This window comes from Salvelinus fontinalis, chromosome 19, assembly GCF_029448725.1.
Source record: "Salvelinus fontinalis isolate EN_2023a chromosome 19, ASM2944872v1, whole genome shotgun sequence".
Taxonomy (NCBI): Eukaryota; Metazoa; Chordata; class Actinopteri; order Salmoniformes; family Salmonidae; genus Salvelinus; species Salvelinus fontinalis.
This window is the reverse complement of record NC_074683.1, coordinates 45,824,826-45,957,608: the sequence shown is the minus strand read 5'-3', so window position 1 is coordinate 45,957,608 and position 132,783 is coordinate 45,824,826. Positions and strand designations below refer to the sequence as shown.

General features: G+C 44.6%; 4 protein-coding genes across 6 annotated transcripts in view; 2 read left to right on the top strand and 2 right to left on the bottom strand.

Annotated features, from left to right (window-relative positions):
• Positions 1–25,634: 25,634 nt before the first annotated feature.
• On the top strand, positions 25,635–62,041 carry LOC129816831 (B-cell CLL/lymphoma 9 protein-like). 3 transcript variants are annotated; one of them, XM_055871749.1, is made up of 12 exons: positions 25,635–25,985; positions 27,467–27,647; positions 30,586–30,688; positions 31,567–31,639; positions 41,780–42,213; positions 45,525–45,871; positions 46,369–46,476; positions 46,588–46,774; positions 53,651–53,750; positions 56,031–58,200; positions 59,791–60,060; positions 60,231–62,041. In XM_055871749.1, exons 5-12 carry the CDS (start codon positions 41,915–41,917, stop codon positions 61,283–61,285), a joined length of 4,536 nt encoding a protein of 1,511 aa, XP_055727724.1. In that variant the 5' UTR covers positions 25,635–25,985; positions 27,467–27,647; positions 30,586–30,688; positions 31,567–31,639; positions 41,780–41,914; the 3' UTR covers positions 61,286–62,041. The 3 variants fall into 3 exon arrangements, with proteins under 3 accessions (XP_055727724.1, XP_055727726.1, XP_055727725.1); XM_055871751.1 differs by having other exon boundaries at positions 25,635–25,806; positions 30,586–31,639; XM_055871750.1 differs by lacking the exon at positions 30,586–30,688.
• An 803-nt stretch (positions 62,042–62,844) lies between these two features.
• LOC129816830 (lysophosphatidic acid phosphatase type 6-like) lies at positions 62,845–71,579 on the bottom strand. The gene is made up of 11 exons (XM_055871747.1): positions 71,393–71,579; positions 70,665–70,904; positions 70,368–70,496; positions 69,572–69,702; positions 66,256–66,335; positions 66,093–66,180; positions 65,829–65,961; positions 65,584–65,684; positions 65,280–65,372; positions 64,908–65,073; positions 62,845–63,901 (listed from the first exon to the last, which is right to left on the bottom strand). Exons 2-11 carry the CDS (start codon positions 70,887–70,889, stop codon positions 63,767–63,769), a joined length of 1,281 nt encoding a protein of 426 aa, XP_055727722.1. The 5' UTR covers positions 70,890–70,904; positions 71,393–71,579; the 3' UTR covers positions 62,845–63,766.
• Positions 71,580–81,124: 9,545 nt separating this feature from the next.
• On the bottom strand, positions 81,125–104,823 carry LOC129816829 (gap junction alpha-5 protein-like). Its single transcript, XM_055871746.1, has 2 exons — positions 104,280–104,823; positions 81,125–82,569 (listed from the first exon to the last, which is right to left on the bottom strand). Exon 2 carries the CDS (start codon positions 82,537–82,539, stop codon positions 81,379–81,381), a length of 1,161 nt encoding a protein of 386 aa, XP_055727721.1. The 5' UTR covers positions 82,540–82,569; positions 104,280–104,823; the 3' UTR covers positions 81,125–81,378.
• Positions 104,824–129,163: 24,340 nt separating this feature from the next.
• Positions 129,164–132,783, top strand: part of LOC129816828 (gap junction alpha-8 protein-like) — a 4,111-nt gene continuing 491 nt past the window's right edge. Inside the window, exons 1-2 of the mRNA XM_055871745.1 lie at positions 129,164–130,426; positions 130,496–132,783. The exon at positions 130,496–132,783 is cut by the window's right edge and continues 491 nt beyond it. Of these exons, the coding sequence (XP_055727720.1) occupies positions 129,179–130,426; positions 130,496–130,825 (1,578 nt within the window). The 5' untranslated portion in view covers positions 129,164–129,178 and the 3' untranslated portion in view covers positions 130,826–132,783. The remainder of the gene's footprint in view (positions 130,427–130,495) is intronic.

Genomic DNA, 132,783 nt, shown 5'->3' with positions numbered 1-132,783 from the left:
AGGGGATTATTTCAGACTGGGTATCAGTAATATAGTCAGCCCTTACTCATTGGATGTGTAGTGTATAGGTGTTATGAGAATGAATAAATGAATGATGTTTTGGGGCTGTTGCTGGGCAACACGGACTTTCAACTCCCTCCAAAGATTTTCTATGGGGTTGAGATCTGGAGACTGGCTAGGCCACTCCAGGACCTTGAAATGCTTCTTACGAAGCCACAGCTTCGTTGCCCGGGCGGTGTGTTTGGGATCATTGACATGCTGAAAGGCATCTTCAATGCCCTTGCTGATGGTAGGCTTTGTTACTTTGGTCCCAGCTCTCTGCAGGTCCTTCACTAGGTCCCCCCGTGTGGTTCTGGGATTTTTGCTCACCGTTCTTGTGATCATTTTGACCCCACGGGGTGAGATCTTGCGTGGAGCCCCAGATCAAGGGAGATTATTAGTGGTCTTGTATGTCTTCCATTTCCTAATAATTGCTCCCACAGTTGATTTCTTCAAACCAAGCTGCTTACCTATTGCAGATTAAGTCTTCCCAGCCTGGTGCAGGTCTACAATTTTGTTTCTGGTGTCCTTTGACAGCTCTTTGGTCTTGGCCATAGTGGAGTTTGGAGTGTGACTGTTTGAGGTTGTGGACAGGTGATAACAAGTTCAAACAGGTGCCATTAATACAGGTAACGAGTGGAGGACAGAGGAGCCTCTTAAAGAAGAAGTTACAGGTCTGTGAGAGCCAGAAATCTTGCTTGTTTGTAGGTGACCAAATACTTATTTTCCACCATAATTTGCAAATAAATTCATAAAAAATCCTACAATGTGATTTTCTGGAGAAAAAAAATCTCATTTTGTCTGTCATAGTTGTGTACCTATGATGAAAATTACAGGCCTCCCTCATCTTTTTAAGTGGGAGAACTTGCACAATTGGTGGCTGACTAAATACTTTTTTGCCCCACTGTATATTATTTTAGACTAATACAATTGCTTTGAGAAAAATACTTTTTTCAAGTCATATTTTATTTCACAAAAATGTAGGGGTGAAAATGATTGACACCCCTAAAGATTCTTAAAAATAAAGTAGTCAAAAGTTTAGTATTTGGTCCCGTATTCCTAGCACACAACTACAACAAAATCTCTTTCTCTGGGCAACTGTATTTGTATAAAGAATATAATTTCCCATTTTTTTGGAGCATACAATATAGCTCAGTATTGGAATAATAAATTTTATACAGTCAATATTGCTCATCTTTATCAAGGGTGTCAATCATTTTGGACCCCAGTGTGTGTGTGTGTGTGTGTGTGTGTATATATATATATGCTCAATTGGAATTGAGATCCGGGCTCTTCGCTGGCCATGGCAGAACACTGACATTCCTGTCTTGCAGGAAATCACACACAGAACGAGCAGTATGGCTGGTGGCATTGTCATGTTGGAGGGTCATGTCAGGATGAGCCTGCAGGAAGGGTACCACATGAGGGAGGAGGATGTCTTCCCTGTAACGCACAGCGTTGAGATTGCCTGCAATGAAAACAAGCTCAGTCCGATGATGCTGTGACACACCGCCCCAGACCATGATGGACCCTCACCTCCAAATCGATCCCGCTCCAGAGTACAGGCCTCGGTGTAACGCTCATTCCTTCGACGATAAACGCAAATTCGACCATCACTCCTGGTGAGACAAAACCACGACTCGTTAGTGAAGAGCACTTTTTACCAGTCCTGTCTGGTCCAGCGACGGTGGGTTTGTGCCCATAGGCGACATTGTTGCCGGTGATGTCTGGTGAGGATCTGCCTTACAACAGGCCTATAAGTCCTCAGTCCAGCCTCTCTCAGCTTATTGCGGAAAGTTTGAGCACTGATGGAGAGATTGTACATACAGACACTGGCTGATTGAGGTAGTATGTACATGAAGATATGGTTAGTGACTATGCATATATGATGAACAGAGAGTAGCAGTAGCGTAAAAGAGGGGGTTGGCGGGTGGTGGGACACAATGCAGATAGCCCGGTTAGCCAATGTGCGGGAGCACAGGTTGGTCGGCCCAATTGAGGTAGTATGTACATGAATGTATAGTTAAAATTACTATGCATATATGATAAACAGAGAGTAGCAGCAGCGTAAAAAGAGGGGTAGCCATTTGATTACCTGTTCAGGAGTCTTATGGATTGGGGGTAAAAACTGTTGAGACGCCTTTTTGTCCTAGACCTGGCACTCCGGTACCGCTTGCCATGCGGTAGTAGAGAGAACAGTCTTTGGCTGGGATCTTTGACAATTTTTAGGGCCTTCCTCTAACACCGCCTGGTGTAGAAGTCCTGGATGGCAGGCAGCTTAGCCCCAGTGATGTGTACTGGGCCGTACACACTACCTTCTGTAGTGCCTTGCGGTCAAAAGCCGAGCAATTGCCGTACCAGGCAGTGATGCAACCAGTCAGGATGCTCTCGATGTTGCAGCTGTAGAAACTTTTGAGGATCTGAGGACCCATGCCAAATCTTTTTAGTTTCCTTAGGGGTAATAGGCTTTGTCGTGCCCTCTTCACGACTGTCTTGGTGTGTTTGGACCATGTTAGTTTGTTGGTGATGTGGACACCAAGGAACTTGAAGCTCTCAACCTGCTCCACTGCAGCCCCGTCTATGAGAATGGGGGCGTGCTCATCCTCCTTTTCCTGTAGTTCACAATCATCTCTTTAGTCTTGGTTACGTTGAGGGAGAGGTTGTTATTCTGGCACCACCCGGCCAGGTCTCTGACCTCCTCCCTATAGGCTGTCTCGTCGTTGTCAGTGATCAGGCCTACCACTGTTGTGTCGTCTGCAAACTTAATGATGGTGTTGGAGTCGTGCCTGGCCATGCAGTCGTGGGTGAACAGGGAGTACAGGAGGGGACTGAGCACGCACCCCTGGGGGGCTCCAGGGTTGAGGATCAGCATGGCAGATGTGTTGCTACCTACCCTTACCACCTGGGGGCGGCCCGTCAGGAAGTCCGGGATCCAGTTGCATAGGGAGGTGTTTAGTCCCAGGATCCTTAGCTTAGTGATGAGCTTTGAGGTTACTATGGTGTTGAATGCTGAGCTGTAGTCAATGAATAGCATTCTCACATAAGTGTTCCTTTTGTCCAGGTGGGAAAGGGCAGTGTGGAGTGCAATAGAGATTGCATCATCTGTGGATCTGTTTGGCCGGTATGCAAATTGGAGTGGGTCTAGGGTTTCTGGGATAATGGTGTTGATGTGAACCATTACCAACCTTTCAAAGCACTTCATGGCTACAGACGTGAGTGCTACAGGTCTGTAGTCATTTAGGCAGGTTGCCTTTGTGATCTTGGGCACAGGGACTATTATGATCTGCTTGAAACATGTTGGTATTACAAACTCAATCAGGGACATGAAAATGTCAGTGAAGACACCTGCCAGTTGGTCAGCACATGCCCGGAACACATGTCTTGGTTATCCGTCTGGCCCCGCAGCCTTGTGTATGTTGACCTGTTTAAAGGTCTTACTCACGTCGACTATGGAGAGCGTGATCACACAGTCGTCCGGGACAGCTGATGCTCTCATGCATGCCTCAGTGTTGCTTGCCTCGAAGCGAGCATAGAAGTGATTTAGCACGTCTGGTAGGCTCGTGTCACTGGGCAGCTCGCGGCTGTGCTTCCCTTTTGTAGTCTGTAATAGTTTGCAAGCCCTGCCACATAAGACGCGCATCGGAGCCGGTGTAGTATGATTCAATCTTAACTCTGTATTGAGGCTTTGCCTGTTTGATGGTTCGTTGCAGGGCTTAGCAGGATTTCTTGTAAACTTCCGGGTTAGAGTCCCGCTCCTTGAAAGCGGCAGCTCTACTCTAAAGCTCAGTGTGAATGTTGCCTGTAATCCATGGCTTCTTTTTGGGGTATGTACGTAGTCACTGTGGGGAGGACGTCCTCAATGCACTTATTGATAAAGCCAGTGACTGATGTGGTGTACTCCTCAATGCCATCGGAAGAATCCCGGAACATGTTCCAGTCAGTGATAGCAAAACAGTCCAGTAGTTTATCATCTGCTCCATCTGACCACTTTTTTATAGACCGTGTCACTGGTGCTTCCTGCTTTAATTTTTGCTTGTAAGCAGGAATCAGGAGGATAGAGTTTTGGTCGAACTTACCAAATGGAGGGCGAGGGAGAGCTTTGTACACGTCTCTGTGTGCGGAGTACAGGTGATCTAGAATTCTTTTCCCTCTGGTTGCACATTAAACATGTTGATGGAAATTTGGTCGAACTGATTTAAGTTTCCCTGCATTTAACTCTCTGGCCACTAGGAGCGCCGCCTCTGGGTGAGTGGTTTCCTGTTTGCTTATTTCCTTATACAGCTGACTGAGTGCGGACTTAGTGCCAGCATCTGTCTGTGGTGGTAAATAAACAGCCACGAAAAGTATAGCTGAAAACTCTATGCACGTAGTGTGGCCTGCAATTTATCACAATATACTCTACTTCAGGCAAGCAAAATCTATTGACTGACTTAGATTTTGTGCACCAGCTGTTGTTTACAAATATGCACCGACCGCCCCCCTCCCCCTCGTCTTACCGGAGTGTGCTGTTCTATCTTCCCTGTGCAGCGCATATCCCCCAAGCTGAATATCCATGTCGTCATTCAGCCACGATTCCGTGAAAGATGGGATATTACAGTTTTTGATGTCCCATTGGTAGGATATTCGTGATCGTACCTCGTCTAGTTTATCGTCCAATGATTGCACGCTGGCGAGTAGTATTGACGGTAACGGCAGCTTTCCCACCTGCCTTTTCCGGGTCCTGACTAGGCATCCGGCTCTTTGTCCTCTGTACCTGCGTTGCCCTCTCTTGCAAATAACGGGGATGATGGCCCTGTCGGGTGTTTGAAGAATGTCTTGTGCGTCTTGCTTGTTGAAGAAAAATTATTTGTCTAATCCGAGGTGAGTGATCGCTGTCCTGGTATCCAGAAGCTCTTTTTTTTGCCGTAAAATACGGTTGCAGAAACATGTACAAAATAAGTTACAAATAACGCGGGAAAAAAATACATAATAGCACAATTGGTTGGGCGCCCGTAAAACTGCTGCCATTTCTTCCGCCGCCATTGTGTTCCTGGTGTAACTCGGGCAGTTGTTGTTGCCATCCTGTACCTGTCCCGCAGGTGTGATGTTCGGATATACCGATCCTGTGCAGGTGTTGTTACACATGGTCTGCCACTGTGAGGACGATCAGTTGTCCGTCCTGTCTCCCTGTAGTGCTGTCTTAGGCGTCTCACAGTACGGACATTGCAACTTATTGCCCTGGCCACATCTGCAGTCCTCATGCCTCCTTGCAGCGTGCCTAAGGCACGTTCACGCAGATGAGCAGGGACCCTGGGCGTCTTTCTTTTGGTGTTTTCAGAGTCAGTAGAAATGTTCATAATAGTGACCAAAATTACCTACAGTCTGTAAGCTGTTAGTGTCTTAACGACCGTTCCACAGGTACATGTTCATGAATTGTTTGGTTCATTGAACAAGCATGGGAAACAGTGTTTAAACCCTTTACAATGAAGATCTGTGACGTTATTTGGATTTTTATGAACTATCTTTGAAAGACAGGGTCCTGAAAAAGGGATGTTTCTTTTTTTGCTGAGTGTTTATATTTACTTATTTAATATGCTGTAATATTTTAACACATTACCTAGCAGCCAACCTGCTTGCACCAATCCCATGCAATTACAGTAAAATACTTGTATAATACAAACTCCGCCTCCCCTCAATGAAATTAACTCATTACAATTACAGTAAGAGTATTGGTACCACAAAACTGATTGTTACATGCTGTTCTGTAAATGTACAGCATTATACTGGCAGCAGAGTTGCCAGCATTACTGTAGTTATATACATCCATGTTGCTGTAATGATTACAGTAGACTAATTTACAGTATAATGTACCATACAGCACTGTTTTTCTTTCTGTAAAACATTTTACAGTATTTAGCGGGCAACTCTGCTGCCAGAAAACATTTTACAGTATTTAGCGGGCAACTCTGCTGCCAGAAAACATTTTACAGTGTATACTTGGCCATTGGAATCGATTTGGAATGTAGAGATGTGTAGAAATGGGTCAACCCGGATGCCACAAAACACCTTTTTGCATTCAAGGTTCCATCTGGAACTGAAAGTGTGGTTTCCCACAAACTAGCAGGAACTGTGGGAAGACGTTGAGGACGAAGGTAGGTCCAGAATAACAACAGTCCCCCGGAGGTGAAGGAGACCTCTCAGATCACGTGGGACAGGTTGAGAAGATCATTAACGAGAACGAACAGTGGAGGGAAAGGCGAATGGTGAGGCAATCGCGCCGTCCCCCAATATGGAGGGGTTCCACACAGTCTGCAAGTCTGACTTTGAAGACGACACCCCTGCCTGGTATATTTAACAGATTTAATTATCAGAATTGTTAGCTTCTCTGCTATACTGTTTGGTAACTTTCCACTACTGTGATGACTAAAGCAGCAGTTTCCAAACTAGGGATCGCGACCCCATGTGGGTTCGCCTGATATGAAAATGGGGTCGTTGGAGAATTTTCGAAATCCTAAATACATATATATATATAATATCGTCTTTATATCTCAATCATTGTAATGTGGTTAACCTTAAAAATCTAAATGAAAATTATTCAAATATAAAAGTTAAAATTCAACCAGAGAGCGCTCTTAGATCATGGGAAAAGGCATTGACCGTTGCACTTGAATCATTCCCAAGGTGAATGGCTGAGCCCTTTACACTATGAAACCACACATTATTGCACAGAATTTGATATTACCGGCCGCAATTGTTATGGTCAAAACAATGTGTGGGGAGGCCGCCAGCAGAAGAACAGAAACTCACATCAATACCTTTGTCAGATCACACTGTGAAACTAAGAATTGATGCTATAGCTAGCAATAAAGAGGAAACTGACTGAACAACTCAAACTCCCCAGCTTATGCTCTCAAAAAGTACGTTAGCTGTGAGAGCTGAGATGCCACGCATTGACATTTGTTGGCTACATGTCAGGGGATGCAATTCATGAGGACATATTGTTCTGTCTCACGATTCCCGAGCATGAAACGGCACAGGGGATGTTCAGTGTGCTGCGTGGCTACTGTTTAGTGACGAAAAACACATTCCATGGGATCGAATGGTGGGCTTTTGCACAGATGGGGCTCCATCTATAACGGGACGGGGGGCAGGCTTCTGCACTCTAGTTATGAATGTGTCTCCCTCTGCCATATGGACGCATTGTATGATACACCCACTGAGCTATAATGGATACACCGAGAGCAACTGGCAGCAAAAGAGCTGAGCACAGAACTCGGAGATATACTGTAGCAGGTAACTTCGATTGTAAACTACATCAAACCACATCCATTGGGTGCACGCTTGTTCACAAAACTATGTAGAGATGTTCTATTTCATATTGAGGCTTGGTGGTTATCGAGGGGGAGTGTTGGAAAGATTTGTCGCATTGAGAGAGGAACTGTTGTCATTCACAATGGATAAATGCAGGTATAGCATTTTTTTAAAGTGTAGCGCTCTCCATAATACCCAGTCATCACAGGATGTATACAGTCTCCTCAACTGTTAACATTATCACTATCAACAGCTGGATTGGCATACTCAGTATGTCAATCATCATGATCAATGGAGATCTGCTGCTGATGATGATTGCCTTAGGAGTATGACAATCCAGCTGTTGATAATGATCATGTTAACAGTTATAGAGATGATAATGTTCATGATAATGATTGTTGTGTAGATACCATATATACAAACACACCATGTGAATTGGACTGAAACCTAAGGATGTATAGTTGGGGTTCACTACTACAAGTAAGTTCTCAAAAAATCCATTCATTTTTTAACAATGAATATTCTGTTAATACATACCATCGCTCTTTAGGTAACCTTAGTTTCCAGCGGCTGCATGTGCGTGTTTATGACAGTTAGGAGAGTAGAGAACGCCCAGGAACAGCTGACTATTTAATACATGTCTAGCGGGGCCCCCACATTCTCTGAGAGTGGGAGAGAGAGAAAGTGGGAGAGAGAGGTCAGAAGGGGTAAGGAGTATGTGGGTGGGAGGTTAAAGAAGGGGGAGGGGGAGAGGCGAGGGAGGGAAAGGGACAGAGGGTCTGTCTTGTTTGTTGCTTGTCAGCAATTGCTTGAGACAAGCTTCCCCTCCATGTGTGAATGCTACTTGGCAGGAATGCGTGGACTGTACCAAGTGAAAGCCAGGAGGGGGTTCAACAGGGAAAACGGACTCCAACTGAGCAGCCAGTGTGTGGTTGAAGTGATTCCTCTACGCTTTGATGCTGCCCTGGTGTGCATCTTTGTGTGTGTGTGTGTGTGTGTGTGAGAGAGAGAGAGTGAGAGGTTGGCGGAGAGAGTGTTCTGTATGGATATGTGCTCTCTTTCACAAACGGCAACAAAGAGAGGGAATGAGACACCCCTTTCTCCCCCTCCCTCCACACAGGAGAAATAGAAGGAAAAACAGAGGGAAAAAATATGATGAAACCCAAAGTGTTCATGTAGACTGTGTGTATATGTTTGCGTGTGTACAATACAGAGACATCTTTTCAAAAGAGTCCAGACACACACTGCCAGGTGGGCATCTTGCTTTGTGTGTGTGCTTTGTGTGTTTGCAATATGTGTGTGTTTGTGTAAACACCAGCATGTCTCTCCACTGTTCCCCAGTAGGGGTTGTAATAGTCTTGAGAATGTGTGTGGTTGTGCTGTGGCTGCGGCAGTATAGCCTGTTGCCTTCCCCCCTATCCACTCCAGACAGAGACATATTCACACTTTCTCTCCATCCTTTTCATGGCGAGTAGGATCTTTCCTTTTCAGAGGGAGCACCCATGGCAGGATTTATCTGACATCAGAAAGTGAAAGACAAATTCCTAACAATCTAAATTAGTTCTTTATTAATTAAGGAAAAAATGAGTTTGATTCAATTAAATCAACCACTTTAAAAGCCCACATTGAATGGAGTCTTCACTAATCCACTCCCCTCTGCTCTTCTTTCCTCTTTTCCTCTCCTCTCGCTCTCTTTCTATAAGGAACATTTTGTGTTCAGGCACGCACACACACACACACAAAACAGAGGCTCCTGTTGGCAGTCACAGAGGTTTTATTTCCAGACTCAATCTTTTTCGTGTGGAAAAGCAGTAAAGTTCCAGAATGTCCAGTCAGCAGTCTGTTTCTACTCTACAAGAACCAGAAACCCCTGTTCCCTTTTCATTTATTGCACTTGTGGTTTTAAAAGACTCTTTAAAAAAAGGATGTGTAATTATAAGTTAATAACTGAATAATGTTGTGGATGTGGAAACGTGTTTGGGTGAAGGTGTGTATACGACTGGGGTGCTGGATGGTCCACTGGAGGGGCTGGTAGAGAGGAAACAGTAATCACACACACACCTACACCTACCTTTACATCTGTAAGTTGGTGTGGAAGCTGTATTCAGGAGACTCAGCTCTGAGAGAGGTGTAAGAGAACATAGGTGAATGGATGAAAGGAGAGGGGAGGACTGATAGAGGAAGGGTGATGGAGTAAGAGGAAGGGGGGAGGGAAAGGAAGGAATGGAGAGAGGGAGGGAAGAGCAGGAGGTAGGGATGGATGGAGGGAGGGAGGGAGGGAGGAGGGGTAATCTCAGGGGTTTGAATGCACAGAAGGGGAAAGGAGCAATAGAGTGAGTGGGGAAGGAGGGAAAGATGGAAAGGAAGGAATGGAGAGAGGGAGGGAAGAGTAGGAGGTAGGGATGGATGGGAGGAGGGGTGATCTCAGGGGTTTGAAGCACATTAGTATTCATGGAGAAGAGGAGGCCTCAGACAGCACAGAAACAGAGGAGCCAGACGGAGAGCAGGACAATACCACACACACACTTTATTCTGCATGTACTGACATGTGTGTGTGTTCAGCATGCATGGATACATAAAATATGTACAATGCCTTCAGAAAGTTCACAGCCCTTGTGTCACGATCGTTATGAGACGAATGAGTGGACCAAGGCGCAGCGTGGAAAAAAGACATCTTCTTTTAATGAAGAAAAAACAAACACTTATTAAATGAACAAAAAACAACCGATCGTGAAGCTAAAATGAACTAAGTGCACACATGCAACATAGAACATAGACAACTACCCACAAAAGTCTACTGCCTATGGCTGCCTTAAATATGGCTTCCAATCAGAGACAATGAATGACAGCTGTCTCTGATTGAGACCCATTCAGGCAACCATAGACATACCTAGACACCTAGACACCTACACTCAAACACAAACCCATCTACTCTACCTAAACCCCCTAGACACTACAACCACCCAAGACAAGACAAAAACACACAAACATCCCCCCTGTCACACCCTGACCTAACCAAACTATTACAGAAAACAAAGATAACAAAGGCCAGGGCGTAACAAAGGCCCCCCCAAAGGTGCGGACACCGGCCGCAAAACCTGACACAGAAGGGGAGGGTCCGGGGTGGGCCTTATTATGGCGGCGGCTCGGGTGCGGGACATGGCCCCCACTCCACCATTGTCAATACCCGCTTTGGTGGCTCTGGTAGATCCTGGCTGACTGGCGGCTCTGGCAGATCCTGGCTGACTGGCGGCTCTGGCAGATCCTGGCTGACTGGCGGCTCTGGCAGATCCTGGCTGGCTGGCGGCTCTGGCAGATCCTGGCTGGCTGGCGGCTCTGGCAGATCCTGGCTGGCTGGCGGCTCTGGCAGATCCTGGCTGGCTGGCTGGCGGCTCTGGCAGATCCTGGCTGGCGGCTCTGGCAGATCCTGGCTGGCTGACGGCTCTGGCAGATCCTGGCTGGCTGACGGCTCTGGCTGGTCGTGGCTGGCTGACAGCTCTGGCTGATCGTGGCTGGCTGACGGCTCTGGCTGATCGTGGCTGGATGACGGCTCTGGCTGGTCGTGGCTGGATGACGGCTCTGGCTGGTCGTGGCTGGATGACGGCTCTGGCTGGTCGTGGCTGGATGACGGCTCTGGCTGGTCGTGGCTGGATGACGGCTCTGGCTGGTCGTGGCTGGATGACGGCTCTGGCTGGTCGTGGCTGGATGACGGCTCTGGCTGCTCCTGTCTGGCGGAAGGCTCTGGCGGCTCCTGTCTGGCGGAAGGCTCTGGCGGTTCCTGTCTGGCGGAAGGCTTTGGCGCCTCCTGACTGGCGGACGGCTCTGGCGGCTCCTGACTGACGGACGGCTCTGAAGGCTCAGGACAGACGGGCGGCTCTGAAGGCTCAGGACAGACGGGCGGCTCTGAAGGCTCAGGACAGACGGGCGGCTTTGAAGGCTCAGGACAGACGGGCGGCTGTGAAGGCTCAGGACAGACGGGCGGCTTTGAAGGCTCAGTACAGACGTGCAGCGCAGGCGGCGCTTGGCAGACGGACAGCTCAGACGGCGTTGGGCACACGGGCAGTTCAGGCGCCGCTGGGCAGGCGGCAGACTCTGGCTGGCTGAGGCACACTGTAGGCCTGGTGCGTGGTACCGGAACTGGAGGTACCGGGCTAAGGACACGCACCTTCAGGCTAGTGCAGGGAGCAGCAACAGGACGCACAGGACTCTGGAGACGCACAGGAGGCTTAGTGCGTGGTGTAGGCACTGGTGGTAATGGGCTGGAGACACGCACCACAGGGCTAGTGCGTGGAGGAGGAACAGGGCTCTGGAGACTCACAAGAAGCCTGGTGCGTGGTGTAGGCACTGGTGGTACTGGGCTGGGGCGGGGAGGTGGCGCCGGAAATACCGGACCGTGCAGGCGTACTGGCTCCCTTGAGCACTGAGCCTGCCCAACCTTACCTGGTTGTATGCTCCCCGTAGCCCGACCAGTGCGGGGAGGTGGAATAACCCGCACTGGGCTGTGTAGGCGAACCGGGGACACCATGCGTAAGGCTGGTGCCATGTATGCCGGCCCGAGGAGACGCACTGGTGGCCAGATGCGTTGGGCCGGCTTCATGTCATCCGGCTCAATACTCAATCTAGCCCTGCCAGTGCGGGGAGGTGGAATAACCCGCACCGGGCTAAGCACACGTACAGGAGACACCGTGCGCTTTACCGCATAACACGGTGTCTGCCCGTACTCTCGCTCTCCACGGTAAGCTCGGGGAGTTGGCGCAGGTCTCCTACCTGACTTCGCCACACTCCCTTGTAGCCCCCCCCCAAGAAATATTTGGGCTTGACTCACAGGCTTCCGTGCTAGCCGCGTACCCTCATAACGCCGGTTCCTCTCTCCGGTTGCCTCTGCTCTCCTAACTGCCTCCAGCTGTTCCCATGGGAGGCGATCTCTTCCAGCCAGGATCTCCTCCCATGTGTAGCAACCCTTGCCATCCAAAACTTCCTCCCATGTCCATTCCTCCTTCTTGCGCTGTTGCTGCTGCCCGTTCACCCGCTGCTTGATCCTTCGTTGGTGGGTGATTCTGTAACGGTCGTCTTTTGGTGAGAGAGTGGACCAAGGCGCAGCGGGTGATGAATACATGATGAATTTAATTGACAAGACGAACACTGACACGAAAATACACTTGATAATTACAAAACAACAAACGACGTTAAACAGACCTGAACATGAGAACTACATAAAACGAAGAACGCACAACAGGAATGAACGAAATGAACGAGACGAGACAGTACCGTGTGGTGTAACAAACACAGACACAGCAACAATCACCCACAAACAAACAGTGAGAACAGCCTACCTTAATATGGTTCTCAATCAGAGGAAACGTCAAACACCTGCCTCTAATTGAGAACCATATCAGGCAACACATTTAACCCAACATAGAAACACATAACATAGAATGCCCACCCCAACTCACGCCCTGACCAACTAAACACATACAAAAACAAAGGAAAACAGGTCAGGAACGTGACACCTTGACTTTTTCCACATTTATTGTGTTACAGCCGGAATTTAAAATGGATAAAATTTAGATTTTGTGCCACAGATCTACACACAATAACCCATAATATAAAAGTGGAATTTTGTTTGACATTTTTACAAATTATTAAAAAAAATGTAAAGCTCTGTGTATAATAATAGTGGTCAACATGCTTTTTGAATGATTACCCCATCTCTGTACCCCACACATACAATTAAATACACATACAAGGTCCCTCATCCGTGTAGTGAATTTCAAGAACAGACCAGGGAGGTTTTCCAATGGCTTGCAAAGAATGGCACCTATTGGTAGATAGGAAAAAAGCAGACTTTGAATCTCCCTTTGAGCATGGTGAAGTTATTCATTACATTTTGGATGGTGTATCAATACACCCAGTCCCTACAAAGATACAGGTATCTTTCTTAACTCCGTTTACGGGGAGGAAGGAAACTGATCAGGGATTTCACCATGATGCCAATGGTGATTTTAAAACAGAGTTTAATGGTTGTGATATGAAAATATGCATCCTGTTTGCAATAAGGCACTAAGGTAATATTGCAAATAATGTGGCAAAGAAATGTCCTGAATACAAAGTGTTTTGTTTGGGGTAAATCCAACACCGAGTACCACTCTTTATATTTTCAAGCATGGTGGTGGCTGCATCATGTTATGGATATACTCATCATTGGCAAAGACTAAGGAGTTTTGGGGGGGTATTTTCTACATTATAGAGTAATAGTGAAGACATCAAAACTATGAATCCATATGTGTTATTTCATAGTGTTGATGTCTTCACTATTATTCTACAATGTAGAAAATAGTAAAAATAAAGAAAAACCCTGGAATGACTAGGTGTGTCCAAACTTTTGACTGGTACAGCTTGAAAATCTATGGCAAGACTTGACAACGGCTGTCTAGCAACGATCAACAACCAACTTGACAGAGCTTGAAGAGTAAAAAAAATGTATGGCCAACTATTGTACAATCCAGGTGTGCAAAGCTCTTAGAGACTTACCTAAAAAGACTGCCAAAGGTGATTCTAACATGTATATATTGACTCAGGGGGTTGAATACTTATATAATCAAGATATGTGTTTTAATTTTCATAAACGTTTTACAAATGTTATAATTTTTCTTCTACTTTGACATAGTATTTTGTGTAGATCGTTAAAAAAAAGACTAATCCATTTTGATTGTAATTTGTAACACAGAAAATGTGGGAAAAGTTAAGTGGTGTGAATACTTACTGAAGACACGGTATCTGTTATTGTTGAATGCAGCCTAAACTGAAAAGGGGTTACCATACATTTGCCAGGCAGCTCGGTGACAAGTTCTGTATTTAATATTACAGTACACAATGAATGGATGGATGAATGAATGAGGGGAGGGGTTTGTATTTCACAGTATTTTAATTACAAGGGATTGGTGGAAGCTAGATTAGTTTTCCGTTACAGTCTACCTATATGCACAGAGTTGTGTAAGCTGTCCCTCAGCACCAAACCTGTCTAAAGCAGCAGACACACACTAATGATGCACATGCAGGCAGTAGCTCACAACAGTCCCGCTTTTTCCCCAATTGGGAAATCCAGGACCAGGGTTGCATGAGGGACATCATGCCCAGGAAGGAGCGCTATTGCTGGGCTAAACTCAGGGAAGGAGATATAATCTAAAATGAACTGGGTGACTTACAACACACCACAAATGATGACTGCAGGAATGGAAGAAGGAAGGGAAGAGGAAAAGGAGAGGAGGCAGAAGCCGAAAAGACAACACTTCCATGGTGGTCTATTCTTAGTCTCACTCCTCAGATTTGGGAGAGTGTGTGTGACTGTGTGTGTGGGCGGTGTGCAGCTGATTTGCTTTGACCCCCCCCCCCCCCATTTCTCACACACACACACACACACACACACACACACACACACACACACACACACACACACACACACACACACACACACACACACACACACACACACACACACACACACACACACACACACAGATATAGAGAGGGAGATCACTTATGGTGTCCTCTAAACACTCTGAGGTGCTGCATAGAGATGGAGGAGGCATGGTTGCCATGGCGGCAGCGCTGCATCCTTTTGTTAAAGATGTCACTCAGGGGGAATCAGGGCTAATGAGGAGGGAGTGTGTGTGTTTGTGTGTTGTAAGCTCAGTAGTCTATTCAGGTGGGTGTGTATTGAGAATGTGTGTGTGTTTGTGTCCTAGGGTCAAGGATAGCAGTACTAGAAACGAGAGACGGAGAGGTGGTGGGAAAGAGAATAGCTGAGAGGGAGAAGGTAGAGAGAGAGAGAGAGGCTTAGGCAGGGAAATACATGTAAAGGAATGTCTGTAGAAGCTGAAAACAAATCAGTTGTGAGTTTTTGTGTTTCTGTGTATATGCAGCCGAAAAGACAACACTTCCATGGTGGTCTATTCTTAGTCTCACTCCTCAGATTTGGGAGAGTGTGTGTGACTGTGTGTGTGTGTGTGTGTGTGTGCAGCTGATTTGCTTTGACACCCCCCCCCCCCTTTCACACACACACACACACACACACACACACACACACACACACACACACACACACACACACACACACACACACACACACACACACACACACACACACACACACACACACACACAGTGTTAGTGTGTGTGTGTGTGTGTGAGAAAGGGGGGGGGGGGGGGGGGGGTCAAAGCAAATCAGCTGCACACCGCCCACAAAGCAAATCAGCTGCACACCGCCCACCGCCCTCTGTGTTAGTGTGTATTTAATTTAGACAGAGGAGTGTATGAGAGAGTGTAGGTGCTGTGTGTGTGTTGTCTCCATTGAGACTGAGAAAGGTAGAGTGTACAGGGCTGCGTAGGCAGTCTGTTCTCTCTGCTCTTCATCTCACTGTAAATTAGAGAAGAATCAAAAAAATAGGGACTCGTTTAATCACTCTCTTCCTCTTATTCTACCCCTTTCTTCTCAACAGAAACAGTTTTGAGGTTGACACCCGTGCACCAGGGCTGTGTGAGCTCACACACACACACACACACACACACACACACACACACACACACACACACACACACACACACACACACACACACACACACACACACACACACACACACAAACAAACACCACCAAAACACACACATACCCCCAAACACACACAAACAAACATACATACAATCTCGCACACACATATGCATACAAACACACACACACAGAAATATTGGACTGGCATCAAAGAGTGCGAGAGGCCCTCATTTCATTCTTTCCTCTTTTTCCCTTTCCTTTTTTGTATTCTCTCTCTCACTCTCTCTCTACTGACAGGGATAAATAATTTCATCTAGAGGGTTTTCAAATTCCACCACTCTGAGAAGCATGGCGTTCATCTTTCATTATCTGCTCTCTCATTCTTCCCTTCTCTTTCTCTTCCATTTCTTATCTCTCTCACAGACCCTCCCTCCCCCTATACAACCCTGTCCTGGCTCTAGTCTAATGATTCATATTTCACATCCAATACCTTTTCATTTAGTCTGTCTCCACTGCTTCAGCCACCACAGCTGATGATTTCAATTGGCTGATAGAATAGTGGCTTAGGCAGACAGGTACACACACATCTGTCTGTGTGTATACAAACACACACACACACTCACACATACACTCAGTTAAGAGGGGATAGAGGGAAGGGGAGGAGAGCAAGGTAGAGCGAGAGGAGGAGAGGAGATTTAGTTGAGGAGGTGAGAGATGACACGCATACACACACACGCCTCTCTCTCTCTCTCTCTCTGTCGCTCCCTTTGATCTCCAGCTCTGCCCCACACTGCATATTAAGATGCCTGGGCCCTGTTTGGTATTCCAGAGTGGGCAGCAGCAATGCCAGTCTCCATATCCTCTCCCTGCATCCCTCTGAAAGAGAGCAGAAACCCTCTGTCTGTCTCAAGATGCTTATCCAACTAAATGGGTCTGAACAGATGGAAGGAGAGAAGGAGGAGGAGGGTGGAGGAGGAGGGAGAGACTGGGGGAGGGATAGGAGGGAAAGCGGGAGGCATTAGGCCCAGGCAGCACAGACGGAGTGAGTGTGTGAGTGAGTGAGCAGGGAAAAAGAAGCGGAGAGATGGAGCTGATGTTAGCAGAGAGAGTATAATTAAACGTTATTATCACAAATGGGCCAGTAATACAGGCTGTCTGCCTCACTGAAGGAGGGAGGGATGAGAGAGAGAGAGAGAGAGGAATGGAGAGATTAAAGTGGATGGACAGTGAGAAAGAGACAGTGAAAGAGGCAAACAGAATTAGAGAGAGAGAGTGAGTGAGTTTGGTGGTGGGTGACTGCTCAATGTTTGGGATTAGTATATGACTCGAAAGCTCTCTCTCTTTCATTCTCTCTCTCGTTCCCTCTCTTTCTCTAAGCCCTAGGGATGGCACATCTTTAGTTAAACTGCTCTATTAAATGGCGCCTGCTGAGAAAATCAAATTATAACTTCCTTTAATCAGCGAGTATCAGTGGCCCACACAGGAGCAGCCAGCTCTGACAGGAGAAAGAGAGGGGGAGAGAGGGGGGAGAGAGAGAGAGAGAGAGAAATAGAGAGAATATAGGATAGAGGGGAGGGAAGGAGAGAGAAAGGGAGGAAAGAGAGAGCGAGAGAGGGAGGGAGGGAAAAGAGAGAATAGAGGAAAGAGTGAGGGGAAATTAGAGAGAGAGCAAGAAAGAGCGACTGGAGACCTGAGGGAGGACGATATGAACCTGTCTCCCTTCTGCTTTGGTTCCCATGGCAACAAGATAGTGGGGGGGGGGGTTGTGGAATGTCTGCATCCATCGCTTCCTCTATAAACATTCATAGAGAGAAGAGCGAGAGAGAGAGAGAAGTCGAGGGGAGATCAATACATACTCTGGGTGTTTTAAATTACATTCAATTAGATGATATTCAGTTGCGGCACAGCTAACTATGTCTACCAGCACAGTCACTCACTGTAACACTGTAACTACCAAGTTCTCTCTATCTTTATCGGTTGTCTACCAGCAGTCTCTCAGTGTTCGAGCCCTCTTATGGTATAAATATTATAGCCCTGTTCAATCATAAATCCAGCTCGTTAATACCTGTTCTAAACCAGCGTTTCCCAACTCCGGTCCTCAAGTGCTACCAACAGTACATATTTTTGATGTGGCCCAGGATAGGCACACCTAATTCTACTTGTCAACTAATCATCAAGCCCTTGACGAGTTGAATCAGGTGTTTTTGTCCGGGGCTACAACTGTGTGCTGTTGGGGGTACTGGAGGACCAGAGTTGGGGAAACACTGTTCTCAACACTCCCTCCCTGATTAGTCATTAACAGGCCAGTTAGTGTAATGCTGAAATACAGGTGGGCGGTGGCTCACATCTCTGGGGGCTGCCTCTGCTACAGATGTGTCGGATCTTAATTTGACCAGTATTGTCGCAGCAAAATAATCCTGCAGCAACAGCTAGCAGTATACCAACCTGCATCCTAAATGTAGACTTGCCTCTGAAGCTAAGCAAGGTTGGTCCCTGGATGGAAGACCAGGTGCTGCTGGAAGTGGTATTGGAAGGCCAGTAGGAGACACTCTTTCCTCTGGTCTAAAAAAGATATATATCCCAATGGCCCAGGACAGTGGGGACATTGCACTGTGTAGGGCACAACAGGCTGCTCAGGGGAGGACAGCTCATAATAATGGCCGGAGCAAATGGAATGGCATCAAACACATGGAAACCATGTGTACCTGGTAAAATAAGGTTTAAATAAAAATGAAATTTAACTTTTAGTCCATAATGTTGCTTGATCGGTGATTAGGCTATTAGGTGGCCAAAATGAGGCTACATGAAAAGTGCAACACTGTTAATATAACTGTGTGTTAGTGTGGCTTTTCCACATTTTGTTGTTACAGCCTGAATTTAAAATTGATTACATTTAGATTTTTTGATTACTGTCCTACCTACAATACCCCATAATGTCAAAGTGTAATTATGTTTTTCAATTTTTTTTAATTTTTTTAATTTATTTATTTTTATTTTTTACAAATGAATTAAAAATGAATAGCTGAAATGTCTTGAGTCAATTAGTATTCAACCCCTTTGTTATGACAACCCTAAATAAGTTCAGGAGTAAACATTTGCTAAACATGTAACATAATAAGTTGCATGGACTCACTCTGTGTGCAATAATAGTGTTTTACATGATTTTTGAATGACTACATCATCTCTGTAGCCCACACATATAGATAAAAGGTCCTCAGTCGAGCAGTGAATTTCAAACACAGACTCAACCACAAAGACCCATGAGGTTTTCCAATGCCTCGCAAAGAAGGGCACTTATTGGTAGGATGGCTAAAAATAAAAAAGCAGACATTGAATAACCGTTTGAGCATGGTGAAGTTATTAATTACACTTTGGATGGTGTACTAATACACCCAATCACTACAAAGATACAGGCGTCTTTCCTAACTCAGTTAGGAAGGAAACTGCTCAGGCATTTCACCATGAGGCCAATGGTAGCTTTAAAACCGTTACAGAGTTTAATGGCTGTGATAGGAGAAAACTGATGATGGATCAACAACATTGTAGTTACTCCACAATACTACCTTAACTAACAGAGTGAAAAGGAGGAAGCCTGTACAGATAAAAAATATTCCAAAACATGCATCCAGTTTGCAAAAAGGCACTAAAATAATACTGCAAAAAATGTGGCAAAGCAGTTAACTTTTTGTTCTGAATACAAAGTGTTATGTTTGGGGCAAATCCAATACAACACATTACTGAGTACCACTCTGACTGCATCATCTATTTGTATTTTTTTAACTAGGCAAGTCGGTTAAAAACAAATTCTTATTTTCAATGACAGCCTAGGAACAGTGGCCCCTGCCTTGTTCAGGGGCAGAACGACAGATTTTTACCTTGTCAGCTCAGGGATTCGATCTTGCAACCTTTCGGTTAGTAGTCCAACGCTCTAACCACCAGGCTACCCTAACCCAATTGTTAAGGACTGGGGAGTTTTTCAGGATACAAAAAGAAATGGAATGGAGCTAAACACAGGTCAAATCCTAGAGGAAAACCTGGTTCAGTCTGCTTCCACCAGACACTGGGAGATGAATTCACCTTTCAACAGGACAATAATCTAAAAAGGCCAAATCTACACTGGAGTTGCTTACCAAGAAGACAGTGAATGTTCTGGAGTGGCCGAGTTACAGTTTTGACTTAAATCTTCTTGACAATCTATGTCAAGACCTGAAAATTTAACAGAGCTTGAAGAATTTTGAATAGAACAATGGGCAAACGTTGCACAATCCAGGTGTGGAAAGCTCTTAGAGACTTGCCCAGAAAGACAGCTGTAATCGCTGCCAAAGGTGCTTCTACAAAGTATTGACTCAGGGGTGTGAATACTTATGTAAATTCAATATTTCTGTACTTCATTTTTAATAAATGTGCAACAATTTCAAAAAATAAGTTTTCACTTTTCATTATGGGGTATTTATTGTATGTAGATCGGTGAGAAAAACGATACATTTTCAATTTGGGCTGTAATACAACACAATGTGGAATAAGTCAAGGGGTATGAATACTTTCTGAAGGCACTGTACCTGCAAAGGGGAACAGAACAGACAAAAAAGACTGCTGGGAGAGACTCAACAAAGAGAGGGATGTGGAAGGAAAGCAGGATGGAGAGATACTGTAAATGAGAGCAAAGGAATAAAATACATTTCAATTCATGTGACTGTTGGTGAAAAAGTGCTATGAGTATTTTCAGTTTGAAGAGACACATAACAGTGAAATGGATTCAATTTCAACAGTGGGAGAAAGAAAGAAGGGAGAAAGGTAAATAAAACAGAATCTAGTGGATCTTATAGGCCTAGTGCTTGTAGAATCCAGGAAAACTATAAAATAGAATAGAAGATTCTGTATTAACCATCAGTGAGGATCTCTGTAGTGTTGCTTGACTGTTACTCATAGCAACACTGCAAACCTTGATAATGGCTGTCTGATGATTGGTCTGACAGCGGAGCTCCATTGTGTGACCTCATCGGTGTGTGAGTGAGCTCACTGTCTCAGTATTTTGATAACCCTGTTGAGTAAGGCTGCTCTCACCACTGCAGAATACGCTAATGAACTCAATAAACAAATCCAATACCTCCAGAACCAAAACATCAACAGCAGGGACAAGACTGAGGATACAGGCATGGCTATAGATGGGTTTCTGTTAGCAAAGATGAGGTGTTTTGGGCCTGTTATGTCTATTGTGTCTTTCTGTATTGAAGGGGCATTGAAATGAGAGTCATTGTGTTGGTTGGTGAGGAAAAATCCCTCTACTTTGACAATAAAGCCCCTTTTCATGTGTGTGGAGTAGCCAACCGAGCTCCTTTTAGGAACAGCAGTGCAAGGACCGGGTACCGCCTCTTCCCGTCATGTATGGCGGATCCTTGAAGACCCCTCACTGGGCAGGCTGGGACGTGAATAGGTCATCGATTAGTATGGCCTCATCTGGTCTTGGAGAGCAGCAGCGTGTGTACTGTTCTCTATAGGTCCTTAATAAGAAGATCTCTCTCTCTCTCCTTCTCTCTTCCGCCCCCCCCCCTTTCCCTGACAGTGTGTCTACAGCATGTCTCCCTGCATAGCAGAATTTACTAAAGCCTTAAATAATGCAGATGGTAATGTGATAAGACTCAATGTTGGTGTCCTGCTTAAACACACACACACACACACACACACACACACACACACACACACACACACACACACACACACACACACACACACACACACACACACACACACACACACACACACACACACACACACAAATACAGATAGTCAGACTGAGACAAAGACTGATCAGACACATATATAACAGACCACAACACTCATGAACGTACACCTTCACCAACAAATACACACACACTGAACCAGTCAAGAATCACCAAAGTATTCCACCAATTTTTATGTATGTAGGCCCAAATCAAAATATATGATACATATTTTGTTTGAGTTTAGGACAGGAGGTGGAGCTTGTTGTCCTGTTTCCTCAGTGTGTTCCAACTTATCAGCCAATGAAGCAGCCAGAGTGGGAACGCTGGAGAGTCAGAACAGCGGCCTGGAAAGCTCTGCTAATGTGCATGTCTAATGCATCCTAGTCTGGGAATACTGCCAGTCTGCTGTTAATAAACAGTGGACTTATCACACAAACACACACACACACACAGTCTAGGCTTATACTGAGTGCACAAAACATTAAGAAAACCTTCCTAATATTGAGTTGCACCCTACTCTTTTGCCCTCAGAATAGCCTCAATTCTTTGGAGCATGGACTCTACAAGGTGTCGAAAGCGTTCCACAGGGATGCTGGCCCATGTTGACTCCAATGCTTCCTACAGTTGTGTCAAGTTGGCTGGATGTCCTTTGGGTGGTGGACCATTCTTGATACACATGAGAAAATGTTGAGCATGAAAAACCCAGCAGCGTTGCAGTTCTTGACACAACCCTATGTGCCTGGCACCTACTACCACACCTTGTTCAAAGGAACTTACATATTATGTATTGGCCATTCACTATCTGAATGGCACTCATACACAATCCATGTCTCAATTGTCACAAGGCTTAAACATCCTTATTTATCTTGTCTCCTCCCCATCATCTATACTGATTGAAGTGGATTTAACAAGTGGCATCAATAAGTGATCATAGCTTTCTGCTGGATTCACCTGGTCAGTCTATGTCATGGAAAGAGCAATTGTTCCTAATGTTTTGTACATTCAGTGTAAAACCAGAGGGGGAGAAAGAGAGAGATCTGTATACAGTTTTATGCTCTGTCACAGATCGGCACTAACATGCACCAACATGTCTAATAGAACCATGGCCTCAGTCAAAAGTCACAAATATGCAGGGCTAGTCTAAGAACCCAGGGGAGCTTTTGTTATTCAAGTTTATTTAATTATTTTTTTATTTAGCTTCTGTTGTTCACTTGTCTGTATCTGTGTGTAAAAGGACAGCGAGTGAATCTGAGAATGTCAGTTAAACACAGAATATCTCTGGATTATTTTCTGACTTCCGTGTTTCACTCAGCTCTTCCCTCTCTTATATGACATCATTTCTGTGTTCATGACAAAGAAACCCAACCCTGACACAAGACACGACCCCTGTCCTGCAGTCTGTGTTCTCCTGTACAGATACCCTCTTCACTCATCCACTCATCAGAACACTCCAGATGACAGTAAAGTATCTGGAGACTACTCCCGTCTCTGTGTTATTTTTTGTGGATTATTTTATAGCACTATCAACAGGATGCTTCAATCATTTCATCAGCTGTGTCCTATGAGCTGTTGTGGAGTTCTGAAGTCCCCTGGCATTTCTCTCAGCTCTGTTGTTTACTATTCCTCCTCTAAAAGCATGCACGGTAAAAAATTACTTCAGCTGTTTACAAGTAAATGAGTTAGCTAGGTTTTCTCAATTGAAAAATATTATATTTGTTGAAACCAAATATATGATTAAATGCCAAATGTTTTGTTTGATGATTTCCAAACCTATATTTCAAGGTGCAACCTATTTCTTTCAACACTCAACTTACTTTTCCTCTTTGATTAAACCTAATAAATAACTAATACAAACTGATATTTCATATAAATACAACCCAGTTTAAAAAAAATCTTGTTCCAAAATCACTTTTAAATTTGGAATGACCTAACAAAATGTCTTCAATTGAGTTACAAGCAATTAAATACATTCCCTGTAAATCAAGAAATTGAGTTGGTTAATTAAATAACTTTAAATAATGTTTCCAAACATATTCTTTCACAAGACTTTCACATTTAGTAGTCACACTATGGTAACCAAGCATTGACTACCTTAAAGGGATACTTCGGGATTTTGGCAGTGAAGCCCTTTATCTAGTTTCCCAGTCAGATGAACTCATGGATACCATTTTTATGTCCCTGCGTGCAGTTTGCTAACTATCCCTAGCGCAATGACTGGAAGTCTATGGGTATCTGGGGTATCATGCTAGCAGATACCCATGGACTTCTACTCATTGTGCTAATAATAGTTAGCATTGGCTCATGAAACTTCCTTCATACTGGACAAAGAGACATAAAAATGGTATCCATGAGTTCACCTGACTCTGGGGAAGTATTCCTTTAACATAGAAACCTTATGGGCTCTTTAATATCACATGCACTTGTATCCTTACAGATACTGACAGTGTACAAAATTAGTTTGAATAATGACTACAATAGACCACATTAATTGGAATGACAATCACTCTCATGATTGGGCAAAAAGAACAAACTGAAAGCCACGCCTCCAACTCTTCTAATAGGCTGTTGCTGCTACATTGCCCCCACTGCATTCAATGTGCATGCCTTGAGGTGGTGAAAACGATTTAGAAGCAGTTATGAATTTAAAAAAATCACATTGATTTGTCAAATTTGTTATTTGATTTCATACAAATTTAATAGGTTAAATGAACCAAAGCATAAATTGTAATCGTTCCAATCAGTAAAAGCACTTCAGATGAACAAAAGCATTGTCCCACTTTTTATATTATGGGATTTTCTTCTCGCTCTCTGTCTGTCAGATTGCTGGAAGAGAATAATGGGTATTAGGACAACACTCCCCTGTCACTCTCACAGTACAACGGCTGTTGAATGGTTTGGTGGATGTGGTTAGGTTGATGCAATGTTATTGCAATGGTATTATGTGAAAAGGGTCTGTCTTGCATGTGACAAGTACTATGTTATGCACACACAGAATGATAATTAAGTGGAGATAGTCATTCAGGAATAATCTCTGCCATAGCCTCATGGGTAAAAAATGCAAGTATTATTACCTCACTTTTCTGCACAACAGTCATCATCTGGTCCATCAGAACCCACACACACACTAAGAAAGAGAGGGGGCAGGGGGCTGTCTGGGGCCTCATAGGAGAAGAGAAACATTAAGCACAAGCAATCTGAGAGTGGTGCTCTTCAATATTTAATCAAGATACAGTACATTTCAAATATAATCCAAATGTTTAATTATAACAACTGGGGTTTGAATCAATTGGTGTGTTTGTGCACAGTTGAGTGTATGTGGAGTGTCATTCATCCATAAAATGTAACATTTAGAAGGGAAACTATGACATCTTGTGTGTGTGTGTGTCTGTGTGCAGGCCATGTATTATGGAGAAATGTACACTTATCTTCTTCTTCACTCTTTTGGTATAAACATATCTTATAAGTCACTCTTTTCATATATGTATATCCTAGAAGTCACTCTTTTGGTATAGGCATATTTTATAAGTCACTCTTTTCTTAATATCACCTTCCCTCTCTGTGTCAGACTTTTTGACACGTTAATAATTGAATCAATGTTTCTACAAAATGTAGACACATTGAACTGTGTGTAGGATTCTGTGAGTAGGATTCAACCTAGTGTAGGATTCAAATGAAAAGACATTGCAGAAAAGGAGGAGAAAGAGGGGAGACAAGGGAGTTTGGTTGAAGTAGATTCTTAATGAGGATAGACTCAAAAGGCTACATACAGTCTGCGGTGAATGCTGTGCGTTTTATTGTGCAGGTAATGGTATAATATCTGTGTAGCCCACGTACACACAGTTTAATGGGTTTCACGTCAAACCAGTTGAATATTCTAATTTTCAAAAGCCTACTTGCCCGTATTCTGCCTTGAGACGGCATTTCTTGTCCCCTTCTCCGAAAGTTACATTTTCTCACTGGCACATAGACCTGACCTAGAATTGCTACATAGAATTCGGACTAAACCAACACGCTGGAACGGGCGGGGGAGACAGCAGGAAATCTTGGTTATGGATATAATGTAGTAGGACCGCTGGAAGCTACGGCGAAGGGGGGGGGAGACATTTCTGTTTATAACGTTGGTCGAATAATGTAGCTATTTCATCGCTACAATTAGGCTATAGAACGTAGCCTACTAAGCGAAGCAAACCCGATGAGTTATTCCAGGTGAGTTTTCGGGGAAAGTGTCGCTGTGGCCGCTCACCTCCTGGCAAGGCTACACGGGGGTCCTCCTCCCGGGGACATCTCAGTCCAGTATCCGCTCTACCTACCTCTGTCCCCGAAGGATGGCCACAAAACCCAGCGTACCCGGTCTGACAAGAAAAGATCGTTTCTTCTCATCAACGGTGATTTTTTAAAATTCTGATTATAGAGGATTATTCCACACAACGTTGACAGGATATGATATTACGCGCGGAGGAATATGTTTTTTTACGCTTTACTGGAGTACCAATCTTGCCTCTCGAAAATGAAAATAGCCTACGGTGCAGCATGCATGTGCCACATTCTTCAATACAATTCGGCGCAAGCAATATACAACACAATTTATATTTGCTTGAAAAAGGCGTAGGCTATTGTAGGTCCACTATAGGCCTAACAAACGTATAGCCTAGCCTATCCTTAGTAGCCTACCCTATTAGGCTATCCACACAGAGAACCTATCCTACGTGGTATTGAGATCAAGTGAATTCGGTGACGATAACATTCTACATTGTTACTGTACTGAAGTTGAAAATGTAACACTGCTTGTCGTGGGAGTGGCTATATTTTTCTATTAGACAAAGCTTAAAATGTTTCCCTTGTTTAAGTATTGTCTGTCTGTGGGCGCTGATTTGGACAAGCAGGGTTGTGGCGAGTGGCAACAGCCGTGAGAGCCCCCCTCTCGGGGCCGACTTTGTTTGCGCTGGCCGGGGCTGTGTGAGAGAGCTGTAGTATTCCCTTCCCCCAGTTCTTGGGCGAAACAGGAACAACTTATTTTAGGAGGAAAAAGTTGGAGTTTGGAGCGCCCTAAAATACTGACGACGCCAAACGTTAGCCAGTGAGACGCTGAGATTTCATGGGGTCACTTATTTCGTTTGTTTCAGGAGTTTTTCACTCGTTTGCAAACTAGGTCTACAATAAAAAAAAATTACGGTGTATTTATGGCTATAACTGTATAGCTAGTTTACCACAATACTACAGTGCCAGCTCTACATTGCTATATCTAGTTGTAGCCTCTTGTATAGTCTATTCTGCAATTGGGACATTTGAAATCAAGTGATGTCACTCAGGATGCCAGATATTTAAACTAACCAAGGCCAGATATATGATTAAGTGGCATTGCATGACTGTGTGTCAAGGGTTGTGGTTTGTTTCTCCCAGGCATGTAATTGATCAATTCATATTATTGATTGGCTAGAGTCCACACACCTGAACCCTAATCTGTTCCTTCTGTACTGAAGTCTTTTTTCTCTACTAATCCAGTATTCCCCACCAACCCTGGCCCTGGATAGTGCTTATTTTGTTCCAGCCCAACATTAACACATCTGAATCAACTAATACACTATTGCTGATAAGTTGATTTGTGAAGTTGTAATAATTCTTGTCTGGAAGAAAATTCTGAAGACCCTGTATCTCTCCAGGACTAAGGCTGGAGATGATTTAATCATTGAACTAGGCTAGTTCTAGAGAGGGATAACTAGTTCCTAGATCTAATGTATTCTACTGAAGAGGGGCTGAACTAGTTTACATTTGAGTAATTGCTGCTGTTGTATTGCTCCTGGCAGTGTTACAAGTATTTTTGCAAGTCAAAATGATTGGATGTTGAGTAAAACTTTGTCTCTCTTAGGTGTGTGTTTGGCTGCAGTGACCTGTGAGGGTGTTGCCAGTGACAGAGCAAGGATCAACTCCTGCCTTCAGCCTGTCTTTGTCTGAGTGGGAGGAGTCAGGGTTCAAAGGTTGTGGCTCTGAGGACCCGCAGGCTGTATTTCCATATGAGGCCCTGCTGAGGGGGCTGGGGACCAACCAAGGTAACCTATCAATCACTATAGTCTGTCTGTCTGTATCTGTCTGTCTCTCTCTCTCTCTCTCTCTCTCTCTCTCTCACACACACACACACACACACACACACACACACACACACACACACACACACACACACACACACACACACACACACTACCTTTGCCTGCTTCAATGCCTGTTGAACATTCAAGGCTGTGAGTAGGGATGACTCTGGGCTGGATTGTTTTGGGCTGGCAGCACTATCTATGATCTGTACATACTGAGAACACTGGAGGGTCAAAGCTTTCTGCCTGAGAACTATCCACACTGTCATCTAATCTTAACCAAAAACGACAGCATGGAAGACGACATGATGAAATGGATACGGATGTATTAAGGACAATTTTTTTTTTCTTCTCCTGAGTGAATTGGCCTAATGTTTCCTATTTTGTTTACTTCGTGGCTTCTCAAGTAAACATTTTGGGGTCAAACAGTAGGAGAGAAATGTGTGTTTAGAGAGAGGGAGAGAAGCATCATGTGCTTCAGCTTGAAAGATGAGGTCTTCCTGGGGTCTTCAAGTTCTAATGTCACATACATAAGTACAGTGAAATTCTTGCAAGCGTTAAACCCAACAATGCAGTAATCAATAACAATGCAATTCTTCCTTGGGCTTACATCTACATGATATATTTTAAAATCTGTCAAAACACCTCATAATAAGACATGGTATCAATAACAAGAAACAACGAGCTGAAACAATCCGCGTACGATTCCCCACAAAGCCTCGTGCCGTTGTTGCTAGCTATCTGACCGTTCAGAATCATAGCAACGCTTCTAGCCACTTCCATGTGCATAATTTTTGTGACGTTGTAGGCCAACCCGTCTCTTTCTCTTCTCTCTCTCCCTCCACTCCTCTCTCTCTCTCCCCTCTCTTCTCTCTCCCTCCCCTCCTCTCTCTCTCTCAGTGCATTCGGAAAGTATTCATACCCCTTGATTTTTTCCACATTTTGTTACGTTACAGCCGTATTCTAAAATGGATTAAAACATTTTTTCCCCTCATCACTATACACACAATACCCCATAAAGACAAAGCGAAAACAGGTAAAGACATTTTTGCAAATGTATTCAAAATAAAAAAGATACCTTGTTTACATAAATATTCAGACCCTTTGCTATGAGACTCAAAATTGAGCTCAGGTGCATCCTGTTTCCATTGATCATCCTTGATATTTCTACAACTTGATTGGTGTCCACCTGTGGTAAATTCAATTAATTGGACATCATTCGGAAAGGCACACACCTGTCTATATACGGTCCCACAGTTGACAGTGCATGTCAGAGCAAAAACCAAGCCATGAGGTTGAAAGAATTGTCCGTAGAACTCAGAGACAGGATTGTGTCAAGGCACAGATCTGGGGAAGGGTACCAAAACATTTCTGCAGCATTGAAGGTCCCCAAGAAAATGGTGGCCTCCATCATTCTTAAATGGAAGAAGTTTGGAACCACCAAGACTTCCTATAGCTGGCCGCCCGGCAAAACGGAGCAATCGGGGGAAGAAGGGCCTTGGTCAGGGAGCTGACCAAGAACCCGATGGTCACTCTGACAGAGCTCCAGTGTTCCTCTGTGGAGGTGGGAGAACCTTCCAGAAGGACAACCATCTCTGCAGCACTCCACCAATCAGGCCTTTATGGTAGAGTGGCCAGAAGGAAGCCACTCCTCAGTAAAAGGTAATGACAGCCCGCTTGAAGTTTGCCAACAGGGACCTAAAGGGCTTACAGACCATGAGAAACAAGATTCTCTGGTCTGATGAAACCAAGATTGAACTCTTTGGCCATAATGCCAAGCTTCACATCTGGAGGAACCTGGCACCATCCCTATGGTGTGAAGCATGGTGGTGACAGCATCATGCTTTGGGGATGTTATTCAGTGGCAGGAACTGGGAGACTTGCCAGGATCGAGGGGAAAGATGAAGGGAGCAAAGTACAGACAGATCCTTGATCAAAACCTGCTCCAGAGTGCTCAGGACCTCAGACTGGGGTGAAGGTTCACCTTCCAACAGGACAACCACCCCAAGACTTCGAGACAAGTCTTTGAATGTCCTTAAGTGGCCCAGCCAGAGCCAGGACTTGAACTCCATCGAACATCTCTGGAGAGACCTGAAAGTAGCTGTGCAGCAACGCTCCCCATCCAACCTGACAGAGCTTGAGAGGATCTGCAGAGAAGAATGGGAGAAACTCCCCAAATACAGGTGTGCCAAGCTTGTAGCGTCATACCCAAGAAGACTCGAGGATGTAATCGCTGCCAAAGGTGCTTCAACAAAGTGCTGAGTAAAGGGTCTGAATACTTATGTAAATGTGATGTTTCAGTATTTTATTTATAATACATTTGCAAACATTTCTAAAAACCTGTTTTTGCTTTGTCATTATGGGTATTGTGTAGATTGGTGAGGGGGAAAAAAACAATTTAATACGTTTTAGAATGAGGCTGAAACGTATATTTCTTTGGGAAAAGGTCAAGGGGTCTGAATACTTTCCGAATGCTGTGTGTGTGTGTAGTTCTGTGTCTGCCTGTGCATTTAATTGGGCAGGTCTTTGCCAGTATTTTAAAAATCCCATGGGAATGAAACACCAGGTTAAAGTGGGTTAATTCAGGGACAGACCCTGACTCATGTTCTCTCCACAGTGCTAATGTTGGCCTAGAGAAGAGAAGGTTGTGTGTGTGAGTTTGTGATCATCAAAGATAATAATTACTTGCACGAATATGACCTCTACACCATTTATTGTATACGTTTGGTCAGTAGGACCTTATTGGAGACGTGTATGTGCAGTATGTAATGTGTGTGAGACACCAGCCAGACAGGCCACATTGCATGTTCTGTTTCTGAGCTCAGCTAAATCTGCTCTCTGTCTCCATGCGCCTCCCATTCCCCAGGATCACTAATCAATTACATGGTCTCTCTTTCAGGCATTACTACATGCTCCTGCTGCTCACCAGAAAAGGATTGGGTGGAGGGGAGGTGTACAGAATCGAAGTGGACCACATAAATTTAACATCACCATATCCAGCTGTACGACAAACCATCATAAATGTTTACATGATAGACTGAAAGGTTTATATGTGTGTAATGCACCAACACATTTTATTTTGTTGTTTTTGCACATCAAATGGCAATATCTTTAAATATTTGCATTGCGCTATTTCAATGTTGCCAACGTTTAGCTGGGCCTACCCAGTTCCTTGGGAGTAGAGAGGAGTTTGTGTTCCCTCTGTCTGTCTCTGTGGGGCACAGGGCCTCCGAAGGCTCCCTCCGACTGTTGGGATTTCCCACAATGCTTTGAGCCGCAGGGAGTCCTCACGGCATGAGCTATGGAGGAATGTGGCCGAGTGTGGGAGCGACCTGAGGGACGGAAGGAGAACATGGCTGAGGGAAGGGAAAGGGGGGGAGGAGACAGGAGCTAGTGTGTTGAAAGCACTGGAGTTGCAGTCGGAAATATCAAATCAATATCTCTCCACCTATAGTACCTACTCCATTAATAAACAAAGAATGTTAAGGATTATACTTCAGTCTGTTATCAACTTCTGTGCTGTGTGTGTGTGTGTATACCAGTATTTGAGATGGATATAACTGTGTGTGTGTGTGTTAAGGAAAGTGATAGGGTGTGAGTTGCTGTATCTTAGTGTGTGCTTTGTATTGTCATATGTTACTAATTATATTACACCCTCAAACAGAAACAGAGATGGGTGTGAGTGAGGTAGAGAGGGATAATGTGTGATGAAGTGTGTGAGCCAGAGATCAGAGCAGCAGAAGAGCTGCTGAGTGCCAGTCCTGCTGCCCGCTTGGCTGACACACACACATGGCACCGTGCCCAGGCTCAGACAGCAGATGTGTCAGTCGTGAGTCAGCTGTGTGTCTCGTGTAACCTTTTCTGTCTCTTCTGCCTGCAGGTTTTGGAGTAACACACGTTTCTCTTCCCGGTGCAGGGATGGCCACATCTATATCATGACAATGATGGACATGGTGAGTGATGTGATCATAGTCATGTCCTAAACATGACATTACAGCGTAACAGTGGGGAGGAGAGTGAGGGCCCTGGATGCTGGTGTGCATCACTACAGCAAGTCTTTCTTTATAAGAGGCCATTACTAGCTAGATCTGTTGAGTTTAATATGGTTAGAGACAGGCACATTGATGGGTAAAGCGATAGAGACGGAGAGAGAGAGAAAGATGTGTGTGTGTGTGTGTGTGTGTGTGTGTGTGTGTGTGTGTGTGTGTGTGTGTGTGTGTGTGTGTGTGTGTGTGTGTGTGTGTGTGTGTGTGCTAAAGCCGATGATAATGTGTGAGTTAAGTGTGCGGAACAGTCGAAGAGTTCACTGTAAACATTTGACATGGCTCACATTCACAAGGAACAAGAGCTCACTCATAACTGTGTGTGTGCGTATGAATGTGTTTGTGTATGTACAGGTAACTGCCAAAATAAAGGAAACACCAACATTAAGGGTCTTAATAGGGTGTTGGGCCACCACGAGCAGCCAGAACAGCTTCAATGCACCTCAGCATAGATTCTACAAGTGTCTGAAACTCTATTGGAGGGATGTGACACCATTCTTCCGCAAGAAATTCCATCATTTGGTGCGTTGTTGATGGTGGTCTCAGAATCTCCCAAAAGTGTTCAATTGGGTTGAGATCTGGTGATTGAGATATATGAGTTTAGAGTTTCAGATAGAGTTTCAGACACTTGTAGAATCTATGCTGAGGTGCATTGAAGCTGTTCTGGCTGCTCGTGGTGGCCCAACACCCTATTAAGACCCTTAATGTTGGTGTTCCCTTAATGTTGGTGTTTCCTTTATTTCAGTCATATGGCATATGGTTTACATTGGTTTGATGAGCATGATAACATTCAGTGACCACCCTTACCCCTGTGGATGGGGGGCATTGTATTTATATGTGGGCAAATCAATGGTAGCTAAAATAATGGCCTACCCAGCATTTTTATTCGGTACGTGCTATCCGGGGTCCTTGGGACATCCCCTACCCCATTGAAATGGTTAAGGTTAGGGACTTCCCAAAGATCCTGATAGCACTAACCATTTTTATACTTGACTCTAAGCATGATGGGATGTTACTTGCTTAATTAACCCAGGAACAACACCTGTGTGGAAGAACTGGCTTTCAATATACTTTGTATCCCTCGTTTACTCAAGTGTTTCCATTATTTTAACAGTTACCTGTATGTCACAAACCTCTCCCTTGGCGTCACAGCGCTATATTTAGCCGTTACCCTGAGTTCCAAGAATTCTGTGCGTTCCGTGTGTGTTATCTCCAGGGCGTGTTGTCTGTCTGGCACCGGGTACAGGAAGTCACCTGAACAGGTGAGATCCCAGGTGTCAGCTGTCAGCCAATCAGAGCAGGAAGAGAAAGGCATCCCCCTGTCTCAGACATGTTGGTTTGAAGGACTAGAACACTCAGTGAAATGAACTGGGAGCTTCATAGTGTAGAGATGAATGTTCCGTCTGCTATCGCCTGTGTTCTGTCTGTCAAAGGTATTTTCTGTCTTTATTGTCTCGTGTGTGTACTGACAGTTGAAATTGGAGTGTGTGGGGTGCTATTGCATTGTATGAAATCCAGGCTAGGTTGACACATGCTACATGTAAATATGTTTTCATTTTGCAAGACTGGTGTGTCTAGAATGCCTTTCCAGTGGTTATCCAGGTTTAGCTGTGTGTGTGTGTGTGTGTGTGTGTGTGTGTGTGAGTGTGTGTGAATGAATCATGGTCTTGCAGAGGAGAGAAAAGCAAGGGAGAGTGTAAACAAATAGTGTTTAAAATGATTTAGAGGGAGAGAGAGCGCGACTGCTCTGTTGCGGCTGAGCTGCGATATTGGATTTGCATAAATGAGGCTGAAACATCTGCAGGCCTTTTACAGCCAGCGGGGCTAAGAAAGGGTAGTTTGTGCGCAAGGCGTGTAAAAAAAACACACAAAAAACGAAAGAAACACCCGCACTTCAAAACCCAAACTTAATTGAGTTGCCTCTTTTTAAATGTGGAAATCACTCTTTAGATCTGCGGCTCTTTACCAAAGAAGCACATTTGTTGTTTAACTGATCAGCTAGTTTAATAGAGGGAGAGGAACCTCTCCGATTATCCATTACTGTATACGTGTTTGTTTTGCTGTGGCTGCTCTTTGTGTGTGTGTATATAGATATACTGTATATCTATCTCTATATACTAAAATATAACTTGTAAGGTGCTGGTCCCATGTCCCATGTTTCATGAGCTGAAATAAAAGATCCTAGAAATTTTCTGTGCGCACAAAAAGCTTATTTCTCTCAAAAGTTGGGCACAAATTTGTTTACATCTCTTTTTGTGAGCATATCTTTGCCAAGATAATCCATCCACCTGACAGGTGTGGCATATCAAGAAGCTGATTAAACAGCATGCTCATTACAAAGGTGTTTCCTCGTGCTGCGGACAATAAAAGGCCACTCTAAGATGTGAAAGTTTGTCACACAACACAATGCCACAGATGTCTCAAGTTTTGAGGGAGCATGAGGTTGAAACGCTGACTACATGAATGTCAACCAGAGCTGTTGCCAGATAATTTAATGTTAATTTCTCTACCATATGCTGCCTCCAATTTCGTTTTAGAGAATTTTGCAGTACGTCTACCGGCACCACAACCGCAGACCATAGGTAACCACGCCCGCCCAGGACCTCCACATCCGGCTTCCTCACCTGCGGGATCATCTGAGACGAGACAGTTGATGAATCAGTGGGTTTGCACAAATTACATTTTTTTGCATAACTGCCAGAAACCTTCTCAGGGAAGCTCATCTGCGTGCTCGTCGTCCTCGCCAGGATTTTGATCCGACTGCAGTTCGACGTCGTAACCGACTTCAGTGGACAAATGCTCACCTTCAATGGCCTCTGGCATGGTGGAGGAGTGTCGTCTTCACGGATTCATTCCAGTTTCAACTATACCGGGCAGATGGCGTCGTGTGGGCGAGTGGTTTGCTGATGTCACCGTTGTGAACAAAGTGCCCCATGTTGCTGTGGGGTTATGGTTTGGGCAGTCATAAGCTACAAACTACGGACACAATTGCATTTTATCGATGGCAATTTGAATGCACAGAGATACCGTGACGAGATCCTGAGGCCCATTGTCGTGCCATTCATCTGCCACCATCACCTCATGTTTCAGACTATATTGCACAGCTCCTTTTCGCAAGGATCTGTGCACAATTTCTGGAAGCTGAAAATGTTCCAGTTCTTCCATGGCCTGCATACTCACTAAACATGTCACCCATTGTGCATGTTTTGGTCACTACATTTGAGAGAAATAAGCTATTTGTGTATGAAATATTTCTGGGATCTTTTATTTCAGATCATGCAACATAGGACTAACACTTTACATGTGTTGTTTATATCTTTGTTCTGTATGTACGTAGGCATGCTTATATTCAACAAAAATATAAACACAACAAAATATGCCAAATATCAGTCTAAAAAACAAATAAATCCGATTTGACCGTTTAGACACAAGCCTCATGGCCAATAATCAGATTTGTGGCTTGAAATATCCAATTACATGTGCTTTTTGGCAGGAAGAATAACAGATTCTAATCAGATATGCATTTTTTTTTATTTTAGTCACTTCAAACTGCCAGTGTGAACAAGGCTTTAGTGGTTGCTTGTGTGTGTGTGTTGGGTGGTGGGTGCTGCGTGTTTGTTCTGTGTGATAGGAATGTCAGCAAGCGGCCCAATTAGCGTCTAGTTAGTGTGTGATTGGAGGGAGAGGGTGATTGACAGTTCCTGCTGTGTGTGTGTGTGTGTGTGTGTGTGTGTGTTTAAGACTGATGTGAGTATATCTAGCTACAACAGGAAAGACAGAGTGGTTTTGCTATTCTAAGGCTCAGGCAGAACTAATTTCTTTGTAAATACACTTGGTTTTCCTCAGCATACAGTGCCTTGCAAAAGTATTTATCCCCCTTGATGTTTTTCCTATTTTGTTGCATTACAACCTGTAATTTAAATTGATTTTTATTTGGATTTTATGTAATGGACATACACAAACCAGTCCAAATTGGTGAAGTGAAATTAAAAAAACAATTTGTTTAAAAAAATTCTAAAAAATGGGAAAGTGGTGCGTGCATATGTATTCACCCCCTTTGCTATGAAGTCCCTAAATAAGATCTGGTGCAACCAATTACCTTCAGAAGTCACATAATTAGTTAGATTGCACACAGGTGGACTTTATTTAAGTGTCACATGATCTATATACACATACATACATACATATATACATACATGCATATACACACACCTGTTCTGAAAGGCCCCAGAGTCTGCAGCACCACCAAGCAAGCGGCACCATGAAGACCAAGGAGCTCTCCGAACAGGTCAGGAACAAAGTTGTGGAGAAGGGTTGGGTTATCCCAAAAAATGTCTGCACCATTAAATCCATTATTTGACGGAATATGACACCACAACAAACCTGCTAAGAGAAGGCCGCCCACCAAAACTCACGGACCAGGCAAGGAAGGCATTAATCAGAGGCAACAAAGAGACCAAAGATAACCCTGAAGGAGCTGCAAATCTCCACAGCGGAGATCGGAGTATCCGTCCATAGGACCACTTTAAGCCGTACACTCCACATAGTTGGGTTTTACGGAAGAGTGGCCAGAAAAAAATAAGCAAACACGTTTGGTGTTCGCCAAAAGGCATGTGGCAGACTCCCCAAACATATGGAAGAAGGTACTCTGGTCAGATGAGACTAAAATGGAGCTTTTTGGCCATCAAGGAAAACGCTATGTCTGGCACAAACCCACCACCTCTCATCACCCCGAGAACACAATCCCCACAATGAAGCATGGTGGTGGCAGAATCATGCCGTGGGGATGTTTTTCATCGGCGGGGCTGGGAAACTGGTCAGAATTGAAGGAATGATGGATGGTGCTAAATACATGGAAAGTCTTGAGGGAAACCTGTTTATCTTCCCCTTGAAACTGGGACTGAGATTCACCTTCCAGCAGGACAATGACCCTAAGCATACTGCTAAAGCTACACTCAAGTGGTTAAAGGGGAAAGATTTAAATGTCTTGGAATGGCCTAGTCAAAGCCCAGACCTCAATCCAATTTGAGAATCTGTGGTATGACTTAAAGATTGCTGTACACCAGCGGAACCCATCCAACTTGAAGGAGCTGGAGCATTTTTGCCTTGAAGAATGGGCAAAAATCCCAGTGGCTAGATGTGCCGAGCTTATAGAGAACCCCCAAGAGACTTTTAGCTGTAATTGCTGTAAAAGGTGGCTCTACAAACTATTGGCTTTGGGGGGTTAATAGTTATGCACGCTCAAGTATTATATATATTTTTGTCTAATTTCTTGTTTGTTTCACAATAAATTTTAAAAAATGCGTCTTCAAAGTGGTAGGCATGTTGTGTAAATCAAATGATGCAACCTTTAATTCCAGGTTGTAAGGTAACAAAATAGGAAAATTGCCAATGGGGGTGAATACTTTCGCAAGCCACTGTATACAGTGCCTTCAGAAAGTATTCATACCTCTTGACTTATTCCATAGGCCCACCCACTGGGGAGCCAGGCCCGGCCAATCACATTTAGTTTTTCCCCACTAAAGTGCTTTATTACAGACATAAATACTCCTCAGTTATATCAGATGTCCCCGGTGGCTGGTCTCAGACCATTCCGCAGGGGAAGAAGCCGGATGTGGAGGTCCTGCGCTGGCGTGGTTACACGTGGTCTGTGGTTGTGAGGCCGGTTGGACGTGCTACCAAATTCTCTAAAATGATGTTGAGGCGGCATATGGTAGAGAAATTAACTTGAAGTTATCTGGCAACAACTCTGGTGGACTTTCCTGTAGTCGTGTCGATTGCACTCTCCTACAACTTGGGACATCTGTGGCATTGTGGTGTTTGACTAAACTGCACATTTTAGGGTGGCCTTTTATTGTCCCCAGCACAAGGTGCACCTGTGTAATGATCATGCTGTTTAATAATCTTGATATGCCACACCTGTCAGGTGGATGGATTATCTTGGCAAAGGAGAAATGCTCACTAACAGGTTTTTTACAAAAACAATTTGCACAACATTTGAGAGAAATAAACTTTTTGTGCATATGGAACATTTCTGGGATCTTTTATTTCAGCGCATGAAACATGGGACCAACACTTTACATGTTGCATTTTATATTTTTGTTCAGTAGACAATATTTGCCCATTATTCTTTAAAAAATTCTTCAAGCTCTGTCAAGTTAATCATTGCTAGACAGACATTTTTAAGTCTTGTCATAGATTTTCAAGCCGATTTCAAAACTGTAACTAGTCCACTCGGGAACATTCAATGTCGTCTTGGTATGCGACTCCAGTGTAGATTTAGCCTTGTGTTTTAAGTTATTGTTTTTGTCCTGCTGAAAGGTGAACTCGTCTCCCAGTGTCTGTTGGAAAACAGAGTGAACCAGGGTTTCCTCTAGGATTTTGCCTGTGCTTATAGCTGTATTCCGTTTATTTTTATCCCCAAAAACGATCTAGTCATTGCCGATGACAAGCATACCCATAACATGATGCAGACAGCACAATGTTTGAAAATATGAAGTGGTACTCTGTGATGGTTTGGATTTGCCCCAAACAATGCTTTGTATTCAGGACAAAAAGTTAATTTCTTTGCCGCATTTTTGCAGTATTACTTAAGTGCCTCGTTGCAAGCAGGATGCATGTTTTGAAATATTTGTATTCTGTACAGGCTTTCTTCTTTTCACTTCGTCTGTACAGGCTTTCTTCTTTTCACTTCGTCATTTTAGGTTAGTACTGTGAAGTAACTACAATGTTGATCCATCCTCAGTTTTATATACACTGCTCAAAAATTAAAGGGAACACTAAAATAACACATCCTAGATCTGAATGAATGAAATATTGTTATTAAATACTTTTTTCTTTACATAGTTGAATGTGCTGACAACAAAATCACCCAAAAATTATCAATGGAAATCAAATGTATCAACCCATGGAGGTCTGGATTTGGAGTCACACTCAAAATTAAAGTGGAAAACCACACTACAGGCTGATCCAACTTTGATGTAATGTCCTTAAAACAAGTCAAAATGAGGCTCAGTAGTGTATGTGGCCTCCACGTGCCTGTATGACCTCCCTACAATGCCTGGGCATGCTCCTGATGAGGTGGCGGATGGTCTCCTGAGGGATCTCCTCCCAGACCTGGACTAAAGCATCCGCCAACTCCTGGACCGTCTGTGGTGCAACGTGGCGTTGGTGGATGGAGCGAGACATGATGTCCCAGATGTGCTCAATTGGATTCAGGTCTGGGGAACGGGCGGGCCAGTCCATAGCATCAATGCCTTCCTCTTGCAGGAACTGCTGACACACTCCAGCCACATGAGGTCTAGCATTGTCTTGCATTAGGAGGAACCCAGGGCCAACCGCACCAGCATATGGTCTCACTAGGGGTCTGAGGATCTCATCTCGGTACCTAATTGCAGTCAGGCTACCTCTGGCGAGCACATGGAGGGCTGTGCGGCCCCCCCAAAGAAATGCCACCCCACACCATGACTGACCCACCGCCAAACCGGTCATGCTGGAGGATGTTGCAGGCAGCAGAATGTTCTCCACGGCGTCTCCAGACTCTGTCACGTCTGTCACGTGCTCAGTGTGAACCTGCTTTCATCTGTGAAGAGCACAGGGCGCCAGTGGCGAATTTGCCAATCTTGGTGTTCTCTGGCAAATGCCAAACGTCCTGCACGGTGTTGGGCTGTAAGCACAACCCCCACCTGTGGACGTCGGGCCCTCATACCATCCTCATGGAGTCTGTTTCTGACCGTTTGAGCAGACACATGCACATTTGTGGCCTGCTGGAGGTCATTTTGCAGGGCTCTGGCAGTGCTCCTCCTTGCACAAAGGCGGAGGTAGTGGTCCTGCTGCTGGGTTGTTGTCCTCCTACGGCCTCTTCCACGTCTCCTGATGTACTGGCCTGTCTCCTGGTAGCGCCTCCATGCTCTGGACACTACGCTGACAGACACAGCAAACCTTCTTGCCACAGCTCGCATTGATGTGCCATGCTGGATGAGCTGCACTACCTGAGCCACTTGTGTGGGTTGTAGACTCCGTCTCATGCTACCACTAGAGTGAAAGCACCGCCAGCATTCAAAAGTGACCAAAACATCAGCCAGAAAGCATAGGAACTGAGAAGTGGTCTGTGGTCACCACCTGCAGAACCACTCCTTTATTGGGGGTGTCTTGCTAATTGCCTATAATTTCCACCTGTTGTCTATTCCATTTGCACAACAGCATGTGAAATTTATTGTCAATCAGTGTTGCTTCCTAAGTGGACAGTTTGATTTCACAGAAGTGTGATTGACTTGGAGTTACATTGTGTTGTTTAAGTGTTCCCTTTATTTTTTTGAACAGTGTATATAGTTCTATATAGTTTTATATATACAGTGGGGAGAACAAGTATTTTATACACTGCCGATTTTGCAGGTTTTCCTACTTCCAAAGCATGTAGAGGTCTGTAATTTTTATCATAGGTACACTTCAACTGTGAGAGACGGAATCTAAAACAAAAATCCAGAAAATCACAGTGTATAATTTTTAAGTAATTAATTTGCATTTTATTGCATGACATAAGTATTTGATCACCTACCAACCAGTAAGAATTCCGGCTCTCACAGACCTGTTAGTTTTTCTTTAAGAAGCCCTCCTGTTCTCCACTCATTACCTGTATTAACTGCACCTGTTTGAACTCGTTACCTGTATAAAAGACACCTGTCCACACACTCAATCAAACAGACTCCAACCTCTCCACAATGGCCAAGACTAGAGAGCTGTGTAAGGACATCAGGGATAAAATTGTAGACCTGCACAAGGCTGGGATGGGCTACAGGACAATAGGCAAGCAGCTTGGTGAGATGGCAACAACTGTTGGTGCAATTATTAGAAAATGGAAGAAGTTCAAGATGACGGTCAATCACCCTCGGTCTGGGGCTCCATGAAAGATCTCACCTCGTGGGGCATCAATGATCATGAGGAAGGTGAGGGATCAGCCCAGAACTACACGGCAGGACCTGGTCAATGACCTGAAGAGAGCTGGGACCACAGTCTCAAAGAAAACCATTAGTAACACACTACGCCGGCATGGATTAAAATCCTGCAGCGCATGCCCGTCTGAAGTTGCCAATGACCATCTGGATGATCCAGAGGAGGAATGGGAGAAGGTGGTCATGTGGTCTGATGAGACAAAAATAGAGCTTTTTGGTCTAAACTCCACTCGCTGTGTTTGGAGGAAGAAGGATGAGTACAACCCCAAGAACAAGTCTTTGTGGTTGAATTTTTGCTCGATTGAGGGACCGTATAATTATCTGTATGTGTGGGGTAGTCATTCAAAAATCATGTTAACCACTATTACCACAACTTGTTATGCAATATGTTAAGAACATTTTTACTCTTGAACTTATTTAGGCTTGCCATAACAAATGGATTGAAGCTGTAACACAACTAAATGTGGAAAAGTAAAATGGTGTGAATACTTTCTGAAAGCATTGTCGGTCTCTCTGTCCCTATGGAGTTGTCTCTCGCTGTACACACACACAACCCTGTACAGTAGTGTATAGTTAGCCTATGTAGGAGCAGCTAACAGTGTGAGATTGTCTGTTATTTCCAGTCTCAGCAGTGCTCTCTCTCGTTCTCTCTTTTTCTCTTTCTCTGGAGCCGGTTACAGTATGAGTGTTTTGGAGGTGTTCCTAAATATTTGTGGGATGACAGCGTGATCTGACTGTCCTGCTCACTGTGGATTCTCATGTCATTACCAGAGGGGGATAAAACACACACACACACACTGCTGCAACAGAATGCATACGCAAACACACACACGCACGCATGCGCACAGTGTAAGAACCTGTGTGGGCTCTGTGGTCAATAGGAATCCAGGCAGTCATAATTGAGAGCTCAGTCAGTGTAGCTTTCATTAGTATTCTGTGTTTCCCCCAGTCAACCACATTCAGGGACTCCCACTACTTCTACCAGAGAGGATGATACACAACATAATTATTTTCAAATGTGATAACCAATGACCATGTAACAGCAATGACAATTCTTGTAAAGATGTCCTTACATTTGTCTTCTGTCTTCTCTCCACAGAGTGCCCAAGGGCCGTGAGAGCCCCTTGGGGAAACTTCATGCACAAACCCACTTTCTTCCTCACACAGAAACACACACTCTCTCTGACACATACACAGTCTTATTGACACACACACACACACACACACACAGAGTATGTTGGAGGTCCAGGAGGAAAGGCCTGCCACAGCAGGAGGAACGGCAGTGACACACTTCAGCAAGAAAGAGCGAGGGAAGAAGGAACGAGAGGAGGCCAAGGACAGCCGGGGGAATCTTGGGATTATCGGGAACAGTATTCCAGGTTCGGGTGGCCGAGGGAACGGCAGAGGGAAAGCCCCTCACACACACACAGGCAGCCCCCAGCAGCTCATCACCCCACCCTGCTCTGTGGTGCTGGGAGCCCCCTCCATTCATCACAACAGACTGAAGAACTCCCCATCCACCAACACACAGAGGTGAGGGAGAGAGAGTGTACATGTGTCTGTCTGTGTAAAGTAGTAGTAGTAAAAGTGGTGTGTGTGTCCTGGGGTCAGGGAGTACACTGTGTTTGGATCTTCTCTCTGCTGACTCATGTTTCTGGAGCCACTGGAAATCAGCATCTGCCCTGCCAAACGCTTGCCATCCCTCTCTCTCTCTCGCTCTCTTGCTCTCTCGCTCAGCTGTGTGTCAGTAGGGTGTGGTATGGGGCTGTCCCTGCCAGTTGGAAGTGTCCTGTTCTCCTGAGCTGTACTTTTCTCATGGCCACTGAGAAGCAGCCGCCCTGATCCTCCTCTCCGCCAGATTATGGTCTGTGTCTCTGGCCTACGGTTGTGAAGAACTGCCCCTGTCAGTTGTACATGGTTGTGATCCGAGCCAAATATAATACTCTGGCAGACATTATTCCTACCTCACTATTGGCCAGTGAGAAAATGGTGTGTGTGTTTCCCTTCCCTCGGGCTGTCTGTACTGTGCCTATACTTGCCTATACCAACTGTGATCTACAAGGCATTCCTAGTCAATCACCAAATATTTATCTCAAACAATAAAGCCTTGCGTTCCATTTTTCATCTCGTGCTGTTGGCAGTAGGTGTACCCGATTCAGCTGCCCTGCGCGCCGGGTTGGTGACGTGTTCAAATTCTGAACCATTTCATGTGTCTGAAGCTGCAAACTCTGCCTTCCCAGGGGGGCCCGGAGAACAAATCAAGTGCATTATAGGCCTACCTCTGGCCAATCGGGTGGCTCAGATAGCTGGGTCTGCTGTAATGTAGCAGGCATAAAAGAAAGTTACAGCAAGGTTGATACTGTGAGCTTTTAAAACCCTGACTAGAGAGAGACGGTCAACAAATACAGCAAAATGGTGGTTTTATGAGGGAGTTCATGTGTAAATTCTTACTCAGCATTGTCAACACTTTGTATTCCACACTTTGTATTCCACACTTTTATAAGCCATACAATGTGTGTTCTTCCTGCTTGCGCTACAACAAGCACTGCAGCTGTACAGCCTACCTCAAATGTTGATATATTGATATAGATTTTTTTAATTAAAAAAATATCTAGATTTTTTTTATTATTAAAACAAATTGGTCAGAACAACAATGTATTGGCAGGGCAATTCAAGCAAAGCCAATATGCGGTGATAATGTATTGGGCCTATAGTTTACTGCACAAACCTTATTGCTACAGTACTGTTTTTAATTGGTTAATGTTGCATAGGATTACTCTTGACTCAGAAAAGTTTGGTACCACTGGTCTAACTGTAGGTATTAGCTGATGATGTATGTACAGTACAGCACTGTGGTTAGTAGCTATAATGATGGATCATGGTAGGTTGGGGGATTTCCCACAGCGTAAGTCTTGAACACAGTAGGCCTACTGTTTTTAGTCTGGTTTTCCAATAGGGTGCCTCCATCCAAATAGAGCTGCTGAAGGAGTGTGTGTGTGTTTATGAATTAGTCTGTACACATGTTAGGGTGTGTGTGATTCACTACTCTGGCAGTCTCCTCCCGGCAATGGAAAGAGCGGAGTGAGGAAAGAGGTAGGGGGAGATGGGGAAGGGTTGATGGGACAAGAGGTCAGTCTGGTCCACTCCCAGCCAGCCGTCTGATTCTCTGGCCTCTTTTCCAACTGAGACTTCTCAGTCAGGAGTCTGTTCACTGGGCACTAATTAACTCTAGCTCCAGGCTCTGGCCTGTTTCCCCTCTGTGTCCCTGGTTGTGTCAAGTGTTTTCCCTGTACTCACTAAATTGATGCCTCCACACAACAAAAAAGGAACATAAAAATATTTCTGCCAAGATTCACTTTGAAGATGCTATAACTGTCCACATTTACTTTTCCTCTGTCAACAAGACCAGTAAAGAACAGCAACATCAGACAACCCCATAGTAGAATGGCTTTAACGGGAGGTGCATTCAAGTTGCGGCTGCCACAGGGAGAGAAACATGCCTTCTGATAATCAGTCAATGCTCAACATTTCTTAATGTAATTGCACGCATGGCACCATTAAAAAAGGCAATTACAACTAGAATTTGTAGCATGGTTTAGGAACAACTGCACAACAAAACTCTTAATGGGGCAATGGTGTCTTGAAAGGGAAATTACATACGTTGTAATTTAAACAGTTTTTCACGGTTATTTTCATGCTTATTCAAAATAATTGTAAATATTAATAACAATTAGGATGTTGTGTCAAATGTAAAGTTGTTCTCTAAAAGTCTGACTTTAAAAACTCAAAATTAAAATAATTACATTTGGAATCATTTTGGAATAGAATGTCCTTTTAAAAAGTCACCAGAACTGTACTTCTCACAGTCCTTGTACAGAAGCAACCCCTATCTCCCCACCTTTTTTCCGCGACCTTTGCCACCACTGCTTTTCTAGGGGAACAAGTCGTGGTGGGGAAGTAGGAGAACTAACAGAGACTGTGGGAGAATCTTAATTGCATACTCCTCTCGTTGCCTTCTTCTCAAAACCCATCGGAGGAGAAGATCAGAGGGGAGGGACCTTTGACCTGTGTTTTGAGAAGGAGGTGAGGATTGCCTGGCTACCCACACTCCTTGCTCCGGCCAAACCCTATGCCACGCCCACATATGTTAGTTTCTTCTCTGCAATGAGTCTGGATCGGAGTACTTGTCTGACCCTTCAGCGACTGCGAACACATTCGGGGCCTTCTAATTGGTTCAGAAACCGATAGGTTGAGCCAGAGCTAGAACACACATGGGTTAAGCGGATGTTTGAAAATTCGTCATTGGCTTTGATGCTCAGATTGGTTAGACCAGTGGTCACCAACCTTTTGAGTGAAGATCACTTTCTGAGTCAAAATGCAAGCTGAGATCTACAGCCAAGATTTGTATAATTAGTGAGAGGAGAAGGGATGTGAGGAGTGATTGCAGTTTGACTAGAGAGAGGAGAAGGGATGTGAGGAGTATGCAATTGAGATTCTCCCTGAGTGTACTACTTGGGGAGCCATACCTGTTGCGGCATTTACACACACGTACACACAGAGTGTGAGATATGCACTTGATTCTCCTGGAATGTCACAACCCAAGTCTCCAGTAATTCTTCCTCATCAGTCTAAGTAAAGTTGTCTTGCCTAACCATGACCAGGTCAATAGATTTTTTTATATCAATGAGACTACCTGGATAAATAAATGTTAAATAAAAATGATGCTGAATTTGTTTCCACTGTCTCACTGAAAGAGTGCATGAAGTACATTTTGCTTCAGTTTATTTATGTACAGTTGATAAGCACTTCTCTCTCTCCCTCCTCCTCATCTCTCCCTCTCCCAGTCCTAAACCCAAGCCAGAAGTCATGGTGCGCTCCCCTCCCGTCATGTCTCCCTCCGGTGCTGCCGCCCAAATGGACTCCAAACTGCCCAATCAGAGCAAACCAGGAAGCGGCGGCAGCCAACTTCAGGCTTCGCCCTGCGACCTCAAGACAGTGGGTGCTAAGGGCTCCCAGCAGGGGGGTGTATTGGGGATGGGTCCAGGGGGCATGGGGGGGCTGAAGAATGGCCAGGGCCTGACCTCTGGGGGACAGGGGTCAAAGGTGAAGGTAAAAAGAGAGAGGAGCACCTCGGTGGAGTCCTACAAAGAGCAGCAGCCAGACACAGTCACGCCCATCAGCGACGACAAGGGTGAGTATTACACTGCACTCCAAATAGTATTCAGCTCAAATATGTCAAGTTGAGTACCGGTATACGTAGTGGTATGAAATAGTGTACTATTTACTGATGACATCCTACTTTCTAAGCTTGCATTTCCATGAAGCTAAAGTGCTTATATATTTCTGCCTCCCTGACACAATAGCTGTTGATGTTAGTGGGCATGCTACGTATCCATTCTGTGTGAACATGTGTTGTGGCTGTGGAAACAGCAGCAGGCCCCTGAAAGCGTGTCATTATGGTCACGGACTCTGCCCTTGATCCACTGCTGTGTCGGTCTCTCCTCTCCTCCTGGGAGTCTGGTGCACAGGACTGCACTTAGAGAAGGGAGGGGAGAGGGGAAAGTGTGTTTGTGTGTGCTATTGACATGGAGAGCTCAGCTCTGACTCTGGTCTGTAGAAACGCATGCACGCACACACATGAAAACACAGCTACACACACACTGACTGTGTGTGTGTGTGTGTATACAGACAGTAACAGGGTGAAGAGGATGTGTGTGGCTGAGAGGAGGCAGCCCTACAGTGGAGCTGACTGGTGCTCTGGAGGAGAGAGTGATGAGGACGACAAAGGATTCTTCAGTAAGTGTGTGTGTGGGACTTTGTGTATGTGTTTGTGTGTCTGTCGGTCATCCCCATTTCCACCTGTTACTGAAAACTACAGTATCAATGATCCTATCTGTCCCTCCCCAGACTGTAACTCCAGTGACGTGAAGCCCCAGGACTCCAACTCCCATCCTCCCTCCAACGCCGGACTCAGCCGCTCTTCCACGCCCTCCCACAATCCACTAGGAGGCCAGGGCGCAGGGTCGGAGTCGGCGGGTGGTCAGAAGGCTGGGTCTAAAGTGGTTTATGTCTTCACTACAGAGATGGCCAACAAGTAAGGTCGATCACAGCGAATTAATGTAAATTACACTGCAAAAATATATTTTTCAAGATATTTGATCTTAATCGCCGTATTAATCGTCATATGAAGGTAAAATATCTGGAAATAAGACAAAATTATCTGCCAATGACAGTAGGTCATTTAGTTTGGTACGAATAAAACAAGTTAATTATCACTCAATATAAGATATTTAGGCGAGCATAGATTTAACTTTTTGCTAAATGTTCTCCACTCAATGGGCTTTATTCGGTGTGACTGCTTTGCTGGTGACACTATCACACCTCCTACATGCTTCACGGTGGGAACCACACATGCGGAGATCATCCATTCACCTACTCTGCGTCTCACAAAGAAACTGCTGTTGGAACCAAAAATCTCAAATTTGTACTCATCAGACCAAGGAACAGATTTCCACCGGTCTAATGTCCAATGTTTGTGTTTCTTGGCCCAAGCAAGTCTCTTCTTGTTATTGTTGTCCTTTAGTAGTTGTTTCTTTGCAGCAACTTGGCCATGTAGGCCTGATTCACGCAGTCTCCTTTGATGTTGAGATGTGTCTGTTACTTGAACTCTGTGAAGTACTTATTTGGGCTGCAATTTCTGAGGCTGGTAACTCTAATGAACTTATCCTCTGTGGCAGAGGTAACTCTGGGTCTTCTTTTCCTGGGGCGGACCTCATGAGAGACATTTTCGTCGTAGTGCTTAATGGTTTGAGCGACTGCACTTGAAGAAAGTTCTTGAAATGTTCCGTATGGACTGACCTTCATGTCTTAAAGTAATGATGGACTGTCGTTTCTCTTTGCTTATTTGAGCTGTTCTTGCCAAATAGGTCTGTCTTCTGTATACCACCCCTACCTTGTCACAACACAACTGATTGGCTCCATCGCATTAACCTGTCTAGGATAGGGGTTTCGCTAGCGGCACCCCGTTCCACTAGCGGAACCCCTCGCCAACAGCCAATGAAATAGCAGGGCGCCAAATACAAATCAACAGAAATCTCATAAATCAAATTTCTCAAACATACAAGTATTAGGCACCATTTTAAAGATAAAATTCTCGTTAATCCAGCCACAGTGTTGGATTTAAAAAATGCTTTACAGCGAAATCTCCACAAACGATTATGTTAGGTCACCACCAAGTCACAGAAAAACCCAGCCATTTTTCCCGCCAAAGAGAGGAGTCACAAATAGAGATAAAATTAATCACTAACCTTTGATGATCTTCATCAGATGACACTCATAGGACTTCATGTTACACAATACATGTATGTTTTGTTCGATGAAGTGCATATTTATATCCAAAAATCTAATTTTACATTGGTGTGTTATGTTCAGTAGTTCAAAAACATACTATGATTTTGCAGAGAGCCACATGAATTCACAGAAATACTCATTATAAATGTTGATGAAAATTCAAGTGTTATGCATGGAACTTTAAACTTCTCCTTAATGTGTCAGATTTCAAAAAAACTTTACGGAAAAAGCATAATCTGAGAATGGCACTCAGAGCCCAAACAAGCCAGAGAAATATCCGCCATGTTGGGTAGTCAACATTAGTCATAAATAGCATTATAAATATTCACTTACATTTGATGATCTTCATCAGAATGCACTCCCAGGAATCGCAGTTCCACAATAAATGCTTGTTTTGTTCGATAATGTCCATCATTTATGTCCAATAGCTTCTTTTGTTAGGGCGTTTGGTAAACAAATCCAAAAGCGCGATCTGGTCCATTCGGACAAAACGTTCAAAAAGTTATATTACAGGTCGAACAAACTTGTCAAACTAGGTATAGAATCAATCTTTAGGATGTTTTTATCATAAAAGTTCAATAATGTTCCAACCGGAGATTTCCATTGGCTGTAGAAAAGCAATGGAACGAGAGCTAACTCTCAAGTGAAAGCGCATGACTGAGAACGAGGCTGTAGGCAAACCCCTTAGTCAAACAGCTCCCATCTGGCCCTCCTTCACATGAGTAGCCTGAAACAATGTTCTAAAGACGGTTGACATCTAGTGGAAACCTTAGGAAGTGAAAATTAACCCATATCCCACTGTGTATTCGATAGGGGTGAGTTCAAAAACTACAAACCTCAGATTTCCCACATCCTTTTATGGATTTCTTCTCAGGTTTTTGCCTGCCATATGAGTTCTGTTATACACACAGACATCATTCAAACAGTTTTAGAAACTTCAGAGTGTTTTCTATCCAATACTACTAATAATATGCATATATTAGCATCTGGGACTGAGTAGGAGGCAGTTCACTCTGGGCACGCTATTCATCCAAAAGTGAAAATGCGTCCCTTTATCCCAAACAAGTTAAGGAAAGAAATTACATAAATTAACTTTTAACAAGGCACACCTGTTAATTGAAATGCATTCCAGGTGACTACCTCATTATGCTGGTTGAGAGAATGCCAAGTGTGCAAAACTGTCATTTAAAAAAGATATATATTTCACCTTTATTTAACCAGGTAGGCCAGTTGAGAACAAGTTCTCATTTACAACTGTGACCTGGCCAAGATAAAGCAAAGCAGTGCGACAAACAACAACAGAGTTACACATGGAATAAACAAACGTACAGTCAATAACACAATACAAAAAAGCTATATACAGTGTGTGCAAATGAGGTAAGATTAGGGAGATAAGGCAATAAATAGGCCATAGTGGCGAAGAAATTACAATTTAGCAATTAAACACTGGAGTGATAGATGTGCAGAAGATGAATGTGCAAGTAGGGATACTGGGGTGCAAAGGAGAAAAATAATAATATGGGGATGAGGTAGTTGGTTGGGCTATTTACAGATGGGCTATGTACAGGTGCAATGATCTGTGAGCTGCTCTGACAGCTGATGCTTAAAGTTAGTGAGGGAGATATGAGTCTCCAGCTTCAGTGATTTTTGCAATTCGTTCCAGTCATTGGCAGCAGAGAACTGGAGGGAAAGGCGGCCAAAGGAGGAATTGGCTTTGGGGGGTGACCAGTGAAATATACCTGCTGGAGCGTGCGCACTACGGGTGGGTGCTGCTATGGTGACCAGTGAGCTGAGATAAGGTAGGGCTTTACCTAGCAAAGACTTCTATATGACCTGGAGCCAGTGGGTTTTGCGACGATTATGAAGCGAGGGCCAGCCAACGAGATCATACAGGTCGCAGTGGTGGGTAGTATATGGGGCTTTGGTGACAAAACGGATGGCACTGTGATAGACTGCATCCAATTTTCTGAGTAGAGTGTTGGAGGCTATTTTGTAAATGACATTGCCTAAGTCGAGGATCGGTAGCATAGTCAGTTTTATGAGGGTGTTTGGCAGCATGAGTGAAGGATACTTTGTTGCGAAATAGGAAACCTATTCTAGATTTACTTTTGGATTGGAGATGCGTAATGTGAGTCTGGAAGGAGAGTTTACAGTCTAACCAGACACCTAGGTATTTGTAGTTGTCCACATATTCTAAGTCAGAACCGTCCAGAGTAGTGATGCTGGACGGGCGGGCAGGTACGGGCAGCGATTGGTTGAAGAGCATGCATTTAGTTTTACTTGCATTTAAGAGCAGTTGGAGGCCACGGAAGGAGAGTTGTATGGCATTGAAGCTCGTCTGGAGGTTAGTTAACACCGTGTCCAATGAAGGGCCAGAAGTATACAGAATGGTGTCGTCTGCGTTGAGGTGGATCAGAGAATAACCAGCAGCAAGAGCAACATCATTGATGTATACAGAGAAAATAGTCGGCCCGAGAATTGAACCCTCCGATTTGACACACTGAATTCTGTCTGAGAAGTAGTTGGTGAACCAGGCGAGGCAGTCATTTGAGAAACCAAGGCTGTTTAGTCTGCAAATGAGAATGTGGTGATTGACAGAGTCGAAAGCCTTGGCTAGGTCGATGAATACGGCTGCAAAGTATTGTCTTTTATCGATGGCGGTTATGATATCGTTTTGGACCTTGAGCGTGGCTGAGGTGCACCCATGACCAGCTCTGAAACCAGATTGCATAGCGGAGAAGGTACGGTGAGATTCGAAATGGTCGGTGATCTGTTTGTTAACTTGGCTTTCGAAGACCTTAGAAAGGCAGGGTAGGATAGATATAGGTCTGTAACAGTTTGTGTCTAGAGTGTCTTTGGGGATCTCAGACGATACGAAAGAGAGGTTGAACAGGCTAGTAATAGGGGTTGCAACAATTGCGGCGGATCATTTTAGAAAGAGAGGGTCCAGATTGTCTAGCCCAGCTGATTTGTAGAGGTCCAGATTTTGCAACTCTTTCAGAACATCAGCTATTTGGGTGAAGGAGAAATGTGGGAGGCTTGGGCAAGTTGCTGTGGGGGGTGCAGGGCTGTTGACCGGGGTAGGGGTAGCCAGTTGGAAAGCATGGCCAGCTGTAGAGAGGTGCTTATTAAAATTCGGAGTTATCCTGGATGTATCGGTGGTGACAGTGTTTCCTAGCCTCAGTGCAGTGGGCGGCTGGGAGGAGGTGCTCTTATTCTCCATGGACTTTAGTGTCCCAGAACCTTTTGGAGTTTGTGCTACAGGATGCAAATTTCTGTTTGAAAAAGCTAGCCTTTGCTTTCCTAACTGCCTGTGTGTATTGGTTCCTAACTTCCCTGAAAAGTTGCATATCGCGGGGGCTCTTCGATGCTAATGCAGTACGCCACAGGATGTTTTTGTGCTGGTCAAGGGCAGTCAGGTTTGGAGTGAACCAAGGGCTATATCTGTTCCTGGTTCTACAGTGATCACTGAGAGGGTGCCCATGTTTATGGATTTGGGGTTGTACCTGGTAGGTTCATTGATAATTTGTGTGAGATTGAGAGCATCTGCTTAGATTGTAGGACGGCCGGGGTGTTAAGCATGTCCCAGTTTAGGTCATCTAACAGTACGAACTCTGAAGATAGATGGGGGGCAATCAATTCACATATAGTGTCCAGGGCACAGCTGGGGGCACAAGGTGGTCTATAACAAGCGGCAACGGTGAGAGACTTGTTTCTGGAAAGGTGGATTTTTAGAAGAAGAAGCTTGAATTGTTTGGGCACAGGCCTGGATAGTATGACAGAACTCTGCAGGCTCTCTCTGCAGTAGATTGCAACTCCGCCCTCTTTGGAAGTTCTAACTCGTCGAAAATGTTATAGTTAGGGATGGATTTTTGGTGGCCTTCCTCAAACCAGGGTTCAGACATGGCTAGGACATCAGGGTTGGCGGAGTGTGCTAAATCAGTGAATAAAAGGCTTCTAATGTTAACATGCATGAAACCAAGGCTTTTACTGTTACAGAAGTCAACAAATGAGAGCACCTGGGGAATGGGAGTGGAGCTAGGTGCTGCAGGGCCTGGTTTAACCTCTACATCACCAGAGGAAGTGTAGGATAAGGGTACGGCTAAAGGCTATAAGAACTAGTCATCTAGTGCGTTCGGAACAGAGAGTAAAAGGAGCAGGTTTCTGGGCGTGGAATATATTCAAGGCATAATGTACAGACAAGGGTATGGTAGGATGTGAATACAGTGTAGGTAAACCTAGGCATTGAGTGACGATGAGAGAGGTTTTGTCTCTAGAGACATTTAGACCAGGTGAGGTTACCGCATGTGTGGGAGATGGAACAAAAGGGCTAGCTAAGGCATATTGAGCAGGGCTGGAGGCTCTATAGTGAAATAAGACAATCATCACTAACCAGAACAGCAATGGACAAGGCATATTGACATTTGGGAGAGGCATGCATAGCCGAGTGATCATAGGGACCAGTGGGTAGCTAGGCGAGCTGGAGAAACGACGATTCAGTCAGCTAGCGGGCCGGGGCTAGCAGAAGGGCCTTAGGGGAACGTCGCGACGGAAGAGTCTGTTTTAGCCCCCTCGGATGGTTACGTCGGCAGACCAGTCGTGTTGGATTGGCAGGGCTCTGTGTAGGCAGTAAAAGGCTCCAGGCCAATTGGCAAATAGGTATTGTAGCACAAGAAATTGGCTTATGGACAGTCCAATATGCTCTAGACAAGGCAAAGCGTAGCTACTTTGAAGAATCTCAAATATAAAATATATTTTGATTTGTTTAACACTTTTTTTGGTTACTACATGATTCCAGGTGTTATTTCATAATTTTGATGTCTTCACTATTATTCTACAATGTAGAAAATAGTAAAAATAAAGAAAAACCCTTGAATGTGAGTAGGTGTGTCCAAACTTTTGACTGGTACTTTATATACATTGAACAAAAATATAAACGCAACAATTAATAAGGGATCATAGCTTTCACCTGGTCAGTGTGTCATGGAAAGAGCCGAGATTCCTAATGTTTTGTACACTCAGTGCACACACACACACACACACACACACACGGAGGGGCCAGAGAACAATAACCAGTGTGCATAAGCACACCATACTATACATTTCTCTGAGAAAGTAGAGGAGACATCAAATCCAGAAATATTGCTCTCCTCCGAACATGTGAAAGCCTGCAGCTATGCTTTGTTTTCAGTGTGCTTGCCTGAAAGTGTGTGTGTGTTTCAGTTAGCTCAGATTAACACTGTCCTCTGTGTAGGGAATAGGAGATGAAAGATGTGGATGTTAATTGGAAAATCTGTGTAAAGTTGTTTGTTTAGTCTGTCAACCTTGGCATTTCCTTCATGCCCTTGTCTAACACTGCCGTCATTCTGCTGGCACACGTGGACACACACCACGCATGCGCACACACACACACACACACACACACACGCACACACACACACACACACGCACACACACACACACACACGCACACACACACACACACACACACACACACACACACACACACACACACACACACACACACACACACACACACACACACACACACACACACACACACACACACACACACACAGACCGCTGACTAATGTGTGACTGTCTGGTTTCTGATCCTCAGGGCAGCCGATGCTGTTTTAACAGGACACTCAGAAAACATAATCAACTTCCACATGAAAAACATCTCCAACAGCAAGGACAAGACCCCCCTCCCACCCCTGGTAAGAACACACACACACACAGTCTTGTATAACTAACCTAGTGGGGACAATTCAGTCCCCTTAAATTATATTTTCCTTAACCCTAAAACCTAACCTTAACCCTAACCCAGCTCCTATCCCAAATTCTAAGCCTAACACTAATTCTAACCTTAACTTCTTTGGGCTGCAAGCCCGAAGCCGGGCACAATATGACAACAGCCACTTCAAGTGCAGGGCGCGAAATTAAAAATATATTTTTTAGAAATATTTAACTTTCACACATTAACAAGTCCAATACAGCATATGAAAGATAAACATCTTGTGAATCCAGCCAACATGTCCGATTTTTAAAATGTTTTACAGCGAAAACACCACATATTTATGTTAGCTCACCACCAAATACAAAAAAGGACAGACATTTTTCACAGCACAGGTAGCATGCACAAAGCCAACCTAACTAACCAAGAACCAACCAAACTAACCGAGAAACAACTTCATCAGATGACAGTCTTATAACATGTTATACAATAAATCTATGTTTTGTTCGAAAAATGTGCATATTTGAGGTATAAATCAGTTTTACATTGCAGCTACCATCACAGCTACCGTCAGAAATAGGACCTAAGCAGCCAGAGTTATTACAGACACCAACGTCAAATACCTGAATACTCATCATAAAACATTTCTGAAAAATCGATGGTGTATAGCAAATTAAAGACAAACATCTTGTGAATCCAGCCAATATTTCAGATTTTTTTAAAGTGTTTTACAGCGAAAACACAATATAGCATTATATTAGCTTACTACAATAGCCTACCACACTACCGCATTCATTCATCAAGGCACGTTAGTGATAGCAATAGGCACGTTAGCGATAGCGAATAAACCAGCAAAAGATGTATTTTTTGACTACCGTAACCTTGAAAAAGGTTCATCAGATGACAGTCCTATAACATCAGGTCATACATACACTTATGTTTTGTTCGAAAATGTGCATATTTAGAGCTGAAATCAGTGGTTATACATTGTGCTAACGTAGCATCTTTTTCCCAGAATGTGCGGATATTTTTATGACACTCAAACTATTCTGACCAAATAACTATACATAAACGTTACTAAAAAATACATGTTGTATAGGAAATGATAGATACACTAGTTCTTAATGCAATCGCCGTGTTAGAATTCTAAAAATAACTTCTTTACGACATCCAGCTTAGTTATAGCGAGAGAGTGCCCAAACTCTGGGCGCAAACGACTAGTACAACATGTTCGACAGATGTATGAAATAGCATCATAAAATGGGTCCTACTTTTGACGATCTTTCGTCAGAATGTTGTACAAGGGGTCCTTTGTTGGGAACAGTCGTTGTTTGGATTTAGAATGTCCTCTTCTCCAGTCAATTAGCACGGAAAGCTAGCAAAGTGGCGCGAAGCTCTCCTTCCTGAACAAAGGCACACAACGCAACACGCTTAACATCCCGAAAAAAATTCAATAATCTAATAAAACTATATTGAAAAAACATACTTTACGATAATATTGTCACATGTATCAAATAAAATCAAAGCCGGAGATATTAGTCGTCTATAACGACAGCTGTACAGAAGGCAAAACCAGGTCCCTTCACGCGCTCTCAAGAAAACAGGAAACTGGTGACACGTCATACAAAGAGCTTTTGTTCGACCCCAGATCAAGTTATACACTCCATTTCTCTCACTGCCTGTCGACATCTAGTGGAAGACGTATGAAGTGCATGTATACTGATATATATCAAGGACATATATAGGCAGGCCCTAGAACAGAGCATCGATTTCAGATTTTCCACTTCCTGTCAGGAAGTTTGCTGCAAAATGAGTTCTGTTTTACTCACAGATATAATTCAAACGGTTTTAGAAACTAGAGAGTGTTTTCTATCCAATAGTAATAATAATATGCATATTGTACGAGCAAGAATTGAGTACAAGGCCGTTTGAAATGGGCACCTTTTATCCGGCTACTCAATACTGCCCCTGCAGCCCAAACAGGTTAACCCTAAACCGCCTAGAAATAGCATTTGACTTTGTGGGGACTAACAAAATGTCCCCAGTTGGTAAAATGTTGGTTTGTTTTCTATTCTTGTGGGGACTTAGTTAAACGTGTCCAGTATAGTTAAACACACACACATACACACAATACACAGTGACAAAGGTGATGACCGCAGGTCACTTGGCATACAGTCAGCTTTGATAAAGACTTACAAACCCTCACTTACTCAAGCTTCCTTGTTTTTAATTTCCTCTCTCTTTTTTCCTTTCTTAATTTTAGAACAATCAGAAAGGACCCCTCCGAGGTGACTCCAAGCCCTCTCAGCAGTCATCTCACCCCTCAGACCAGAACCACCAGCCAGTGTCTAAACCTGGCATGACTGATCAAGCTCCACCTCAGCCCCCACCCCAGGGGATTAAGCCTGGTTCACTCACCCAGGATGGGGCCTCCTCAGCAGGCATGGACCCCAAGAACATCCCTGGTAATACCATGGGTCCAGGTGACCAGACCCCTGGGTGCCAGCCTCAGTCCGAACAGGGCATGCCCCCTGTGAACCCCCCTCAGCCTGGGGAAGGAGGAGGGCCGGAGTCCATGGGGATGGGTCAGCCTGGTCTGACACCCCAGCAGCAGCAGCAGCAGCAACTGGCCCAGGAGCTTCTCAACATGGAGGCCAACACAGAGGGCCTGTCCCAGGAACAGCTGCAGCACCGCCAGCGCTCCCTCCAGACCCTCCGAGACATCCAGCGCATGCTCTTCCCCGACGACCGCGACGCCCCACCGCCACCAGGCCCCCATGGGGGACCCCCACAGCCCCACGACGGCATGCCTGATGTGGGACCCAGGAGGCCGGAGCAGGGTCCTCTCCAGGCCATGATGGCCCAGTCCCAGAGCCTAGGTCCACCAGTGGGGCCAGGAGGGCCCCGACCCCAGGGACCCCCATTCGGCCCCCCGCATGGACACCCCAGAGACATGCCCCCCTTCCCAGACGAGCTGGGTCACATGATAGGTCCTGGGGGGTGTGGAGACGGAGATCACATGACCCCGGAGCAGGTGGCATGGCTGAAGCTGCAGCAGGAGTTCTACGAGGAGAAGAAGAGGAAACAGGAAATGCATCACCGCCCACTTCCTCCCGACATGATGATGCACCCCCACGGGCCGCGCGGCATGATGAGAGGACCCCCACCGCCCTACCAGATGGGCCCCGGAGAGGTGTGGGGTCCAGGGGGGCCGGGAGGGCCATCAGAGCACTACCAGGAGCGCATTGCCATGGGCCCCAGAGGGATGCCGCCTCACATGCAGAGAATGCCAGGGTTCCCCCAGGGCATGATGAACCCTGATATGGAGGGACCCCCCAGGCCCGGGATGGGCTGGCCTGAAGACATGCCCCCCAGAATGGGGATGGGGGATGGCCGAGGGTTTCCAGGAGGGCCAGGGGGGATGTTCGGAGGTCCAGGGTTGCGGGGAGAGCGCTTCCCCAACCCCCAGTCAGTCCAGGAGGCCATGTTTCACCAGGGCATGGGGGGCGACAAGGGACCGGGCCTTCCTCCACAGATGATGATGGAGATGCAGAGGATGATGGGACACCAAAGAGGCGGCATGGAGCCGGGCAACGGGGGCGGGATGATGTTTCCCAGGATGCCTGGCGAGGGCCCCATGAGCCCCTCCTCCAGACTGGCTGTGATGGGGGGCCGGGACATGGGCCCTGAGTTTGGCATGGGCCCCCATGGGAACCCCCAACTACGAGATGGGCCAATGAATATGAGCCCAGATGAGATAATGAGAATGAGAGGGCCTCCAATGGACAACATAGGGCCCCAGGGGAGGCAGATGCAGGGGTCCCACTTCCCTGACCATCCCCAGCCAGGGGACTTCCCCATGGGGCCCGGACGGCCCTTCCCTGGGGGTCCTGGAAGTATAAGGGGGCCTCATGGAGAGCAGCCCTACCGTGGCCCGGAGCACAGGACCACGCCTACGGGGGGCAACGGCCGCCTCAACCACCTTCCCCCCGCCGCCGGACCCCCCCAGGGCCAGAGGGGACGTAAGCCTGCAGAGCTGAACATCCAGTCAGGAGGGGCCAGCTCGCCCAGTCTCAATCCCCTCAAGTCCCCTCCTTTGAGGCAGGTGCAATCCCCCATGATGGGCTCTCCCTCTGGGAACCTCAAGTCCCCCCAAACCCCCTCCCAGCTGGCTGGTATGCTCTCCGGCCCTCCGGGACCCAACGGCCCCCCTAACACTGCCAACTCGGCCCCAATGAAGTCCCCTCACTCTATGATGGGGTCTGCTGGTGCCTCCCCAGTACATATGAGGTCCCCGTCCCTCCCCAACCCTTCTCCAGGGTGGGCATCCTCCCCCAAACCCCCCATGCCCAGCCCAGTACTCCCCCAGCAGCAGGGGGGAAAAACCCCCCTCAGTATGACCTCACCTAACATGATGGGTAACATGGCGCAAGGTACAGTACTTCTATGGCTTTATTCTTGTTTATGTTCTTTCTCCCTCCACCGCTCTCTTTTCTCTCTCGCTCTTGCTCGCTCTCTCGCTAATCAAATTTGATTTGTCACATACTTCGTAAACAACAGGTATGGACTAACAGTGAAATGCTTACTTACGAGCCCTTCCCAACAATGCAGAGAGAAATAATAGAAAAGTCAAACACAATAATAATAATAAATACACATTCAGTAACGAAAACTTGGTTATATACATGGGGTACCTGTACTGAGTTGATGTGCAGGGGTAAGAGGTGAATATGTACATATAGGTAGGAATAAAGTGACTAGGCAACAGGATAGATAATAAATGGTAACGGCAACATATGTAACAGCAACGTATGTGATGAGTCAGTTGGTACCAGTTGGTACCAAAATAGCATTCTTGGGTGACTGGAGTCTTTGACAATTTTTAGGGCCTTCCTCTGACACCGCCTGGTATAGAGGTCCTGGATAGCAGAGCGCCCAGCCCCAGTGATGTACTGGGCCGTACGCACTACCCTGTGTAGTGCCTTGCAGTTGGATGCAAAGCAGTTGCCATATGAAGCTGTGATCAAGCCAGTCAAGATGCTCTCAGTGGTGCAGCTGTAGAACTTTTTGAGGATCTGAGGGCCCATGCCAAATCGTTTCAGCCTCCTGAGGGGGACGAGGCATTGACGCGCCCTCTTCACAACTGTGTTGGTGTGTGTGTGAACCATGGTAGATCCTTAGTGATGTGGACACCTGAAGGAACCTGAAGCTCTCGACCCTCTTTACTACAGCCCCGTCGATGTGAATGGGCGAGTGCTCGACCCTCCTTTTCCGGTAGTCCACGATCAGCTCCTTTGTCTTGCTGAGGTCTCTGACCTCCTCCCTATAGGCTGTCTCATCTCTCTCTCCCCCTCTTTCTTTCAACTGCTGTGATAAACAACATAAAAAATGTGTATTTCAATTTCAAGACAGAGATAATATTCATTTTCAAAGAGATTTTAATACTTACTACCTTTCTATTGGGTGAAGAGGACCTCATGTTTTTAATAGAGGGCTGTTTTGTAATGTCTGTTGTCTAAACAGACCTCTGTGTTGTGTATCAGGCAGGCTAGCATTTGTCTCAATCAGTCATTTTTAAATCATGTAATTTATAAATCAATTGAAGGCATCATTCTCATCCATCTAAACACATTTTCCCAAAGCAGAAACACTCACTTTTCAGGGAAATCACACCCCCTTGGGGTCATATAACTGCACTATCTAAATTAATTCACGTCATTATTTACAATTAAAACATTTAAAAGTTTAATTTAACCTTTATTTAACTAGACAAGTCAGTTAAGAACAAATTCTTATTTACAATGACTGCCTACACCGGCCAAACCCGGACGACGCTGGGCCAATTGTGCGCCGCCCTATGGGACTCCCAATCACGGCCGGTTGTGATACACATGTATTGTATGTCTGTATGTAAAATGTGTTTGCCACAATGTCCCTTATATATCTATTTCAAACCAGGATATGTTTTGCTACCTAAGATAAATAGTTATTATATTTCATCTCTCTCTCTCTCCTCTCACTAGGTGGTAACGCCCCCCCCTCGTCAGGAGACCAGTCTGGCCCCATGCCCCTCCAGGGGGGTCCAGGTGGCGCCCCGACCGGCAGCCCCTATTCCCTCCCCCCCGAACCCACGCTATCCCAGAACCCCCTCTCCATCATGATGTCACGCATGTCTAAGTTCGCCATGCCAAGCTCCACCCCCCTCTACCACGACGCCATCAAGACGGTGGCGAGCTCAGACGACGACTCGCCCCCCGCGCGCTCCCCAAATCTAGCCCCCATGAACAACAATGGTGAGTGGATGGAGACATGCCTAGAAGTCATGTTAAGCCTCTTTTGAGATGTATTTTGAACCCTTTTTCATAGAGGTGTGACTCCACTTGATGTAGGTTTGAAATGATAACATGCTATCTGTAATGTATGTTGCACTAACATCCCTCTGTCTCTCTGTGGCCCTCTGTAGGTATGGGAATGAACCAGCACCAAGGTCCTCCTCGTATGATGGGCCCCGGCTCCTCTGGCTCCATGCCTGCCCTCAGTCCCCTGGGTATGACCCCCATGGGCTCCCAGCCGCTCTCCCACGGCATGCCCCAGCAGATGCCCTCCCCCAACATTGGCCCGGGCATGATGCCCCATGGCATGATGATGCCCCCCAACCCCCAGGACCAAGGCATGGGCAACCCCCAGATGATGCCCCAGGGGCGCATGGGCTACCCCCACCGAGTGCAGGGCTACCCCCTGCCCCAATCCCCCTCCCAGCAGGGTCCCTTCTCCCCCCACAACGGCCCCGGGCCCCAGGGCTTCCCAGGACATCCCATGGGCTTCCAAGGAGAGGGAGGTCCTATGGGGGGCCGGGTGGGGAATATGTCCCATGGAGGGGGAGGCGACGGGGGTAGGCCCAACAACCCTGGAGGACCGCAGTTCAACATGCAGGGAGAGTTCAGTGATGCAGATCTGCATGAAGTGATGCGAACAGGAGCATCCGGTATGCCAGAGTTTGACCTGTCCAGGATCATCCCATCAGAGAAGCCCAGCCAGACTCTGTCCTACTACCCCAGGGGAGGAGGAGATGGGCCCGGCCCAGGGGGGAAACCTCCACACATGCAGGGGATGATGCAGGGTATGATGGGGGAGGGCCCGCCCAGAATGGGGATGTCCATGCAAGGGATGGGGGGGATGCCTGGGGGGCCGGGAGGTGGTATGGCCCCCCAGGACATGCACATGGGAAACCCTTCCCACAATCATATGCGGCCGCATGGGCCCCCGGGGTTCATGGGTCAGGGAATGATGGGACCCCAGCACCGGATGATGTCACCGGGGGGTCCGGGGGGCATGATGCAGGGGAAGGAGAGGGGGGTGCTCTACAACCACCCTGGGCCTGGGGGGTCGCCCAATATGATGATGTCACTACAAGGCATGGGTGCCCCCCCCCAGCAGACGATGATGATGGGAGGGCATATGAGGCAGCGTGGCAGGGACATGGACATGGGGTTCAGCCCAGGGCCCGGAATGTTCTAACACACAACTCATAGAATCTTGGACCTTGAATGTTCTGAGCCGATATACAGTATGAGGATGGAATAAGTCTCACAGCAGATAAGAGATGGATTAAAACGCAGGAAGTAAGGAAAGAAAGACAGAGGTGGGTTCTCTGGATTGAAACATGTAGTGCAGAGGAGTGGGTAGTTATTGGCTTGTGGGAGCTACATAGCCCAGTACTTGTCTTTTACCACAAGCATTTCATTTAGTCTCTTCAGAAATGTCTGAATGTATGGGATTGCTGTGCTTCAATGTCCATTTCACCTGTTCAAGTGTGTTTTTTTCTTTTAAATCTCTGATTATAAGGGTGAGTTGAGCATCGGAGAGGAATGGATTGAACCACCTTGGAGGACTGTACACTGTAAAAATCAACAATGGATTTGTCCGGTAATGGATAACAAACGTAAAAAGACTTTGTGGAATAAAATCGTACTTTGAGAAGATTTCAATGGAACTCCATCTTCTCTCTGGCTCCATCGTTTTGACTATTTCTGTCCAGTATGACTGTGTGTATGCACCTGTGTGTGTGTGTGTTTTTGTTGTAAGTATGTATAGGGATTCTATCAATGACCTCTAAGCTCTCTTATCCACCTTTCATTGGGGGAGGGACGCCCTACTAAAGAACAGTACTGTTTTCCATTGGTGGGCTATTTTAATTTCCTTTGTAACTCCAGTGTATAACAAACCAAACTATGACCTCAAAGATACTAGTATTATTAAAAAAGCACAAACATGGATCAACTTAAGTGTCTTCTTTCTCACATTTGAACATTTCTACCAGCCATTCAGTGTGAATAGCGGTAGTACTGTTCTGTGTGCTCTGTTTCTTATTCCTGTTTGTTCTTCTATTGACTCTGGGATATCATTCCCACAGCATTAATCTCATAGAAAATGAACTCAGTGGGATCAGACTGTAGAACTAGTGAGCTCGTCATGTACTTTATCGTCTCAGATATTAGTGGAACAGGCCTGTCAGTGAGCTAGTCAGGGGCTGTATGCATGGTGGTCTCAGACATTAGTGGAACAGGGTATCAAGAAAGCCAGACAGAAATCTGACCACCAACATCATCTAGGGCCAGAGTTTTTCCAGACCATATAACATGACTTTTCCTGCTCTAGTCACATGGTCAGGAAAAACTAAGATCCCTACTTATCATAGATTTGACTTCCTCACCCGTCTGTGTAACCTTGTCATGTGTACCTTCATTGTCTTTGGTACAGAGAAGTCTCCCAAGGCTGTGGCATTGGAAGACAAAAGATATTGGCCGTGTTTGAGTGGATAAAACTGCAATGTATCAGAAAGTGCCATTGTTCCACTCTAATCAGGGACTTATTTAGACCCGGGATAAAAGGTAGGCGCAATTAATTAGGTAGAACAGAAAACAAGCAGGCTCCAGACCTCATAGGGTAAGAGTTGAATACCCCTGAATTCTAATACATGACTGAAAGGTGAGGTTCAGGTATCCTTACGAGGCCCACTGACGTTGAGATTGGAACACAATTTGCATTGCTATGCTGCACAGTAGTGAGAGACAAAGCCTTGACCAACTCTCTTTTATTTCTCTCCACCACTCCAAAACAAAGTCAAAGAATTTCAGGGCAACTCTCCATGATTTGGCATACAACTAACAAGCAAATGAAATCACTCCAGTGTGGGTGTTTATATTTGCTCATAGGTCCATGCATTTAATTTATACAATCAACAAATTCCTAAAAGGCACCTACTGTTTCACTCACAACAGATTTTTAGCAGGTTCTAAAATGAATGATTTGGAGTGGGTAAACGTGCACACACACATTTGGTTCCCTTGGTTTATAAACACTACGTGCTTGCTTTTCCCCTGAGGAAAAGATTGTAGTTCGATATGAAGAAATTTAGTTCACTCTAAAAGCAACAAAGCCAGAACATATTTTCAGATAGTAAATATCTAGAATCTGGTGCACTATAATTTATAGTGCTGTGCATAAAGTAATCATGTATACAGTAAATACACATTGCTGTGTGCATAGTAGTCACAGAATGTAAACATATGAATATAAATTGGTAACACATACTTATTTTTTAGGCAGATTATATTATCACCAGATCATCTCAATAATTAAGACCTCTAAGTAAAACTGTCATCTTAACCAGTATGAGCAGTAACACACAGGATGCCCATTGCCCTGATATGAGCTGGATGTGGTTTCAAAGACAGCTATACACTGACAGGGAAGCTATATTTGTGCGTTTAGACAGTGAGGTATCCTAACATACTGTAATACAGCTGTTTTCAAAGTCTGAGACAGTGGGCCTCTAATGAGCATTAAGACAACCGTGTACTCACACTTTGAAAACCTCTGTTGTAATACACTGGCTAATGATAGGCAAGGGCTGGAGAGTGGAGGTCTCTGGTGGGATGTAAACATGGTGGCTGGTAACACTGAGTGCATGGGGTAGAGCTGGGGGTCGCAGAAGCCTCAGGGGTTAGCCACGCCCTTTGTGCGGTTGCAAAGTGACTCGTAGAGCTCAAAGGTCAGTGAGTAGTTGGAGAGGGCCTGCTTGAACTCCTGCAGGGGGCAGTAGACTCCACTACAGCCTGGAACCAACTGGTCCTACAGAGACAGATCAAAATAAAGTGTAAGAAAGACACTAACCACGTTTCCATCCACAGTTATGCGAGTAAAGTCATACCATTAAAAAAAAATCATGACATTTGTGATTTTATAAATGCAGATCATTTGTTCGTTTGACATGGTGGGACCTTTTTGTATTGGTAAAATGTATTATGCGAGAAACGGTGGTGAAAACTGACTCCGTAAACCATGCAGTTTATTAGGCTACAGATTAAATAAGTTGATGAACTTCACAGGGTGGTGAAGTGCAAGGTGATGAGCTTGATGCTCCTTTCTAATAAATATCGAGGATCTTATTTTGGTGACATGATGATCGATGCACCACTGCCGTTTGACAAATAAATAGTATCCACAATAATCTCATCATGTAGATGTGCCAAGAGGAGAGTAGGCACTTTTGCTATTTAACGCAACAGTTGTGACAAAACTATCAGTAGATTTGAAAATGAAATGGAAACACACAACTTTAGCGAAAAAGTACATTGTACATGCACTGATTATTTTTTATCCGCAACAAGTCAGTTTGGTGGAAACATTATCTTTATGCGGATTTTAGAATATTCACATGAAAATCTGTCACCAATAGCGAAGGTGCATAAAGATGGCAGCCCCCCATGTACTTACCACAAATGTCTAATTTGCTCAGTTCACCGTATTGTACAATGTTCTCCATTACTCCTTTTTTATATTGGCAATAGCGCAGTATACATGATCCCGATTCTAGCTCCAATACTGCATTTTGAAGAAAAAAAATGGTGCTGATTTACTGGCACATTGAACCATGTTGCGCACCGTAGTTTAAGAACTCTGTGGGTAGTGCTAAAAACAATGATGTCATATCTGAATTCCTCCAACTTTATGCACGTTCACCATTGGATGGAAACCTAGCTATACAAATCACTGACTCTCGGAGAGAAACAGAGTCTGGAAATAGTTTCAATATTATGTGCACACTTCTGTGAGCCCTGCATCCTCCCTAGCCTACCTGGCCAATGTAGGACACTTTGACGAAGGCCTCTTTGGTCTGCCGATGCTGGTGCAGCTCCAGGGTGATGTCTGAAGCGTACGGTGGCCATCGCATGTCAAAAATCCCCAGAGCCATGAGACAGGGTATCAGAGTGGTGTCGTGGGCAGAGTAAAGGAAGAGCTTCCTGAGAGAGAGAAACATCTACATAAATGCCCTCAGATTTCTGATGTTTAGCAACGAGTAGGGGTGGGGAACAAAACGTTTTAAGGATGTGCCATTCGGAAAAGGACATTTGCTACCATCAAGTGGTTGGGTTGAGAACTGCAGCTCTACAAATCTCTGCTACTGCCTCTGTGTTCAAATGGACAGGTAAATGTTACAGTAGTTCACCTGTTGGGCTCTGAGGTTGTGTCCTGTAGTTTATCTTCTATGTTGCCCATTAGGATATGCAGGAGGGGACCCACACACAGCTGCAGGTTCTCCCTAGTCACAACAAACCAACACCAGAGAAGATTAAGAAAACAACTGTCTTGGGTGATTTTTTAAAACACCTCTAATGCACAGTGGACTGTGATTTCATAATGTGGAATAAGGAAGCATATGCTCATGGAACAGGGAACTGTATTTTCTGTGTGTTCTACTCCCTGACCCTCTACACATGCTGATCTGTATTTATATCCCTCTGCCCTTTGACCTCTTGCTGGGTTCGTAGATGTGGTAGATCATCTCCACAGCTCTCCGCTCCACTGTGTTTCTCCAGGAGTCAAGGACTGGTGGGCAGGGTAGGCCGTGGGTCTGTTAGAACACACATATTGTAACGTTAAAATGTCAATGCAACGCAGTGATAATATCACTCATATCTTTTGACCACATAATCAACTTTGGTAACAAAAGGATATTTTTTTGTCATGGTATTGTATTTTTGTTGTTTTGTGTCACCTCTCTTGCCACCATGTCGTCCCTGATGAGGATGAAGTCAACCCGTTGTTGGGCAGCGATGCCCAGAGCACTCTTGATGCTGCTCAGGTCCGTAGCAATGTCTGGCAGAGTGGATGATTCCGCCCAGCGATGACTACAGCACACACAGACATAGCCAATCACAAAAACCAACACGAGAGAAACATCCAATCACAAATACCAACGAGTGAGGGATCCAGCCAATCACAAAAATCAACAAGAAAAGGGACCCAGACAGTCACTCACCCGCTGAGGAGTTTGAGCAGTCTGCATCCATGGTAGTTAGGGTACAGGATCTCTGACTCTGCCTCAGTTGTCAGAATGGGAACCATGTCTTCAGGAGAGGGGGAGCAACATTAGGAGATAGACCAGTATTTCCTATGACACACAAACACAAACTGACACCTACCTCTCTGGCTTTGATAGAACAGCCCTGCCACCAGGCACTTGGCAGACTCTATGGTTCTCACAATGTTAGTGGAACGCACACTGGGAGAGAGAGAGGAATATATCAATGTCTTGTAGGCTACATGTACTCTGTCACAGATCTTACAATCGTGTTGTAGTAGGAGTGAACATTACCATAATCAGTTATTAACCTGTACGGTATGTTCTTGTTCTGTTAACTACTCATGTCCCCTTTATGGACCGAGCGCCTATAGTCATGCAGTGTATGAGCAATGTAATTATGCCATAGCTAATTAATTTAGTAAATGTAAAGCTCGAGTTCACATCCTTGTATACAGTGTTTTCCTTTTTAGATCCATAAAGTAATAACAGTACATTATATGTTACCCAACCTGGGGCCCAGATATTTCTGCTATACCCTTTAACATTGTCAAGCAAAACAAAGAGGGAGTTGGTTACATAACCAGATGTGACTACCAGGCTACTGGTGATGATCACATGATGTGTCTGTACTTACTTGACCTCTGTAGTGCTGAAGGTGGGGTTGAGGAAGGCTGTGGTACTTACTAAACCTCTGTAGGGCTGAAGGTGGGGTTGAGGAAGGCTGTGGTACTTACTAAACCTCTGTAGTGCTGAAGGTGGGGTTGAGGAAGGCTGTGGTATTTACTAAACCTCTGTAGGGCTGAAGGTGGGGTTGAGGAAGGCTGTGGTACTTACTAAACCTCTGTAGGGCTGAAGGTGGGGTTGAGGAAGGCTGTGGTATTTACTAAACCTCTGTAGGGCTGAAGGTGGGGTTGAGGAAGGCTGTGGTACTTACTAAACCTCTGTAGTGCTGAAGGTGGGGTTGATGAAGGCTGTGGTATTTGCTAAACCTCTGTAGTGCTGAAGGTGGGGTTGAGGAAGGCTGTGGTATTTACTAAACCTCTGTAGGGCTGAAGGTGGGGTTGAGAAAGGCTGTGGTACTTACTAAACCTCTGTAGTGCTGAAGGTGGGGTTGAGGAAGGCTGTGGTACTTACTAAACCTCTGTAGTGCAGAAGGTGGGGTTGAGGAAGGCTGTGGTACTTACTAAACCTCTGTAGGGCTGAAAGTGGGGTTGAGGAAGGCTGTGGTACTTACTAAACCTCTGTAGTGCTGAAGGTGGGGTTGAGGAAGGCTGTGGTACTTACTAAACCTCTGTAGTGCTGAAGGTGGGGTTGAGGAAGGCTGTGGTATTTACTAAACCTCTGTAGGGCTGAAGGTGGGGTTGAGGAAGGCTGTGGTACTTACTAAACCTCTGTAGGGCTGAAGGTGGGGTTGAGGAAGGCTGTGGTATTTACTAAACCTCTGTAGGGCTGAAGGTGGGGTTGAGGAAGGCTGTGGTATTTACTAAACCTCTGTAGTGCTGAAGGTGGGGTTGATGAAGGCTGTGGTATTTGCTAAACCTCTGTAGTGCTGAAGGTGGGGTTGAGGAAGGCTGTGGTATTTACTAAACCTCTGTAGGGCTGAAGGTGGGGTTGAGAAAGGCTGTGGTACTTACTAAACCTCTGTAGTGCTGAAGGTGGGGTTGAGGAAGGCTGTGGTACTTACTAAACCTCTGTAGTGCTGAAGGTGGGGTTGAGGAAGGCTGTGGTACTTACTAAACCTCTGTAGTGCAGAAGGTGGGGTTGAGGAAGGCTGTGGTACTTACTAAACCTCTGTAGGGCTGAAGGTGGGGTTGAGGAAGGCTGTGGTACTTACTAAACCTCTGTAGTGCTGAAGGTGGGGTTGAGGAAGGCTGTGGTACTTACTAAACCTCTGTAGGGCTGAAGGTGGGTTTGAGGAAGGCTGTGGTACTTACTAAACCTCTGTAGGGCTGAAGGTGGGGTTGAGGAAGGCTGTGGTACTTACTAAACCTCTGTAGTGCTGAAGCTGGGGTTGAGGAAGGCTGTGGTATTTACTAAACCTCTGTAGTGCTGAAGGTGGGGTTGAGGAAGGCTGTGGTACTTACTAAACCTCTGTAGGGCTGAAGGTGGGGTTGATGAAGGCTGTGGTATTTGCTAAACCTCTTTAGTGCTGAAGGTGGGGTTGAGGAAGGCTGTGGTATTTACTAAACCTCTGTAGTGCTGAAGGTGGGGTTGAGGAAGGCTGTGGTACTTACTAAACCTATGTAGTGCTGAAGGTGGGGTTGAGGAAGGCTGTGGTACTTACTAAACATCTGTAGTGCAGAAGGTGGGGTTGAGGAAGGCTGTGGTACTTACTAAACCTCTGTAGTGCTGAAGGTGGGGTTGAGGAAGGCTGTGGTACTTTCTAAACCTCTGTAGGGCTGAAGGTGGGGTTGAGGAAGGCTGTGGTACTTACTAAACCTCTGTAGGGCTGAAGGTGGGGTTGAGGAAGGCTGTGGTACTTACTAAACCTCTGTAGTGCTGAAGGTGGGGTTGAGGAAGGCTGTGGTATTTACTAAACCTCTGTAGGGCTGAAGGTGGGGTTGAGGAAGGCTGTGGTACTTACTAAACCTCTGTAGGGCGGAAGGTGGGGTTGAGGAAGGCTGTGGTATTTACTAAACCTCTGTAGTGCTGAAGGTGGGGTTGATGAAGGCTGTGGTATTTGCTAAACCTCTGTAGTGCTGAAGGTGGGGTTGAGGAAGGCTGTGGTATTTACTAAACCTCTGTAGGGCTGAAGGTGGGGTTGAGGAAGGCTGTGGTACTTACTAAACCTCTGTAGTGCTGAAGGTGGGGTTGAGGAAGGCTGTGGTACTTACTAAACCTCTGTAGTGCTGAAGGTGGGGTTGAGGAAGGCTGTGGTACTTACTAAACATCTGTAGTGCAGAAGGTGGGGTTGAGGAAGGCTGTGGTACTTACTAAACCTCTGTAGGGCTGAATGTGGGGTTGAGGAAGGCTGTGGTACTTACTAAACCTCTGTAGTGCTGAAGGTGGGGTTGAGGAAGGCTGTGGTACTTTCTAAACCTCTGTAGGGCTGAAGGTGGGGTTGAGGAAGGCTGTGGTACTTACTAAACCTCTGTAGGGCTGAAGGTGGGGTTGAGGAAGGCTGTGGTACTTACTAAACCTCTGTAGTGCTGAAGGTGGGGTTGAGGAAGGCTGTGGTATTTACTAAACCTCTGTAGGGCTGAAGGTGGGGTTGAGGAAGGCTGTGGTACTTACTAAACCTCTGTAGGGCGGAAGGTGGGGTTGAGGAAGGCTGTGGTATTTACTAAACCTCTGTAGTGCTGAAGGTGGGGTTGATGAAGGCTGTGGTATTTGCTAAACCTCTGTAGTGCTGAAGGTGGGGTTGAGGAAGGCTGTGGTATTTACTAAACCTCTGTAGGGCTGAAGGTGGGGTTGAGGAAGGCTGTGGTACTTACTAAACCTCTGTAGTGCTGAAGGTGGGGTTGAGGAAGGCTGTGTCCTGGATGTATCTCTTCCTCAGCCTCTTTCCCAACTCATATAGCTGCTGCATGCCCACCGTGGTGAGCTGACCTGGGTACGTACCCCCCTGCAGAGGAGAGGAACAGGGTCAGGAGTCAAAGGTTGCCAAGACAGTCAATCCAAAATGGCATCACCAGTGTCTATCCATTGTGTACATGGGGAGTAGTACTGTGGTATGCCAGGTGCACCGTGAGACAGACACAATCCTCCGGAGAGTCTCACAGCAATCTCTCGCTGAGTGAAGGACAAACCTCTCGGTATATGCTCATTGGTTATCTGTTCGTTCCCTCAGTGCCAGGCCCAGACCATAACAGTCAGAGCTGGATCAGAGTGAACCATAGATTGTTCTTTCACTTGAACAGGCCTTTAGCTGGGATACAGCCCCCGGTCTAAGCCTCAGAGGGAGGTCTCTCAGGGTGCAAAGTCCTGCTTTATGATGACCCCTACCCTCAAAGACCACTAATAGATTTAATGGGCAACTAGAATTTCGATCCTGACACGTCGTGCCAGTGTGGTATGTGATGTTACTGGTCTGGAGAGGGAAATCCTAATGGTTAACAGTTGGCTGTGAGTAACCCAGTAAGTGACAGTGACATATGTCTGTATGGAGTCCATGCCAGCACACCTACGTGACAACTTAAACCCATTAACCGTACTTATCCAAGCGCTGCCTACTCCTTTCCTTATCTCTCTAGGCACCTCTTCCTCGCTAACAGACACAGGCACACTCACGGTCAGTATGTTGGCCCGGTAGCTGTCCTCCACCGGTGAGGAGGGCCGTGGACCTCCTTCCAGGTCTGTCACCACATAGTTGATCTGTGTGTGTGCTGGGGGTTCCAGGAGGTTAGGCACCCACTGGGCCTGATACAGACAGGACAAGGAAAAGGTTAGACTTCCAGATGCACATACCTTCATATGCCTTGTCTTGGAGATCAGGCTAAGATGAATGGCTTTCCCTCAACTTCAAGTCCTGAGAGACAGAGCATCAGGTCTGTCAGATGTTCTTGTGTGACACAGGTGGTCTCTCACCTCCATGATGCCTGGTATAGACTTCAGCGGGGTTCGGGCTCCGTGGCGGAACAGGACTTGCACGAGTTTGAGCTCGTAAGGAAAAGGCGGTTCCGTGCATGCGGGGGCCGAACCCAAATCCGTCTGAGTTGGTTCTCTCTTCTTATGAGACCAGAGCATGGATCCAAACGCCATGGACATAGAGCCCAAAACACCTGCTTTGGTCCAGAGGTTCCTCGTCCTCATGCTTACGTTATTATACTGCCGAGACAGACCACACAATACCAACATTGAACATAGGCAGTGTGCTAGCTAGCAAGCTATCATTTGCAGCTAACGTTAACGATGTTTAGTGATCTGCATAAGATTTTAGCTAACGTTAGCAAACGTTATTCCAATCTTTATTTTTCAGTAACTAACGTTATCTAGGTAACGTACTGTATACAACTACATTCTGGGTAAACCTGGCACTTGATCTTTTGGTGTCGATGGTAGCAAGTTATGAAGCAGGCGTTTGAAACAAGCTGGCTGTGTCGGTAATATTGAAAATGTGCTGCAGACTGATGAGGTTAGCTAGCTAGCGATACAGTCGATATCTCAACTAATGTCAAAGCCATTCAAGTAACGTTAGCTAAATATGTAACGTTAACTAACTAACCAGAAATTGATTCATTTTCGGGTTAGCTAGCTCTTTAGCTACTTCAACGGCACAATATGTTGAACTCAAATGTACAGTAACAGTTACTTACGTTTAATTACCACTGGAACAGTTATTAACTAGTTTTAAAACAAATAAAAGACATCGACTGACTCAGTGTATTTTGAAAACACGGCATCCGGCTAGGGACAAAATGTTTTTTGGAATATGTAGTCATTTCTGGTGTGATCGATGCTTTCAAAATGAAACTGCTCTTCACGGAAAAGCTACCCACATGCGTCATTTCCCTCCCATGCCGCTCATTACCGTAAGCACAGGGTGGTGCGCATATAAATATAGCGCAATAATGTATGAAGTGGGAAATAAAATTACAACTAAACAGACAGTATACAGGTAATTACCAAAATAAGGGAAACACTTGAGTAAATGAGTCATACGCGATATGCAACTGTTCAGGGAAGTCAGGAACCAATACACGCAGTCAATACACGCAGTCAGCCTTTTCCACAGTCAGCCAGCTTGTTCAAGCAGAAATTTGCATCCTGTAGCTCTAACTCCCAAAAGTTCTGGGATACTGTAAAGTCCATGGAGAACAAGAGCACCTCCTCCCAGCTGCCCACTGCACTGAGGCTAGGTAACACGGTCACCACCGATAAATCCGTGATAATCGAAAACTTCAACAAGCATTTCTCAATGGCTGGCCATGCCTTCCTCCTGGCGACTCCAACCTTGGCCAACAGCCCCGCCCTCCCGCTGCTACTCGCCCAAGCCTCCCCAGCTTCTCCTTTACCCATATCCAGATAGCAGATGTTCTGAAAGAGCTGGAAAACCTGGACCCATACAAATCAGCTGGGCTTGACAATCTGGACCCCCTATTTCTGAAACTGTCCGCCGCCATTGTCGCACCCCCTATTACAAGCCTGTTCAACCTCTCCTTCGTATCATCTGAGATCCCCAAGGATTGGAAAGCTGCCGCGGTCATCCCCCTCTTCAAAGGGGGAGACACCCTGGACCCAAACTGTTACAGACCTATATCGATCCTGCCCTGCCTATCTAAGGTCTTCAAAAGCCAAGTCAACAAACAGATCACTGACCATCTCGAATCCCACCGTACCTTCTCCGCTGTGCAATCCGGTTTCCGAGCCGGTCACGGGTGCACCTCAGCCACGCTCAAGGTACTAAACGATATCATAACCGCCATCGATAAAAGACAGTACTGTGCAGCCGTCTTCATCGACCTGGCCAAGGCTTTCGACTCTGTCAATCACCATATTCTTATCGGCAGACTCAATAGCTTTGGTTTTTCTAATGACTGCCTTGCCTGGTTCACCAACTACTTTGCAGACAGAGTTCAGTGTGTCAAATCGGAGGGCATGTTGTCCGGTCCTCTGGCAGTCTCTATGGGGGTACCACAGGGTTCAAATCTCGGGCCGACTCTTTTCTCTGTATATATTAATGATGTTGCTCTTGCTGCGGGCGATTCCCTGATCCACCTCTACGCAGACGACACCATTCTGTATACTTCTGGCCCTTCCTTGGACACTGTGCTATCTAACCTCCAAACGAGCTTCAATGCCATGCAACACTCCTTCCGTGGCCTCCAACTGCTCTTAAACGCTAGTAAAACCAAATGCATGCTTTTCAACCGTTCGCTGCCTGCACCCGCACGCCCGACTAGCATCACCACCCTGGACGGTTCCGACCTAGAATATGTGGACATCTATAAGTACCTAGGTGTCTGGCTAGACTGCAAACTCTCCTTCCAGAGTCATATCAAACATCTCCAATCCAAAATCAAATCTAGAGTCGGCTTTCTATTTCGCAACAAAGCCTCCTTCACTCACGCCGCCAAACTTACCCTAGTAAAACTGACTATCCTACCGATCCTCGACTTCGGCGATGTCATCTACAAAATAGCTTCCAATACTCTACTCAGCAAACTGGATGCAGTTTATCACAGTGCCATCCGTTTTGTTACTAAAGCACCTTATACGACCCACCACTGCGACCTGTATGCCCTAGTCGGCTGGCCCTCGCTACATGTTCGTCGTCAGACCCACTGGCTCCAGGTCATCTACAAGGCTATGCTAGGTAAAGTGCCGCCTTATCTCAGTTCACTGGTCACGATGGCTACACCCACCCATAGCACGCGCTCCAGCAGGTGTATCTCAATGATCATCCCTAAAGCCAAAACCTAATTTGGACGCCTTTCCTTCCAGTTCTCTGCTGCCTGCGACTGGAACGAATTGCAAAAATCTCTGAAGTTGGAGACTTTTATCTCCCTCAACAACTTTAAACATCTGCTATCCGAGCAGCTAACCGATCGCTGCAGCTGTACATAGTCCATCTGTAAACTACCCACCCAATTTACCTACCTCACCCCCCATACTGCTTTTATTTATTTACTTTTCTGCTCTTTTGCACACCAGTATCTCTACTTGCACATGATCATCTGATGATTTATCACTCCAGTGTTAATCTGCTAAATTGTAATTACTCGATTTATTGCCTACCTCATGCCTTTTGCACACATTGTATATAGATTCTCTTTTTTTCTACCATGTTATTGACTTGTTTATTGTTTACTCCATGTGTAACTCTGTGTTGTTGTCTGTTCACACTGCTATGCTTTATCTTGGCCAGGTCGCAGTTGCAAATGAGAACTTGTTCTCAACTAGCCTACCTGGTTAAATAAAGGTGAAAAAATAAAAAAAATACAAGCATAATGAATGCCGGTGCTTCCACACAAGTGTGGTTGAGTTAATTAAGGGGCTCCGAGTGGCGCAGCGGTCTAAGGCACTGCATCTCAGTGCTAGAGGCGTCACTACAGACCCTGGTATGATTACCGGCTGTTTCACAACTGGCTGTGATTGGGAGTCCCATAGGGTGGCGCACAATTGGCCCATCATCGTCTGGGTTAGGGTTTGGCTGGGGTAGGCCGCTATTGTAAATAAGAATTTGTTGTTAACTGATTTGCCTGCAGGGAGCCAGTTGAGGCAGCCTATAGGGAGGAGGTCAGAGACCTGGCAGTATGGTGCTCAACGTGAGCAAGACAAAGGAGCTGATCGTGAACTACAGGAAAAGGCGGGCCGAACAGGCCCCCATCAACATCAACAGGGCTGTAGTGGAGCAGGTTGAGAGTTTTAAGTTCATTGGTATCCACATCACCAACGAACTATCATGGTCCAAACACACCAAAACAGTCGTGAAGAGGGCACATCAACACCTTTTCCCCCTCAGGAGACTGAAACAATTTGGTCCCCAGATCCATGAAATGTTCTACATCTGCACCATCAAGAGTATCCTGACCGGTTGCATCACCACCTGGTATGGCAACTGCTCGGCATCTGACCTTAATGCGCTACAGAGGGTAGTGCGTATGGCCCAGTACATCACTGGGGCCAAGCTTCCTGCAATCCAGGACCTATATACTAGGCGGTGTCAGAGGAAGGCCCTAAAAATTGTCAAAGAACTTAGTCACCCAAGTTATAGACTGTTCTCTCTGCTACCGTACGGCAAGCGGTACCGGAGCGCCGGGTCTAGGACCAAAAGGCTCCTTAACATCTTCTACCCCCAAGCCATAAGTCTGCTGAACAATTCATCAAATGGCCACCGGACTATTTACATTGACACCCCCCATCTCCATTTGATTTTTACACTGCTGCTACTCGCTGTTTATTATCTATGTATACCGGTACCCCTTGTATATAACCTTGTTATTGTTATTTTATTGTGTTACTTTTAATTATTTTTTACTTTCTGTTTATTTGGTAAATATTTTCTTAACTCTTTCTTGATCTGCACTGTTTGTTAAGGTCTTGTAAGTAAACATTTCACTGTAAGGTCTACACATGTTGTATTCAGCGCACCTGACAAATACAATTTGATTTGATTTGAAATAAAGGTTACAAAAATAAATGAAAAAAAAGCAATGAACATCCCATCATGCTTAGGGTCATCTAACATGGCTATGCCCTAGGATGACAATGCTCCATCCACAGGGCATGAGTAGTCACTGAATGGTTTGATCAGGATGAAAACGATGTAAACCATATGCCATGGCCATCTCAGTCACCAGATGTCAACCCAATTGAACACTTATGGGAGATTTGGGAGCAGTGCCTGAGATAGTGTTTTCTACCACCATCAACAAAACACCAAATGATGGAATTTCTTGCGGAAGAATGGTGTCACATCCCTCCAATAGAGTTTCAGACACTTGTAGAATCCATGCCAAGGTGCATTGAAGCTGTTCTGGCTCGTGGTGGCCCCACACCCTATTGAGACACTTTATGTTGATGTTTCCTTTATTTTGTGTTTTATGCATAATATAAATATAGGCCTATGGTCTATGGTTTTATGTGTGAAGATTTACTTGTGAACTAAATCTTTTAATCTTTCTACTGACTGGAATTGAAATTGCATCAATGCCCCAGTGCCTTGTCTGCGACTTGAACTTTAGACCCATCTTGTGTACTTTAGTGTGTCAGCAATAAAGTAGATATACACATTGGATGTTATGATGTATTCATATTAGCTAATGATGAAGCCGATAGTCATCACTATGTGTTCAGACAGGCAATATGATAAAAAATGAATATCCAATGATGATAATGATAGCCTATTCATTTTATTGTAGACAATCAGGAATGTGAATGAAGGCTATCTGAACTAGTATGATTGCGTGTATGCAGGTTTACAGTAGACAGGGTAGAGGGTAGGAAACGTAGTTTTGATCAGTGTTTCCCAGAGTACCCTAATTGAGGAAGGACCTGACATACAGTATAAAATCATTCCTTGGATGACCAGATGAGCGCTTCTGTAGAGGGAAGGTCTTGTGTAGAGTTAGCCATAGTGTGGCGTTTCAATGTCAATATTTTTTTTTGAGGGCAACCATATCGAGGACAAATGTTTGGGTTGTGGTCGACTTTCCTGAGAAAGTTTGTGTTACATTCATTTCTGGCAGACAAATTAATTTGACAGATTAGTTTTATTTTATTGCAGGCTTTACAGGAACAGAATGACAACATGACATTGAAATGTGCACAGAGAAACGGCAACCTGTCTGTTGGCACTCCAAAATAGGTTCCTCTACTCTATAGAAAAATAAAATATGATTCATGATATTATAAAGGGGGCTGTATATTCCAAAACCCCAAAAGCCTAGTGCAAAATCAGTTTAGAACTTCACAGGTTGTGGCTATGCCTTCTTTAGTAGCCTCCAGGCCTAGACATGTTATTTTCTGACTAGCCTCACATTTAAACAAAAATAAATCACATTTAAACAAATATGAAAATACATGTACTGCCAAGAGATAGATAGCTACCAATGTGACAATCAATCAACTGTTTCACACAGTCACATTAAAGTATAGATAACTGACAAAATAATGGAAACACAAGTAAATGATTGATACAAAGTATATTGAAAGCAGGTGTTTCCACACAGGTGTTGTTCCTGAGTTTAAGCAATTAACATCCCATCATCCTTATGGTCAAGTATAAAAATGCTGGGCAGGGATTTATTTTGGCTACCATGGCTATGCCTCCTGACAATGCCCCCATCCAGAAGGCACAAATGGTTTGATGAGCATGAAAATTATGTAAAACATATACCATGGCTATCTCAGTCACCAGATCTCAACCCAATTGAACAGTTATGGGAGGTTCTGGAGCAGTGCCTGAGATATTGTTTTCTACCACCATCAACAAAACACCAAATGATGGAATTTCTTGTGAAATAATGGTATCACATCCCTCCAATAGAGTTCCAGACACTAGTAGAATCTATACCAAGGTGCATTGAAGCTGTTCTGGCTCGTGGTGACCCCACACCCTTTGAGACACTTTATGTGGATGTTTTTTCCCCATTTTGGCAGGACCTCTAATCTTGGTGTAATAAAGGAATTACACTGTATTTTAAAGGTTCAAGGGGAAATGTCTCCACCTCGTGGTTAAAAAACCCTGAAACATGCAGATATACTGAAGGACAATCAACTTTTCAAGCTTGTGCCTTGCTTTGATTCAAGCTAAATTATTTGTTTTCATATATGGCTTTTGAACACACTGTTCTTTCACATCAAGACATTTTGTCAAATCTAACATGGAGCTGAAAGTCTGTGACTTTGGTCCTTTTGTAGATTAAATTTTCATAGGCACTTGATTACTTTTGCATTGTTCCTCACTATCTGTACCTGAGCGCATAAAACCCTCTGTAATGATTGGAGTCTGTTGAATGGAGAAAACACTTTTCTTTTTTGCACAGCTGTCCCTTGTTCTGATTTCTGACTGAAAGATAATGCTTGTGCTATGTTACTGTATACAGTGCATTCGGAAAGTATTCAGACCTCTTTACCTTTTCCACATTTTGATACGTCACAGCCTTATTCTAAAATTGATTAAATATTTTCTTTCCCTCGTCAATCTACATACAATACCCCATAATGACAATGCGAAAACAGGTTTTTAGAAATTCTGGCAATTTATAAATAATAAAAAACAGAAATACCTTATTTACATAAGTATTCAGACCCTTTGCTAGGAGACTCAAAATTTAGCTCAAGTGCATCCTGTTTCCATTGATCATCCTTGAGATGTTTCTACAACTTGATTGGAGTCCACCTGTGGTAAATTCAATTGATTGGAAATGATTTGGAAAGGCACATACCTTTCTATATAAGGTCCCACAGTTGACAGTGCATGTCAGAGCAAAAACCAAGCCATGAGGCCGAAGGAATTGTCCGTAGAGCTCCGAGACAGGATTGTGTCGAGGCACAGATCTGGGGAAGGGTACCAAAACATTTCTGCAGCATTGAAGGTCCTCAACAACACAGTGGCCTCCATCATTCTTAAATGGAACAAGTTTGGAACCACCAAGACTCTTCCTAGAGCTTGCTGCCAGGCCAAACTGAGGAAACGGGGAAGAAGGGCCTTGGTCAGAGAGGTGACCAAGAACCCGATGGTCACTCTGACAGAGCTCCAGAGTTCCTCTGTGGATATGGGAGAACCTTTCAGAAGGGCAACCATCTCTGCAGCACTCCACCAATCAGGCCGATATGGTAGAGTGGCCAGACGGAAGCCACTCCAAAGCAAAAGGCACATGACAGCCCGCTTGGAGTTTGCCAAAAGCCACCTAAAGGACTCTAAGACCATGAGATTCTCTTTGGCCTGAAGTGTAACTTCTGGAGGAAACCTTGCACCATCACTACGGTGAAGCATGGTGGTGGCCGCATCACGCTGTGGGGATGTTTTTCAGCGACAGAGACGACTGGGAGACCAGTCAGGATCGAGGGATAGAGGAAAGGAACAAAGTACAGACAGATCATTGAAGAAAACCTGCTCCAGAGCGCTCAGAACCTCAGACTGCGGTGAAGGTTCTCCTTCCAACAGGACAACGACCCTAAGCACAAAGCCAAGATAACGCAGGAGTGGTTTCGGAACAAGTCTCTAAATGTCCTTGAGTGGCCTAGCCAGAGCCCGGACTTGAACCCGATTGAACACTGTTTTTGCTTTGTCATTATGGGGTATTGTGCATAGATTGATGAGGGGGAAAAATTATTGAATCCATTTTAGAATAAGGCTATAACGTAACAAAATGTGGGAAAAATGTAAGTGGTCTGAATACTTTCCGAATGCAGTGTCTGCAATCAGGATTAAACACAGAGAAAACAGTTGCTCCTGCTATATTTGAAGCTGATATAGTGCACAATGGATTGCATTGCAGAGATCTGTGTCCCAATTTAATTTTCCAAACTGCTGCAGATAGCCTCCATCACTGGATCGCAGGGATCAGGGGACAAAACTCTTTGGTCAGACCCCTGAATGTAGGGTTTTTTCCTCCTCTGACAGCAGTGTGTGTGTGCGTGTGCGCGTCTCTGTGTGTGTGTGTTTCCATTTGCAAGCATGTACATGTTTGTGTTATTACAATCAGCGGCTGGGTATACAGTGAGACAGTTTTTGGCAAGCTTAATGTACACTATTCTTAGACTTTAAAGAAAGATCTACTGTAATTCTCTGATCTATAAAACATCAAAACATACAATGTGCAATTATCTGTTATTTCATTTATCTGTTATTTCTTTCGCATCAAGATCAATATTTGATCACAGTTATCATGTCCACGTTTCAAGCTTGGCCAGGCTCTTATTGCTCTAACAATAAACACCAGTTCTCCCAACGGTCACAATCTTAAAGCTCAGTCCAATATGCAGAAGCTCTCAAGATTCACTCAGCCCACTCCCAGTGAGCTTACAGACCCCAATGTCTCTCTTCCTGTGATGCTCTTGGAGCTGTAGACCAGACAATCCTCCACAGTTTCCGACGTTTTGGGCTGCTGCTCCTGGGTTTGTATGGCCAGCCTGGTGCCTTCTGAATGGATCCACTTGGAGTTTGCCAACACATCCATCTTTAGCCCCAGTCTGTATTACACTACTGGTAAAAAGTTTTAGAACACCTACTCGTTCAAGGGTTTTTCTATATTTTTACTATTTTCTACATTGTAGAATAATAGTGAAGACATCAACACTATGAAATAACACAAATGGAATCATGTAGTAACCAAAAAAGTGTTAAACAAATTATTCAAATAGCCACCCTTTGCCTTGATGACAGTTTTGCACACTCTTGGCATTCTCTCAACCAGCTTCATGAGCTACTCACCTGGAATGCATTTCAATTAACAGATGTGCCCTCTTAAAAGTACATTTGTGGAATTTATTTCCTTCTTAGTGCGTTTGAGCCAATCAGTTGTGTTGTGACAAGGTAGGGGGGGTATACAGAAGATATCCCTATTTGGTAAAGACCAAGTCCATATTATGGCAAGAACAGATCAAATAACCAAAGATAAACGACAGTCCATCATTACTTCAGGACATGAAGGTCAGTCAATATGGAACATTTCAAGGACTTTGAAAGTTGTTTCAAGTGCAGTCGCAAAAACCATCAAGCGCTATGATGAAACTGCCAATCATGAGGACTGCCACAGGAATGGAAGACCCAGAGTTACCTGTGCTGGAGAGGATAAGTTCATTAGAGTTACCAGTCTCAGAAATTGCAGCCTAAATAAATGTTTCACAGAGTTCAAGTAACAGACACATCTCGACATCAACCGTTCAGAGGAGACAGTGTGAATCAGGCCTTCATGGTCGAATTGCTGCAAAGAAACCACTACTAAAGGACACCGATAAGAAGAAGAGACTTGCTTGGGCCAAGAAACACGAGCAATGGACATTAGACCGGCTGAGTCCAAATGGGAGATTTTTGGTTCCAACCGCCGTGTCTTTGTGAGACGCAGAGTAGGTGAACGGATGATCTCTGTATGTGTATTTCCTACCGTGAAGCATGGAGGAGGAGGTGTTATGGTGTGGGGGTTCTTTGCTGGTGACACTGTCAGTGATTTATTTAGAATTCAAGGCACACTTGAATTCTAAAGGCACACTTGAATTCTAAAGGCATACGCCATCCAATCTGGTCTGGGCTTAGTGGGACTATCATTTGTTTTTCAACAGGACAATAACCCAATTACCAAGAAGGAGAGTGATGGAGTGCTGCATCAGATGACCTGGCCTCCACAAACCCCAAATTGAAATGGTTTGGGATGAGTCGGACCGCAGAGTTAAGGAAAACCAGCCAACAAGTGCTCAGCATATGTGGGAACTCCTTCAAGACTGTTGGAAAAGCATTCCAGGTGAAGCTGGTTGAGAGAATGCCAAGAATGTGCAAAGCTGTCATCAAGGGAAAGGGTGTCTATTTGAATAATCTCAAATATAAAATATAATTGGATTTGTTTAACACTTTTTTGGTTACTACATGATTCCATATGTGTTATTTCATAGTGTTGATGTCTTCACTATTATTCTAAAATGTAGAAAATAGTACAAATATAGAAAAACCCTTGAATGAGTAGGTGTTCTAAAACTTTTGACCGGTAGTGTACCTGCTCCAGTTCTGTCTCTGGGTCTATTGCCCCAGCCTGCTCCAATCTCCTCTAGTCAGGCCCTTACTCCTGCTGTGTCTGAAAGTCCTGTCTGCTCCCTCCTCTCTTTCTCAGCTCCTCTTTCGTTCTCTGTCGGTCTGGTTCTACACGGCCAAGTCATCTGGTCGGACCCGGCTGCTGGTACCGCTGGTCTTGCTGAAGCGGCGTTTGTCTTTCAGGTAGCTGGCGTGCAGCAGGGTTGGTGCGGAGCACCCGTTGGGCATCTCCCCTGGCATCTGAGTATAGCTCATTCTCAGGAATCCTCCCTCCCCTTCCAGGTCGTCATGGGAATGATGGCGCTCAGTGGCCATGTTGACGGAGTTCTGCTGGTGTGCCATCCTGTTGTTGAAGGGGTGAGAAGGCATGGAGGTCATGGGGTTCATGGGGGTCATCGTATCCGACGATGCCAGGCACTGGCTGAAGTCAGGAGGAGGGGTGCAGCCCGGGGAGTTGTGATGGGGCGGGGTGTCGGGGTCCTTGGAGACGGCAATGGCCACAGCGTTATGGGTGCGGTTCTTGAGGGCGGCATGGGTGCGCTTGCACTTCCTGATACGCCTGTAGGCCAGGTGGTAGAGCTCAACCACAGAGAGGAGCAGGGAGACACCAGACACCACCAGCATGAAGACGATGAACACGTTCTTCTCTGTGGGCCTGGACATGTAGCAGTTGACTGGGTTGGGGCAGGGCCATGCCTTGCAATGGTACAGAGCTCTGAGGAAGACTCCATAGATCATGTATTGGACCACGATGAAGGTCACCTCCATCACTGTGCGGATCAGAATGCTCAGAATGTATGTGGATAACAGCGCTCCCCGCAGGCGAACCTGCCCTGACGCCTCCAGCACCTTCCCACAATCCCTCTGCTGGAGGTATGCCTTCTCCCCTGATACGCACCCCCCCTCTCCTCTCTCCTCCATCTCCTCCCTCTTATCCTGCTCCCTCCTCCTTCGTTTCTCATCCCTCCGCACGATGTGCATGGCGTGGCCCATGTAGATCAGTGATGGCGTGGATACGAAGATGATCTGTAGGACCCAGTAGCGGATGTGTGCAATAGGAAACGCCTGGTCATAACAGACGTTGGTACAACCGGGCTGCTGGGTGTCGCACAGGAAGTCACTCTGCTCGTCTCCCCAGGAGGACTCTGCAGCCGTGCCCAGGACCAGGATCCTGAAGATGAAGAGGACGGTGAGCCACACCTTCCCCACTGACGTGGAATGTTCCTGAACCTCCTCCAGGAAGTTCCCCAGGAGACTCCAGTCCCCCATCACTACTGCTCACTGGTCACTGGCACACACCTGAGAGAGGAGAAGAGGGAGAGAGAAAGAAAGAGGGTCAGGGTGAGGGTAAAGGGAGAGAAAGAGATGGGTCAAGGAGGGAGGGAGAGAACGGAGAAGAGATAGCGAGTGAAGAAGAAAGAAAATAGGGAGAGAGAAGAAAATAGATAAAATGACTAGTGTGTGTGAGTGGCATGGTATGCATGTATAAATAGCCTGTGATTGGCCTGGAGACTGGACACGACACAAATGCCTGAGAAGGACTCTTTTCCCACGACACACACAAACATACTGTATATTTAAGGGCATTTCAAAGTAAATAGTGAGGTTGTTTCTGAGAAATGATATACAGTAGTTGGATGTTTGTGTTACTATTCCTGACATTGACACATTATAACCAGACAGAAAGGGTGAGGAGCCATAGGGCAGGACAAGGCTAGGAGCTAGTGGCCCCGAATGTTAGAAATGGAATGGAATTCTGTGCCCCTGACCTAACCCTACAATCTCCAACATCTCCTCCATATTGTCCAGAGCACAGCAACGGTCATTGGTCACCATGTTTGTACCGGTTAATTGAAGCCTTTGATGTTCACTCGCTCGTCTCTCCGTTCCACTCCTCCTGTGATTTGTATCAGTGTGTGTGTGTGTGTGTGTTCCGTTGCCCCCTAACCGCAGTATGAGTGAGACTTTGCGTGTTTCTTCTGTCCCTATAAGGCATCTCAGCAGACCACTTTATGAGTGTCATGAACACCCCAATCATCAAAGTACGCACTAAGTGAACTGATCTGAATTTTACTACAATTATTCAACAGGTGAAAATAAAGTAGGCACACACACACACACACACACACACACACACACACACACACACACACACACACACACACACACACACACACACACACACACACACACACACACACACACACACACACACACACACACATACGCATCGTCCAGGTTTGGCTGGGGTAGGCTGTCATTGTAAATAAGAATTTGTTCTTACAGTTTTTTCCAATTGCTAACACATTAAAATGACATGCACAGCACAATTATTTAAACTGACACAAAGAGAGCAAAACCTCTTCTCAAGTCTCCAAACACATTTTCTGCTTTACACACATTTTGCAATTCAAAATGGCACTTTTTAAATGCACTGCACACGGTTCTCTGCATAAGACACAACAATCTGACATAAAGTCACATGTTTGCCATTTCAAAACACTGCCATTCAAAATGACACTACATGAGCTAATTGGCCAATACATGTGCCACCTGGCCAAACACCTCAATGGTTAATTGTTACCACTTAAATCAGGAAGTAAGCACTATGCAAAGACCACAGGTGAGCACCTTTTGTTTTACAACAACAATGGAAGCTGTTGCAGAGAGAGGAAGAGGAATAGGGAGAGTGAGAATGAGAAGGGGAGGAAGAGTGAGAGGTAGGGGTAGAGCTGGTAGAGGAGTTCATGGCCAAAGAAGACAACAACTTTCAAATGAAATCAGAGCCTTAGTTGATCATGTCGTCAACCATGGGCTGACAATGCGAGAGGCTGGACAGAGAGTGCAGCCCAACCTTAGTTGATCATGTCATCAACCATGGGCTGACAATGTGAGAGGCTGGACAGAGAGTGCAGCCCAACCTTAGTTGATCATGTCATCAACCATGGGCTGACAATGTGAGAGGCTGGACAGAGAGTGCAGCCCAACCTTAGTTGATCATGTCATCAACCATGGGCTGACAATGTGAGAGGCTGGACAGAGAGTGCAGCCCAACCTTAGTTGATCATGTCATCAACCATGGGCTGACAATGTGAGAGGCTGGACAGAGAGTGCAGCCCAACCTGAGCCGTTTTACTGTCGCCTGTGTCATCCGGACATTTAGACTGGAGTACAGGTATGTAACCAACATTTCTTTCACACTATGTAGTACACCCCATGTCATAGTGTATCAGTTGGGTGACACCTGTTTACTTCATGAATGGTTGATGTCATACACTAACTGCACAAATTTCCTGTAGAATTTACTCTACTGTGGGGGAAATATCTTTAGGCTGCATTGTCCAAGCCCTATATTTTAGTTTTTTTGTTTTTCTAAAGGACTGAGAGATGCAACCATGGTGGACGAAGGGGCCAAATGTTCACTGGAGTACAGGAAGCTCCCATTGTAAACTTGGTTTTGGAAAATAATGAAATCAGATTACAATAAATTCAAAGCCACATCATCCAAGACAACACCATATTCAACAACATTCAACGAGTCAGTCTGTCCACATTGGCTCGCATTCTCAAGAGAAACCAAATCAGAATGAAACAACTTTATAAGGTGCCGTTTGAGAGAAACTCTCAAAGAAACAAAGAGGTCCGACGAGCATATGTGGATGTAAGTACAATATTGACTGCAGTACACTACACACAACATTGTTTCCCAGTGTACTGGATAACACCATATTGACTGCTTTTGTTCTTTGTTTTCAGGGAGTACTGGAAATGGATGCTCATGCAATCCCACCTGAGTTAATCTTTATAGATGAGGCTGGGTTCAACCTAGCAAAGACCAGAAGAAGGGGGAGAAACGTCATTGGCCACAGAGCCATTATAGATGTTCCTGGCGAACAAGGTGGGAACATCACAATGTGCGCTGCCATCTCCAATACGCATGGTGTCCTCTACCGTCATGCCAACCTTGGACCATACAACACAGCCCATATTCTCACATTTCTGGACAGACTCCACAACATTCTCATACCACCAGAGCGTATGAATGATGCAGACCATCAAAGAACCCGGTACGTGGTAGTATGGGACAACGTGAGCTTTCATCGTGCAACCCCAGTCCAAAACTGGTTTGCTGACCACCCACCATTTCTCGTGCAATACCTCCCACCGTACTCACCATTTCTGAACCATAGAAGAGTTATTTTCGGCGGTGGAAGGTATACGACCGGCAGCCCTTTGTGCGCATGCCTCTTGTGCAGGCTATGGAAGAGGCATGTGATGAGATTGATGTGGGTGCGATTCAGGGATGGATAAGGCACTCAAGGCGCTTCTTCCCTCGATGTCTGGCAAGGGAAGATATTGCCTGTGATGTGGACAAGGCGTTGTGGCCAGACCCAGCTGTGATGTGGACGAGGCATTGTGGCCAGACCCAGCTGTGATGTGGACGAGGCGTTGTGGCCAGACCCAGCTGTGATGTGGACGAGGCGTTGTGGCCAGACCCAGCTGTGATGTGGACGAGGCGTTGTGGCCAGACCCAGCTGTGATGTGGACGAGGCGTTGTGGCCAGACCCAGCTGTGATGTGGACGAGGCGTTGTGGCCAGACCCAGCTGTGATGTGGACGAGGCGTTGTGGCCAGACCCAGCTGTGATGTGGACGAGGCGTTGTGGCCAGACCCAGCTGTGATGTGGACGTGGCGTTGTGGCCAGACCCAGCTGTGATGTGGACGAGGCGTTGTGGCCAGACCCAGCTGTGGCCTGTGATGTGGACGAGGCGTTGTGGCCAGACCCAGCTGTGGCCTGTGATGTGGACGAGGCGTTGTGGCCAGACCCAGCTGTGGCCTGTGATGTGGACGAGGCGTTGTGGCCAGACCCAGCTGTGGCCTGTGATGTGGACGAGGCGTTGTGGCCAGACCCAGCTGTGGCCTGTGATGTGGACGAGGCGTTGTGGCCAGACCCAGCTGTGATGTGGACGAGGCGTTGTGGCCAGACCCAGCTGTGATGTGGACGAGGCGTTGTGGCCAGACCCAGCTGTGATGTGGACGAGGCGTTGTGGCCAGACCCAGCTGTGGCCTGTGATGTGGACGAGGCGTTGTGGCCAGACCCAGCTGTGATGTGGACGAGGCGTTGTGGCCAGACCCAGCTGTGATGTGGACGAGGCGTTGTGGCCAGACCCAGCTGTGATGTGGACGAGGCGTTGTGGCCAGACCCAGCTGTGATGTGGACGAGGCGTTGTGGCCAGACCCAGCTGTGATGTGGACGAGGCGTTGTGGCCAGACCCAGCTGTGATGTGGACGAGGCGTTGTGGCCAGACCCAGCTGTGATGTGGACGAGGCGTTGTGGCCAGACCCAGCTGTGGCCTGTGATGTGGACGAGGCGTTGTGGCCAGACCCAGCTGTGATGTGGACGAGGCGTTGTGGCCAGACCCAGCTGTGATGTGGACGAGGCGTTGTGGCCAGACCCAGCTGTGATGTGGACGAGGCGTTGTGGCCAGACCCAGCTGTGATGTGGACGAGGCGTTGTGGCCAGACCCAGCTGTGCGGCAAGATGCTGCCTAATTATTCTTCTTGCCTCTTTTCTTCTATATATTTTTTCAGCACATTTTTTCTGCAATTTTCTTTTTCAGTTTACTGTTTTTTTGTGAGCATATTTTTGTTCAGTCCAATGTAAATATATCTGCTGTGCATATGTTGCACTGACTTGTTTGGTGAAAAATGTAAAATTAAATGTTTCAACAGCATGTGTGTGTATCTGCAAATATGTCTGTGCATCTGAAGAATTTTCTACAATTTGAACTATTTTACTATTATGGCAAAGCATACTAAAGATGAGTGCTTTTCATTATGCCCAACAGTGTGTAGTTGGTTAGACAAAAATCTGGTAATATGAATTAAGTGTGTGCCATTTCGTGCAAACGTTTGATTTTGATAATGCTATATGTAGTTTTGTTTGCAGTGCTTCATTTTGCAGGATATATGAGGTATTTTGCAGTTTGGGTGTGTGGTTTTGTGAATTGTGTTAAGTATTTTGATAAAATCAGCCTAGTTTGCAAAATTGTGTTTTAGCAATTGGGAAAACCTGTAACTGACTTGCCTAGTTAAATAAAGGTTAAATAAAATACATATGAGAGGTTTGGCAGTACATCTCTAGCTCTAGAGTTAGCCAAATTACAACCCTTAAGAGACGTCCCTTTTGAGTGGCTTTCTTTAAGAAATCATATTGTTTGGGATTGCTTCCTCTGAGAATAAGAACAGGAAGTTGAGGAAAGGAGACATAGACTGAGACCGCTCAGCCCTCTGCAACCTCTGCTCTGTTCCGATTCTCAGCGTAGCTAAGATTCCGTTCCCACCATGACAGCCTGTGTGTGAGTATCCAGACAGACTGACAGACTAACTACTGCTCCTGTGATGGGTCTGTACCCCCGTGCTCCTGCTTCTACCTCTCACCCCTACTATCCTCCTCTGAGCGACCATGCCAACTCTGTCTGGGAACAACAACAAAAAAACAGTCAAATAAGATCAAGTCTCCAATTCGCATAGCGCCCCAACAGATACACAGATGACGCAATCTCTATTGCAGTCCACACTACCCTTTCCCACCTGGACAAAAGGAACACCTAAATGAGAATGCTGTTCATTGACTACCGCTCAACTAAGGACCCTGTGACTGAATAGCTCCCTCTGCAACTGGATCCTGGACTTCCTGACGAGGGTAGGAAACAACACCTCAGCCACGCTGACCCTCAACACGGGGGCCCCTCAGGGGTGCATGCTTACTCACCTCCTGTACTCCCTGTTCACCCACAACTGCGTGGCCACGATGAGACAGCCTATAGGGAGGAGGTCAGAGACCTGGCAGTGTGGTGCCAGGGCAACAACCTCTCCCTCAACATGAGCAAGACAAAAGAGCTGATCCTGGACTACAGGAAAGGGAGGGCAGAGCACACCCCCATTCAAATCGACAGGGCTGTAGTGGAGAAGGTTGAGAGCTTCAAGTTCCTTGGTGTCGACATCACTAACCAACTAACATGGTCCAAGCACACCAAGACAGTCGTAAGGAGGGCACGACAACGCCTATTCACCCACAGGAGGCTGAAAAGATTTGGCATGGGTCCTCAAATCCTCAAAAAGTTCTAGAGCTGCACCATCAAGAGCATCCTGACTGGTTGAATCACCACTTTGTATAGCAACTGCTTGGCATCCGACCGCAAGATGCAACAGAGGGTAGTGAGTATGGCCCAGTACATCACTGGGGCCCAGCTCCCTGCCATCCAGGACCTCTATACCAGGCGGTGTCAGAGGAAGGCCCAAAAAATAGACTGTTCTCTCTGCTACCGCATGGCAAAAGGCTCTGGGACCAAAAGGCTCTTTAACAGCTGCTACCCCCAAGTCATAAGACTGCTGATCAGTTAATCAAATGGCTACCCAGACTATTTGCATTGACCCCCTTATTTTAGCTTATCTATTCTTATTTTTTGCACTGACTCTCTTGCACAGGCTCAGTGTACACTCACTGACTAACCACACACTGACACTCCAACACACACACACAAGCATATTGACGCTACACACACAAACACACATACATTCACATTCCACACATTCTTGTCGTGATGTGAGTTTGTCCTATATTTATGTATATATATATGTTTTTTTTTTAAATCCCAGCCCGTTTCTGCAGGAGGCTTTTGTCCTTTTGGTAGGCCATCATTGTAAATAAGAATGTGTTCTTAACTGACTTGCCTAGTTAATTAAAGGTTAAATAAAATAAAATTTAATTCCTTCACACTCTTCACATGCTGCTGCTACTCTCTGTTTATTATCTATGCATAGTCACTTTACCCCTACCTACATGTACATACGACCTCAATATCCTTGACTAACCAGCAGTGATGTAAAGTACTTAAGTAAAAATACTTTAAAGTAGTACTTAAGTAGTTTTTTGGGGGTATCTGTAATTTACTTTACTATTTATATTTTTGACAACTTTTTATTTTACTTCACTACATTCCTAAATAAAATAATATACTTTTTACTCCTTACATTTTGTCCTGCCACACAAAAGTACTCGTTACATTATGAATGCTTAGCAGGACAGGGAAATGGTCCAATTCACACACTTATCAAGAGAACATCCCTGGTCATCCCTACTGTTTCTGATCTGGCGGACTCACTAAATACAAATGCTTTGTTTGTAAATTATGTCTCAGTATTGGAGTGTGCCCCTGGTTATCCGTAAATAAGTAAAAAAACAAGAAAATGGTGCTGTCTGGTTTGCTTAATATAAGGAATTTGAAATGATATATACTTTTACTTTTGATACTTAAGTATATTTTAGCGATTACATTTAGTTTGATAATTAACTACATTTAAAACCAAATACTTTTAGATTTTTACTTTTAGTAGTATTTTACTGGGTGACTTTGACTTTTACTTGAGTCATTTTATGGTATCTTTACTTTTACTCAAGTATGACAATTGGATACTTTTTCCACCACTGCGAACCCCTACCCTGCACATCGACTCTGTACCGGTACCCCTTGCAAATATCCTCATTATTGTTATTTTTATAGTGTTATTACTTTTCCTTTAGCTAACTTTTTAAAAAACACTGCATTGTTGGTTAAGGGCTCGTAAGTAAGCATTTCACGGTAAGGTCTACCTACACCTGTTGCATTCGGCACATGTGACAAATACAATTAGATTTGATTTGAAGTCTGAGAAATAAACAGTCAGAAATATCAAGAGTGACTTAAGGGTGCAGGTCTAAAGCGATCAGAAAGTTAACAGTCACCTAGAACAGCATGCGTGATACACTGTGTGACAGCACAAGGAAATATAGCCTACAGAGTAACAATATATGAGGTGAAAACAACGGACTTACTAGAACGCTCAAGACACAGAATGACGAACTTTAACAAAAGATGACCTCACCACTTTGAGCAAAGTTCATCTGAACATACCATAACTTGTGTTGACCAACTAAACACAACACAACTGTATGTAAACGTCTGGCCTCATATTGATACTAATATTGCAATGTTGGCCAGCCAGGCTACACAGCCAAAAGGTTGTGTTGTAAACAGGTGAGGAAACCCTTTTGTCAGACCAGCCTGGTAGGAAAACGACTGTTTTAACTCCTACCTCCTGCCATTGTGAAGGCCAGGCTCTCACTCCCTTCCTCTAGTCTAGGCTAGCTCCTCCTCAGTTCTTTGTGGCTCGCTGTAAACACATTATCTGATCGCTACCCAAAGCTTTGATGACAGTTGGATGTAGAAAGGCATGTTCTGGCTGTGATTTTTTTTAAAGGACCCCATGGCACTATAAAAATCTATGTAATATTGTCTAACAATGACTTATCTCTGAACTCAATTAATGAAATCCCTTTGCAAGTATTATAGATCATGGAATTTAAGAGCTCCTTGTTGGGAAGAGGCCTAATTTGATATTGATGAAAAATAAAGGAAAATGAGGAAGGGTGGAGGTGAAGAGGAGTTGTTAACAAAAAGTGGTTGGCTAAAAGTGAAAATATTTGGTTCAAATACAAAGGGGAGGGAAAAACATGTTAAATAACAAACAGTCTTGCGTATGTGTCATTAGTTCAACAGAAAAAGTTTAGAGAGAATGTCCAGTAATTTGTATACGTAACCACTTGGTACAGTAGCTGCCCATCTTTGCCGTCACATTTGAGATTGTTCTATTCCATTCCTGGGTGCCCAGTAATAAATAGGGATTTACTGTAATACACTGTACCCACTGACCACCGTCATAGCTGTCATATTGGTTTATAATATCTGTCTCTGAGTAATGGACACTTTGGCAATGAGGTATCTAACACTGCACACACTGGGCATAGCATACCACTCAGATATGTCTCTGACATTGATCAGAGCACAGGGGACGTTACAGAAGGAAGCACCCGTGGTAAGGACTACTCAACGTTGGCCTGATTGGAATCCATGCTCCACAACTGCCACTGTATTTAACCACAGTAAGGTGACTGGGAACATGGACTAGTACAAACAGACCAGCTATGACCTCCGTAAGTCAATCAAAGAGGAAAAAGACGTTATAGGGACAAAGTGGAGTCGCAGTTCAATGGCTTAGACACGAGACAGATGTGGCAGGGACTACAGATAATCATGGATTATAAAGGGAAAATCAGCCCCAATCTCTGTAGCCAATGTGAGTAGAACACTTTAACCCTCGCAAGGCTTCCGGCCCGGACTGCATCCCTAGCCGCTTCCTCAGAGCATGCGCAGACCCGCTGGCTGGAGTGTTTACGGACATATTCAATCTCTCCCTACCCCAGTCTGCTGTCACCACTATCGCCTCGTAGCACTTACTTCTGTCATCATGAAGTGCTTTGAGAGGCTAGTTAAGGATCATATCACCTCCACCTTACCCAACATCCTAGACCAACTGTAATTTGCATACAGCCCCAATAGATCCACGGTTGACACAGTAGCCATCGCACTGCAAACTGCCCTATCCCATCTGGAAAAGAGGAATACCTACACTACATGGCCAAAAGTATGTGGACATATGCTCGTCAAACATCTCATTCCAAAATCATGGGCATTAATATGGTGTTGGTCCCCCCTTTGCTGCTAGAGCAGCCACTCTTCTGTGAAGGTTTTCCACTAGATGTTGGAATATTGCTGCGGGGACTTCCATTCAGCTACAAGAGCATTAGTGAGGTTGGGCATTTAGGCCTGGCTCGCAGTCGGTGTTCCAATTCATCCCAAAGGTGTTCAATGGGGTTGAGGTCAGGCCTCTGTGCAGGCCAGTCAAGTTCTTCCACACTTGATCTCGGCAAACCATTTCTGTATGGACCTCGATTTGTGCACAGGGGAATTGTCATGCTGAAACAGAAAAGGGCCTTCCCCAAACTGTTGCCACAAATTTGGAAGTACAGAATCATCTAAAATGTAATTCTATGCTGTAGCGTTAAGTTTTCTCTTCACTGGAACTAAGGGGCCTAGCCCAAACCATGAAAAACAGCCCCAGACCATTATTCTTCATCCACCAAACTTTACAGTTGGCACTATGCATTTGGGCAGGTAGCGTTCTCCTGGCATCCGCCAAACCCAGATTCGTCTGTCGGACTGCCAGATGGTGAAGCGTGAAGAGTCCAATGGCGGCAAGCTTTACACTACCCCAACCGACACTTGGCATTGCGCATGGTGATCTTAGGCTTGTGTGTGGCTGTTCGGACATGGAAACCGATTTCATTAAGCTCCGGCTTGTGCTGCTGTTGCTTCCAGAGGCAATTGGGAATTTGGTTGGGAAGTGTTGCAACCGAGGACACAACATTTACGAGCTACACGCTTTAGCACTCACTGGTCCCGTTCTGTGATCTTGTGTGGCCTACCACTTTGCGGCTGAGCCGTGAACATTTCCTAGACATTTCCACTTCACAATAACAGCACTTACAGGGGCAGCACTAGCAGGGCAGAAATTTGCCGAATTGACTTGTTCGAAAGGTGATATCCTATGACGGTGCTACGTTAAAAGTCACTGAGCTCTTCGGTACGGGCCATTCGACTGACAATGTTTGTCTATGTGTAACCGATGTGAAATGGCTAGCTAAGTAGCGGTAGTGCGCGCTAGCAGCCTTTCAGTCGGTGACGTCACTTGCTCTGAGACTTGAAGTAGTGGTTCCCCTTGCTCTGCAAGGGCCGCGGCTTTTGTGGAGCGATGGGTAACGACGCTTCGTGGGTAACTGTTGTTGATGTGTGCATAGGGTCCCTGGTTCGCGCCTGGGTATGGGCGAGGGGACGGACGTGAAGTTATACTGTTACATATGGAGATTGCATGGCTGTGTGCTCGATGTTATACGTCTGTCAGCAACAGATGTGGCTGAAATAGCCAAATCCACAAATTTGAAGGGGTGTCCATATACTTTTGGCCTTGTAGTGCATGTAAGAATGCTGTTCATAGACTACAGCTCAACCTTAAACATCATAGTACCCTCCAAGCTCATCATTAAGTTCGGTGCCCTAGGTCTGAACCCCGCCCTGTAAAACTGTGTCCTGAAATTCCTGACAGGCCGCCCCCCCAGGTGGTGAAGGTCAACACCTCCGCCACACTGATCCACAAAATGGGTCCCGACAGGGCTGTGTGCCCAGTCCCCTCATGTACTCCCTGTTCACCCATGACTGCGTGGCCATGCACATCTCCAACTCAATCATCAAGTTTGCAGACGACAGGACAGTGGTAGGCCTGATTACCAACAATGACGAGGTTTAGAGCCCTGGCGGAGTAGTGCCAGGAAAATAATCTCTCACTCAACATTAAAAAAACAAAAGGAGCTGATCATACAGGAGACTGAAGAGGGAGCATGCCCCCATCCACATCAACAAGGCTGCAGTGTAGAGGGTCAAAAGCTTCAAGTTCCTTGGTGTGCATATCACTGAGGACCTGAAATGGTCCCAAAACACACACACCGGGATGAGGAAGGCACAACAGAGCCTCTTCAACTTCAAGCGGCCAAAGAAATTCAACATGCCCCTAAGACCCTCACAAACTTCACCAGATGCCACATTGAGAGCATTCTGTCGGGCTGCATCACCCCCTGGTACAGCAACTGCACCGCCTTGAACAGCATGGCTCTCCAGAGGGCACACTGCCTGCCTTCCAGAACATTTACAGCACTCAATGTCAAAGGAAGGCCAAGAAGATCATTAAGAACCTCAGCCACTCAAGCCACAGTCTGTTCCCTCTGCTACCATCTAGCAGATAGAGACAGTACAGAGCTGAGACTGAGAGACTGAGAAACCGCTTCTATCACAAGGCCATCAGCCTGTTGAGCAGCCATCACTAGCCGGCTATCTGCCCGGTACTCAGCCCTGCACCTTGAGACTAATGCCCCATGTGCAGTATATAGTCATTGAACTCTTGTCACCTCATGTTCTGTTTTATATACTGTTGTTTAGTAACTGTAACTGGGATTGTTTTGTCTTGATTCTATTTTTGGTTATTGGTGTATTTGTATTGTATTTCCTGACATTTTACTGTACTGTTGGAGCTAGTAAGATCCGTGTTCACCGCACCTGCCATAACACCTGCAAATCTGTGTAAGTGACCAATAAGCTTAGATTTGATTTGAGAGAGGATAGGCAAATGAAACCATAGGCTGCATTGGCATAGCGAGAGTCTGGGGTCTGTATTGAAGTCTATAGAGATAGTTATTGTTAACAAAAAGAGAGTGAGAGTATCCTATATGTTTAGAGATGGGGTTTGAGGTTGGACAGTAGGCCTACACACTTTGCATTAAGTGAGGTTGGACTACATTTAGTGAACATACTGTAAACACAGGGCTAGAGAGGTTTGGAAAAGTGGCTGTGATGCCTGTGAACTCATACCATAGGGGCCTTTAGTGGAGTAGCCTATATATAGAGAATGGATCAGGAACCCAGAACATCAGCAAATAACAAGAAGGACACACCGAGTGATATGGACAACCTGTGGTTCAGTGTAGTATTATTTACAGTAGTCTTTATATACATGGACATTGACTGGACCTGGGCTGGAGAGCAACCAGGCTATAGTCCATAGAGATGACATGGCTAGCAAACTGCATCAATAATGTGTGGTGGTAACTGATGTCCTAATTAAGGGCAGGTACAGACCCAGTAGCTGTAGCAGCAGCAGGGCTGCAAAAAGCCACCAGAATGAATGCAGTGTTTTCTCTCAAAGCAAGCCAGGGAAGGAAGCAACACTACAGCAATAAATCCTGTCCGGTGCCTCTACCCTCCTCTCCTTTTCTCTGCCTGGGCTCAAAGCATTGCCTTAGAGGGCAGTTAGTGATTTTCCAGCTGGAGATCAACCACTCCATTCTTGGGACTGATCTCTACAACTTATAGCTGTCTTGTAAAACACTGACTGTAGGACTTTTTTCTGCCTTAACCAGTGCCATTTAACAAGTGATGACTAATTTGAAAAACCAAACCCACAACCTCAGAGCATTGAAGACTGGATAAAGGATGAACTATCTACAAGGAGCTCCCGCAAGGAACGAGTAGTATCATAATTGGACAATCTACCTTACTGAACTATATGAGACTACATATCTATGTAGAACTATCCTGAGTTTCCGTTTAAAATGATTGCCTCACACTGAAAAGACTGAGAGAAATCAGTCTTACTCCAAAACATCATTAAATCAAATCGAATGTATTTCTATAGCCCTTCTTACATCAGCTGATATATCAAAGTGCTGTACAGAAACCCAGCCTAAAACCCCAAACAGCAAGCAATGCAGGTGTAGAACATCAACCCCTCTATCCTCTATTCTTTCCAACCCCTTCCCATCACAAACCCCTCTGCCACCTCCCTCACCATAATCCCATCCACAGACAGGAACAACAGGGGCAGTGTTGATTTACACATTGTCCCTTTACAGCTCTCATCACTAGTCTGATCCGTAGACATTAAAACCAGTAGATAGTGATATCACTGGCGTCATCGACATATTCCTAGGGAAAACTCCCAATGGCGCATGAAGCCACAAGTATTTGAATTTGAAGCATGCCATATTGCTGAATGGCACCCAAAAAATTGCTGAAGATCATGGTGAAAGTGGTCGTAACTAGCAAAGGTCGATGTTAACGTTTTCATCCTGCCTGAGATAGTCAACCCAGTCTACCGGTCGTGATTGGTCTGTGTCAGCACGTGGTCCTGTGTGATGACAAGTGTGCGCTCCGAGAGCGACACGAGATGGGTGGGGCTAAAGCTTAAGAGGGTGTGAACGGTGCTGAATGGGTGTAGACAAAGAAGAGCTCTTCACTAGATACCAAAACATTCAAAGGCCATTTTCTCAAGTGAGTTTCAACTTTAAAAGCAGAATTACTTTCCCATTGTTCCTCAAATGCAGTGTATGATATATCATTGTGTAGCTCTGAGTCTTTACTTTTATCCAATGTAAAAAACACAATTTCAAGTTTTGCTACATAAGACCGAATCCAGGTTGTGAGTCATAAATGTAGTAGTCAGAATGGATCACTATAAAATGACATATCTCAATTCGTAGCAATCTTTAAAATAATTCACTGTGGGGATCGTGCTTGATCATAATAAACACATTTTAAAGGCCAAAACAGTCATAAATATTATAATTTTTTGGGGCTGTTCAGTTCGTCGTAATTTACATAGGCTTTCTAGGGTAGACCAGTAGCCAACCAGCAGAGCTCCACGCTCCAGAGTGGACACTGGGGGCCTGGTCTGATCAGTGACGCATACCCTCTCTGTCCCCATAGAAGACAACAATATATAAAATACTATGCCTTCAGATAGTATTCACACCCCTTGACTTTTTCCACATGTTGTTGTGTTTCATCCTGAATAAAACAACATTTGTCACTGGCCTACACACAATACCCCATCATGTCAAAGTGAAATAATTTTTTTAGAATTTTTTACTAATTAATAAAAACTGAAAAGCTGAAATGTCTTGAGTAAAGAAGTATTCAACCCCTATGTTACCCCTATGTTGAGTGGCCCAGCCAGAGCCAGGACTTGAACCAATTCAAACATCTCTGGAGAGACATGAAAATAGCTGTGCGGCGAAGCTCCCCATCCAACCTGACAGAGCTTGAGAGGATCTGCAGAGAAGAATGGGAGAAACTCCCCAAATACAGGGGTGCTAAGCTTGTAGCATCATACCCAAGAATACTCAAGGCTGTAATCGCTGCCATAGGTGCTTAAACAAAGTACAGAGTAAAGGGTCTGAATACTTCTGTAAATGTGATATTTCAGATATTTTTTTTAATACATTTGTCATTATGGGGTATAGTGTGTAGATTGATAAGGACTTAAAAAAAATCCATTTTAGAATAAGGCTGTAACGTAACAAAATGTGGAAAAAGTTTGGACACCCCTACTCATTCAAAGGTTTTTCATAGTTTTACTATTTTCTACATTGTAGAAAAGTAGTGAAGACATCAAAACTATGAAATAACACAAATGGAATCATATAGTAACCAAAAAAGTATAAACAAATCAAAATATATTTTAGATTTTAGATTCTTCAAAATAGCCACCCTTTGCCTTTGCCTCTCAACCAGCTTCATGAGGTAGTCACCTGTAATGGTTTTAGAACAGGCTTGAAGGAGTTCCCACATATTCTGAGCGCTTGTTGGCTGCTTTTCCTTCACCCTGCGGTCCAACTCATCCCAAACAATCTCAATTGGGTTGAGGTCGGGGGATTGTGGAGGCCAAGTCATCTGATGCAGCACTCCATCACTCTCCTTCTTTTTCAAATAGCCCCTACACAGCCTGGAGGTGTGGCACACTTATGAGTTGATGTTGAGATGTGTCTGTTACTTGAACTCCATGAAGCATTAATTTGGGATGCAATCTGATGTGCAGTTAACTCTAATGAACTTATCCTCTGCAGTAGAGATAACTCTGGGTCTTCCATTCCTGTGGCGGTCCTCATGAGAGGCAGTTTCATCATAGCACTTGATGGTTTATGCGACTGCACTTGAAGAAACTTTCAAAGTTCTTGAAATGTTTCCTATTGACTGACCTTCATGTCTTAAAGTAATGATGGACTGTTATTTCTCTTTGCTTATTTGAGCTGTTCTTGCCATAATATGGACTTGGTCTTTTATCAAATAGTGCTATCTTCTGTATACCCCCCTACCTTGTCACAACACAACTGATTGGCTCAAACATATTAAGAAGGAAAGAAATTCCACAAATGTACTTTTAACAAGGCACACCTGTTAATTGAAATGCATTCCAGGTGACTACCTCATGCTGCTTGTTGAGAGAATGCCAAGAGTGTGCAAAGCTTTCATTTAGGCAAAGGGTGGCTACTTTGAAGAATCTCAAATTTCAAATATATTTTTATTTGTTTAACACTTTTTTGGTTACAACATGATTCCATTTGTGTTATTTCATAGTTTTGATATCTTCACTATTATTCTACAATGTAGAAAATAGTAAAAATAAAGAAAAACCCTTGAATGAGTAGGTGTGTCCATACTTTTGACTGGTACTGTATATGACTACGACTTTACCACAGCATCTTGAAAAACTTCAGACAATCAGAGTAAGCAAGTAAGTTAGTTTACACTGAGAGATTCCAGGCCATGCTCTGTTTAGATGAAACTTTTTAAGTCATAATGAAGAAGTGATATGCCTAATGCATAAACTTCGTATTATTGGCTAAAAGGGTTTGTTTTGTCAGGTGGTATACACCATCTGGTTGGGAAATAGAGGAGTGCAATGTCCTGTGTCTATGTTACCATATGTGCCTCTTTAAGGTGGCAGACACAGACAAATCTGGTAAAATTACTGAACTAAATATTTATTTATATTTTTATGTAGTCCTTGACCTGGATTTTTAAGGACTGTCTCGACAACTGTAGAAACACAACATACTGTACCCTGCCACCGTATGGCACAGTTTGGACTTTAAATGAATTCATACAAGCCTCTGCCAAATTCACATTATAATAAGGCAACAGTAAACATGTCACCCCCCACGAATGTTGAGTCTTGACAGTGTTTGCAACATTTGTGCCAAATTTAGTTACAATACGAATATCCTTGACTGATATTTATGCATTTATGTGCCAGACCACAACCATGTGAGTGTTTATTGGTCAATAGCGGCCATGTTGTTTTAGGTACTAGTCTGGAAAATATTGCATTGAGAGAACTTTGTCCATAGATGCCACATCAAGTTTCGTGCAGAGCGGTCTTTCGGTGCCAGGTGTCATGACATTGCCCTGTTGGAAGAAGTTTATGACCCCCCATAAATACCTCTCCCCCTTTTTCTCTCCACTCTACAGAATGGACTATTGGAAAGCCCTTTGTTAACAAAGAGAGAGTATGGTAAAATCAAAAGGTTGGGGAAAAGAACAATCTTTCTATAATCCAACCATTTGAAAGTGTCCGTTGGTACTTAAAGAATATGATGTCAGATCAGTTGTTGTCTAGGACATTATATCTGATGATAGGACGACATAAATTGTATCTTGGAAAGTCTACACATTTTAGTCATCAGATTCACGTGGAATTGTTGTGCAATTTAAATGTTTAAATATGAAACTATTTGTGAAAAGATGAAATGCAATTTTAGATTCTAAATGAGAGAATTGTTTTCATTGAGTAAACTATGATCATTCAGTGGCCACGCGCAAGTGAACAGACATTGGTTGAGAAATATGAAACACTCCTTCCTCTGACCCCACTACAAAAGCCCGTTGACGAAAGTCAACCTTGTGTTCCCGATGATGTGAGGACTGATGTCCATATGTTTAAAAGGGCTAATATCAACTGCAACCTAACAAAATTAACTTATGTTCCCGACGACATGAGGACTGGTGTCCATACATTTAAAAGGGCTAATTTCAATGTGGAGGTGACGATCGCCACGCTGGACGGATGAATTTCAACTACACCAGCCAGAATATAGCATGAGCTGAGTATGGCAACTTGGTATGAACTTTGAACTCTTATTCACTAAAGAAGTGATTACATCCTAGACTTCAAGTTATCAGCAGCTGTAAATGTGCATGGCCTAGGAAAGGATGGACAATCTCTTCAGAACGACAGGGTACTACAACATATCCATTCTACCACACGACAACAGACTACAACGTATCCGCCCAGAAATATTCTTCAAAGGACAAGGGAGATCTCTGCTGGGCAACCCAGCCTTCCATCTTCGACCAATCTATCGAAGAGCAGCTCAGAGTAAATATATTTCTTGCATTTTCCATTTCCGAATGGGCGGTTATTTAGAATGCATAAGATTCTGTATTTACGATAGCATAGCTTCATAAGGTCCGATAGAGACCCAATCCTATTGTTTCTCAGTCTTCCCGCTCTTTCATTCAAACCCAACCCCCTTTCATTGTCTAACCAGCCGTCATATCGTTTCATTCGCTAGGGATGTTTTCTTCTATGACATAATTAGTAATCAATGTATGATCCATCCTATGTATATATAATTCTGTGTGATTATTAAGCTATTTAGTAAATAAATAATTAAACCAAATTTAGTATTGCTGATTCAACTTGTTAGCCAGTTGAACTCTATAAACATTTTTCCGTGGTGCCCCGACTTCCTAGTTAATTACATTTACATGATTAGTTTAATCAGGTAATATTAATTACAGTGAATTGATTTGATAAAATAGCATGTCATATCACATCTAATCCATAGTAAAGACACGACACAGGAGAGTAGCGTTATATTTCATGTAAGCAAAATTAAATCTGTTCCTTGTGAGGAGAGGGACCTATGCACTGAATTTCATGATTGTAGGTCAAATGGGGTGAGGCGCGTGACCTTTCAAAGTTAGCATTTTCAATCTATTGTTATAGCGCCACCATCTGGCCAATGTATGAAAGTTTTTAATGCCAGATCTCTGTGGCAAGACGCATCATTCACCCAAGTTTTGTCAAAATCGGGCAAGTGCTGTCTGAGATATCGTGTGTGACTAACGTACAAACAAACATACTAACTTACTAACAGATGGAGACAAATCCACAGTCCCCTCCCCGATTTCATTGTGGGGGAGAACAAAATATCCTCATCAATAACAGTCCCGAATGCATATACTGTGCAGTGACAGCTTAGTAAAAGTGGCACAACTTCAGAGACATATTAAGAAAACATAAAATCCCCCTCCTCCCACCTCTCTCTATGAAGTCCCAGCACACTGCTTGGTGTACCATTGGAGAACAAAGAAGTTGGGTAAGGATGCGACTCCCACCCTGACATAAGGAATCTTTGTTTTGGTTTTAACATGGATGCCAGGTGGGCCTATTATCTGACAAAAACACTCCACAGTTTTTTAGTAGGTGGCCTGAAACATGAGAGAAAGAAAGATTGAATAGAGAAAAAGAGGGGAATAGTAAAGTATATATACAGTTTATTAGGTACACCCCGTTCATGAAAATGGTTTATGGCTTGCTACATAAAGCAGGCAGACAGGCATCGATGCATTCAGTTACTGTTGAAATGAACATTAAAATGGGTAAAACAAGTGACCTAAGTTACTTGGAGTGTGGTATGATGGTTGGTTCCACGCGCGCCGGTTCCAGTATCTCAGAAACGACAGTGTCTAGAGTTTTTCCCGAGAACGGTGTGACAAACAAAAAACATCCAGTCAGTGGCGGTCCTGTTGGAGAAAACAACAGGTGAGAGATCGAAGGAGAATGACAAGAATCCTACAAGCTAACAGGCGGGCCACAAACAGGCAAATAACGGCGCAGTACAACAGTGGTGTGCAGAACGACATGTCAGAACGCACAACTCGTTGGTCCTTGTCATGGATGGGCTATTGCAGCAGATGACCAGACCGGGTTCCACTCCTATCAGCTAAAAACAAGAAGTGCCTCCAGTGGGCACGTGATCACCAACACTGGACAATTAAGGAGTGGAAAAAATCTCCTGGTTCCTGTTGCGTCATGCTGATGGCAGAGTCAGAATTTGGCGTAAGCAGCAGGAGTCCATGGATCCATTCTGTCTGGTGTCAACGGTACAGGCTGGTGGCAGTGGTATAATGGTGTGGGGAGTATTTTCCTTGCACACTTTAGGTCCCTTGATACCAATTGAGCAACGTTTCCATGCCCTGAACAATTCAGGTTGTTCTGTGTTCTGGAGGCAAAGGGGGGTCCGAACCGGTATTAGATGGGTGCACCTAATAAACTGTATCTGTGTATATGAGACATCAACTGTTTGAGGTCTGAATGGCCCTCCTCTCTAAACACATTGACTATTAACTGACTTAGTTTAGCCATGGAGGGGCAGGGGTGGGGTGGGTACAGACCCCCTGGGTGAGTTGGGGGGAGGCAGCGGGAGACGGGGGGAGAAATACTTCCTAAATCACAGAGTGGGTTAGTCACCTGCCACACGACTGCTACTTATAGAGCAGCGAGCCACCAGCTAGCCCTGAGGACTGGCGAGCCACCAGCTAGCCCTGAGGACTGGCGAGCCACCAGCTAGCCCTGAGGACTGGCGAGCCACCAGCTAGCCCTGAGGACTGGCGAGCCATATATCAGTCACCGTCTCACCCCACCAGACGCCACGCAGCTAGCCAGATCATCTGCTACCTTACATGGAGGTCTGCCTTTTCATCTGCCACTAACTGTACACAGACCCACAGTCCTGTTATGAGCTATTGTTTTAACTGCACAGTGTTACACTGGGTCGCTCAGCCCAGACACCAGCCTGTTGCCGGAGGGGAAGACTATTGATGTATGATTATCAATTATAATACCTGCATTAAAGTTTTGTTATAAAATAAAATGATCATTGTACATGATTCTAGTTTGATTCTAAAGTTGAGTTGCTAAATGCTTTTCCTTCGGGAAGTACATTTATATTTACTGTGGTTCTTAGGATTATCAAATTGGATTTCATCTTTTCATGAGGTAGAGAGGTGATAATCAGTAGCATGCAAAACAGAGTGTCACGTTCCTGACCTGTTTTCCTTTTTCTTGTATTTATTTAGTTGGTCAGGGCGTGAGTTGGGTGGGTTTGTCTATGTTTGATTTTCTATGTTGGGATGTTTGTGTTCGGCCGGGTATGATTCTCAATCAGAGACAGCTGTCAATCGTTGTCCCTGATTGAGAATCATACTTAGGCAGCCTGGGTTTCACGTGTGTTTTGTGGGTGTTTGTTTCCGTGTTGTGTTTGTTGCACCACACGGTACTGTATCGGTTTATGCACTTCGTTTATTTGTTTTGTAAGTCAGTTTCAGTTTTGTTATAATAAATCATTATGAACCCTTACCACTCTGCGTATTGGTCCGATCCGTCTCGCCTCTCCTCGTCCAAGGAGGAGGAAGAATATGACGATAGCCGTTACACAGAGACCAGGTGTGTCTTGATGTTTCCTGGAGTTATCTCTTCACTTTTAAACAGTTCTTCTAATAAACAGGGGTGTGTCAGACCATGGAATGTTTGTGCAATAGGGTAGCATCAGTGTTATAACAGTCTTTCTTATCAATAGTATCTCTATTTCTAGCTGCACAGCAATGTATGCTCATTATCAGGAAGTACCCCTGGCTGCCCAGGGGCCCTGACCTGAAGGAGTCCTCTACTGATTTTGTTAGTCACTCTCACTCAATTATCATTAACATAAGTCATGGCAAAATGTGTAGAACTGCAGGAAATAAACTTTAAAACATGCATTTTTCTCTCCTCCATCAAAAGAGGGGCAACTAAACATTTTTGCCCTCTTGATGGGTGGGGCTCCCCAACCAAATCTCAATTATGGCCCCCAAAAGGCTACATCCAGCCATGGTCATGAGACTATGCATCTATAGGTAAACAAAGAAATGAAAAATGTACACATCTGTCATGTCATTAAATGTCGAATTGGTGAAAGTCTTGTATTTGTTAATGATCCTGTTTTTGATATTTCATGTAAGCAATCTTATGTCAAGCCATCCAATCTGATGCCTTGTCGTTGTCTTGTAAATTATTGTAGATTTAAGATGGTGTTGTAGCTGTATGAATAACCTTCATGAAAGAAACATTTGTTAATATAAGGACATTTACTGCTCTAAGAGACCCATGTCATCTTATACAGCGGAACAGTGGAGTCGTTTGTTAAAATATATTTGTCTCTGGAGCTGCTGGCTGGCTGGATGAGTCAGTGTTGAGAGAGAGAGTGAGACTAACACACACCAGGACCCCTATAAATCGTCCCTACACTCTTCTCTTTGACAGATACCTCACTGCTATGGACCAGCGCCCTATCAATGCTCTGTCTCAACTAGTAAAAGACAGAGACACTGGGTATGATGCATTAGTGGCCCAGCAACTATATAGTATGAATACAAGAGACAGATATTAATAGAATACCTCTATAAAACCCTCACACACACTCACTGAGTGACAACTGTGTGAGTCCTGTTAGCCTTGAGTGCACCTATGAAAAGGGACAAATTAAGACTGGTCCATTTCCACAAGTTTCCTGATCTACTTTGAAGTGTCCTTCCTATGTTTGTGTGTCCCATCGAGGGTGATGTGGTGGTAAATTACCTTTTCGTGCTACAGATGGTGATGGCTGTCAGTACTGAGGAAGAGGGTCCTAGCTGCTTCCCATAAGAGTCTTCACCTCAGAGACTGATGGAATGGTGGAGGGTGGATTGGAACGGGCCGTAGAGGTGTGGTGACCTGGTGGGATAAGTGGAGATAGGACCGGGCTGTAGAGGAGTGGTGACCTGGTGCGATAAGTGGAGATAGGACTGGGCTGTAGAGGAGTGGTGACCTGGTGGGATAAGTGGAGATGGGACCGGGCCGTAGAGGAGTGATGACCTGGTGGGATGAGTGGAGATGGGACCGGGCCGCAGAGGAGTGATGACCTGGTGGGATAAGTGGAGATGGGCTGGGTCGGAGGACAGAGGTTGGTGGAGATCAGTGATCCTGAGTCGTACCTCTTGCAGACACACCATCAGATATAATCAACAGGAGCTGGGTAGATCAGAGAAGAATATGATTTCTGTAGAGTGGAGTATGATCTCTGTAGAGTAGAGTGGAGTAGTGCTGGAGCTCTGTGCCGTCCCAGGGTAGGAATGCTAGCTTGTGCAGGGGGCACGGGAAGAAAAGCAGGGGCATCATGAGAGAGGGTTTCCTCTCTGCCCTCCTCCCTGCCTCTCTCTCATCTGCAGTCTCCTCCCTCCCTCCTCTGTCCCCTCCCTCCCCCGTCTTCTTATGGTACATCCCTCTCACAGATTCCCTGGTAGGCTCCCTGGCACTTTATTTTGGTGGGAAGAATTCCTTAGCATCGGGAAGGGAAGTGGAATTGTGTTCAGGGATCAATAGGAATTCCGTTCTGACAAAGCTTTCAGAGGCATTACTTAGTCTTTGTTGTGTGTTTTTTTGTTTTACTACCGTCAACAGTATATTGTCTTTAAAGTGGTAGTCAGCATAAGCAGCAGTCTGACATTGCAACACATACTTTCCCAGCTTACTATGTAACTAACGTGATTTTTTTAGTGGCGAAATGTGTAGGTAACATGGAATATACCAAGTAGAATCACTCTACCGAGAAAGAAATATGAGATTTCACATGAATGCGAGTAGTCATGAAGCATAAGCCTTCTCTGTTATACATTGTTCAGTAAGTTTTGTGGAAAATATTTAGTAAAGCAATGTTTTAAGTATGTTATTCACAGTAAATAATGTCACTGTTATATGTGAAACAGGTTTAATGTTTACATAAGTTTACAATACAAATATAGATTTTATGCAAATGTTATAGGTTACAAACAAAAAAAATATCAATGAGGATCAGGGTTCAATAAGCATTTAAATTAGACAGAATCGGGTACCCCACCCTCGTTCAACTACTATGTAATGATAAAGTCAGGGATGATACAAGTTTATCTGGCATACTGTATAATAAAGCATGCCCCACGGATGCCAAAAACAATCTACCCCCTCCACTCTGTGCTGAGAATACCTGTTTTGGTCATGTCTTCTCTTCTTTTCTCTCCCTCCTCCCTTGCTCTCAAAAACGGTCCTGCTCTGAAGTCAGGAGACAGAGTTTGGGATGCCAGCCGATACTCCTCTACCCCCTCCTAATCCTGTTTCTCCTTCTCTCTCCTTTTCTCCTGTACACAGAGCCAGTGTCTGGCCTGGCTGGTTTCACTGTTCTAGATGTATGGGCCTGCAGCTATATGATGACATTATATAGTGTCAATCCTTTAGGTTGTGATTCCTACTTGATGCAGGGCAGCCTGTTCAAACGACTGTAATTACAGTAAGTGGTGAGGGCACACACACATACATAGACACACACGTGAATACAAACATACACGCATGCACGCACATACACACGTGAACACAAGCATAAACGTGCACACACAGAGAAAGGCAGATACAAAGACATTATGACAATGCTAATTTAGTGGCAGGGGCACCTCTGTCAAACGTGACATTGTTTTCCATCAACTTGTGGGAACTCTGTTTACATCTATAATGAGAAGGGTGAGAGGAGATTTACAGTATCAACACATCATCAACACACTTCACAAATACAGTATCAACACATCATCAACACACTTCACAAATACAGTATCAACACATCATCAACACACTTCACAAATACAGTATCAACACATCATCAACACACTTCACAAATACAGTATCAACACATCATCAACACACTCCACAAATACAGTATCAACACATCATCAACACACTTCACAAATACAGTTTAACACATCATCAACACACTCCACATGTGTGTGTGTGTGTGTGTGTGTGTGTGTGTGTGTGTGTGTGTGTGTGTGTGTGTGTGTGTGTGTGTGTGTGTGTGTGTGTGTGTGTGTGTGTGTGTGTGTGTGTGTGTGTGTGTGTGTGCATACGTGTTCGCACATAGGTGAGATATGTGCTCTAAGTATGTGCTGAGTGATTTGCCAGGGCAGTCTGCATTCTTCTTACATACTAAACCACATACAGTAAGTGATCCGAGTAGGCCTCCTGATAAACCAGTGTTGTTCTAATGTAGCCCTCTCTCTCGGTCATTCGATAGGCAAACCCAGAGATTTGCTCCCATTCCTGCATGGGCCCTGTGATTCCCTGAGCCAGCAAGGTGGGAAGATCTACTGTTCTGCCCTCAGAGCAAGGCAGTTAACCCTCAACATCACCTGCTCCCTGGGTGCCAATGATGTGGACGTCGATTAAGGCAGCACCCGCACCTCTCTGATTCAGAGGTGTTGGATTAAATGCGTGAAACACATTTTGGTTGAATGCATTCAACTGACGAGGTATCCCCTTCTACCAGACCACTGCTTTTTAGACCACTCTGAGCTCATCATCATAGTGCTGTTATCCCAGACCTGAGGGATGGAGGGAATATATGGGTCATGTGTGTCAAGGTTGACTGTCGGTTCCCCTCTCTAACCTCCTCCCTTCACCTCCCTCCTATAGACGCCTCCTAAAGACAGTCATTACATCCTGCTTACGTGTGTGTGTGTGTTTCCTTTCAGCCTCTCAATAATCATTTATGTGCGTTCTAGGCTTTGCCCATATAGAGAATTCTGAGAGGGATTACTTCCATACGTTGTTACGTAAAGGGGAAAAAAACATGATATTGATAACCTGCAGTTATAGGACAATCGACAAAAAGGTTATACTAATATATTACAATTAGCCTATTTCTTAGGAATGTCTCTTTCATCAGTTATTGATGGGAAATGTACTGGAACATAAACTGTGCCATTGTTATTCAAACTAAGATCTTATCAATGTTTATATTCAAAATGTTCCATGAGTTTTCAGACATTTTCCTTTAGTAGACCTAACATAACTGACTGGTCTTTTCTTCAAATCAAAACAAGCAGAAATGTAAATTGGTCCCTGTTAGTTCCTCCTCCACCATGAGAACAAGGCAATCAAGACTGGGAGAAAGCTAGAGGAAATTTGGGCTTTAATGCTATGTTTGTCTCCAGTCGAGCTTGAACTGAGCAGTAGAGTAGGAGAGAGCTAACAAATGCAGGAAGAGATGTATCTCCAAGGCTCCCTTGCCAAAGACAACTACCTCAGATACGAGGACAGATATGCAACAAATGCGTGTGGACTGAAATGGCTCCTTTTGTGATTGAAGGCAGAAAAGGGTGTGTATTGTGTGTGTGTGTGTTATACGTCCATGAAAACAAACTATATGAATGAGGAGGGCATCGCTCATCAACTTGGCCAGTGAATATTGGTAAATCTATATGAATTCAATCACTTTTGACAGCATCCCTTTTGATTTGAACGAAACCTTCCATACATATTTGCTGATTGTAGAAATGCTCAGAAAGTGACTTTTTGGATCTGAATGCCAAAACCTTCAAGAGATAAAGGTGACCCAATTTGCATACCCCACCATACCATGAGACATCCATGTCTTCATCACTGGAAAAGAGAAACGGTCGAGATTGATATCATTTAAAATCTTACAAACAGCGTTGTCAAACTATTTGATCATTTCGGGGGAAAAAATTACATTTAACCTTTAACGTCAATAATCTAAGGTGTAAACTCCAATGTTTTTACTTAAATATTCTCATACGTTGTAGCTGTTTTACAGCATCTAATGTTTTTGTGTTGCGCCCATGATCATTTGAAACACAACTTGCTCTTAAATACAGGGTGGGTGTGCTGTTTTGGCTGATAAACAAATATAATTTTTGTTCAAACTTTTAAATGGTACCACGAAGATGGTTGGAGGTCCACACATCAGAATGTTGACTTGAGTGGCAATATCTATTGTTTTAAATTATACTGTAAATCTTCCATAGACAACCTATTGAAATTATAGAAATATAATATAACCATTTCAGTTGACATTTAACAGTAGGTGGACTGGTGGTTATCTTTGTGGTAGTAATTAGGAGTTAACATTTCAATACAATTTAAATGTCAATGGTGTACCAGCTAAATTGCAGTGGTCTGAAGGTTTAGGTCCATTCTACTTATATGATTGAAATGGAACCCACCCTATATTCAAGAGCATGTTGTGTCTCAACCAAATGGCTGGCACAACACAAAAACCTTAAATGATGTGAAATAGTGTGTAAGCTACAACAACGAATAGATTAGATTGATTATTTTATTTTATTCAGTCACATGCACAGGGTCGAAGATGTAGTTGCAGTGTACAGTGAAATACTTAAGCCCCGAGCTCCAACAGTGCATGTGTGAATGAAACAAAAAAAATGGAGGGGGGGCAGGAGGGGGACAGGGGAACAGGGAGCTGACAAGTGGTGGTTATTCAGCAGTCTGATGTCTAGGGGTAGAAGCTATTGGCCAGTCTGTTAGTTTTAGCCATGATGCTCCTGTCATGCCCGTGCCTGAGTAATGGAAGCGGGGACAACAGGCCGTGGCTCAGGTGGTGAGGTCCTTGATGAAATTTGGCGTTTGAGAAACATGGATAAACTTCTAATTCTGATGTGAGAGAGAGCGCTAGTTGCAAAAGGGATGCTGTCAAAGTGATTGAATTCAAATGGATTTACCCACATAACTCCATTACGCAACAGACAATACCCAATCACCGTCCCAGGGCTCGACTGAAGGGTCACGGATCTGGGTTATTCCAAAAACTTCACCAAGAAATGTACTTTTCCTAAACTGGTTAGCAACGGATTGGGTTGATAAATGTCTCCGAATATTATTAACAGAAAGAGTTTGTTGTTGCTAGCCTAGTCTCGAAAACCTGACCCTTGGCAACAGCAGTGATGGACTCTTTTGGCAACATATGCAACATGATTTCAATAAAAATAACCTCCATCTTGCTAGCTACTATTTTGAATTTATTCAAGGGGATAAGGTAGTGACATAGGCAGTGATGTAGTTCCCCTGTGTAACATTGTGGGATTTATACATATTTACAATTTCTGTAGTCGTACTACACCACATTTTGTATACACGAGGTGAGGTCCTCGGGACTAAACTAACAATGCACAGGTTCTTTACATCAAGTAGTGGAGCATGGGAAGGATCAGGCCTGAATTATACAAAAATAGTTTTTATTGCAATTATTCAAGTAACTCAATGAAAGCTTATTTCAGACACCATCTTCAGCACCTAGTGCTCAGTACAATCACTGCTGATAACAAGCAATATTCCATACTCTTTCTGGCCAAATACAAATCACATACTTAGGAAGGGGAGAAGGTACCAGTGGCTACGTGCACAGTTTTCATTAACATAGGATACTCACAATCCATACCCTGACTCATACCAGCCTGCACGTAAAGGCACCCCCTGAAACTGGGTAAAAGCACAGCTTTTATACGAAAAGCCACACTGACAGAGGCAGGAGGCTGCGTTCAAGAACCACAACCCGTTACATTTGCCAAGAGGGGTGACAGGTAGCCTTGTGGTTAGAGCGTTGGACTAGTAATTGAAAGGTTGTGAGATCAAATCCCTGTACCGACAAGGTAAAAATCTGTTGTTCTGCCCCAGAACAAGGCAGTTAACCCACTGTTTCTAGGCTGTCATTGTAAATAAGAATTTGTTCTTAACTGACTTGCCTAGTTAAAGAAAGGTAGAAAAAAAGTCAGTCATTTGAAACCAGACCCTAGTTGTTGCTTAGTGTTGGGTTTTCAAGACTATTACTTATTGTTTTTTTTGTTTTTTTGAGCATTGTCATGTTCTTTCCAAAACATGTGGTAATGTTTTATTAACTTCCTGTTCACCTTGGGTCTGCTAAAGTGGCTCAATCGCATTTCAGGAAATAATAAATCATTTTTATTATATGCTGTACACCTTTGTGAGAATGTATGTGTTGGCATTTGTGTGGGGGCAGGTGTGTGTGTGTGTACGGGTGAGGGTGTGAGGGGAACGGAAGGCTTGTAACTGTGTGTCCACATGCTCATATCCACTGACAACATTGTGTGGACTGCTGGCTGAAGGGACCAGCAGGGATGAAATCATACCCTGGACAACATGTGTTCTTCAGATAGGACAGGGAGAAGGTGCTACCCTACACCTTCTGTACAAAATCTAGCGCCCCTTTCTCCTCCTGTTCATCCTCTGCATTTCGCAGCAACCTTTACTCACTCATATACCACACCGTCTCACTTATCACCCCTTGTTCTGTACCTGTGCCACAAATCCTGTATTCACCCCATGTTGTATTTACAGTTACAGATAGTACTGTATATGTCCAAATCGTACAATATTGCTTGTTAATCTGTGGTAACCCCAAGGGCTGTTGTAGTAATCCCACATGGCAGTCATGAGTCATGAGTAAAATTCCATGTGACCATTGAGTCATGGTAATTTCATTTATGGGCTCTGGACATGCTTTGGTAGTACCCAATTTGCATGACGACCATCAGGTCCTAATGACCTGGCACTCAAAACTCTGTTGTCCCGTTAACCACTCTGACATCAAAGCAAATGTAATCGAAAATCACATCAAACACATATCATCAAACAGGAGGCCTATAGTACTTTTAAAACTCACCTCACTGTGATGATCAATTTTTAGAAAGAAGCTCAACAGTAGATTGAAAGAGTGTAAAACATGGTTGTTGTGGACGTTGTTTCAAAGCCTAACACAATGAAATGGACAGCGCTTTCTAAGGTGGTTGATTAATTCAAAACACCCATACCCATATTAGAGTTTATGCATAGGATTATGAGCACAAACCCGGAAATGTTTTTTGAATAAAAATGATGATTGTGCCTACAATACATCTTAAATCAGTTTTGTTTAATGTTTTTCTGCCATGCTTAAAATGCATGGCATATTTTAATTGGGTGACACATTCCCTTTAGCTACAGTTGAAGTCAGAAGTTTACATACACTTAGGTTGGAGTCATTAAAACTTGTTTTTCAACCACTTCACAAATGTCTTGTTAAACAAACTATAGTTTTGGCAAGTCGGTTAGGACATCTACTTTGTGTATGACACAAGTAATATTTCCAACAATTGTTTACAGACAGATTATTTCACTTATAATTCACTGTATCACAATTCCAGTGGGTCAGAAGTTTACATACACTAAGGTGGCTGTGCCTTTAAACAGCTTGGAAAATTCCAGAAAATTATATTATGCTTTAGAAGCTTCTGATAGGCTAATTGACATCATTTGAGTCAATTGGAGGTGTACCTGTGGATGTATTTCAAGGCCTACCTTCAAACTCAGTGCCTCTTTGCTTGACTTCATAGGAAAATCAAAAGAAATCAGCCAAGACCTCAGAAAAAAATGATAGACCTCCACAAGTCTGGTTCATTCTTGGGAGCAATTTACAAACGCCTGAAGGTACCATGTTCATCTGTACAAACAATAGTATGCACACCATGGGACCACGCAGCCATCATACCGCTCAGGAAGGAGACGCATTTTGTCTCCTAGAGATGAACATACTTTGGTGCGAAAAGTGCAAATCAATCCCAGAACAACAGCAAAGGACCTTGTGAAGATGCTATAGGAAACAGGTACAAAAGTATCTATATCCACAGTAAAACGAGTCCTATATCAACATAACCTGAAAGGCCACTCAGCAAAGAAGAAGCCACTGCTCCAAAATCGCCATAAAAAAGCCAGACTACGGTTTGCAACTGCACATGGGGAAAAATATCGTACTTTTTGGAGAAGTTTCTTCAGGTCTGATGAAACAAAAATAGAACTGTTTGGCCATAATGACCATTGTTATGTTTGGAGGGAAAATGGGGATGCTTGCAAGCCGAAGAACACCATTCCAACCGTGAAGCACGGGGTGGCAGAATCATGTTGTGGGGGTGCTTTGCTGCAGGAGGGACTGTTGCACTGCACAAAATAGATGACATCATGAGGAGGAAAATGATGTGGATATATTGAAGCAACATCAAGACATCAGTCAGGAAGTTAAAGCTTGGTTGTAAATGGGTCTTCCAAATGGACAATGACTCCAAGCATACTTCCAAAGTTGTGTCAAAATGGCCTAAGGACAACAAAGTCAAGGTATTGGAGTGGCCATCACAAAGCCCTGACCTCAATCCTATAGAAAATCTGTGGGCAGAACTGAAAAAGCGTGTGCGAACAAGGAGGCCTACAAACCTGACTGAGTTACACCAGCTCTGTCAGGAGGAATGGACCAAAATTCACCCAATTTATTGTGGGAAGCTTGTGGAAGGCTACCTGAAACGTTTGACCCAAGTTAAACAATTTAAAGGCAATGCTACCAAATACTAATTGAGTGTATGTAAACTTCTGACCCATTGGGAATGTGATGAAATAAATAAAAGCTGAAATAAATAATTATCTTTACTATTTCACATTCTTAAAATAAAGTGGTGATCCTAACTGATTTAGCACGGAATTTTACTAGGATTAAATGTAAGGAATTATGAAAAACTGAGTTTAAATGTATTTGGCTAAGGTGTATGTCAACTTCCGAATTCAATTGTATATCGAATATTTCACCACCATGCGTTTCTTGTTTATTCCTTTCTGGAGCGCGCAGACGGGCTGTCAACAGTTTAGTGAAATATGTTTCGTTGCGACATCGGGTAGCAGCAGGAACAAGAATGGAGTGCCCGTGGCACCAGAGTTTGGGCGGAATATCACCTGTTGGGTCAGCGAGAGTATGCTCCCCAAACAGTGCTTGATGCGAGGAGTGAAATAAGTGTTAGATTTGTTTCTCAGCTGCTCATATTAAGCACATGCTCCGCTATAAAAGCACAGTAGCCTACAAAACGGACCCGTGGGAAAGCGCGCTGCCTCCATTCGCTATTCGAATGCATACAGGTGACATGTATTTTTCACTGCCACTGTTCCTGCCAATTTGATAATGGGCCATTCTAAATCGAAACTAATTTTACATATTAGTAAAAACGAGATTAAATTGAGAATTGTCTGATGGGTGGAAATTATGATCACTTGATGCGAGAACAGCTGTGCCAAGCTTTTTTTCTTCGTCAAATCATTAATAGCCTATAGTCAGTCTGTAACGGCTGTCTAATGCCTCCTCCTCTGAGGAGGAGGAGGAGGAGTAAGGGTCGGACCAAAATGCAGCGTTGAATGCAGACATAATAGATATTTATTAAAGACAAACGAAAACACGAAAACTCTTACACAAACTACAAAACAACAAACGATGTAAACAGACCTGAACTTGAGAACTTACATAAAGACACGAAGAACGCACGAACAGGAAAGACTAGCCAAACGAACAAACAAAACAGTCCCGTGTGGTGCAACAGACACAGGAACAATCACCCACAAACAAACAGTGTGAACAACCTACCTTAATATGGTTCTCAATCAGAGGAAACGTAAAACACCTGTCCCTGATTGAGAACCATATCAGGCTAATAGACAATGAACCTAAACATAGAAAGACATAACATAGAATGCCCACCCCAACTCACGCCCTGACCATACTAAACAAATACAAAAACAAGGAAAACAGGTCAGGAACGTGACACAGTCGCAACATGCAGCCCATATTATGTTTTGATTTTTAAGACAGTCTAAGGTTTGTGTCATTCACAACTAACGTTGTCAAATAACTCAAAATCTAGCATATAGGACCCGTTTTCAAATGATCACTTTTACGCTCAACATAGCCACTTCATATGCGCAGTCGTTGCGTAATGGGAAAAATATCCTTTCTATTTTATTAAGCTGTTCAATTATGTTCTTCTTACTATAAATCATATAAAATTTAATTGTGTCAACTCGCATTCTATTCTAATGAAATACATTTTCTTCATATCATAATGTTTCTTAAATACATGATTAAAATAAATAATGGATTTATTTTGATGGTATATATTAACTTGATGCATTATACTTTTTAAAATGTATGTTCAAAAGGCCTACATCAGTGGCTTGTATGCCTGGAGGTCTGGATATGCTAAACGTGTTTGTAGACATCATTTCAACCCTATGGTTATGCATTTCTCCCTGCACCCCAACTCCTCAAACTATGGATCTGCTTCTTATTTTCCATACCCTCTATGCTCTTTCCCTCCTTGTCATCTTATCACACTGAACCTGCTCACCTCCTCCACCCCATCCTACCCTCCCTCTTCCTCTCCTCCATTGTGTGTGTGTCGATCATCCTCTACATCCCAAGGTTTCCCGTGGTACAGAGAGGAAGCTGCCCTTCCACATCCTGTCAGAATGGAACAATCCATCTCTCTCTCTCTCTCTCTCTCTCTCTCTCTCTTTCTCTCTCTCTCTCTCTCTCTCTCTCTCTCTCTCTGTCTCTCTCTCTCTCTCTCTCTCTCTCTCTCTCTCTCTCTCTCTCCTTAGGCGCAGTGGGGTAAAGTACTTAAGTAAACATACTTTAAAGTACTACTTAAGTAATTTTTTGGGATATCTGTACTTTACTATTTATATTATTGACAACTTTTAATTTTACTTCACTACATTCATAAAGAAAAGAATGTACTTTTTCCTCCATACATTTTAACTGACACCCAAAAGTACTCGTTACTTTTTGACAGGAAAATGGTCAAATTCATGTACTTATCAAGATAACATCCTTGGTCATCCCTACTGCCTTTGATCTGGGGGACTCACTAAACACAAGTGCTGTGTTTTTAAATTATGTCTGAGTGTTAGAGTGTGCTCCTGGCTATCTTTAAATAAAATAAATAAATACATGTGCCGTCAGGTTTTCTTAATATAATGAATTTGAAATGATTTATACTTTTACTTTTGAGTATATTTGAGTAATTACACCAACTTTTACTCAACTAGTATTTTACTGGATGACTTTCACTTTTACTTGAGTCATTTTCTATTAAGGTATCTTTACTTTTACTCAAGTATGACAATTTAGTACTTTTCTACCACTGCTTGGGCCCATGTACTCTATGAGTGCGTTTCCTGGTTTTCAGTAAGGAATAATTTTATTGCATCATTTAATAATCATTTAAAATCTCCCTGGTCTCCAGGCTTACTCCAGAGCAGGGTTTAGGCTTGTGAACCTGCAGTGAGCTCTGACTACAGGATTCAGGATACCTGAGACTCACTCATCCCTCCTAGCTCCAGGACCAGGACAGATCCCTCACTGGGTGTGTGGGAATGTAGAGTAGATGATGCATGGTCACAGAGTCCAGTGTTTTCCCTGCCTTGCCTGTTTGTGTCCCATGCTCAGGCAAGTTCTCCTCTACATAGTTACCTGCACTAAATACAAACACATCTGTACATGGCAGGAAGCAGGCCCTGGTGTAGAGTAGGCCTTTGCCCAGCAGTATGCCCCATGTCCCATATAGACCATTAGAACAACTAGATCTCCTAAAAACGCTTGTCTGGAGTGCAGGCAACACAGTAAACACAAGCTGAAGACAATAGAGGCCTTCTCGACACGCTGAGTGTTGGATACAGGAACTCTGTCCCTTCACAAACACACAGTAGCCGACGTATGTTAGCATTGTGTTAGCAATGTGGCAGAACATAGGAAGGGAAGCCTGGAGCAAAAACCCAGGTAGTGAACCCAAACAATACAACCCTCCACCATCGAACAATCTCTAACAATCTTGATAACTTTTTTACAATCTAACAGTATTTACCTCTCTAACGAACCATGTAACAATGGTCGAAGCAAATATTTATCACTGGCTAAACGTTAAGAATAAGCTAGTCAGATGAACTTCCTTGTTTTGCATAGCTCTAATATCACACTTAACATGAAGGAAGCTTGGTCTGTGTGTGTGTGTGTGTGTGTGTGTGTGTGTGTGTGTGTGTGTGTGTGTGTGTGTGTGTGTGTGTGTGTGTGTGTGTGTGTGTGTGTGTGTGTGTGTGTGTGTGTGTGTGTGTGTGTGTGTGTGTGTGTGTGTGTGTGTGAAATGACCTTGGCTATGCCCCATCTGGTTTATGGAAACAGGTCCAGTGAGGTTATCAACCAGGTCTACTCCAGGAGAGGTATAGACAGAGTGCTCGTCCAAACCCAACAAACCTGACCTCCCAAATACAATGGTATAACCCAAGTCCAGCTGGGCAACAACAGATCTGCCCTTCTTTAACACAATGGTATGGCCCGTGACCAGCCGAATAGCACAATGTCTTTCATAACCCAAGGTGTGTGTGCATACTAGTATGCATGTGTGTGCCTTTACCACTTCACTGGCACAGAAGCTGGTCCAAATGCATGCTCCAGTTTAAACACTGAGAATAAAAAAGTCTTATCACCAGTTTGACTTGGCCGACGTTGATACACATTCTCTCTCTCTCAAACATTTGGCTTCATTTGCTTTGGTGACTATGAGAGGAAAGGGTCGGAAATGCCTTTGTATGGTCTGTTCAATCTTAAGAACAATCATTGGAAAGTAATGAATGTTGGGTTCTCAGAGGAAACACTACATTTCTCAAGGATAGAGAGAGGTGTTTTGTTCACAGGAGGTGCGAGAGGTTGGAGCTGCTATGACCATACAAGTATTTGTCCTAGGCCTGATTTTACTGCTAAATTGGCTTATATGGCTTAATGAAACCTTTATTAAGCCTTTACAAAGCCTACATAAATGCTTCATAACTTAAAATCAGATGTTCCATTATATAAAGGTGATATATCTAGTATTTTACAAATTGTGACATAGCCCTTTGATAGTGCATTCCAGTGTACAGTAAGTCCAACATTTTAGTGGTCATGGTAGTGCAAGCATTGCCCTCAGGCCCTCCTAAACAGACATCTCCGATAGCATCTCTTTAACACTCTCAGTGAATAACCTCTCTATGCATGTGAGACTGTGCGTGTGATAACCACTCAGGTATGTTTGATATTGTGATGTGTGTGCAGTGGCGACCCGTCATTCAGAGCCCCACCTGTTTAGCATTTAAAAAAGAAAATAATAATGTGTATATATATATATATATATATATATATATATATTGTTGTTGTTAATGCCTTTTTTGCATGTTATTTTGGCATTAATACATGTCACATATCAGTTTGCAAACAATATAAAACATTGAATAATAATGTAGTTAATAAAGCCGTATACAAACATGATCTCTTTTTTGCTTTCTTGAGTAAGGCAGCTCTAAAATGCAGGTGTTTCAGCCCAGCTCAGTGCTTTCTGTAGTGGTGGGGCAGCCAGCGGAACATATTGGGTAGGAGTTGGTAATGTTCTCTAGTTGCGCCTTGACTGGCTCAGTGTTCGGTCACTCATGCGGACACTACATCACCGCAAAATCTTCAGGGAGAGCTCGAAAATTGAAGCCCATTGGGTGCTGCCATAAAGTTACATTAGAAGTGCCCATCCAAGAACGTTCAAGGTCATTGGCCCACAGATAAAATGAAGTCAAATCACGTTATACCTACCGTAGCTTTAATTGGACTGATCATGTCAACATCATACTTTCAAAATCTTAGCTAGCAAGCTAGCAGTCATCATCATGAATCAAGTCAACAATCTACTGGAAAAGAATCCTTTTCAATCCTTATCATATGAAGAGAAATTATGGAGAGAAATTATAGATAAAATGCTCCAGTGCTCATCGACCATTTGGACATTACACAACACGTTGGAAATCGCAAATTCAACAATGAGTGGTTTGGAAGGAATCAGTGGCTTGGACCACACATGAACTCCACTAAAAATCAGTCGAGTGATTGCTTTGCAATGTTTAGCAATCATTGCAAATTAATCACTAGACTGATATTTAGTGGAGTGAGTGTGTGGTTCAAGTCTGGGTTTAAGGGTCTCTTTTCCAAGCTTAAAAGGATAAACATTCAACACTGGTCATGCTGTCAATCCAGAGTGACTTCTACTGTGTTCAAAACAACTGGAATCTCGGAACTGGGAAATCTCCGACTTTAGTGAGTTCAAGACAGCTGGGAACTCTGAAAAAACTAGATCCGACTGGGAAAGTACGTTTTGAACAGTCATCCAACTGACAATTCCAAGTCGGGAACTCGGGCCTCTTTCAAGAGCTCCGACCTGAAGATCACTGATGTCATGATTTGACCTTGTTTTCTTTCAGAGTTCCCAGTTGTCTTGAAAGCACCATAAATCCAGAGAATGACAGACTTTGATGACAAAGTTTGATGACAAAATGTGTCCACGAAGGACTGCCTGGCCACCTTCCTGTTCAAGTGAGCACAGCACAACAAGGTGAGTCCAAAAATGTATTGTATGCTGCTGCATAAATGATGTAACATGCCAGGGAGATATGTATACTCTATTTAAGAAAGAAATATTTAGTAAGCTATTAGTAGCCCATGTGCTTCACCCTTATAATTTGGTCCCTTTTCCCCCTCATAATTTAGCCTACTGTTCTGACTTGGTGGTGCACATGTAGCCTATAGCCTGTTTTAGAGAAATGTTGTCTGCTTTCATTGTCTGCTTATATGCCCCCTTTATTTATCCTATGATACTGACTTGGTGTACAGGGATAATACTGTAGGAACGGCCAAAGTTCTATATTATGTCACTGTTTCAAAAGTGCTGAACAAATAATTATATTGACTACGTCTGTCCTAGCTTGATCATTAATGTCTTAATCGAAATTACGGATTGCCTCTTATCAGCTCGTCGTCCCGTTATGCCGTAGTTTGTACATCTCAGCTGTCAGTAGAAACCACATTTGTTTAGGCAAGTCAGCCATATCGGCTATGTTTTTTTAAAGGCAGTAAATGAGGCTGAATGAACTGTTTCGCTGCCAGTCAAGGCTCCACTGATAGCCAGGTGTAGCAGTGGTAAGGTGTTGGGACTGCTGTTGGGACTCTGCTGTCGGGACAGCTTTATGTAGGCCCTAACAGTTTGTGGGCACCGTTTGTCACCGTTATAGTGCAATTAAAGTATTGTTTAGTGATGTGGTGTGTTGTGTAGTGGCTTTGCTGACATGCATCACATTTTTTTAAATAGTTTGAACCACCAAGATTTACATGCTAAAATTGCCACTGTATGTGTTTGTTCAGATTGAGCAATTCCATATATATAGCCTATACAGTATATCTGTATGGAAAATAGGATGCTTTATGCAGAGCTTCCCTTACAAATAACCTATACATCACCTGACATGTACTGTATGAAATGCGTGGGTGGTTACATGCACAGTGTTCCACTATGGATTCTAATCAAGTATTCAAGCGTGTGAGTATCTTAGGACCACAACAAACTCACAGGATCTAGCCCTGGAGTTTCAGTCTTTTTTTCTCTACTCATTTTTGTCACTGGCTTTCTTTTCTCTCCTTCATCCCTCTCTCATGGCACTCATCCTGTATCTCTTCTGTGAGACTTCTGCCGCATGTAGAGAGGAGTAGAAGGGCTGAGACTCATGGGTTTGTTATTGAAGGGTGTTAAATCTCTCTGACTTGGGATTTTCAGCACTATTGTGATGTTCTGGGACATGTTATACACATTTATGCCATCCTCAAGGCAAACACAATATAAACTTTAATTTCTAACCATGTGAGTAAATGGTGGTCAGGGTGGTCAGTGGTCAGGGTGGTCAGTGGTCAGGTTGGTCAGTGGTCAGTGTGGTCAGTGGTCAGGGTGGTCAGTGGTCAGGCTAAAATCAGAGTTTTGTAAATCACATTGAGAATAAAGGAAATCTTCAGTCAGTCTTGTAAGGCTGCAGCTTTAAGCATAAAATCAGTATGGCATGTATTTTATTTTTCTCATTCGTCTTACTAGTTCTCAATACATATAAATGGTTATGTAAGATTCTTAACTTTGGGGAAATGTATGTAGAGTCATTGGGAGAGATGTAGGTTTATGTAATGGTATTGTTGCAGCAAGGTCAATGACCAATGATGGAAGCTACTGTAGTAACCATAGAAACCTGAGTGGTCTTTTTTTGTCTGTGTGGCGTGTCGGTGTGTTTGTGGGTTAAAAGGGAGGGGGCATTGTTAGTCTATTCTACATAAACTCCTCATAACATGATGGCAGCCATTATGTATTTACCCTGCTTACTGTACTGTCCTTACTGTATATTCATTTTTACCATCACTTTTAGTCTCTCTGTCCGTCTCTTTCTCTCCTATCATCTCCCTCTTTTCCAATGGCTATGTTGGGAGCAGGAAGCGAGTGGCGCCATCGCACCGTAGGCAGATCGCCGTACGATACGTTTGTTAGCGGTTAGCGTTCTGATTAGTGGCCGGTTAGTGCCCTGCCACAGGAATCTAATCTGGCCTCACGCCTCACCGCACATGCTCAATAAAGTCCGCACCCTCCATCATGACATCATGTCTTTGTGTGAAATCCCAGCGCCATTCACGGGCCCACGGCAGGGCTTAGCATGCCAGCGTCCACCATACCAACACACAGCGCTTTAAAGGGAGTCCCCCAGTGCCCCAGTCCCCCAACCTTCTCAGAGGATACATCCTTCACCATGGGTCCACCGGCTTGGAAAATGTTAACTTGCCATCACCATACCTGTGCGTTCTGCTGCGTTTCCTCTAGGGGGTTACTCCCCTGGCCTTGGTGGAGAGGAAATGTGTTTCATAACCTTTTGCTGAGGATTTTTCTATGAAATTCACATTTGAGGATGAGTGGCAGGCACATCACAACATGCCTCTTAATTCTGGAAGCACAGAAAACTATTTCCTAAAACACATCCACTAACTTGACACCTGAAGCTCTGCAAGTCTCATCAGCAACTGAGCCATTAGTAATACCACTTATAAGTAATAGGACTTGTTCTGTGTGATAAAGGAAGACCAAGATTCATTATCTCTTGGTTTTGTCCGGCATTAGTCTTGCAGTAATAAACATATAATAAATTCCTAGGTCAAAAACACTCGGGTTAACTGCTGTACTGCTGTTCCCAGCAGTTTGCTCTTGGTATAGATTTTGAGACCAAATACCCAACTCAATGACACCCCAGAGACTGAAGACCCAGATTGTTGGGTCCAGTCCAAAACCCAATGAGAGCGTGATCACTTACTGGTTGGTGGAAATCCCAGGGGAGGGTTCAAATGAGACATGAGAATGTAGTGGTGTAGAAAGGTGCCATGGCTTGCTTCCACTGGTGATAATCCATTTAAATCCCAGAGAACTATTGTTTTGTATCTAATGATGTCTTAAATGTATCAATTCTAACTGTCCTTATAGGTGTGTGGTAGTCAGTACATCTCAATTTACAGTAGTTTGTGATACAGGTTCTGGTCATTTTCAATAGAATGCTCTAAATGAATGGTATGTGCATAAATCTCCTATTGAGTACATGAACCAACTCTGGGTCATGGGAATGAGATCGTGGAGGGGAGATTAAATGTGTAAATCTAAATAAAAGTTCTGTATAGGTTGCATAAAACATTGGCCATTGACTGCAACATAACTCTATCCCCTTCCGTTGAATCACTGCACCAATGGTTTCCTCTGGAGCCCAATATTTCAACAGTTTAGATAACACACAAACAATTCATTTATTCAAATAAACCTTTCCCACGTCTGATTGTGGCTTGTATGTATCTGCCATCTCAAGTATTGGCTTGGTGAGAAGTAGGATTGTTCAAAGTTCAAATATGCAGGTGTTATACAGTATACAGTAGTATTGTAGTATTGTAGTCACTCATCTTTTTTGACCATTTTACATTTATGATCATAAAAATGGCACTCAACTGAAAATGCTCATGTTTCTGGCCGTAATATCTATATTAGCCACAGACAAGTCATTTTTTTTTTTTTTTTTTTTTTTTTTTTTTCACCTTTATTTAACCAGGTAGGCTAGTTGAGAACAAGTTCTCATTTGCAACTGCGACCTGGCCAAGATAAAGCATAGCAGTGTGAACAGACAACAACACAGAGTTACACATGGAGTAAACAATAAACAAGTCAATAACATGGTAGAAAAAAGAGAATCTATATACAATGTGTGCAAAAGGCATGAGGTAGGCAATAAATCGAATAATTACAATTTAGCAGATTAACACTGGAGTGATAAATCATCAGATGATCATGTGCAAGAAGAGATACTGGTGTGCAAAAGAGCAGAAAAGTAAATAAATAAAAGCAGTATGGGGGTGAGGTAGGTAAATTGGGTGGGTAGTTTACAGATGGACTATGTACAGCTGCAGCGATCGGTTAGCTGCTCGGATAGCAGATTTTTAAAGTTGTTGAGGGAGATAAAAGTCTCCAACTTCAGAGATTTTTGCAATTCGTTCCAGTCGCAGGCAGCAGAGAACTGGAAGGAAAGGCGTCCAAATGAGGTTTTGGCTTTAGGGATGATCAGTGAGATACACCTGCTGGAGCGCGTGCTACGGGTGGGTGTAGCCATCGTGACCAGTGAACTGAGATAAGGCGGCACTTTACCTAGCATAGCCTTGTAGATGACCTGGAGCCAGTGGGTCTGACGACGAGCATATAGCGAGGGCCAGCCGACTAGGGCATACAGGTCGCAGTGGTGGGTCGTATAAGGTGCTTTAGTAACAAAACGGATGGCACTGTGATAAACTGCATCCAGTTTGCTGAGTAGAGTATTGGAAGCTATTTTGTAGATGACATCGCCGAAGTCGAGGATCGGTAGGATAGTCAGTTTTACTAGGGTAAGTTTGGCGGCGTGAGTGAAGGAGGCTTTGTTGCGGAATAGAAAGCCGACTCTAGATTTGATTTTGGATTGGAGATGTTTGATATGAGTCTGGAAGGAGAGTTTGCAGTCTAGCCAGACACCTAGGTACTTATAGATGTCCACATATTCTAGGTCGGAACCGTCCAGGGTGGTGATGCTAGTCGGGTGGTGATGCTAGTCGGGCGTGCGGGTGCAGGCAGCGAACGGTTGAAAAGCATGCATTTGGTTTTACTAGCGTTTAAGAGCAGTTGGAGGCCACGGAAGGAGTGTTGTATGGCATTGAAGCTCGTTTGGAGGTTAGATAGCACAGTGTCCAAGGAAGGGCCGGAAGTATACAGAATGGTGTCGTCTGCGTAGAGGTGGATCAGGGAATCGCCCGCAGCAAGAGCAACATCATTGATGTATACAGAGAAAAGAGTCGGCCTGAGAATTGAACCCTGTGGTACCCCCATAGAGACTGCCAGAGGACCGGACAACATGCCCTCCGATTTGACACACTGAACTCTGTCTGCAAAGTAGTTGGTGAACCAGGCAAGGCAGTCATTAGAAAAACCGAGGCTACTGAGTCTGCCGATAAGAATATGGTGATTGTCAGAGTCGAAAGCCTTGGCCAGGTCGATGAAGACGGCTGCACAGTAATGTCTTTTATCGATGGCGGTTGTGACATCGTTTAGTACCTTGAGCGTGGCTGAGGTGCACCCGTGACCGGCTCGGAAACCGGATTGCACAGCGGAGAAGGTACGGTGGGATTCGAGATGGTCAGTGATCTGTTTGTTGACTTGGCTTTCGAAGACCTTAGATAGGCAGGGCAGGATGGATATAGTTCTGTAACAGTTTGGGTCCAGGGTGTCTCCCCCTTTGAAGAGGGGGATGACCGCGGCAGCTTTCCAGTGCTTGGGGATCTCAGATGATACGAAGGAGAGGTTGAACAGGCTGGTAATAGGGGGTGCGACAATGGCGGCGGACAGTTTCAGAAATAGGGGGTCCAGATTGTCAAGCCCAGCTGATTTGTATGGGTCCAGGTTTTCCAGCTCTTTCAGAACATCTGCTATCTGGATATGGGTAAAGGAGAAGCTGGGGAGGCTTGGGCGAGTAGCAGCGGGGGGGGGCGGGGCTGTTGGCCAAGGTTGGAGTCGCCAGGAGGAAGGCATGGCCAGCCATTGAGAAATGTTTGTTGAAGTTTTCGATTATCACGGACTTATCAGTGGTGACCGTGTTACCTAGCCTCAGTGCAGTGGGCAGCTGGGAGGAGGTGCTCTTGTTTTCCATGGACTTTACAGTATCCCAGAACTTTTTGGAGTTAGAGCTACAGGATGCAAATTTCTGCTTGAAAAAGCTGGCCTTTGCTTTCCTGACTGACTGCGTGTATTGGTTCCTGACTTCCCTGAAAGTTGCATATCGCGGGGGCTCTTTGATGCTATTGCAGTTCGCCACAGGATGTTTTTGTGCTGGTCGAGGGCAGTCAGGTCTGGAGTGAACCAAGGGCTATATCTGTTCTTGGTTCTGCATTTTTTGAACGGAGCATGCTTGTCTAATATGGTGAGGAAGTAACTTTTAAAGAATGACCAGGCATCCTCAACTGACGGGATGAGGTCAATATCCTTCCAGGGTACCCGGGCCAGGTCGACTAGAAAGGCCTGCTCGCAGAAGTGTTTTAGGGAGCGTTTGACAGTGATGAGGGGTGGTCGTTTGACCGCGGACCCGTGGCGGATACAGGCAACGAGGCAGTGATCGCTGAGATCTTGATTGAAGACAGCAGAGGTGTATTTGGAGGGCAAGTTGGTCAGGATAATGTCTATTAGGGTGCCCATGTTTACGGATTTAGGGTTGTACCTGGTGGGTTCCTTGATGATTTGTGTGAGATTGAGGGCATCAAGCTTAGATTGTAGGACTGCCGGGGTGTTAAGCATATCCCAGTTTAGGTCACCTAACAGGACAAACTCTGAAGCTAGATGGGGAGCGATCAATTCACAGATGGTGTCCAGGGCACAGCTGGGAGCTGAGGGGGGTCGGTAGCAGGCGGCAACAGTGAGAGACTTATTTCTGGAGAGATTAATTTTTAAAATTAGAAGTTCGAACTGTTTGGGCATAGACCTGGAAATTATGACAGAACTTTGCAGGCTATCTCTGCAGTAGATTGCAACTCCTCCCCCTTTGGCAGTTCTATCTTGACGGAAAGTGTTATAGTTGGGTATGGAAATCTCAGAGTTTTTGGTGGCCTTCCTAAGCCAGGATTCGGACACGGCAAGGACATCAGGGTTGGCAGAGTGTGCTAAAGCGGTGAGTAAGGCAAACTTAGGGAGGAGGCTTCTGATGTTGACATGCATGAGGCCAAGGCTTTTTCGATCACAGAAGTCAACAAATGTGGGTGACTGGGGACATGCAGGGCCTGGGTTTACCTCCACATCACCCGAGGAACAGAGGAGTAGTAGGATGAGGGTGCGGCTAAAGGCTATCAAAACTGGTCGCCTAGAGCGTTGGGGACAAGGAATAAAAGGAGCAGATTTATGGGCGTGGTAGAATAGATTCTGGGCATAATGTGCAGACCAGGGTATGGTGGGGCACGGGTACAGCGGAGGCAAGCCCAGGCACTGGGTGATGATAAGAGAGGTTGTATCTCTGGACATGCTGGTCTCAATGGGTGAGGTCACCGCATGTGTGGGGGGTGGGACAAAGGAGGTATCAGAGGTACGGAGAGTGGAACTACGGGGTCCATTGCAAACCAAAACAATGATAACTAGCCTGAACAACAGTATGCAAGGCATATTGATATTTGAGAGAGACATACAATAAGGCATAAAGTGATTGCAGGTCTTGATTGGGAGAGCTAGCTAAAACAACAGGTGAGATAACAGCAGCTAGTCAGCTAACACAGCAACAGAAGGTAAAAATGGCGACGACTAGGCAGAGAGGGTCGGATTAACTACACACAGATCCTGAGTTAAAGCACAGAGCCGACAGATAAAACACAAATAAACAGAATGGAGTACCGTGAATAAATGGACAGTCAAGCAGGCATCAGCTATGTAGCCAAGTGATCATAGTGTCCAGGGGGCAGCCGTAGATGGAGCAGTGAGGCCTCCACTAAGCTAGCACGCGTTTAAAGTTAGTAGCCCGGGGGGTGGTCTGCTCAGACGGAGGGGGTCTGCTCAGACGGAGGCCGGTTGAGGGCACAGCGGATGGGGTATTCGTCTGCAGACCAGACGTGGTCGTGTCGACAGAGAATCCAAGCCGGATGGCGATGGCGAAAGAGAGGTTGTGAATTGTAGAATTGTGTTTGCTAACTGGTGCTAGCTTCCTGGCTGCGCTAGCTGCAAGATAAGCTAGCAGTTAGCAGACCGGGGCAGGCAGGTAGGTAGGTTAGTAGGTTAGCAGAATGGGCCTTCAGCGGGCGTCACGCCTGAGGGGCCTGTTGGAGTCCTCGGGCAGATTATGTCGGTATTCCAGTCGTAGAGGATCGGCGGGGTTCCGTGCTCCGTACCGGCAGTAAAGGGGTCCGGATATTGTAGCCCAGGAGTGGGCTTCAGTGGTAGCACAGGAGCCCTAGCCGGGCTATCTTCAGGCTAATTGGTGCTTGCTCCGGGATGGAAACGCTAGCCAGGAGTGGTCACCCGGGATTGTGGTTAGCTAGTTGCGAAGATCCAGATGAAAATGTTCAGAGTTTGCGGTAGGAATCCGGGGATATGGAGAGAAATAGGTCCGTTATGCTCTGGTTTTAGTCACGTTGTTCAAACTAGCGAGAGCTTTCCGAGCTAAAGGTTAGCTGATGACCGCTAGCAATGGTTTGCTAACTGATAGCTGGTAGGTGGTTAGCTGGCTATCTTCAGTTGATGGATTCCAGATCAGAAGTAAATAGAAATACTTTAGAAAAAAGCAGATCCATGCCACATTGGGTGAGGCGGGTTGCAGGAGAGTAGAAGTTGAGGTTTAAGAAAATATTTTTAAAAAGATATGCGAAGAAAAAGATGTAGAAAGATATATACAAGGGACACGGGACACGACAGGACAAAGACGTCTACACTGCTACGCCATCTTGGAATTGTAGTGTATTCCAGACTGTAAGTATGAGAATGTGTGTGTTGGCATATGTATGCGTGTATGACAGGTGATAAACATGCCCCTGCGACCTGCTGTGTCACCTCCAGAATGATGAAGCTCTGGCCTCTTACTGCCATCCTGTTTTTGTCTCCTGCTCTAATGCTAGGCTCCTGAATTATGGCCATGTTAACAGGGTCAGGCTCAGAGAAACACTGGCATAGAGAGTGTGAGAAAAGTTGCCTTGTTATGTATGAATGATGAGTATTTGAGTTTGACAGTATGAAGCTCAATGCAATTGTGTATGTATTGTATTTCAATTGCATTTATCTCCCTGTACCAGGCACTGGGTTGAGGTAAATACAATGTAGAGAATGTTGTGGAGTGTTTTCAAATGTATAAAATCCTTGAGAATTTTTACATAATTTTAAGTAATTCATGAAAAAATGTGATTTAATTTGACAAATCTGCTGCAAATCTGTTAAAGTGCTCATATTGTTTTATTAGCATATAATGTAATGATGTTGTAGATGAGTCTTAATGTAGATGGAAAGATAAAAGCAAGCCATAAAGCATTGACATTTTTGCCTTACCTGTACCTGGAATGATGGTTTTTAAAATAGAGTCCTTCCTACATATCCTTTCACTCACTAGCTGAAATTCTTCACATTCTATACAGATCATTCAAACCTGTGACACTAACTAACTATGGTATGTATACATGACATGATCCTTACTCAGTTCTTAATCATAAACTAGTCACCAAAGTAATGTAGATGAAAACTGAATTCTCATTACAGTATTGTTGTCTTGCTTACCATCTAGCCTACTTACCATTTATAGCCTAATCAACCCGAATGCATGTCACATATCATATACTGTGAATTGTATGAGAATATGAATGGTTGCAATTTAAGTTATTTACAAAAGGTACACCTACAGAAAATACTTTCTCTCCGTAGAAGACTATAAAATTAGGCTACCATTCATAATTAATAGCAATGACAATATGACCATGGATGAAATGACAACAACCAAAAACCAAGTACAGGTCCACGAGGAAATTCACCCCCATCCCCCCACTTCTCATAGTGTTAAAGCCTGGCTCGGTCTCTGCAGGCTGATAGTAGGACAGTCGCCAGTCAGCTGCCGTGGTTCTCTCTGTGCGTCTGTGCGTGCGTTCGTGCGTGCGTGTGTGTGTGCGTGTGTGTATGTGTGTGAAGGGCTGTATTGAGGAGAGCTGCAGAGGGGATGTACTCGGACACCACAGAGCCAGGGCACCATGTTGCTTTGGGAGCCTCAGGCCTACTCCCATACATCCCACTCTGGGTCTGTTGATCCTATTGTCTCCTCCGTCACCGCGCATCGCCCGGCGAATAAAGGCCGTCTGGCTCCAAGCTTAAATATTGCAGCAAACTAAAAACCAACCATCAGAGCCGATTCATTCACATCTGCTCAGTGGGGCAACAAGGACAGGGCTTTAGGTGGGAGAGGGCAGAAGTCTACTTTTTCCCGCCGAGTGCCAAGAGAACAGGACAGGACACTACGACTTCGCCGGAGCCGCATCTGTGGCAAGTTAACTATTTGTTAACATTAAACCAAATATCATACCTTATAGATGTAAATATGTGGGTTATGGATGTGTTATTGCTAGTTTTCATGAAGGGTTGATCTGGTGACTGGTGGAACTGTGCTTTAGTGATAGGCTGTGCAGAGGGACTTTAACTCGACAGATCGCTGTTCTTTCGCCATTATTCAGATTTTGTCATGCAACAGCTTTTTAGCTGAACAAAGACATTGCGATAACCGTGTGGTGAGGGACAGGAATTTTGGAAGTTCCGCTGCTTTCCACGTGTCTGTTTTTAAAACCTATCTCTGTCTCTCTCTATTTCCTCCACCCTCCCTATCCCCCTGCGTCCACCACTTCATTCTATCTACAGCGCTACGGACCGATCATGGGTGACTGGAGCTTTCTGGGTAATATTTTAGAGGAAGTGAATGAGCACTCAACGGTGATCGGCCGGGTGTGGCTCACGGTCCTCTTCATTTTCCGCATCCTCATCCTGGGTACGGCGGCAGAGTTTGTGTGGGGCGACGAGCAGTCGGACTACGTCTGTAACACGCAGCAGCCCGGTTGTGAGAACGTGTGTTACGACGAGGCGTTCCCCATCTCTCACATCCGCCTGTGGGTTCTGCAGATCATCTTTGTGTCCACGCCATCTCTGGTCTACGTGGGCCATGCCGTGCACCACGTCCACATGGAGGAGAAACGCAAGGAGCGCGAAGAGGCCGAGCTGAGTCGCCAACAGGAGCTGAGTGAGGAGCGGCTGCCACTAGCGCCTGACCAGGGCAGTGTGCGCACCACCAAGGAGACCAGCACAAAGGGCAGCAAGAAGTTTAGGCTGGAGGGCACCCTGCTGAGGACCTACATCTGCCACATCATCTTCAAGACACTGTTCGAAGTGGGTTTTGTAGTGGGCCAGTACTTTCTGTACGGCTTCCGCATCCTGCCGCTGTACAAGTGCAGCCGCTGGCCCTGCCCCAACACCGTAGACTGCTTCGTGTCCCGGCCAACAGAGAAGACAGTCTTCATAATTTTCATGTTGGCCGTGGCTTGCGTCTCGCTCTTCCTCAACTTTGTGGAGATCAGCCATCTGGGCTTGAAGAAGATCCGCTTCGTCTTCTGGAAGCCAACCCCGGGGCAAGCCCAGGGTGAAGGCCTGAGCCCCCTGCCCCCCCCAGGGGGGATCCTGAAGAGCCTGCCTCCCCTGGCTGTGCCCTCCATCCAGAGGGCCAAAGGCTACAGGCTGCTGGAGGAGGAGAAAGCCCCGTCCGTGACCCACCTCTATCCTCTGGCAGAGACGTGCATGGAGGCAGGGAGGTTAACCCCCCTGGCCCCGCCCTTCCAGTGCATGGAGGAGAAGGCGGAAGAACTGAGGCACACGGAGGATATTTCTAAGGTGTACAATGAGATCCTGCCCTCCTACGCCCAGACCACCGAGATAGGGGAGGACACACTACCACTACACCAAGAGGAGGAGGAGCAGGAGCAGGTGGTGGAGGAGGAGGACAAAGAAGAGGTGGTGGTGGTGGAGGAGGAGGTGGAGGAGGTGGTGGAGCAGGATGTGGTGGATGGAGTGGTGGAGGAGGAGGTGGTGGATGGAGTGATGGAGGTGGTGGTGGAGAAGGATGTGGTGGATGGTGTGGTGGAAAGAGAGGAAGAGAAAGAAGAAGAGCAGAGGGAGGAGGATGAAGAAGAGAGGGAGAAGGAGGTGGTGGAGGAGGTTGTGGTGGAGGAGGATGTGGTGGATGGTGTGGTGGAAAGGGAGGAAGAGAAAGAAGAAGAGCAGAGGGAGAAGGATGAAGAAGAGAGGGAAAAGGAGGTGGTGGAGGAGGTTGTGGTGGAGGATGTGGTGAAAGAGGATGTGGAGCAGGAGGATGCGGTGAAGGAAGTTGTGGTGGTGGAGGAGGTGGTCGACGGGGAAGGGGGACCTCCAACCGAGGCGGAGATGGAGGTGACGGATACGATAGAAGACACCAGACCACTGAGCAGATTGAGCAAAGCCAGCAGCAGGGCCAGGTCAGACGATCTCACCGTATGAACCTGTGAGAGAAAACACACGCACACACTTACACCGAACACAGGAGAACATACACCTAACTCTAGACAACACACACTTAAAACAGCAGGGAAACTTAACCAAGGGAAAGACATGTAAATCCAACAGGGATAGATTCAATCACAAGTTGCATATTACCCTTATGACGTGGGCAACATCATTCAACAAGGCAAAGAAAGATCTGAGCCTGTTTGTGAGATAAGTGAATATTATAAAAAGTAGCGGTTAACAAGAGGGATAGATTTTTTTTCATTAAGCGTGTTCTTATGTAGAAAACGTAGAAAGGGCAAACATGCAGAAAGGGGAAAATATTTTTACTTTAACAATAACCAATGAAAGTTCAGTAATGTTTACATATTCTGGTGGGGTTGAATGGGTAGGGGAAGAGATTGAGCATATATTCCTATCTGCAAGGCAGTAACATTACTGTAGGCAGGCAAGCACTTTCATTCCCATACAGTCAGTGACAGACTGTAATTATGTAGTTGCAAACATCTTGCAGGTGGAAGGGTTCTTATGCACCAAGTCCTTGCACAGAAAAATCATGTAACAAAATGTACAAACTTATGACCGACTCTTCAACACTAAGTTGATAGTCATTTTTTGGATCAATAATAGCATAATTTTGGCACACATTTCCTAGAGAACAGGGAACTCTGTGCAAGGCCAATATAACCCTCATATCAACTCAATTATGCTTAGATTTACATTTCTTTCAAATGAAGGGAGATTTGCATCTATGTACAAGAACATATCTCTCCCTTTCATGTTTATATACAGCGTTGTACAGCCAAAAAGCTGGGTAGTGGAGAAAAACAAACCCCAAAAATACCACATGTTGAATGTCTCTTTTCAATGTGATTCTACAGCTCATCTTTTGGATTGCTTATATATTTCGTTGCCTATATAATGCAGAAGTGTGAACTGTTATAATGTCTTTTTTGTGAAAGAGAGGAGTGCTGGTTTTGCCCGATCACAGACTGGAGCATAGTAACAACCTCAGGCCAAATCCTCTCTTTTCGCGCTGTACAAACAGGCTTCAGAGCGATAAAGATCACGCACGATCAGCACAAAGTATTGTGGAGCCACAGACAATAAAAGAAAGCACTCTCATATGAAAAACAAGCTTCCTTGACATTGTTGTGGGGGAAAAATAGTTTTACTTGATTTTATCTGCCCTTGATGTTCTTTGCCCCTGTACAAATATGAAATACTTGTTTACTACATTTTGAAAGACAAACAATAAATGGTGAATCTCATTGTACATAAACTATCATCCTAACTGATGTCTAATAGCAAACAGAATGTTGAGACAGTTTAAGTTATGATATTATGTCTAGCTAAATTACTAGAAAACAGTCAAGAAACATCATAATGCTGCTCAAGTCACTGATTTGGTAGGGAAAATTAAGTGCTTATCAAAATTGAATCATTATTTCCCAAATTACCATAGACTTGCTTTGCAGAACTTTGACCTTTCTTATCTCTGTCCCAGAGATGTTTTTATTTTTACATGTTTAAAAAGTTGTTAGAGAGCAGAATTCTCTCTTACAAGTACTTTTTAAATTAAAACAAAAAAACAATTCCCCATGAAAGGGAAGCCTTAAAGTATGACTTATGTGTATGAAATATTTCTATATTTTTCTCTCTTGCTCTCTCTGCTTTATTTAGATTGCTTTCCAATGTATATTGTTTTTGCTTTCTTTTGCTTTCCAATGTATAATTGTATGTGCTTTATCTGTAAATGTAAATTCTCAGATGTCTTTGTAAAGGTTAAAGCACTTCCATTGCTCTGGGAACTATGTGAATGTCATGTCTTAAATTCAACGTTTTTTCCCTTAGCTTTCAAATAATCATTTGTACATGCAACCCCCCCCCTTAAATATGTTAGGGAAATGTAAAGTTTGTCTGCAAATAACTGTACTTGCTTCTCAGTCAGT

Excerpts from the sequence above, each read along its gene's own strand:
- LOC129816831 (XM_055871751.1), top strand. The coding sequence starts at position 41,915 with ATGTTGGAGGTCCAGGAGGAAAGGCCTGCCACAGCAGGAGGAACGGCA. Across the intron at positions 42,214-45,524 it reads CCATCCACCAACACACAGAG|TCCTAAACCCAAGCCAGAAG; the intron begins GTGAGGGAGAGA and ends TCCCTCTCCCAG. Across the intron at positions 45,872-46,368 it reads GCCCATCAGCGACGACAAGG|ACAGTAACAGGGTGAAGAGG; the intron begins GTGAGTATTACA and ends GTGTGTATACAG.
- LOC129816830 (XM_055871747.1), bottom strand. The coding sequence starts at position 70,889 with ATGAGGACGAGGAACCTCTGGACCAAAGCAGGTGTTTTGGGCTCTATG. Across the intron at positions 70,497-70,664 it reads CTATACCAGGCATCATGGAG|GCCCAGTGGGTGCCTAACCT; the intron begins GTGAGAGACCAC and ends TGTCTGTATCAG. Across the intron at positions 65,373-65,583 it reads ATCTACGAACCCAGCAAGAG|GGAGAACCTGCAGCTGTGTG; the intron begins GTCAAAGGGCAG and ends TGTTGTGACTAG.
- LOC129816829 (XM_055871746.1), bottom strand. The coding sequence starts at position 82,539 with ATGGGGGACTGGAGTCTCCTGGGGAACTTCCTGGAGGAGGTTCAGGAA.